Raw genomic sequence first — 116,732 nt, forward strand, 5'->3', positions numbered from 1 at the left:
AAAATCGCTCAAAGAAACATAAATAAAAAATTACTTTAATTATATAGAGCAATATGGTTATAATTAGTTTTGTAATTGTATACTTTTCTTTTTACTGTAATACTGTAGTATCAGTATCAGTGAAAAGTTTATAGCAACGCTCAGGAAATAGCAATGTGCATTTCAAGAGATGAGAGCAAATTAAAATGTATAAGCTTAAGAGAACATTTTGAGCTTAAGAGCGGGGCACAGAAAAAGCTTGAATTGTCATTCTGAAAATTTCCACTTAGTTTAGCCCTGCAATTGACCGCTGCTAGTCCTATATTTTTAATCCGAAATGTCTCGTGCGACCAGGGCCTTTAAAGTGCTGATTTCGCATCCAAATGTCCCAGCACCGGCTTTGGAACTGCTTCGATCCCGTGGAGCGGAGACCATCATCTGCCAGAGTGTGCCGCCCTCGAGGGATGAGATCCTGCAGAAGGTGCCCGGCGTGGATGCCATCTATTGGGCGCATTACCAGCCCCTGAATGCCGGAATCCTAGATGCTGCTGGATCCCAGCTGCGTTGCGTGAGCACCATGTCCTCCGGAATCGATTTTGTGGATATTCCGGAGTTCCAGAAGAGGGGAATCCCATTGGGCCACACTCCCGGGGTGGTGAAAAATGCAGTGGCCGATCTCGCCATTGGCTTGATGATTGCAGCCGGTCGTCACTTTCACGCCGGTCGCACCGAAATCGAGAGGTAAGAACAGCTGACGGGCGCTTTTTTCTCAGAAGCTTTTATTATTGAGAGCTTTTCGAATGAGGGTTGCCAACTAGCTAGGTATCACATACCCTATATAGTGCTTTACTTCTACACTCTTTTGGAATGTCAGAACCTAATACCTAAAACTTACAAATCATTTATAAGTTTCATGTGAAAACGTAATATAATATAATAATGTCTACAGGTCCCAATGGAAAATCGAGCAGATCAACTGGATGATGGGTCAGGAGATTCGCGATTCCGTCATCGGTTTCTTTGGTTTTGGCGGTATTAGTCAGGCCATCGCCAAGCGATTACAGTGCTGGGATGTGGCCAAGATCATCTACCATACTCGCACCCGAAAGGAAAACGATGGCGACTTCAAGGCAGAGCACGTGTCGTTTGAACAACTTTTACAAGAAAGTGACTTCCTGGTGGTAGCTGCTCCACTTACAAACGAAACTAGAGAGAAGTTCAACGGAAAGGCGTTTGACCTGATGAAGAGGAGTTCTGTGTTTGTCAATGTGGCCAGAGGAGGTAGGATTATAACTGTATAACTGTATGAACGCTAGAACATACCCATGGATTTTTTCAGGTCTGGTAAATCAAACTGACCTTCATGACGCCCTGACAACTGGTACAATTTCTGCCGCAGGCTTGGATGTGACCACACCAGAACCACTGCCCGCCAATAGTCCTCTTCTCAAAGTGCCCAATTGTGGTAAGCTAGGATCTGTGAACATTTATTCCTCCTCCTTGGGTGAACTAAAATATTATTTATATTTCTACAGTTATCCTTCCCCATATGGGCACTCAGACAATGAAGACCACCATTGAAATGAGTTTGCTTGCTGCCAATAATATTTTGAACGCCATCGAAGGGAAGCCTATGATAAGGCCAGCCTACTGAGAACATGCATAATTTGAATAGAAGATACTTTACCTGCTTGAAGTCTACTCGGATCGAAAATCAAAATCAAAAATTTATATTAATCCTATAAATGTGGAACGTGGTATTCGCAACTATAATGGAATGATATTATTTCTTGTTAAATTGAATAAGTAAATAATTATGAATATTGTGAACGTAACCATAAAAGCTCTTTGTGCGTTTTGTTGTCAGCTTTTTCTGTGATAGGGGGATCTGCTGCTCTATAAAAGTCCGGCGCCAAAGCCAATAGTTTGTCAGTCGTTTAACAAACGTAGAGAATATAACGTCGGTGCTAACAGATTTCGATTTTTGAGCACTTAAGAGCTTTAGAGAGGAAGAGCAATCAAAAGAAGCTTCCAACTGCTTACTAAAAGAGAGAATATTCGGAACTCTCTGCTCAGTGATTATCTATAAAGTGTGGCACTTGTAATTATTCTTCCTATCAAATAATATCTTTTCGTCACCAGAAGGACTTAAAATGTCAACAACAAAGCCGTTTAAAGTGCTGATAGCACATACCGATGTTCCGCCAGAGGGAATTGAAATCCTGAAGGAGCAATGCGAGATCCTGCAAGTGATGAATGAACCTCCAAAAAATCGACCTGAAATTCTAGAAAAGATCAAGGGGGCTCATGCTGTTATTTGGGGTGGTCGGGACATACTGAATGCCGAAATTCTGGACGCCGCTGGTCCGCAATTAAAGGCGGTATCCACCATGTCCTCGGGGATAAACAATGTGGATGTGCCGGAGCTAAGGAAAAGGGGTATCCCTTTGGGAAGTACTCCTGCGATGCTGACTGTTGCCGTAGCCGATCTTACGGTGGGCCTATTGATCGCCGCTGCCCGGAGGTTCCAAGAGGGTCGAAGAAAGATAGACAGGTAAAGCAAAAAATACTGTCATTTTTTATTCATTACTCTGATATGGCAAAATTTCGTACCCTTGATTCCAGTGATAAATGGGATAAGGACCATCTCAACTGGATGCTGGGTCAGGACATTCGCGACTCCACCGTGGGCTTCTATGGCTTTGGAGGCATTGGTCAGGCTGTGGCTAAGCGTTTGATGGGATTCGAGATTGAGTGCGTGTTATATACCACCCGGAATCGTGTTAGCCAGGATATCGAGGAGCAGTTCAATGCCAAGAAGGTGGACTTCGAAACGCTCCTGGCGGAAAGTGATTTCCTCATCATTGCATCCCCATTGACCAAGGATACATTGGGATTGTTTAATGCCACAGCCTTTAATAAAATGAAAGAAACGGCAGTACTGGTCAATGTTGGCAGGGGCAGTGAGTATAGCCGAAAAAAGCTAACTAAAATGCTTAATGCCTTTCTTTCTAGAAATTGTCAACCAAGATGATCTTTACGAGGCGCTTAAATCAAACCGAATTTTCGCTGCCGGACTAGATGTAATGGATCCCGAGCCCCTTCCTTCCAACGATAAACTACTTACTCTAGACAATGTTGGTAAGTTATTCTGTATCCTCCACGTTGGGTGAGGAGCTATTTATACTTTTATCTCATTAACGTGTTTGGTATTTTTCTCAAGATTGATAAGAACTGCCATTCAAAGCATTCTTTTGAAAGCCTGACACTTTACGTTATAATCTATAATTCCCTAACCATTGGTCACTTCATTTATCTCCTTTATTTCTTTTCATGAAGTGGTTACTCCTCATGTGGGCTATGCCACCCGGAGAACCCGTGTTGATGCAGCCAATTTGGCTTCGCGTAATGTGCTCAGAGGATTGGCCGGAGAGCCGATGTTGTCACCCGCCTACTGAAATCTGTCTGATCGGTGTATTGAAACATAAATCAACGATTGAAATGTTTTTTAAGTGTGTCATTTAATAACAAAACTAAGTTATTCACTTGTACTGTCAGCCTCTTCTTTAGCCACCAGGGGCAGATACAGTGGATCCCACTCGTCCCGCTGCAGGGCCTTTAGATACCTCCTCCTCTCCTGGAGGACTCGCGGCACTAACTCCGGCTGCTCCGCCTTGTGTTTCTGTGATATTTCCAGGGCCCGCCGCCAGTTGTGCATCCGCAGGGCTAGTCCCACTGCCTGTTCGATTTTCTTGCCGTGCAGCAGGATCGTCTCCGCCTCAAGCATCCTGCCCAGCATTAGCGAGTTCTCGGCCATCTGCTCGGCACTCGAGGGCGTCAGGGCCTTCAGGTGCTGCAGGTAGCTCACCTTGTCGATTTGCAGTGCTGCCGAGTAGGCCTCCTCGCTGATCTGCAACTGGTGCTTCCTGGTGGCCACCGCCGCCAAAGTGGCCCACAAGCTGGAGTGCTGCCCCATGCGGCAGATCTTCAAAGCCTGTTGCCACTGCCCTTCGAAAAGAGCACGATGCAGGATCTCGCAGTACATGTTAACATTGACGGGAAGTAGGGCGCCGGCGGAACGGAATGTAAGCACGGATTCCTCAAAGCTTTCGATGGTGATGTGTTTGCCAAATTCCCTAGGTGAAAGAGATTTTCGAGCAATGAAAAAAATAATACAATTAATCTGGATTAACAAATAGCATTAAAAATACAATGAAGACTTGAAGTGATTTCTATTTAAATTAATCTAAAGTAAGTTGTTAGTAAGTACGGTATATGTTTTGCTGAAAACATCTACATGGGTTCCTTACGTCGTATCCAATGTAATAGTGGTCAGGGCAATGATCGTAGGATCGGAGGCTCCTTCTCCGGGACAATACCAGATGCTGTAGCACGAGTCGTGTACTCCCACCAGAATATTTGTTTCGCTGGCCCACAAAATGGCGGTGAGTTGGGTGCCGATCTTGTAGATCTCATCCGTGCGTTCGCCATTCAGATTGCGGGACTCACTGACAAACAGTTCCCTATTCGAGTCGATAAAGGCTACAAACTGATCTTCCGGACTTCCTGCTCGACAAGCTGCAATCTGGACCAGTTGCTGCTTGGCCCTCAGAGACTGGGGATCGTACTGCCGCGAGGCACCCGGAATCAGATCAAATAGGTGGAGCACAGTCGGGTCAGAGTTATCCCTTACGGCCAGGACATCCAGACCCAAAGATAGCGAGCGCCAGGTGAGCAGGGGAATCTGCGCCTGGGAGCCGGGATACCGCGGATTCAAGTGTAAACGGCCCGTGTAGGTATACACCCAAATCGACAGGGCATCCAAGATCATAAAGTACCTAAACAATTGAAGATTAAATTAATGAGAATTAGCAATTCCATAAATAATTTGGCTTACTTTTTGCCCACTTCAATAACCCTCGTGTCGTTCCTGCCATCGATAATGATCGGCGTATTGATATACTTCTCATTATAAATGTGTACTTGGTTAGTGGTGGCCACCACCAGATGGCCATAGCCCAGGCCAAAGCTAACCACTCGCTGCGGAAAATCCAGGATATCCTGAGTGCCAGTCGCAATGTCCTTCAATGTAATCGACTTACGACTCTTGCTGGTGGCTTTCAAGTTCCCGGAGACCAGCTGCTGTTCGATGGCATAGGCCACTATCAATTGACCCGTCGAGGTGCCACAGGTTGCTTGGGTGCCATCGGGTGACCAGGAGAGGTTGAATAGGGAGCCCACACGTGGACTCGAAAAGCGAGCGGTGTTATAGGACCACTGCAACGAAGTATCAGTGGGAGTTTTATTGATCTGGACTCTTTAGATATATAAAACCTCTTACCCCATTGCTGTGGCACAATTTGAGCAGATTAAATGTGCCCACCAGAAGGTAATCATTCTCTGGATTAAAGGCCACGCTCGTGATGGCGTATTCCTCGGCGGCACTGGTAAAAAGATTCGCTCCCTGGGCATCCCAAATCTTGAACCGAAAGTCCTCGCCTCCGGACGCTATAACATTGGATTGCGTGGACCAGCTGAGGGAGAGCACCAGGCCATCATGGGCACGCCACTAAAATGTAAACATTTAGATAGGAAATAAGGTTAATCTATTAAAAAAATATTCTGGATAGTTACCCTTATTAGTTTACTGTTGGCGGCAAGTGGCTTGATGGATATGTGTCCACCCTGGCAAAATACTATGGAGGTGGAGTTGGGCGCCCATCGTGCGCATCGGATAGACTCTTCATTCTGCACCACTGTGGATCGCAACATCCCTGATCTGGACCAGATCTTAATCACACCATCCTCGCCGGCGGTCAGAAGTCCGGCGCCGTCCGGACTCCACCGACCGGAGCTTATAGCTGCTGCATGAGCTGAAATGCTCCTCTCCACGCGGGCACTCTTGTTCAGGATTACGAATCTTCCATCATTACTGCAGATTAGCAGGGTGTCGCTACCCTTTCCACCACCACTGCTCCTGCCGCCCAGCAAAAGCCAGTGCAGATCCGTGGGCACAAAGTCATCCGGAAGCTTGGCAACCTCAACTGAGTCCCGGCTCACGTCACTCCACTTGAAGATCTGGTGGTCATCGCTGGAGAATGTTATTATATTAGTTATCAAATAATCATATCAAATGAAGTCAACTCACCTCACAAAATAGATCTCTTCATTGCTGCTCCAATCCACGCAACTCAGCGGATAATTTTTAGTGCTTTTGCTGCTTTCCTCTGCCGTTTCCGAGTTTTTTATAGAGCTTTTCTTACAGATTCGCGTTTTTAACTTCATTTCGTTAATATGTTTAACCAATAATTACTTTGTTTTGGCTAGACAGTCCAGTTGTCCGGGAGATTTCAGTCAAGCATAGCATTTGTGTTACCATGGAGATCAGGTTGTGACATTGGCTAAGGGTTTTGATATCGGGTGAAATATTTCCCCTTTACGTGATTACAATTTTCCTATTTTCCCTCCTTACGATCTTATCAAATGGCAAAAATACATTGACTAAATATAAGAATCATAATAAGGGTAATAAGGTACTCACTACTTTCTAGACCTTCTACAAAAGGAGAAACCCCGAAACACCTTTCCCTTTAATATGGAGTATAATTATAAATAAAGATTAATTTACTTTTATTAATCTGGTATATGTATTTTATCAGCTATAGCCAAAAGTGTTGTTATATAAACAAAAAAAAAAAAAAAGTTCATTTTATCGTTCCGGGTTCACGAAGTGGCCCTGAAAGTAAATGGTTTCCGCATCGCGAATGACATAGGCAAATGGATGATTGACATTAAAATCCATTGGCGGGATTTATACTTAAAAATTACAGCTGCCGAAAAAGAAATTTTAGAATTGTATTAGAGGCCAATCGAGTACATACCTGTTGCAGCCGCTGCTTTAGAACCTTCCTTATTAACCTCCAGGAACGCCTCATGAACGACGCCCCCACATATGTCCCACTGTTCGCGACCAGATCATTGAAGTCAGTGAATGTCTTGAACGCATCTTGTATGCCCATCTATAAGATAGGTCTGTAGATTCTAAGGGTGCACCAAGAAGGATCTGTAAATACCCACCGCTATAAGAACTGGCTCTATATTAGCGAAGAACTCGATTTTGAACTTGGGAAGCCTTAGATGCACATCAATATTGATAAGTTTCGGAGTGAATCCAACCATATTTTTCTCCAACTCTGCTAGACCACCGACTTTGTCAGGTAGATAACTGACCATGGAAAGGTTTGAATTTTTGTAGGGCAGCTCGATAAATTTGGCACCTAGTTCTATACTATATGAAGCCCTAAATGGTTTAACTAGTGACATCATCCCGAAGTAACACTCTTGTGAGGAGTCTTAAAACTCCCCACAAACCTCGTGTAGGGGAGTGGCCTAGCAACAGCCGCGATGCAAAGCGGAGAGACCGTGAATTAACGGTACCCCGTTAGGTCTTGGACTCGAGCGGGCCAAGGGCACAGGGGTCGAACGGTAACGGTGCGGATGTCGGACAGGCACAAAGAAGACGCACCGTGAACTAACGGCACCGCTCTGGACCTTGGACTCGAGTTGACCAAGGGCACGGAGGTCGACCGGTAACGGTGCGTGCACAAAGAGGACGCACCGTGAACTAACGGTACAACTGTTGGACCTTGTACCCAAGCGGGCCGTGCGCAAAAGGGGAAATAACGGGATCCCCGCGGCCTATAAAGGGACGGCGCAAGTGCAGCTCGAGGCAGTCAGTCTCAACACGCGAGGAGTACGTACGCGAGGATAGTCGAGGAGAGTACCGGCGCGAGTCGCGCGGTCAGCGCGCAGTCGGAACGGGGTCTGAAGGCGGAGGATGAGGACAGTTCGTGAGACAGAGAGATCGCGTGCGGAAGGTGGCCGAGCGTCGGAGTGTGAATCGAAGGAGCTCGGAAGTGTGAACGCGCGGTAAAACGAAGGAAAGGAGCAGTGTAAGCAGCGGGCGGCGAGAAGCCCGAAGGACTTAGAAGGACGAATCGCCACAAGCAAGTGGAGATCCTGGGAGCGGAGGAGAAGGACCTGGCGTGTCGCAAGGATCATTGGAGTCAGTGGCTAGCAAAGGTGGTTCCAGGACGAGCGTTGCCTCGCCCCGGGACGATACACCCTGCACCATAACATCCTAAATCCGTTCCGGCCGGCAGAAGGACCTTCAGAAGCTAAGGCAAGAACCCGACGTGTCCATAAGGGTCAGTGGAGTCAGTGGTCGGTAAAGGTGGTCCAAGGACGAGCGTTGCCTCGCCCCAGGACGATACACCCTAACCCCATAACATCCTAAACCCAGACCGACCGGCGGGTGGTCTGCCAGAGGAGACAACGGCGACGTAGCGGGCTCGCGACGGACAGTGGAGTCAGTGGTCGGTACAGGTGGTTCCAGGACGAGCGTTGCCTCGCCCCGGGACGATACACCCTGCACCATAACATCCTAAATCCGTTCCGGCCGGCAGAAGGACCTTCAGAAGCTATCGTCAGTGGAGTCAGTGGTCGGTAAAGGTGGTCCAAGGACGAGCGTTGCCTCGCCCCAGGACGATACACCCTAACCCCATAACATCCTAAACCCAGACCGACAGGCGGGTGGTCTGCCAGAGGAGACAACGGCGACGTAGCGGGCTCGCGACGGACAGTGGAGTCAGTGGTCGGTACAGGTGGTTCCAGGACGAGCGTTGCCTCGCCCCGGGACGATACACCCTGCACCATAACATCCTAAATCCGTTCCGGCCGGCAGAAGGACCTTCAGAAGCTATCGTCAGTGGAGTCAGTGGTCGGTAAAGGTGGTCCAAGGACGAGCGTTGCCTCGCCCCAGGACGATACACCCTAACCCCATAACATCCTAAACCCAGACCGACCGGCGGGTGGTCTGCCAGAGGAGACAACGGCGACGTAGCGGGCTCGCGACGGACAGTGGAGTCAGTGGTCGGTACAGGTGGTTCCAGGACGAGCGTTGCCTCGCCCCGGGACGATACACCCTGCACCATAACATCCTAAATCCGTTCCGGCCGGCAGAAGGACCTTCAGAAGCTATCGTCAGTGGAGTCAGTGGTCGGTAAAGGTGGTCCAAGGACGAGCGTTGCCTCGCCCCAGGACGATACACCCTAACCCCATAACATCCTAAACCCAGACCGACCGGCGGGTGGTCTGCCAGAGGAGACAACGGCGACGTAGCGGGCTCGCGACGGACAGTGGAGTCAGTGGTCGGTACAGGTGGTTCCAGGACGAGCGTTGCTTCGCCCCGGGACGATACACCGTGCCCCATAACATCCTAGTCCCAGCCGGGCCGACTCGTCGTCCACGTCAAGGAGCCAGCGGTACCACGGAGGCAAGGCGTTGCAAGAGAAACGCCGCAGGAGTAGCGAGATATCCGAAGGAATTGTACATAAGACAGCAGAATAAACGGCTATACTAAGAACCCATTGCGTTTCCTTGGTCGGGCAATCACACAAATCATAAATTTGGTGGGACGAACACACAAACTCTCTGAGCTAGCCGCTGCAACCAGTAGCGAGCGAAATAAAGAAAACCAGTTCGTTACACTCTTTTGATCCGAAATATGGAAATCGGACTTCGTGTGCTCGGTATTCAATTTGCTCTGCCACTGGCCCTTAAAGTAAATGGCATTTAAGATGACCAATACCTGATTCGTCACGTCACTGGGCTTAACTAAGTCTCTGATTTTGCCACACGTCTGATTATCTACCCACTTATTGACAATGAAAGCGATTATCTTGGGATCGTCAGCGCTGATTGCCTCCGCTTCAGCCTTAAAGGAATCCTTTACCATCTGATTGTACTCCGGAACTAGCTCAAACTTCTTGTTAACTTATATGCGATTTGGCAGACTAAGAATGGCTACCTTTTCGCGCCGTTCGAGCTTACTCAGAAGATCCTTGTATATGGCTGCCACTTCCTTTTTGTTGTCGGGCAGTTTCAAAATATCCCTCATTTCCCATGTATGCCATGCTCTGTGCGATTTCCACCGATAGGGGAGAGCAAATGAGATTCTTGTCGGCGTTTTCCTTGACCGAAAGTTGTTAGACACCGTCGGTAAAGCGAGAAGACACCGACGTGGCCAAAAGAAGCAGACCTGCGGTGCAATTATTACATATTCATCATAGCTGAATCGATCTAGACACGTCCGTCTGTATGAACGTCTAGACTTCTGAAATCACGATAACTTACACTCATGCTTAAGCGCTTTTATTTACTTAAGAACTTTATTTCCCTGCTGGGATCTTTAACATTAAGAAGTTCTTAATTGCTGAAATTAAAATTGTAAAGACAGGCAATTACCGATTTCCGCTTTTGTAACCGACGTTGTAAGCAAAATGGTCTCGGATGGTAAGCGAGTTGCGATTTTATACTTTTTTTTGGCGTCCAAGCTATAATTAAGGTTTATTATTTAGCCAAGCGAACTGTTTTCGGCAGTAGTTTGCCATATCCATTGTCAGTTACTGAGAAGCAGATGCGAATTGTTCAAGCAAACAAGATTTGGCTGACGGGAATGCTGGAACGTGACAAGATCAGATTATATATAATTTCGATAGACAGCCAAAGTTTCAGGCAATGTATAAGTCTAATATTCCATATTCCCTAAATTAACTACTACATATTCTGCTTAATTGCTGTTCCTTAATCGCTTTCAGCATAATGACCAACATAAGTTCTTAGTACGCCCGACTACTTGAATCGATTTCTCGGAGCAGGCTTCAATTATTTTCTAATTTGTTTGCAGCCAACAAACGAATTCATCAATAAATCGGTAAAAATCTGATTAATCATCGAATATACGAGCCCCAGAGCGAGCCACACGTCATGTCCACTTTCCTTGGGCTTGAGCATATGCTAACGAAGAACAATCAATCTACTGGAGTGGACAAACCTCCTCCACTAAGGAGTTTCTGTCTTATCATCCCTCTGTTCCATTGAAGGAGGCGTAGTTTATTGGCTTTACTCGAGCAAAGTGACATATTTCGTGTACAATGAACTTTCTCAACTCATTTTCTATGTCCAAGTACTATGTACATATGTATATTTTCCATTTGGTTTTGCGCTATATTTACGTGAGATGGAAAGTTTTTCGGTTATACTTACATGCGACTGGTATAAAATAAATCTTTTTAGTATTGTAGCTTGTGCTACAAGTGATAAGACAATTATGTGTCCTGTCAGTGAACCTGTCTTGGTTTTTTTTGGAAAAGAATTGACCTTTGAAAAAGTATATGAAATACACGCCAAATAATAACAGGCAATTATTTTTGGTATTTACATAATTTGTTGTATTTGAACATTTTCTATAAAAGGAAAATCATTAAGTTAGTGTACTTTAAGACTAGAATCAAGCCAAAATCCTGAGTTCGCCGTGGCTCCACTCTTCTTCGGTGATAAAAAGCTTCCAATAAAACGTTTTCAAAACTTACTCGTATCATATAAAAAAGTTGTAAAAAATGAATAGCCCAAACGCAAAACAAACATTATTGACTCGAATGCACTTATTCATCCGAAAAAGTGATAAAAGCAAACTTTAAAATATCCACACATTCCGATTACAATTGAAAGAGCATAAAGTACTTGCAACATTTGCTGGTGGCTAAGCTAATCCGTTTCCTGCCATCCAATGCATTCTCTTATCAGAGAGTTGCACTTGATTAGACGGGCGACACTGATGGCGAAATCGCGAAGTGAACACGGCGTCGAAGAAGTCGGTGCGAAACGAGAGTGACGATGACGACTGAAACGGCGACGGTGGCTCCTATTAGGCGTCAAATGGTCCGGCAAAACGCAACGGCTACAGTGCACAGTGGGTTGAGATGTGTGGAATGTGGATAAACTAAACAATATTATACTATAATGTAAAATAATAAAATTAAAAGAAACTCTCACAACGTCACTAGAAGCTGAAACCCTAATCTCTAGTTTTTATAGGGAATATCGAAGTTCATACGGACAGAAAAGCGGACGGACAGACGGATATCACATTGACTCGACTTAATGCTCCCGATTAAAACTATACTTTATGTACTTTAGCTTAGAGGGCTTAACTTAATTAGACTAAAATACAATGTAAGGAATTATTTTAAATTTATTTTACCCCTATTCCATTTTGCCCTAGTTCATATTTGCATATCTATCATACACTTCGATTGAGACCGATTTTAGATCTGGCACCACTGTGCTGCTTCTGAAACTGCAAGTGTTTGCGGGCACCATTAAGAAAGTGCAGCTATATCGCGGAGCAGTAAACTCGTAAACCCGACCCAGCGTCGCTCCACTCGAATCCACTCAACCCAACTCAACCCAATCCGAGTGCGAGCAGCAGAAGTGCCTCCCTGGGAGCCCCGAATATTGTTCTGCTCGTTGAACGCGGGCACTCTTTCAATCGCCTGCTTTCAATCTGTCGGTTCGACCGCCTTCAACGATCTCTCTCTCATGGCGACTCGCGTGCGTTTGGGGTTGGGTTCGTTTTGTTATTGGTTCAACTGCCGCGTACTATTCGGTGTTCAGTGTTCAGTGCTCAGTGCTCAGTGCTCAGTTCTCAGCTTCAGTTCGCTTCGCTTCAGCTTTCAGTTCGCAGTCAGTTTGTCAACGGGTCGCATGCGTGTTCGGAAAATCGCGCAAGGCGAGTGTTATTGTGGAATATCGTAAGCTAAGGCAAATTCAAATACCCCTAAAGTGCAGTGCCTGTGTGCAGTGATATACCTTGAAATCTCCACCAAGGAACGCATAAAAAGAAGGAATTATCATGGCCTACGGTTCAACAGGCTGCCTCTTGCTGGGCCTTTTCTCCTTGCTGATGGTTTTCAATACAGGTGTGTTAACAAGCCACTGAATCCGCATCGAATGGGAGCTAATTAAGCGCAGTCATAGTCTTGGGGCACGGAGTTGCTTAAGTGCGTGGGCGTGATTTCCCATTTAAATGTGCAACAGAACGGCAAGCTGGAGTTCACTGAACCACATCTAAAGGGTTCGCTTGTGCGGAAAATGGGGGAAAACTGAGTCAGATTAAAGTATTTGGCAGCGGATGTAAGCTGGGCGAACTCTTATTAAAGAAGTGGAACATTTAAAGCAAAGTTTTAAAAGATGCAGAAATATAAATCAATGTTGAGTTAGTTTAATATTTAATATGTTGAACTTTGATAGCTATTTTCTAATAAGAAAATACAAAATAATTAATATATTGTATTTAAAATTCCTTACTGATTACCATTAACGTATTATTACTTGTGTGATAACTTTACACTCAATTGTTTTCAATTCCTGACCCAATTGATAAGACTGTTTTAATGCATGGCCATCTGTCTGCACAGCGTTCAGGTTTTTGGCATTATCAGAGCAATTGTCTGGACCGATGAAATGCACTTGAAATACCTGCAGTTTAAGAGAAAAATATTTAATTTCCATGATTTATTATTATTTATGCACTTGCTCGATATTTTTCCGCACCTCTTTCGTGTTTATTTTTACTTCAAAAGCATGACGTTCGAACGTAATGGGAACGAAAACATTTTTTCAACCTTAAAAATGCGAAACAAAAATATTATAAATAGCCATGAAAAATGTCAGAGGAAAATGTTGAGAAATGGGGAATGTTTCGTTTCTGGAAATGTCTTCATTACGCAAAGAGGGGTATAAAATAACTTTTATTGTGAGTCTCAACAATTACTCAAATTCACCTCAACCTTCATTGAAAAGCGTGCCACATATCTAGTCATGTCATCAACTAAAAGTTTATTTGTGTTTATGTTGCGTGGGCGTGGCAAATGACAACTTTGAGTGGCATAAGCCCAACGGACCACTCGGACCCGCCCCAAAAAATGACTAATCTGAGATCAACCAGAACGACATGTAAATAATCAAGATTAAAGGGTATGGCCAGAATCAACACATTGCTCTGAACATGCAATTATTTCAGCCATTATAAACAGCTCATCCTCCCCTCAGATACTTGATGAGGCATATCCAGCCTTAACCTTCGAGTAATCTTAAATGTCATTCCTCGATCTCGATTTCGGTCGGCAGATCGTCTTAATTAATAATCCGCTGCTGTTGTCGTTGCCTCAGACAAGCCTTATTAAATCTATTCGGTTGCTTACTAATTCACTGCAATTTACTTGCACTTACAACGCAGTAATCGCGAATATGGAAGTGAAAACGAAGACTCCCTTGAATGCAACCGATGCATTTAACTAGATTTGTCAAAATTATTAAGGTTTTCAAGTTAAGATCACTTTTCAGCGAGAAACTTTAATACAGAAATAATAATGACAGGATATTACGCAAACGTGAATAATAAAACCAAAATATTTCTGCCGTATAATGCAACATATTAAACAAACGTGAATAATAAAAACAAACTTTTTTCTGCTACGGAATGCAAAAAGTTTTCAGAGCTGGCATCACATGCATATATATTCAGAAATGTAATAAAATTACTTATTACTTGTAGGATACTTTCTAGTATCCCCCATATATAGAATCACATGATACACAAATTATATACAGAATGTTTATAGAAGTGATATAAGTGTCTAAGTTGTTAACAAGTATATGTATTTTTGAAAGTATATAAATGTGTAGGAAATGTATATTTTTTTAGATTTGTATCATTACAAGGGCTCTCTTGGCACTCAACTAGGCCATCAATAAAACCACTCCCTAAGCCTATCCCCTTAATTTTCTGAATACCTTTCTGCCTAATTATTTAGGCATTCGGCGCAAATGTGCTGCAATTTTGATAAACGTTCGACGAGCTATGCATTCGACAATTTCGCAGTTGAACGAACCCAGATTGCATGTCAGTCAAATGCAGAGTGAAACTTTCTAGCGAAGCCCCAACTCCAAGGGAACCTCTGTTGGCTTTTAGGGTTACAAAGCACCCCACAGTTGGGGTTCCACACACTCGTAAGTTTGCAAGTTAAATGCGTTGCGATATGGACGACAGTTTGAGGGAGTCTTGGGCGAAAATCTTGAAATGGGGCTGGTAATCAACACTTTTGCTTTGCGGGCAGAGTAGTAGGGCTCATAGACGTTAGGGGGCAGGTCCAAAATGTTGCAAGTCCAACTGGCAGTTTTCCTCAAGTTTGGACCTTAATGGAAAAATTGCATGTGAACCCCAAAGTCTGTGTGGGAAACTGTGTGCCCCATTGTTGAAGACTAGTTCTTCGGGTGGCTATACATATATGCACATACTGTACTTCCATATTTCCATATGCCTATATGGTCGCGAAGGGCAATAAACTTGGTGTAGTTTATAGGCTTGACAAAGTGGGATACAAACCAAGGAGGAATCGTTCATGGAACGTGCAAGCAGTGTAAGCTGTTTGCCAATTAAAATATCAACCATTATTTAGTTTAACGATGTTATGCAGCAGCGCAATTATATTAAGTGGTTTCAAAATTTAAATTAGATATTTGTGAGACCGGATTTTTTCACTTACATAAACCACTGGCTGGTGCAGCGATGATTAAAGCCGAATTCCGATGGCCAAAACCAATGGCGAAAACATCTCGTCCAACAAATACTTACGCACTTAGCGGCCACCATTCGGGCCCAAATTCGATTCCGATTCCGATTCGGATTCAGATTCAGACTCGTATGTTTCTGACCATTTTTGGGGGGCAGTTGCGGCTGCCACATCGGTTGGCATAATGCAGCCACGCAAACTGACAGGCACAATATCAATTTTCAGTTTCCATGGAATTACAGTCATTACCATTAGTAAAGTGCCACCGACTTGGAACGGACGCGCAAATAAACAATTCTGCAAACGATCTGACAATTCAGCTGTCAATTAATTTCAATATATTGTAAATGATTATAATTTTCATCTCGGTTACGCCGCTTTTCGCGGCAGTTTTTCGGCTCTCAATTGCATTCAATTGCCAATTGCCAATTGCCAACTGCCAATGCGAATGCGAATCGAACGCAAATTGCAATGTTTATGCTGGTTGTTTATGGCCAAATGCGGTCGCTGGCCGAAAAAAATGAAAACACGTTTTCGGCCAATGCGTTGGCACACTTCTCCGGCCTTTCCCCGCTTCCCCCTCCTCTCTTCGCTCCCACTCGCACCCCCCTCCGCCGCCTTTCGACTTATCTAGGCTTTCGCTTAAACGCACCTCAAAGTGTTGGCTAAGTGCATTTAACCCGAACGTTAACGTTTGACGTTTAAATTGGCCAGGGAAACGAGTTTTATGGCCGCCATCACAGCCGCAGTCATCATCATCACTCAAACATTTTCAGAACCACGAACACTTCAAAATATGCGATCAAATTCACTTATCAAATGTTAACTAACGTCAATGAGTTTTTAAGCCAAGAAGCAGTATCGTTAGAACCAGAAGTGAAATATTCCTTTTGAAACTAAACATATATTTATTTTGCAAATACGACAGCAATCATATATTTTTTGCGGTGTATGCAACAATCGTTGGCTCAGTTCAATCAAATAATTACTTACACACTAGTCGCAGCGGCTAATCGCACGCATAAAGCAGCCGAAGTCGAACTTTTTGACACTTTTATAAGGCAGTTGCCCCATCGCCTGTCGCATAAATAACTCGGCCAAAAGGCACTCGACGGAAATCGGTGGCGGCTCGGCAATATTTCAAAGATATCCGCCAACGGCATCTAACGCAGCAGGAAACTACGACTGGGCGGCTACTCCGTTTGAATATGATGGGATGCGATTCAATAGTGGAACGATTATGGACTGGGAAAGTAGGAATAAGTCAGTTACTTTACTGCGATTGCTATAGCAGGTGGTATCAAGAATACTGAGGATCAATTAGAGCCAACTTAAGGCGGTTTGAGCTTAAAATAGCCTCTGAAACATTTTAAATATATATTTTAGAAAAAAATATGTATAACCAAAAGATGTTGTTTAGTTGTATTTATATAAGAAATAAGAAACTGATTATTTTGTAATTATATTTTGACAATTCTGAAGATTAATGAATCGATTTATGTATCGATTAATATATCTCCCATTAAGGAATTCATATCGATTAAGGCAAAATGCACGTGTTGAAAATTAATTTCAGCTTGTAGACTTCCCCTATAATTCACCGAAGATTATCTGAATTGAACGTGTCCCGACTAATTGATACCATTTACCCATTTCAGCCTCCGCGGTGCTGCGATGCTGGCGCTGTTCGACGGACGTCTCCAATGGCGAGTTCTGCAACGATCCCTTCATGCCGGAGACCATTTCGGAGCAGCAGCGGTACTGGAGCTACGTGAACTGCACCTACTCGGTGGGCGCCAAGTCGGTGAATGCCCGGCCCGTCTGCAAGAAACTGGTGCAGGAAGGTGAGATCGAGCCCCCACACCTATGGAGGCTCCACATAAAACACTCGGTGTCAGTGGAGCTCCAAAAGAAAAGCACGGGCATGAATAATTGGTCAGCCGTTGCATTCGCATTGTTGTGACCGCGTGTGCGGTCTGTGGACAGCTACACTTGAAGAGACAGACAAGTTAGACAAACCTGAAATTTCAGAAGTAACCATACCCCATGGAATGGCACATGGTATTTCTTGCACTGTAGATTCCTGTCGGTGGGCAGTGGGGGATCGCTGGATCGACGCAACTCACACCCGGCTGTGGCCGAGAGCCGAACAAGATTGAAATTTATTGCCCTGACAAGGTTCAAACAAGTGCAGGCGACAATGCAGCAACAATGCCAACGGAACGAATTGGATCTGCAACTGCAGCTGCCCCTGTTGCTGAGCGTTTGGTGGGGGCGTGGCAGGTGGTGTTTGGGCGGGGCCACACAACCACAACGACGACAACAACAACAACCACAACAAGTGGCGACATTTTGGCCCGCAGTTGCATGTGCCGCTAATTTGCGGCAAATTGATGTGGAGAAAGAGCCGGCGAACGGGGCGTATGAGTGATATTTCGTTGTGGGCTTTGTCGATCTTAAGTCCGATTTTATTGCTAGTTTTGTTATTTTTTGTTATTGTTCGCAACTGGTGGCATATGTACATTTGCATATGACAAGAAAAGCAAACTAAAAACAAGGCACAAGAAATAAATTTGTGAAGCGATCCGTGTCGTTACATTTTGATCTAAATTCACTTTGCATTGTTGGCCACTGAATAAATTAACTTGCCGGCAGACGATTCGGGCTCGGATTTTAAATGTGGGTCAGTCGAACAAACAATGAAATAAAAAATATGAACCCGGGCAATGATGCAATTGTATTTGGAAAACTTTACTGCACGCTCTATATAAAGCGGTAATTTATAGTTATAGAAAAAGTGCATATACTCGTATAAATACACATGTAGAAGTTACGAAAAACAGCGACAAAAAAACCATTGTTTTTAAGATAAGGGTTATTTACAAAGGTATTAAAAAGGAAAACAATATGCGATAGCAATCACTCCCATTGTGTTACATAAATTCAAATAGCTTGTTAATTCAGTGCAATTCAATAACCATCAGAGGCGGCAATTGAGATTTCTTGAGTCGCATTTGGGCAATTTCTTATGGCCAATTAATGAACACCATTAAATTTTTGCAATTAAGCGTCTACAAATTGGTTCGCCGGGTCTTTGCAAGATTTGAGCCTGGCAGTTGGCAATTAAAATTGCAATTGCAGACTCTCGGCCATCGCTACACGAGTATCTATATCTGCGACTGAGTTTGGTCCCCAGCTACATGAGCAGCGCTTGTAATGCGCAAAATACATAATATACGGGCTATGAAAAAATACACAAAATACATATAAATTAATTAAGTTGTTGCACAGCGTGAAGCGCTCAATTACGACTCCAAGATGAGGGGCAAAATTGGGGGCTATGGCGGCAGAATGTGTCTGAGAAAAATGCAACTAGGCGATGCAACTGGTTGCTGCCATCTGGGTTTTATTTGCCGTTAAATTAATTGCTTATGAAGCCTAGCTAGACGAGTGGCTAACTTTTGGCAAATGTCAAATTAAAAACGTATTCAACAATGCCAAAATATAAAGCCAAGCAATTAGCCGCAGCCTGTTGGTTTTGCTCGGCATCTGTAGGTATTTTGCAACGTGTTGTAAGTGCGCTTATGGCCATTTCAGGCGGCCAACAGCTTATTTCTGGTTTTTTCTCGGGGGAAACGACGAGCCAAAGGGAGACATACATAAAGTCAATTTCTGATACAAATGTCCCGACTTACAAGTTAACTTTTCTGGGCTGACAAGTTTTGGCGCGATCCACTTGAACAGCTTTCAAATAACAATTATTTATTTCCCATTATAAGGGGTTTCTGCTCTATGATGTGAGAAAAAGACGTTGGTTTTTAAAACTGAAAATAAACATAAAGATGTTTAGTTTGGATAATAGATTTCATCGGAAGTAATGGCATTTTCATAAATAATTAAATTAACTAAAATTTAAAGTTATGGCGCTATGTGTGCGCTTGACAATTTCCAAGCGGAATTTTTGGCCGCTCAGCTCTAGCGAGCGGTGCACGCGGCGTATGCGCAATGTGGCACACACGGCGGTTGCTGCATTCTGAGTTCTGAGCCTTGTTTGATGCGACGGCCGTGATAAGGCGACAATTGTCAACAATTTTATTAGCCCGACTGTGGTCCACTGTCCACCGTCTAAGCCAATCACTAAAATGGCCAGCTCTGTCCATTTCGAGCCGCTTTTAAAGTTCGCTTTTGCCGTATTCCATTGGAAAAGTTTCTACTAGTTTGTCGTTTTGTTCTCTTTGCCGCGCACACACATATCACGCAATTTGTTTTGGATTTTTTGTGCGATTTCGGTTTTTGTTTTTCATTTGCCGTCTGATTGCAAATTGTCTCTAGTTTCGTCGAGTTTCAGCTACGATTTGGCAAATCGTGTGTGTTTCGCAGGCCGAACTTTTCTTGCTGAAGTATATGGAATCTATTGGAGCCTTGAGCACATTAGTGGGTGAAAAGAGGTCAGCAGATACCCCTCAAATCACTTTCTTGAAAGTTTACCATAAAATATGATGGAAACAGCATATAGATTTTAGTTCGACTAACAATGCCCAGGGACACAAGCAATGGAATATCTCTTTGACCATCTAAAATAATCAGATGGACATGGGTAGTAATCCCAATTTTACGCTACGAGCAACGTTTTTAATTATTTTCCAAAGTTATAAAATTATTTTTTATGTTCACTGCTGCCACATCGATTTTTTTGACGTCCGGCAATTTTAAATGACATTCTGAGGTTTTATTCATGGCTCAAACATGCAGTCCGCGCAAATGAAATGTAATGCGCATACATGGAGCAGACATTAATTAAAATAGTTAAGTGAACATTTTTAAACGTACTGCTCTCCTTTTTCATTTTCAGTCTACGGCAAGCGGGTGATTTCGCGTTCCTGCTTTTACGAGGACATGGACGACTCGGCGGACAAGTGCGCCAATGACCAGACATCGTCCTACATAAAAACCGTCTACTGCCGCACCTGCACCACGGACGGATGCAATGGAGCCAGTGGCGCCACTCCACGAGTCCTGCTGCTCATGCTGCCCCTGTTGCTGGCAACAGCCTTCCGGCACTTGTCGCTGTGCAAATGAGCCAAAGGATCTGGCCCGGACTTAACTGCGGGACTTCAGGCTGAAGTTGAACTGGCCGGGAATTTCGGTGCTTAGCCCGGACTTAACTGAATTTCTTCAACAAGTTTTAGTCACTTTGCCCTCACGAATATGCACAAATCACAGACGAACAGGATGCCCCGGTTAGGGAAGCCCGTCCATCGGGGTCACCCTTTCGACATCATCCGCGTAAATGTTACTGGGTCACCTCAGCCACGAAAAAGCAAACAGTTACTCGTAGTCAGTACCCTACACCCATCATAAATCACTCGATCACACTTAACTTTGTTGTAATATGTAATATCATGTAATATCTTTATTATTGTATTTGTAATTGAACGGACAGAGCCTAAGGGCGCTGCCTGAACGTATATAAATAAATCGTAATTAGATGGTATGCCAGAAGTGGATTTATTATATTGTTCGGATTGCTAATAACTTGAATTAGAAAAGGATTTTAAAACAAATAAAATAAGCAGCAAAGCTACTGTTTTTAAATTTAAATTTGAGCGTGGTTCTAGGAATCGCCTTTACTTTTTTGATATTGGTCAATCGGAGAGAAGATAAAGTACATATGTTGCTTTCCCGAAGTTAGGTATCCAAATTCAGTTGGCCTTGAAACACCTAGCACTCCTACAACAACATCCGAAATGTGGCAAGGACACAAGGAAAAGCCCACTTCCACCCGTTCGATGGCCAGGGAAGTAGTCCACCCTGAGAGGCCTTTGCCGCCGTGGAGTCGACTTCTGGAGCACAATGCCGAAGGTTGTCTGCGGAAGAGAAGTGGGGAAAAGGAGGAGCACTACGAGGTGGAGATCTCCAACCACTTGTGGTCACTCTGGGGCAGCACACAGCAAGTGAAACCCGGGGAAAACAGTTCCTCGTCGGAGGCCGCTTCCGGAAGTACCTCGCCTCCTGGCCAGGCATTGGCATGTTGCGTGCTAGCCTGTTGCGCAGGCAGTTATCAGTCCTTGGATTCCTGGAACTCCAGCGCGCTGGACAAGATCATGTCGAATGGGCGGTGCTACTATGACGAAAGCTTGGCGACCAGGCAACATTGGAATCGTACAGGACAGCTCTGCCTGGAGTGCCTGAACACCACCTGCTTCCTCGATGGTCACGAGTTTTGGGTGGACATCGAAAAGCTCTGTACCGGCAAATTGTACAGCAGAACCAAGAGCCTGGGATCCGCACTGAGTAAGTTCTTCGGCCAGCATCTGCAAACGGGAATTCTTCAGCTGAGGGATCAGGCTCTGGCCTTTGGGTTTATCCCAGAATTTGCCTCCGGAGGAGCCTTCTTCCTCTTCCACTGCCAGGCGAGGGGAAGGCCCCTTTTCAAGGACTGCGAAAGTGCCCCGTATGTGCTCAGGATGCGAAAGCTGCAGCAGCTGCTCTACTGCATGCTCATCACGTTGGACGAGAGGCGCCACAATGTGCCCTTCAGGATCTACAAGGTGGGATGTGTGCCCCGTGCTAATTAGCTGGATGTGGCCAATGCATATTCACCCCATAAAATTTAATCGCACCAGGTCACTGAATTAAATAATTAAAATTATAGTGCACTATTAAGGCCTAAAACCCATCATATTGATAGATACACAAATGTACAGTGCCTGAGAAGGTGAGTGACATCAGCCCGATTATACTATATATACTATACTATATGGGTGCACATAGTCACCGACTTGAGCTAACGTAACCCACGTTAAGTATACACTTTGCCAGGCAAATCAAGAGTAATTGTGTCACATCACTGCGCTTGACATTGCATTTGATTTGAGGAGCGTTCGTTTGCCTTCTTCATGGTGCGGTGCTGTTTGTATCCACATGCATGGCCTGCAAGCGGAAATGAGTTCAGTCTTTCATTCAATTGGCGAAATTCGTTAATTGGCAACCACGCAAATTCAAAATATCCGCAAAACTCCCTTTTCGCGAATCGCAATGACATTTGACCCGTCAATTGAGCGTAGGATTTGCTGGGCTTAAAGACTGGATGCTAAGACAGATTGCTACTAAATTCGGGGGCCGCCTGGTAGCGTGATAATTTCATTATGCTTTAATTAAAATCGCATAAAACCAGCGGTGTGTATAAATAAAGTTTGTCACATGGCACGAAATGCGAAGGCTGTCATAAAAAAGAAAAACACTTACAACATCGAGTGAAATAACGCAAAATAAATATATAAAATGGGTGGCAGCTAGGCTTTTGGCCATTTAAACTTGTCGCACGGCTTTTATTTGTTTTGGCTTTTAGTTTTATTTTTGTTGTTGCCGCTTTCGGCGTGTGTTGTTGGCTGGCGAAAATGTCGTACAGAGTTTCCAATAAAACTGGCCATTTATCATGGCGCAGCCGCTTTGGAAAATATATTGAGAATCGACAATCGAATGTTACGCATACGCCCCGGAGGGCAGCTGTTGGCTGTTGATCGCTGCGCATGCGCAGTCAGTGACTCGAATGCGGTTTCCACCGATCAGGCCTTAACCCCGGCCATTCTTGGCCCGATCCATACCGATCCGATTCGATCCGACCCAACCGATTCCATTGGCGAGCTGGCGGGTGCGTGCGCGTTTTTCACGCTCTGTCAACTTTTGGGCATGGAACTACTGGGAGGAGGAGCAACTGAGCCGCAGATTAGTGTCAAGATTTGCATACGAAATCGTATATCTGCCAGGTGCGTGTGTCGCCAATTTGGTAGGAGTGTTGCCAAATTTGGCTAATTCCGCCGAGCTGCGTTTGCCAAATGTTGTGCCACTGAATCCTGCATCATGAATCATTTTCGCTGGCGATTTAACCATTTATGATGGCTGTTTGCATTCAGATCTAGATATGCCAACTGCCTAATGAGGGGGAAGTGTTTTGAGTGGATTAAATCACCTGAGGAGTGTCGTTGACCGATCGTCTCTTAGTTCACTAAAGCGGCTTCTTTTAATCTGCTCAAATTTTCCAATTGCAAATTAAAAATTCGGCAGGAAAAGCTTTTTGTGGCTGACGTTGTGTCCCCGCTTAGCGATGTTGCAAACCACTCTGTTTTGGGGTGACCATGCCACACCAAATTGGTTTATATCACAGCTATTCAAATGTTGTAAACAAACTTACATATATAACTAATTACTTTATTTATTTTTATATCAAATTTAAGATTATAAAATAATAATTTAACGTTTATCAGCAAGTTTTACTTTAAGGGTTGTTCTATCATCTTGTTTACATCATAACCAGTTTTCGAGCGTTTTCGGGGTAGCGAATGAAATTTGAAATTCAATACCTCGACATGAGCGTAGATGTAAGGGGTGTACAATTCTTTGTCAGTTTGGTTATGAACTACCAAAATGAATGCACAATGCTAGCACCATCTATGTATATTTAATTTGTATTTGATATATGCTTATGGTAGGTATTAGTGTATGTTTAAAAGTCACACTTTAATATACAAGATATAGTAATTTAATTACATTACATCCGGGTACTTATAAATAAAGACGCACACCCAGCTAAGCCTGTTTACGTTGCTTGTTTTTCCAGCAAAGAACCAAAAGAAACGTCATCAATTGAGCTGCACTGCGCCCTCAATGAAATCGAAAAAAGGGCAAACGCTGGCCAAGCACAGAGCCGCCGAATGCGTGAGTCTGGCTGGCTGTCTGGTGGGCATCCATTGGATACGCCAGGAAATACAAAAAGTGCTGTGGCGACTAAGGGTTTCCCCAGAAGCGAGGCAACAACAACAGCTGCAGTGCGGGCAGCGACGCGACTGCGCTGCCAGCAACATTCAGTAGCAAGACTTTGGCACTCTGGCGAAGAAGCCTCGGCAACATCCACAGTCGTTCCTCGGCCGAGCAACCGTCTGCATCGCGCGCACTCTCGAAGCGATTTGGAGCCCATCCATCCATCCAACCCTCGGAGGACCCAGTATTCGCCACCCAGCAGAGGCGCCACCAAGTCGCGTTCCGCATCCCCAAAGGATTCGCATAAACATTCCAAGAAAGCCATGTCAGCGGTGCCGATGAAAGCCTTTCTGGCTGGTCTCTTCCTGCTGGCCAATGCCTGGCACATCACAGGTGAGATGTGTTAAACGTCCAAAATAACAAAGTGTCGATCGGCAAACTGAAACGCTCTTAAGTCCCCTTGTAAACATAAAGCCCCCAAGAGGTGGTCTAATTATCCAGTTTTTCCAATGTGTGTGGTGCACAGAGAAAATTCTAAAAGCTCACTGGTTTTCAGAGTAAACACCCTTCTTAATTACAAAATGTACTCGAGATTCAGCATAATTTCGGACCACAATTTTCTTCTGTGCACCTGTAATTCCATCTGGCCCACAAGGTCGCGGATCCGCATAAAGTTTGAGGTGTGTTGGTTTTCATACTCAGAGCCCATGAATGAAATTTGTTTCCAATTTTCGCGCAATTTGTTTATGTAGTTTTTCCGGCGGCCATTTAGCGCTTTTCCCTTGCGGTGTTTATAAAAATTCTCAAAATTTGGCTTACAACTAAAAAAGTTTCAGGTGAAATCCATAAAATATACTTGGCAATTTATGTTTCGCTCGATTCGAAAGCGGATTTATGGACGACACTTAAAATGATGGGTCTGTTTTTATCTGTCGTAAACAAATTAATAAAGGATGGGTGGAATATAATGAAATATTAATAGGAGGCTATGTGGGCTTAAATATAGAAGCGCTCACTTGTATATTTTGCATTGAACACGTGTAGAAAGAGAAAAGACATTTGAAAATTATGAGCACTGTTATTTATTGCGAGCAGTTAGGCCATTTTAAAATTACACACTAAAGGTGAGAATAGTAGCATGTTTTTATTTTTCTTTTTAAAAACACAAGAATTAGTATAGTAATCCCGATTGTCTACATGCCAAAAATGCCAAAAGTTAGGTAAAATAATTTCTGTTGATCCATTTTCATAATATACTGCACATTTCCTCATCGCATACGGAACAAGTTCGTGGGTCATTGCTTCCTTGATGGACATCGTTTTCTATATATACACGTGCATATTCGCGTTTCGAGAATTTTCACGCTTTTCAATGATTGGCAACCTGCATGCCCTATAAATACAAATATTCGCCCGACTGCCAGACATTTCGATATTTATTTCCACAGTCATTTCGGAACGGCCCACATGATTTGCCAAGCAGAATCCAAACGCCGAATGCAGTTTCCATATTTCCATGGCCCGTTGAATGCCTTTGAATCGCGCCTGATTTTAATGAGGGTGATTGAGAAATGGGCATTGTGATTGGGCCATTAGGCGGTGAATCGAAGCAGCAGCTCCGGCCCCCTGTTGCTCTCAATTAGCCTTTCCCGGTGTCCTGCAATTATCTAATTGCTCTATTTTTGCTTGCGTTTCAATCTGGGCTTACGAGATTCGGGGAGTGCGCATGTCAGAGTGGCGCCAGGATGTCGCCTGCTCCAGTTTCCCGCTGTCTTCGACATCTGGCATCCCGCATCCCCCGGAAATCTCTACCCGCACTTGGCAGGAAACTATGTCAGAGTCTGGCCGCCAGTTTGGGGGTTAGTTCTGCGCTTCCCGACTTGAATTGCGTAATTTGCGCCAACTGATAATGCAGGCAGATAAAAGTTTCGGGGTACCTTCGGCCAGGAAGCGGCGATTATCCTGACACACATCCGATCCGTATCGTATTATATTTGTTATTCTTGCGCTACATTTCGATGGGGGTGCTTTTGCTGATGCAAAGGCAGAGCTGTCGGTCCTCAGGGTGGAATGTTTCCAAAGGAACCCAGACAGGGCCGTGGAGTGCAACTTCCTTCAAAACAAGTCTCAGCTTTCAATTACCCCAGAACTGCTTTAAAAGAAGCCACACCAAGTCGGGCCATGTGCGTGACCTCAGCGAATGCTTTTAGAGTGTTAAGCGTGGGCGATAAAAAACCCTTGGACTGCGACCTTGGATGGCACTGGAAAAAAAGTGTTAGGACTATTTAAAGGGATATTTACTGAGAACATCAACTTTTGCAATATCCATTATTAAAGCCTAGAAAGAAAGCCTAAGTACTTTTTCCATGTGTAGCTGTGGGAAACAATCAATTACTCACACTACACAACTTAGAACTGTGCCAATTACCTGAAACTGTTCCACAGACCCCTGAACAAAGGAACCGAAAAAATACAAACGGTGTGGCATGGATTTTGCATATGTCCAGTCAATATAAGGCTGCCAAGCTTTTCCACCAACTGGCATCCAAGGTCACTGCAACTGGAGGCTTCGGAGCGTATACGTAATATCGCCACCTCTAGCGTAATATCGTAATTTAGCTGGGAAAGGAAAATTATAAATATGTTATAGTCAATATTTGACAGCCACCACTCCTTTGAGAAACCCCTTTCAAAACTGCTTGCCCTCAAGGTGACGTAGTTGAGCAACTGGACTCGTGGCATGTTTGCCTTCTCCTGTGGAAAACAGGCATGTCCTGGCATTTTCACAGGGCCGGACATGCAAAACTCTTTCAAGGACACGACCGACGATCTTGATTTACTGTCGCGCCAAATCACGCAACCTTATCAACACAATTAGAGGAGTTTCCCTCCCCATTTCCCACATCATCTGGGCTCTTGGACTAATTAAATCATTTGTCTAATTCTATAAATAGTTGAGACTCATCCGAACACTTTGTTATATGAATTCTTATGTTAAAGGTGTGAAAATGTATTTTAATGTGCGAAATAAACGCGGTGAACGGAAGAAAAACAAATTATTATGAAAACAAAAATAAACAGAAACAGAACAGTAATATGTTCACAAAAGGAAAAAAATCAAAAATACTTACAGGCTGGAAAAGCGGAACCCATTTAAAGAAACTTTTTGTGTGTCGTTCATTATAAATCAACGCATTTAAAGTATTTAGATTGTTGTTTCGATATAAAAGGGCTAACTTGTCAAAGTAAAGGAAGAAAGGGGTGAAGTGATGGCAAATATATATTTCTGCTTCAAATCTATCACGTACCTCTAGCATGAATGTGCCATAATAATATTTTTTTATGTAAAAAGTGCTTTCACTGGTACTTTACAATACATCATTTACTCGTCTTACCTCTTTTGTAAGACATTGATGTAATGCCTTTAAATGTGTATATTTGGTACTAAAACAACAATTTACTTTATTATTTATAGTTCAGTTTCCATCCATTACTTGGCAAGAGATACTTCATTCTCTGCTTCACAAATTTCGAATTACTTTAACAGCTTGAATTCGGTTACGTATACGTAATAAAATTCGAATGAGGCGCCACATCGACTGGCCACGCATTCTCCGTTTTCGCAGTGGGCGACCGAAAAGGGGCGGCACATGAAGATGATGATGTCAACCTCTGACTGGAGTCCACCGAGGAGAGCCACACCAAACTGTGTCACCCTCGCTTGTATTTATTTATTTCGCAAACAAAGTTTCCTTTTTGGTGGAAAATATGACCCCATGAAAGGTCAACTTAAGCGTGTCACACTGATGGAGTTACTTCCCCTATATTTACAGCCGTAAATGAGCAGCACCAGAAGCATCACCTGCAGTGTTGGCACTGCAGCTCGGACACCATTGGGGCGGAGGACTTCTGCGACGTGACCTTCCAGGAGGACAACATTCCCACTGACCTGATCAAGGAGCGGAACATCAATCTGCTGAGGAGCTGCAACGGCACCATTAACTCCGATCACGAGCGGGCCGTTTGCCGCAAGACCGTGGAGGAAAGTGAGTAATCGGACCGAGGCACTTCCTCATGCTCATTGAACCTTAACAAGTCTAACAAATTCCAGATAATGGCAAGCTGATCACCAAGCGGTTCTGCTACTACACCAACAAATCAGATCCCGTGGAGCTGTGCAACATCACCAGTCCGGAGAAGAACGTGCGGCGGATATTCTGCGAGGACTGCCTCACCGATCGCTGCAACGGAGCCTTTGCAGGTGCATCCATTTTGGAGATGCTGCTGCTCCTGCCCATCGCGGGCCTCATCCAACAGTTGGCCATCTAAGCAAAGGATCCCCAAGTCGATTTTCAGTTGGAACGTGATATTTTGCCTGGCTCTCGGGCCGAGCTGTTGCTGATTTACGTTTGCGTTTAGCTCGAATTAACTTAGTTTCGGGGACACTTGCCCCTCCACTCATTAGCTTACATTCAGATGGAAGTTTAGGGTTCGATTATAGGTTTATAGTTTGCCTGGCCGAGTGCCGATGTTTGCCAAGCTCAAAGCTCAAATTCCGAATGAAATCCAATTCAAACTTTTACCAAAGAACACAATACCATAACGAAAGAAACTATAAATAAATGAAACAATAATCAGTAGAGATTAAACCCCCAAGCACAGTAAATACTCACTTATTAGTCTCTGTACAACATGATATTTTAATGTAAAGAACACAAGCCCTCACCTATGTAATTATCTCAGCAGCTAGACAAACAGAAACACACACTTAAAATCAAGGTATTAAAGCACTCGAATATACAAAACCGAATCACCGAATAAAGTTCGCACATAAATGGGTTGGACTTAGAGGAACTGGAGAAGGTCTATAATTGCGTCAACAAGTCGTTGCTTTGTGTTTTGATCCAGCCCCGGATAGAACTCCTCAATTTGGATGCTTTGCCAGAGTTTAGCCATGTATCCGCTGAATTCCTGGCTATTCTTTCCCCCACTTTTATATCGCTCGTAAAGCATCAACTCGGCTTCGACCATTGTAGCATAGGAATCCCGATTGCCGATGTACAGCTGGTAGAGAAGCGCGGCCAGCCTGGTGGATCCCTCCAGGGTGTACGTCCGACGAATCACTCCTTCCAGGACCCTAGTCAGTTGGTCTGGCTTAAGCACACAGTGGAGTTTCCGGGAATGCTGTCCTAAAGCCAACTGCCACTTGCCCAGCTCATGATCCTCGGATTGCAGGGCTCGCTGGAACAGATCAGAGCTGTTCAGGGTCTCCAGATGCTCGCGGATCTGTTCGCGGATGAGATAACCCTGCAGGTGATGACGAACCGTCACGTTTCTCTCCTTCCGGCACACCACATGCTGCAGCGTCTCCTCCAAATCCTCGATTTTGGCCACATCCCTGGGGTAGTCGGCTTTCAGTTTTCCCCACGTGGACACTACCAGAAAGAGCTGCTCGGTTACGGTGCCGTTGAAGTCCTCGATCAGCTGAAGCATCCGCTTGTTGTCATAGCTGATCACCTGCGTTCCCAACGTAGCATCAGACGGCATAAACAGCAGGGGGAATACTAAAAGCAACGTAGCAATCATCTCGGAACTCAAAATGCAACTGAACCAAAAGTAGCTGTGTTATCTTCGAACTCGGCTTATCAGCTTGAACCTATCGCAAAGTTCTCTCATGCCAAGATGAGCATCTACGTTTTCAAGAGAACTATGGCTTTAATACACAATTTATGGCTTTAGTATTATTTATAGTCCTATAGCCCCGCGTCCTGTTAGTAATTATATTACGTTCCCTTTTTTTCTGCCTATTGTAATAAATTTTTTTTAAGAGTTTTATCATATGTCTTTTTGGAAAGCCAAGGAGACCCCAATTTGGTAGTACCATCAAAACTGTCAACAGATGGGTCTTCCAAAGTATGAAAGCCAGCCCGTGGAGAGTTACTGTCCTGCTTCCTGTTTACCACAATGACGGGAAACACTAATCCGAAATACATAGAAGTTAAATCCAATTAGACAACCTCCATACGAGACAATGCAACCCTCACTGATATCCTGCCGTTGTCCTTGTTCCTCGCTGTTCCAACACAGCCTTCCTTTCAGCCATTCTGAGCCCCATGTCTGCCCAGCCGGCCACATCTAATTAAATTTATGCAAATTATTGGCCGTCCTTGTTGATTAGTGACACCCCATCTCATCCGTGCCTCATTAGGTTTCGATCGTGCTCAATGAGATTAGGGGCCAAAAGAATGTTTGCCAGCCTTGCCCACGTAAAGTCGTTCTACTTTTGGTGACATACTTTTGGGCGGAAGCTGAAATGGCTAGCGTGAGTTGGCTATCCTCTAGAAGCACTCAATTGTCTGGGGTATAATAATCATTTGCCACTTTGTACTGATTCCACAAATAAACGTGTAGATTCTGTCACTTTAGAGAACGAATGTTAATGATGAATCTACTTATGACTCATCGCAAACCCAGATCATTCTCAAAGATGTAGTATATTTAAGGGTAAGATACATTTTAATAACAAGTAAATGTGAAAATACAAAGCTGTGAGAATATTTTTTTTTTACAATATCAATATGCCTGCACATAAAGGCAATGCATATGAAACAAACAACTGACGTCACATCCAAAATATAAAAACAAGGTAAAAACCGAAATAATAGCTTACAACCGGTTTTCTGAGGCGTAGAAACAATAATAGAAACAAGCACCAAATTCCACTCAAAACAAAAACAGAGAACGCATTTTGAGACCCAAACTTTGAGTCGAGTTCATTATTTCAGAGGGACTTTGCTGCTGGAGCTGCGCTATTGCCGTTGTTACAACCACCAACGCCTCACAATTTCAGACGTGCAGCAGACATCGTTGACGGCGGTTGATAATCGTGCCTGACTTAAAAACATTCGTTTTCGAAAAGCAATTCCCACCACACTCGAAGTATTCGCGAAAATGGTGTCCGCTCTGAAATGCAGTTTGGCCGTGGCCGTTATGATCAGTCTGGCTTGTTCGGGTGCGTTGGCTTCGAAAGTGTTGTTTGTATTTAACGGAGTGCTTAAGGAGAGCAAGCTGACGGAAAATTAGGAAAATTTATTAGGATTATCTTTTATCATTAGCGGGTATTATAAGTAAAACCGTTCTTCGCCCATTAAACATCATTTTCTAAATGAGATGTCGTCGGTTCTTTTTTTGTATACAAATATAAGCAGAAATGTTATGTTTATAATTACAAATATTGTTTATCACTTACAAAAATTGGTTTCAAGTAACTGAAGCCTATCCTTGGGACCGACCAAAGCTTCTTTCTTTTTATCCTTTAAAGTTTTTAGGCTCTGATCTGTATATCTGCAGTATTTTATCCATATATTTAATATGCTCCTATACCCCATAGCCTACGCCATCAAGTGCTACCAGTGCGAGTCCCTCACGATGCCCAAGTGTGGCCTGAAGTTCGAGGCCGATGAGACCTTGCTGCTGGACTGCTCCAGGATCGGACCTCCCCGCTACCTGCAGAACTTCTTCCCCCTGCGGAACGCCACTGGCTGCATGAAGAAGACCCTCGAGAGCGGTGAGTTCACAGTCCCACAACATATAGGAAAACAGCAGAATCTTAAGACATCATAAGTCAGCAAAACAGAATAAAACTCTATGATTCCGCCATTATTAAGCTGGAAATAGCGCAATTAAGCAATACAAGCCCCTGAGATCATCGCAGAAAATCGGGTTGTGTTAGTCTCTGATGTCATGCGTGAATGTTTCGCTACCTGCTTTTCAGACGTTACTTTTTTCCCTTTCGACGTGATTCCTAGTCACTTTTATTTGCGTCTTATATTCCAGCAATTACATCAAATTGAGAGCTTAATTCGTGTTCTAGCAAAAATAATAATGACAGGGACGAGAGAGAATGCCGCAAGCTCCGAGATATCGACTTATCAAAATTAGCATTTGTGAATATCCGATAAATTAATCCGTCACAAATATTGTGATCGTTTTTGAACGCCAAGCCCAATCAGCTCAGTATGCAGTAAATTTATTCAGAGGAATCAAACAAAAAGCTTGTAGAAAAATACGTTATTTGAGATCACAGGCGAATGCATTATGTTTCACCGAGGTGTGAAGCAAATTGTTGATCTTTGTTTTTCTTGACAATAAACTACGGTGTTCTTGGCGCATACACCTTGAATAAATAAGCAATTAACAAGTGTTCGAAGTCAAAGGTACAATGGGTTCATTCAGCAACCCCCACTAGAGAAAGTTGTTGGCCCAATTGCTCATCCAAACCAAACAATCTGCTCCCATTCCAGTGGCCGGACATCCGCAGATCGTGAGGAGCTGCTACTTCGGGGACATCAACAATATCCAAGCTGGCTGCCAGTCGGATCCCTCCATGCCCTTCGTTAAGCAGCTGGGCTGCGACGTCTGCACCAAGGACGAGTGCAACGGCTCCTCCTCCCTGGCCCCCATCGCCGGAGCCATCCTGCTCTTCTTCGGCGTGGCTCGTCTGCTGGCCTAGATCTTAACTAGCTAGTTAATTACCTGTGCGTAGTATTTAACGATCTTGTTCTCTGTAAATTTCTTCTAAATTTATTTTAATAATAAATGCACGACGAATGGTTGTCATAGCAACATACCAAACTATATCGCATTCTTTTATTACCTGCTGCATATAACTAACTTACTTAGGAAATAATATTAGAGTGCTCCTACAAAAGCAGTTGCCTGAAAGCCCCCATTATCCACATATAAATCATCCAATATATCAATGCAATTCAATTAAATTTAATACATTGCGTGAAAAGAAAACATATTCGGTTGTTTTCACTCAATAACCATACCCTTAGCATGACAAATCAGCTAACTGAAAAAACAACTGTTGATTGTTTACTTTTTCAACTCTTCTCCACCCAAAAAGTGTATTTATTTTTGAAAAATTGTAATTCTACTAATCGCAATTTGTACGGAGACTCACCTTTCGTAGAGTCAGAGTCACATTGAAACTCAAAAGCAGTTCAATGACTCAGAGCAGAGCAGAAACTGAGTCCAATAATATGTTTATAAGGGGCTGCACTGTGAAACACCTGGGATCTAATTAGTGTGCACCCACATGAGCAACCAAAATTTGTATGATCGTATAAAAGGTCATTCAATGTTGTTCCTTTTTAAGCGGGATGTGGGATTTATGTCCGTCTGCCTTCTTAATTACATTTAATTGAGTTCTGTTTCATTTGCAAGTTGAGTTTCAGTAATTCTTCTACCCTTCGGATTCGAGTTTACAAAGTGTTAAATGCAGCCCGGCAGAGTTCAAGAAACTCCAATTGAGAGATCCGAGATCACTTCTGCAGATCGAGGGGCTTTGGAAAACTGAAAGAACTGAAAGATGCCATGGCTCTCCTCTCCACCCCGCGTGCCCCAATTAACCCAAACTCATTTGGCATCATTTCAGAAATTACTTAATTGAAGAAAATAGAAATTTGTGGGAAAGCCACTTAACTGAGTGTGTGTCCATGTTTGGGCAAGATTAGGAAATGAAACACACTACGCTTAATATGCTTATAAACCAATTAACTGAAGACCTTTCAGCAAGGCGTTGGCTGTGTACTGAAATTTTAAATCTATTTAAATATATAATGATTAATTAATTGAGGTTATGCTTCTAAAGTATCTATTTGCTAATATGGTTGCTAGTAATATTTAGATACTCAAGCAGTTAGGAGGTAAGAGTAATAACTTTATAACTGGAAGTTTTTTGAGTAGGTATAGCTTTAAACCTCCTGTCCAGAGAGGCATATAAATTCTGAACAATTCTACTTAATTTACAGAAAAAACAAGAGAATGCTATATAGATACCCGTTACTCAGCTTGTATGAATGCGAACGCGAAATTTCGTAATTTTTCTGCTATATCGATAAATATTGCGGAATAAAATTGGAAAAAATTTTAAAAATTGTTCAAGTGTGGGCATTCGGCGGCTTTAGGGCGTTAGACTGGGCGTGGCAAACAGTTTTTTGCAAATCGATAAAAATTTGTAAGACTAATAAAATTATGAAAAAAATATCAACACATTTTTCTAAAGTGTAGGCATGACAGTTTTGTACGGTTTGTGGGCGTTAGAGTGGGCATGGTAATATGGGTCAACAAAAGCTTTCTTCTACCAGTTACATAGTTTTTAACGAATCTGGTAGACCCTTTTACTTTGCGACTAACGGGTATACAAAATTATACTTTGCCTAAAAAACCTGAAATATTTTAGTTATGCAAACTCTTTATATGTTTATTTAATGTTCTCTCTTGTTCATTTATAAAATTATAATGGTTTATGAAATTATTTTTAAAAGCACTTGAATATCTTGATGCGATCTTCACTTTGATTCATTTGATAAAAGGATGTTAATCGGGCATAGTTAGATCGGATTAAATTTTTAAAATATTCAATGAATTTTATTTTATTAGTTTTTTTAAGTTATAATAGAAGATTACAAACGCAGGATATCATAATTTAAACATAATAGGCATGCCAACAGCTCAACATAATTAAGCAAATAACTAATTAAGATTAATATTGTTTGTTGGATTTGATAGCTCAAGTGCGGTTTTTATAAATGTTAATGTTTATTCATTTTGAAATCCGCTTCCATCTTGTTTAAAGTATTTTCAATGTGCTCCCATCATGGATTTTAAGTTTTTAAGTCCGTTTAAAAGGATTGGGCTTAAAGTTCTTGATGGGCAGTTCGCGCATAAATTTCATGTCAGTAAGATACGGATATGGACGTTTATATGCCACTGCTTTTTCCGGTATTATTAATGGAAGTGCTATAAAATTGGTTGATTATTATTAGTAGTAATTTATGCGTGTATGTAATTACTATAAAGAAGTTAATCGTTGTATAATATTATAATATTAGTCATTCTAGTGTATTATATAGTTTGATCTGAGATCTTGCTCATTCACTGTTATCAGTTAATACTCGATAATAATCGTATCTAAATCCCAAGTTCCCGTCAAAGATGCATCCCATAAAACAATGTAATGGACCCTAGCACTACCAAATACTTACGTTTCCTGTACTCATAGCTCGTAGACGGATGACTGGGGGGCGTAAGATGTTCATACTCATAGGCCACCTCCTCCACACCGCCGACTCTATAAAGATCAAAATGTTAATTGCTGGCTCAACGCATGTTGGGTAGGGATTCAAAGAACAAGGACATTAAATGATACAAAATAATACTTTACTAGTAACTTACTCGGGTGGATTTCCAGCAAATCGCTTAATCGGGTTGATGTACGTGAGAGCCCCATTGCTGTTGCCTCCCAACTTCTTGTCGAGGACAGATCTGCAAAATAACAATAGATTTTTACTTCTTGCCCAATATCAAGCCTTTGTATACCACATGCTCAACTCGCTTGTCAAGTAAGTCAAGTTACATCGGTATGCAGAGGGATCCCCATTACCTGTAGACCTCCAGGTAGAGTCCGTTACTGTTCTTGGCCGACTCGGGATCCATTTCCTTCAGCTCGCGCAGCTGCTCGTGCGAAACCGCGTCGTTCTTGTCTGGAATAAGATACTTACGGATCTCGGCCAGGGCGTAGGCTATGCGGGCATAGCACTCCGCCGGAGTGGCCACCGTGCTGACCTCCAGAAAGAGATTCTTCTGAAGATGGGCATATCTCGGGTCACCTGTGCAGCGCAACTGCTCCTCTTTGTTACGATCGCGCATCGAACCGCGACCCTTGATGGCAATCTTGCACTGGGTCTCCTCCTGAAGGCGACGCAACGAGTTCCCCTTGGGCCCCAGGATCTTGCCAATGAAGTTGAACTGAGCAAGGGTAAGGATTCATTTTACGGACGGAGGGGACAGCTAATTGTACAAAACCCACCTTGGGATACTGATTAACGGGCACAAAGACCTTTTGGGTAATCTTCATCGGCTTTTGGTTGTACACTTCTGCGTATAACTCCTTGCCGGGAATACGACCAGTGCCGTAGACACGGTCTACAGCTGCAATGTGGGATTAGTACCATTAAAATACCCTGTAAAGGGCCGAATTTATTTTACCCTCGGCGATTAGCAGTGCGCAAAGTGGAAACTCCGCGGACAATCGCTTCCGCTCCTCGTCCAAATCAGCGAGAAACTTTTGGGCCACCTCGTTCAGACGCGGCTTGTGGTCGTAGGTAGGTGGCTCTTTCTCAGTTAACTCGCTTGAGGTTTCCATTTTTATCGTAACCATCTTTACCAAAAAACACAATTAAAATTGATGTAGACTGAATAACGCTTTGTATATCACTGAACTAAAATGGTGGCAGACCTGCCAACCGTTTGAAGTTTTGAGGCATCTTTTTCAGTGCTATAGTGATTGTTTAAATGTCGGGTATCCCATTATGTGCAGAAAACTGAACACCACCATGGTCTCTGGTACACTTAGGCTACTTACCCATCAGATTAAAAACATGAATGCTATAGTCGAGATTCACCAGTTTCTTCAAAAACGAGATATTTTAATATTTTTTGAAATACCGGTAGAAATGGGAAACAAAATAATAAAATGAACATACATACTTTTCAACGAATCTAGTATACCCTTTTAATCTACGAGTAACGGGTAAAATGACTGAAAGAAGAAAACGAAATATTTACAGGATTTCAAAAATATATCTTATTGGGCAAAATAAAGATGGCAGCCCGAAATCTTCGAATTAGATTCGGAAATAAGTAAGATGTAACTTCAATTGGTATACACGCTAGAATTAAAACCTTCCCAATTTCAAGGAATATCTGAAATACTATACCTACTGACCCATTTAGGTGAATAAATTAGTAATCTTTAGCAAGAACACTTTTGGGCTAATGTTTTGCGATCACGTATTATTATCGAATATCGTAAATTTATTGATCCTAAAGGTTATAAAGTTGGAACTGCATCCTATAGGGTGTCATCCGAAGCTGATCGTTCATACCGCAAGTACCTCCGGGTTCTTGTAGTCAGGTGTCTTTAATTTTCCACCCTGAGGATTGTAGTTTGCCTACCGACCTCCGACCAGTGCTGTGAAGGGATAGTTCGCCGGCTGGCGGTGTCCGCACTTTCAAGATCACCCTTTTGCGTTATCATGGAACTGGAAGACCTACGGCACACTCATCTTACACTCATATTGGCAGCGGGCTACTGCGGCGTAACAAGTAACGGATGAGCAGATGACTGTACCAGGCTAGGATCAGCCTCATAGGTATCAAACTCTGTTAGGAACTTTTCCAAACTTCTACAGCACTCACTTATTCGCTGTCCTCAATGACAAGGGAAGGGAGTTGGATAAACAAACTAATGGTTTCATAATCTCCAAAGCGATCTGGACAGGATTTAGTAACAAAACAAAAAGCAAATACTCTTCAACAAAAACCAGATTCGGATTATCACAGTGCACTGTACCATAGGCCAAATGGCCATAGCAGGAGGAGCCGTGTATCCTATGCTCATGCTTATCACTTTAAAGGAACAGACTCCGCTTTCTCGGATCCACAGAAAGTTTTTAAGCCATGCACTCTGCTGGTTGGCAATGGATCACCCACTAGAGCTAAGCTAATCTAACCTAATGATATTTCTGGATTAATCAAGTTCTAGTCAGTAATTCCCGTTGCAATTTTTATATTTTGTTTGATTTATAGGACCTAAGTATTAACCTTTTTACAGTCAAATTATGAATATCTTTATGGTAAATTATGAAAAAATTTATTAAAGATCAGCAAACTAGTACAAATTACTATTGCTTTGTGTATATAAAGGAGTTGTACACCCCCTCACTCTTCTGGTGCGCTTCGTCACTACGTGGCCGGCCACAGTGGTTAAAACGACATATGATCGGAGACTACAAAGAATGCGGAATGGAATAATTCTGAATGGAATTAATGTACCCTCTCCAAGGATAACTTGCTAAAAATAGATTGACAATCAAAAATATTTTAAGGATGTGCATATTTTAATGACAGAAGATGTGTAAGCAATAGAAACAACTGAAGCTGTAAATATTTGTCAATATGAATATAGCAAAATCAAAGGGCGTGAGGAACACTATAAATAAGTCAAGTCCGATAGGGGACAGCTCAGAATGTTGTTAATTGCTGAAATTAGCAAAACAATGAAAATGAGTAACTTATTCGAATGTATTTCAAACTGCGCATTTTGCTAAAAAGGGCAACTGGTTTACTTGAAGTCAACAATTCCAGAGATTCGAGGAACCCCTTTGACATGCAGAGCCCATAAGAACTTTTTTTTGGCAATTCCGGGAGCGCCGAAACTGAGTTCATCATAGTGCCAAAATAAAACAAACATAAATAATTTACAAAAACGGCTGACATCACCCTAAACAAGTTCGAAAAATGCTTGATATTTATGTATGCGAGGCGCATCGTTTGTGTGTCAAATGATGGGAAAAAAAACATTGCGGCAGCTTTTATACAAATTCAACGAGAGAAAACGGTATCGTTGAGTTCCTCGACTATCAGTTACCCAGTACTCAGCCAAAAAATACAGTTCAAACATTTTCAAAAGCGTGGGAGTTACTTTTTTTGTCGTTCTGCGGGTGGCGATCTTTTGAAAGGCCTGCGTCTCTAGAATCTGATTTTTCAACCTAACATTTCTAGCTTATTTACTTCCCTACAAATCCCCGAACAGTTGCTAGTGATCGTGATCGGATAAACTGGCTCCTAGCTGTTACATACGTTCCGTCGAATCTAGTACACCCCTTCACTGTACGAGTAATGGGTATACAAACACAGAATTGAAACACGCAACGTACACACGTTTACTTCGAGTGGAAGCTCGATTTCGAGTGAGTGGAATACTGAGTGAAATTGGAAGCGGAATGGACGCTTTCGCTTTGGGCGCCAGAAAGAATCTTACAAACGCTCGCCAACTGCCGTGCAGTCAAGGTTTGCTTTAAGTAATTGTCCAAAAAGTAGTTTCAAAACCTGAAGAAAATGGTGTCGAGTGTAAAAATGATCTTGGCTCTCGCCGTCTTGGCCACCGCGGCCTGCACTGGTATGAAAGTTACCGGAAATACCAATCCGGAATAATCTACACATTCTACGATTTCTAGGCTACGCCATCAAGTGCTATCAGTGCGATTCCTTGACTAATCCAGAGTGTGGAAAGGACATCAAGTCAGACAGCAGCCTCGTTTTGGATTGCACCAAGATGGCTCCACCTCGATTCCTCCAGAACTTCTTCCCAGTTCGCAACGCCACCGGCTGCATGAAGCAGACCATCGACAGTAAGTAATCTGGCGGGGATCGCCCATAACCATGATCTCATCGAATCGATTGCCCACGCGAAACCATCCCCACTTAAGCAATTTAGGTTGATAAATTAACTGGTTCTAGTGCTCACAATGAGAATAATTGAGTTTTGACTCTTACCTTGAAATACGATTGTTTCTAAAGCAACGAAATAACAAATTAATTAATAGAATATACCTCTGACACTTCTTAATGGAAGAGAACGAGAGAATCTGAACGTTTAGCATAGAAATATATTTAGAAATGTTCAAGATCAGCGACTTGCTATTGGAATTTAATATATATCGTATGTAGACCATGGAAGGAACCACGCATGAATGAATTATAAATATAAGAAAAGGGGTTCAGATAAGGTAGACTGTACTGACTATCTTCCATGTATATAAACAATATATGCTTGCACCCTTATTCATTATACTATAGTGATAAAGTGCGTTTGCTCCATGGCAATGCAACGGAGATTAGTCGCTGTCCCACAGCAATATGTGCCCTTCATTAAAAATGCATCATGAACAATGGACATTAACGCAGCAGTGCCTTTTTAAGTGATTTGTTCACAATTTGCGTGATTGCCCAGCGATTCCCAAGCATAAATACTCCCTAGGGCTATATGGTTTTGAGAATAATTCGACTCCATTCACTTTTGCTAGGGAATTATTTATGATCGGTGACCGCAACATCGTCTCAGTCAATTGTTTGCTAATTACATTAACATTCGACCACGTCTTGAGTTTTATTGAATACGTCATCGTTAGTTTTAATTAAACACCAGACAATTTGCATCCCATTCAGCTCAAAAGTTAGTCACATCTATATCAGAACTTGAAATGTGCTCTACTTCATGTGAGGTTTACATAGGGATTTATTTAGCAAGCTATATATGCGATTTCAGTATTTATGTAATAATAAGGATTTATTTTAATAATCATAATTTTTCGATTTAAATATCATAGTCCGAATGTAAAAGCCTGCATAGTCTGACCAAAGAAATACTATTTATTTAAAGAAAACACACTTGAAGTACGAATATAGTTTGAAAAAGCTGCATACAAATAGAAAAGAGAGAGTCTGAAAATGAGAATTTTGGAATAGTCACCTCTACATTTATTTCAGAAACAAATGAGAATGCACAGCACGTTTTAATGTCGTAATTTCTGAGTCTAATTGCCTCATATATGATTTGAATTTATAATATATCAAAACGAACAACAATCGACACAGCATTTAATTTTACACTTAACCAAATAATTTGTAACAACTTCTAAAATGTTTACTTGCAGTTCCCGGTAACGCGCAGATCGTGAGGTCCTGCTACTTCGGCAACATCGCCGACACGAAGACTGGATGCCAGACCGATCCCAGCCTGACGATCAACAAGTTGCTGAGCTGCGAGGTTTGCACCGAGGACGAGTGCAACGGATCCTCCTCCCTGGCCCCCATCGCCGGAGTCATCCTCCTGTTCTTTGGACTGGCCCGCCTGCTGGCCTGAGCGAGGAGCTGGTTTTAGTGCCGCTGAGCTATCCCAAACATATCGAGCTTGCTGATGGGAAGCCAGCCCCGAGGAGCTGCTTTAGTCACCTTTGAATCTCTTGTAATTGTTACACCCTTTTGAACTGTTTTCGCCCACATTAAACGTCGCTTTATTTATGTGAAGATACCTTATGGTTATTCGTAGATTAATTGCTAGCTTTAACTGATAGGCTTCCAGTTGGGCAAGCAGAAAATCCAGGCGTGCCTGGCCACACTTCAAGAACTGGCCCCCATCCAAACTACTCCCTCTATATGCCTTTGGAAATTGAAATTTCTGGGCTGACGATTATAGAACAGACGGAAAAGCGGAAAAGTTCTCTCTGTGATTTCACTCGCTTCGACCATACACTCCCAGTTTTCCTTTTCATTTTCCATTTCCCTCGCAGGGTCGCTATAAGTTCGGCGTCAAGTCTCCACTCACTAAATGTTCATTAAATTTAGACAAATTAAAACGCTGAGCGATGACGCCAGGCGAAATGGCCATAAAGTGTTTTCACCACAGAAAAAAGAGAGCGTTAAACGGAAAAGAGAAAAACGGCAAGGAGTTGAATTTGGAAAGTGCTTTTGGCATTCTTTTAGTTCGATTTCGTGTGCGGACGTCGACTGACAGACGGCTCCAAGAATTTAGCCGGGAAATCGGGGAAAATCAAGAAACAAAACTCGGGGAAAATTGGCAACGCGTGTTTACATTTTTATTTCCTACGTGCTGAGACCAAAATAAAAATATAAAATAAAACTAATTTATATGGTTGAAGACACTCATTTATTTATATTCAAAATATATACTATATTTTCTTACACAAAACACACAGTTTTGTGTGTTCAAACCTCGTGCGGATCGTTTCAATTGCGCCGAGCAGAGAGCTATAAATAAGCCCGCCACTTGAATTATTTTCCATAAAACCATCAAATACAACAAATTCCAATCACCAGCGAGAAAGGTGGCAAACCGATTTTCCTCCCATCAACAATGCAGCATTATTTACTTTTGTTTGGCGCGCTCATCTCGCTGCTGGCCTCAGGTTTGTTTTTGTTCTGTTTGGACTTGTTTCTTTCGAATTTGTACTTTGCATTGCGAGTTCTGCGCCTGTCCCCGCCTGATCTCATTTCTGCCATAAATAAGACGCGTCTCTGGTCTTCCCATCCCAATGCCACTAGCTTACGCCATCAAGTGCTATGCCTGCGAATCCGTCTACGAGGCTAGTTGCGGCGACGACTTCGAAGTCGAGAACCATTTCAAATACGACTGCGCCTTCATTGCTCCACCGCGATTCCTGGAGAACGATCTGCTCAGCGTGAATGCCACGGCCTGTTTGAAACGGGTGTTCAAGGGTGAGTTTAATCGAACGTGTTTCTCAAAACATGTTACTACGGAACTGAAGGATAGTAACTTTAATAGTTTTGAACTGGTTATAGTTATGAATTGCCATGCAATATCAAAAATATCAAAGTTTGCTGGCATCTTTAATAGTACAAAAAAGGAAAGTTTGAAATATAACATTATAACGTGGATATATCGTACTCACTCAATTTTTATCCAGCCACCAAATATTAATTATTAAAAGTCTCATTAATTTCAAATACAGTCCGATAAGCAGCGTGCAAAAAAACTTTGTTTCCAAATGTAAATGTCTGTATACTCATTAAACATTCGCAATGTTGTCCGTCTGAGATTTGTATTTACTCTTCAGATAATAATTTCTTTAATGATTTGTGACGCAAATCAAAACAAATGAAATTAATTATGTGAAACAGTCATACATACATTCATAGACATACGTGCATATACGGACAGCTGTGACCTTATTTCAGCAGAACCTCATAGACTTTCCAACAATCTCTTGATATTTTGGACAATACGTAGACATTTCGTATAAGCCCATTAAAGACGGACAATAAAAAATATGTTTATTTACGATAAGGCAGCCCGAAAGTAGACTAACCCAATGTTTTGCTTCTGCAGAAAACGGCGTGCGCAAGATCGTCAGAGGCTGCTACTTTGGCGAGGTAAATGCCACCGATGTGTGGTGCAAAATGGACCCCACCCTGTCGGCGGTGCAGAACTCAAGTTGTCATGTGTGCGACAGCGAGAACTACTGCAACGGATCGGAAAAGCATACAGCGGATAAATGGAAAATCTTGGCCAGCCTGGTCTTGTTTCTCTTGGCAACTCAACTACTGTGAGGCGACAGGAGACGAAGTGGAAATGTGGAAATGTGGAGCGTGAAATGAACATTAAAAGGCACAGTAGCTTAAGTAAACCTAGTTCAATTTAGATGTATTCCCAAGGCCCAGAACTATCAATTAGTAGAGCACACTATCCACAAAACCGTTTAGCCAAATCTGCCCGCCCCACTGTATTAATGGCTAATCAACGCCGAACATGGCGTATGAGCAACATCAGCGCACCGAAACGAGCCGAAAAGCTGGCAAACCAATTTCGAACGATCCAAATACAAACTAATAAAAACTAATTTTACACAGAATGCCAAATTGTTTATTTGTCCAAATGCCACTAATGAACCTTGCCTGAAACAAATGGATTGGCGAGGAAAGGGCAAAGGGAATGACAGGGCAGGGCAGGGCAGAGCACGATGTCAACACGCGTTGTTGGCCAGGGAAAAGCCAACGATGGAGAAGTGAAAATGTGAAAAAATCTGTTATGAAAATCAAATTCACATTCTGAATGCGATTGTTCGCACGTTCGGTTCAGTTTCTGTTTAGTTCAGTCGCGTGTGTGCATCGCTTCGAGTCGGTGGTCGGTGGACGGTGGTCGTTGCTCGGCGGCTTGTGGCTACATAGCGCATCTATCATGTGATTAAAATCGGTCCGGCATCCGAGAAGACAACATCTGTATTCGCGCACGTATCGGCATCGCCAAGCTATAGCTATAGCCACACTGACTCACCGCGACCGCCGGACGGACAGTGGAATCAACTGTTTTCGGGGGCGGTACGATGGCGATGATGGCAGCGCTTGCCTCGCTCTTTCTGCTCGTCACGCTGGCCAGCTCAGGTGAGATTCGCGATCCGCGCCCGCCACTCATCACATTCCTGCCCGAAATTGTAGTTCATATTTTGAAATATCTCAGAAGCGGACGACTGTCAACACGATTTATTGCGAATAAGTGAATTCAGGGTCTTTACCCAATGGTTTGCGGGAAACTGTTCAGTAAAGAAAAACATACAGCTTTCTTTGTTTATTCCATTGTTTACGTATAGAGTCTAAAAAGTTTAAGAATTATCTAACATATTTGAATTAACTTACATCTGAAAAAGCATTAACGGCTTGGCATTCATCCTTAAAGTCTAGGAATATTTGGATCTGTTATCTACTTGTTTACTTTAAGATAGAGATAAAGTCTACCACAATTCTCATCCATTGTTTTCCTTACTGTGCACTCGCGTGGACACACATTTTTACGGATGTCGTCATCAGCCCGTGCCATTACCTGCTACGAATGTGATTCCGTCAATAATCCAGGGTGTGGGGAGCGATTTGTGGGCGATGACATATCCACGACGGATTGCGATGTGGTGGCGAACATGCGATCCCTGGGAGCGGAGGCCACTTGCCTCACCAAGTACCACGAGGGAAGTGAGTATACCGAGTATGGTTTCTGGAAAATATGTCAAGGAAATCCCTCATAAAATGACGCATTTTTCGCAGTGCCAGGAGACACGCGCTTCGTGAGGCGCTCCTGCTACTTTTTCGATGCCTCCCCAACAGGCATCAGTTGCGACGATGGACCAGATCCTGTGGTGCCCTTTATGAACTTCCTGGGCTGCGCACTCTGCGATACGGATTTGTGCAACGCAGCCGCTGGATTATCCACAATGCCCTTGGTCATTGCCCTCTCGGTACTCGGACTGCTTGTCCTCCCGACTACCTAAGGAAGAGGAATTCCGTGGAACGGCGGCGGTCGTATTTCAATGTTTCCTATTAAAAGTAATATACTCCAGTATTGTATAAAAGATTTTTGTTTTCTTGGTCAACTAACTAACAGGACTACTTATACTCATGCAAAGGGCGCAGAAGAAGAGCGACCCAACCTTATATTCTTACTTCTCTAAGGGAAATTGTTTAAGTTATAAAAAGCCTACTGAATATGTCATACATTTACCTTGAAGCCCACAGAAGAATCAAAGAGAAGAAAATATTTTTTAATTTTTATTTTATTTGATTTTCTTTCATTTGTTTTTATACATCCACTAAAATGATTTAACATACATATATATTTATATAATATAATTATACTTGTTTGATTTAATATAATTTATTGAATAAAATTTACTCGTCTCCTACTCTACTAGCGTGTGTATGTAAGTATGTGTATGTGTGTATTGCAATTAGGATCATTAATTACAAAATATTCATAAGATAAATTAAAATTACACTTTCAAATCGATACACACAATTTCTGTTTCGATATCTAGTCAATTGATTTCTTGATCGCCAAACATGTCTAGATTTAAATTTATTTCCAGTTTATAGCATAAATTATTGTGTGTAGGCAAACAAATAACATCTTTGCTTATTATCTTAATGGGTTTAGCTGCGGATTATATTCATAACACTTCTGGGCTACACATAAATAACATTCAAATATAAATATATGGATATTTATCAAGATATTGTATATAAACTACACATTGAGAACAATTCAGATAGAAAACAATTTATGTACAAAAGATTGTGTTTGTTTTTGCTTCACCAATACTGTCCATGCTGGCGGTGTCCGGCGGAATCTCTACGATCCCAGCGAGGACCACTGCCGCGTCAATGCCACAAACAATCGTCGTCCATCTCTCCGCGTCTTAAAGTCTATCAACAATTCATATCATCAGCGCGTAAGCATTAGTCAACCAAAAATAGTAAAACTTATTGTTTCAACACGATTCACACTCAGAAACAAATAACAAACAGATTTGCATTGTATGGATCAACTTGTTCAACTTGTTTTGTAGTTGGGTGTATAATGTAGTTCGTTTATATAATGCTGCGTACACATATACATTGAATCATAGTAACAACAACACACAGAGTTTGTTTAAAACCTAAAACTATTCATATTTAGTTTGCTTTTCCACTGCTGAACCTTGCAGTGCTTTCACTGATTGCAGGTGACCTGGGTTATATTTGGGGCATGGGATTTGGGTTCGGAAATTGTGGAGTACCAGCTCCTCAATGAAATAGTTGTGGAGTGTTACCCATCACGTTCTGCAATCTGTGATCACTGCTGTCCTTCCTTCCCCTCAATTCGTTGTAGTTCTTTCATTTAAGTGTAACAATTCGTTTGAGTAGTGCAACGATCAATAAGCCATCGGAATTTGCAGACACTCAAAGGCAAATGAGTGTTCGTCCAGAGGGAAATGGGAGGAGACACACCATGTTATTTTTGTAAAACTTAAAAATTGACTAGACAAGTGTGCAAAAATTTTGTGTACGTGCAGTTTTTAGGTGGAGGTGAGCAAAGAATTTCGTTGGTATTGAAAATGGAATGGAATCTTAAAATAATTATTGATTGTTCTCCGTTTTTGTTTATGCCTACTTATGAAGCCTTCAACTTGTAATACATTTGTTTTCCGCTTTCGTTTTTCGTTTTGAGATCAATTGCACATGGGTGGCAGCTCTCCACAGCCCAATCTTTCCTTCAACTTATTTTGGACTTTGAACCGACTGCAAATTCCGCTGCTTAAGGACATTAGCCTTATATTTATTACTTGGGGGCTATATAGTTATAGTATATATGTGTAGTATCTGAGCATATCATTGGCGTCAGCAGCAGTACTAATCGAAAGAGGTTTGGTTTTACTTTATCTCTATATTTTGCGACCAAATGGGACAACTTTCAGAAACATTCAGTTGTTTTCAATTCAATTTACAAGTTACACTTTCTATACACGTAGCAATAATAATATTAATAACATTAATAACGAATTCAGTCAAGTCAGTAAATTTGGTTTACAGAAAGAAAAATACAGTATTCATAAATTAAATGAAATAACGCTAACAAACAAAAATGATGTTGCAGCCCAAGTTTTCCGGTGTTGTATTCTGCTTTCAATTTTTAAGGAATTTTTTCTTTGCTCCGGGTACATGGCTATAGAAATACGTTTTACATATAAATATACACATTATAATAATTCATTTTATATATACTTGTTTGTATAGATATCATGAATATACGTATGTAAAGGGGTTATAACAACTAGGGTATTGTAATTTCAAAGCTTTGCGTTTTGAAACATGAACTCACAGAGTATTTCCATTATATAATATATAATTTGTTTTAGCTTTGCATTTTTTCATTAACATTTAACATTAACACGACGACGGCAGCATTTACAGCTGCTTGGCCACTTTCGATACAATTTTATAAATAAGCTTTTATAAATGTTTACACATTATCTCATCTTGGTACCATCAGCATACGCCAATAATGGGCGGAAACGAAAGCAATCTGTAGGTGTTTGAGTTGGTTAAGGAAACGCGGGGGGAACGTCGAGCAGTTTGCTGAGCACTTGATCATCGGCGGGCAATATCGGTCAGACTAAGAAGGTTTTTAGATGCCCACGAATCCGTAGACTTCCAGCACCCGGATCTCGAAGTCGCCCGACGGACACAGCGGCGGATTGTTGAAGGTCTTGCAGCTGTCCGTCTTTCCAAAACGAATGTTCTCGTCCATCCAGATGGCCTGCCCCTCGCTGTAAAAGAGAGTGGAGAATGAATTATAAAGGCGGTGGTAGCCACACGAGCAGCATGAATCTTACCCGCCACCAATCGTGATCATCTTGGAGTCGGCCGCCATAAACAGCTCAGAGCTGTGTCCTAGGTCCTTGTCGCCCTCAATGCCCACCCATGGGTACTTGGCTCTTTCTGGATAAAGGGAGAACAAAAAGGTTTCGCCCGTACCGAAGTAGGCCTGTCGCTGGCCCTTGTCATCTTTTACATTTCTTTCAAACCAGCGCGAAGAGCAGTAGGCACCGAATACCTAAGAGCAAGAATCCACATTTGATTTAGAAACCATTCAAAAACCACATTTTCACCATGTTTTCACACCAAACAGCATTAGCACATTGCAACTTACCTCATTATTGCACGTCTTGATCATGAGCAGCGTGGGTTCATGCTGCTCCACCCGAACGTAGAACGTGGTCAGTGAGCAGCCGTGCTCCTCCGTGGTGTAGAGCAGCACCGGTTGGTACATTGTTATCCGCACGGGCAGCCAGGACCACAGCGTGAACAGCTATGGGAGAACGAATGGCATGTTTGTTAGCAACTCATCCGAACACGTTTGAAGGCTATAACTTGGCTACAACTACGAGTAACGTATTGAAAGGGGTAGCAATTAGCCAATGACAGAACAAAATACGTTGGCGTGGGTAAGTAGAGTGAAAGAACATGAACTAAGAGGCCAAAAGTTCAACGAAAAAACAACTAAAAGCCGGGGTTACGTAACATATAAGAGGCAACAACTCTCGATGAGGTCTAAAATCTACAGAGAATAAACTATGGCGCAGTTCATTTCAACTGTAAGCAGCGGCGGCGGCTCGGCAGCAGCGCATCTCAAACTGTGGCTCGGCGGCTCTCAAACTGTAAGCTTATTGCGGATTTAATTTAAAACTATTTATTTGCGACTCTCCAATTCTCAGATGAAATGCAGACTACTGACAATTAAAAACAGCAGGACAATAACACTATTACATAGACAGACTGTTCCGAAATATTTTCTAGGACGGCACGGAATGAAAACTGTGTCTAAATTTGGATGGGAGTTTCAAGGAATAATTGCATTCACTTTAATGGAATTACGGAATGGATTGTAATGGCAATGGGTAGGGGAAAACAGGTTGGAGGGTTTTCAATATGCAATGCAATGCTTACAAATTGTCTATCCGTCCAGGTTTTTATGAAATTCTTTGTGCCCGGCAAACCAAAATGCTATGAAAAGATATAGATGGATATATAGCAAAAAATTATATGCAATGTGGCGGATGAGATCTTGGGAGAACGCATGAAATCGACTTATAGATGTGCTAGCTGACTCTCCTATACCCTTCGTTCTAACATATTCACTACGGCAAGAATTGGGACCCAAACTGGGTTGACGTAACTAAAACTCGGAGATCATCATTTATAGTGGAAGAATTGCCAACTACACTAAAAACTAAAAAAATGATGGCAAAATCATAGAAAAATGAAAGCGAAACTTTATGAATGGAATAAATCAACTAATTTCCATTCGATTGAAAACGAATTCTAGCACTACATGCAGTTTTTGTGGCTTGAATGGAATGTGGATAAGAACGTGAGCCAAAAGCTTCAAAATATATTGGAGTTATACATATTATAGTACGAATAAAGTGTGTTTTGTGGATATCTCGGTGGGAATTGTTGATTGGCTTTATATTGGAGTGGAGTGGACTTTGACTTTCACTTACATCTTCGTTCTTACAAGCTTGACTTTTCAGATTGTGTATGGGATAAACGCCCATCGCGATGGCTCTATGACCGGGCGATTTTTCACCCTACAGTTTATACATAATCATGATGGATGAAATATTTAACAGAATGCACCCAAATGCGGCCAATGAACCCGTGGAAATGTATTTCATCGATTTCAAAAGTATGTATGTATACATTGATTAAGCGTACGCAAATTTATATTGTATTTCGCAATTATTATTTTTGTAGTATCGTTAATATTCATTCATTCGTTGCCAAGGCAGCAAAAAAAGTACAAGAAAAATAGAAATAACGTTTTATATATTGATTTCATATATGGAGCAAATTCACTTGAGGATTATTGTTGGGTTATGTATTTCTGTATGTGAGTATATAGGCTTTGCAATAAACTAATTTATTATTTTATCACAACAAAAAGCAACGGAAACGAATAAAAAGCTATACTGTGTGGTTATTTTATAAATGTGGTTATTGTGTAGGCTGTGCATTTGCTTTGAATGATAAGTAACGAAACAGTAACGGCGAGAAGTTATTTCATTCCGCGAAATAATACATGACAAAATCAAACACAACACAAAAGTCAAGTGGAAGCAGAACGGACACAAAAATCGAGTCGAATCAGTTCGGGGAGAGAGCTAGAGAATCAACTGGACGGCTTGAGCAATCAGCACTTGCTCCAGTTGATTCCGAAATTAAACTTTTCATATGTACACATATCTGACTTAAATTATAAATTAAAACTTTCCTATTTTCATGCTTTCGTAACTCGACTCGAGCAAATGAATAAAATTGAAAGTAGATTCAACTCATTCAAAGACGGTGTGGAAAGAAAAACAACAGAACAAGCAGAATCAATCAAACATTGGCATCTTTTTTGTAATAATAATTTTGTATAGCTTTTCACGGCCTCATACCAAATTGCGACAGCTCTCGGAGTGCAGCTTCTGGTTTTGTTTATTTATTGGGTGCGTTGTTTCAGAGTTGGAGAAGTTGTGAGAGAAACATAAACAGAAAACGAATAAAAATAAATCAGAGTTTACCATTAGACAAGGTGTTTTGCTTGTAGTGCTGTGCTGTGTGAATAGTTTCATTTGGGTCACTACTAACTGAACGAATGCCTAACTCGGTTTCTGTTTGTATTCTGTATTCAGATTTAGTATTCTGTATTCTGTGTACTGTGTTTGCTGTGTATGCTGTGTGATGGGGGGTTGGGGGCGCGTCGATTGGGTTAGGGGTTAGATTCACATACCTCCCGGATGGTCAGGGTGTGGGACATCATTTGGATGTTGACCTGCGACTGACTAGTGGGCAGATTATCACTTGAACGCGATTTGATTAATTGCTTCGAACCGCTGGTGAGCACGGAGCGGCTTTTTAGTAGCATTTCAGTCTTGATAAATATTCTAGAAATATACTGGGTACTGCAAGAGAAGAAACCGCGCATTAAAAACTGATCTCATTGATCATTAGTTCACACTGTAACTACCTCAGTCCCCTAATACTAAACGCGGCATGGAGCAACTTCGCCGGCGACACTGGTATCTTCTTGCAGAACTTGATCAAAGCGTTGCCAATGTCGTTTTTAATGTTGTCCGGACTCCATTCGTTGTTCGACTGGCACTCCTTGTGAAACAGGTTGAGTATGACGAGGGCCACGCGGTACAGGACCTTGATGCCCTCGTGGAAGTAGCAGTCCATGATCCGCACCAGATGCTGGAAGGGTAGACCGGCTAGAATCCACCAGCACCAGTCCATGAAGATGCGTTCTAGCTTCAGGCCCGGGCAAATACGTTGGAAATACGAAGTAGCACTTTTCTAAACGATACACTTTTGATTAGCATTTGATCGATGTGTACTGGTGAACCGGGGGTCTTCTACGTACCGTGTGCTTTTTGGCTATCTGCATCACCGTCTTCCAGGTGACTTCGTGCTGTAGTTTGGTTTGATTGATGAATACCTTCTCCTTGCTACCGACCAGACCGGCCAGACATATGTACGCCTCCTCCTCTGGAAAATATGATTTACATCAATTTGCATTATTAGTATCGAATGATAATAGAGAATCTAATGACTTCATTTGAAAATAAATTCCTACTGAAATGTAGTTCTTATTATTAATTGAATATATATATGATATAATTTCATTTCGAATATAATTGCCCTAATAGTTATCCGCTCGTTTTCTGCTTACAATCCCAACGTGTCGTATACGTAATATTCGATACTTGATACGCCCCGTTAGCACTTGTACGCAAGATCGTATGGCAGTTTTTCTAGCAATTATCTATTTAATAACAGGCCTAACCTTAGCCACAATTTATGCAGTTACCACCCCTGCAGCCCCTCGCTTCCAGATCCGCATCCAATTTAATTGTGGAACTGCAGCAGCTCGACTTATAGCATTCGTGGTGGTTTGGTTTGGCTGGCATACTACATATACATATATGTATATATACACACTGAATTACCGCAATGACGCAGCGCAAACTAAATTGAGAATGCGTCGAGCATCCGTCGGTGCACTTTGACCGCCAATTCCCCGCCCCAACCACGCCCTCTTCAATTTTCCATAATTAGCCGGCACCATTTTTTCAGCAACCTGTGTATGTGCGCCCTGATTATTTGATTTCTAAATTAGATCAAATTATGCAATGTCGCAGTGTTGGAGCTATAAATACCCTCTGGGAGTTTTGCTCGAGCTGTTTTTCAGGCAATCGTGAGCGAGTCATTAGCGTACGTGAAAATATTAGGCAGGCATTTAAAAAGTAATTGTGCGGGCACCCCGCCATTCAATTAGCTAAAAGAGGGAGTGCAGTTGGGGGAGTGGACTTTAAAGGACTTTAAATTTAATTTAGATAATGAACCGACTTGAACCTTCGCAGGGCGATAAGGAGTCATCGGATTGATTTGCTGCATTACAAAGTTTAATTAGTTTCAAACGCCGCGGGGTAAACAAAGTTCTTATCAGCGGATTTCGCCGGCTTATCAGTGGATTACACTGGCCCCAGGCGGTTCGACTTAGTTTCCCCGGATTGCTCTCATTTGCCCATTTGGCATCGGAGCAGGGTCTGGAGTATAGTACATATAGTAGCTGAACTTTATCTATTGCGGAAAGAGAGCTGGAGTGTGGGCAAACATTTGATAAGTTCATTAAATATTTAAGAGCCCTTGCTATATATAGACCACGACGGGTGTTAGACACTGCAATTGCAATAATCTGCCAACATTTGCATTCTGCTCAAACTTAAACGACCCCTCACATCCTCATTATCAGTCGGCGCGAAAGCAGAAGTAAACAATTTCAATTGAAATTAATCAAATAACTGATAATAACGATTTAAATCTGTGGGAAACAAGCATTTGGCAAGCGTGCCAAAGAAACAGAATACCAGAAACCAAAGAGGCATCGCCGTAGGAGCTCAAGCGACTTTTGAATACAGACAAAGGTCGATTGGCTAATGAGACAGAATTTTAAGTCGGTAGACGTCAGAGAGCACGTGTCGAGTTATTTATGAGATATAAGCCAACTAAAAATAGCCAAAGATAGCCTAAAGACCCACAGCCGAGATACACGAACAGAAACCAGGAGTCCATCCAGTCCATCTGCTCTCCTGCTTTAATTAGCTCAACAAACTCAAGCATAAACAATGCAAATATGGCAAGACAAAAACAAAAGCGGAACATACACACCGCACACTAAATAAACTTAGATAAAAGCGAAAACAACATTTTGAATTGCTAATCGGCGGCGGAGAGCAGCAGACCAGCAAATCTGAGTAGGCATGAAGAAACTGGGAAATAGCTCTATAAGATATAGAGGGTATGGATTTTAGAGCTTGCTGAATGAAGCTGATAAGATACAAACTATTTACCTGTGTTTCGGCCCGTAAAGTGGCGGGAAACGAAGAGATACAAGTCAAATCCCCCTGTCACGCCTGTGGAAACCTTGAAAACCCGCCTCCATTTCACTTATTTAGCTAGCTCATGCATATGCATGGCAAAGGGCAGAGAAATGCAAATTGAAGCAGGGCTATATTCCGATTTTCACTCTCTACCTGAGTCCAGTCTGACGTCAGAGTGCCGGGCCATTAAAGCCAAGTACTGCGAAATATTCCATATACTTTAATCTGAATTGTGCGTGCCCGGCATTGCCAACCATTTGATGTGCTGACGATGAGCACTCCGCACAGAAATCGGGTAAGCCAGGTATGCCAAAGCCACAGCGACAATGTTTGGGTAGGGCGCAAAAACACAAACAGAACAACAAATGGTAGCCAGAACGGAGGAGAATAGAACTGGCAAACAAATCCATAAACGATGGGGAACACATATGTGCGCATTTGCCTATCTGTCTGCGTTTTATGCGAGTTTTATGCTCACGTGTTGGCATTATTAGCCAACCATTTCAAGATTCGAGAACAAAGCGAAGAAATACTATAAGCACACGAATCTGAAAAACACCAGTGCGCGATGAGTGATGATTTCCAAAAGTAAATTAGAGGAGCGTCAGGAGCATATATGCAAAAGTTATTGAAGACGGACAGAAGTGTGTCAGTAAACTAAGAAACGTAACCCCAGGCCTTGAAACATGCCAATATTTCAATGTTCTGCTTCGACTTTTGCTCTGTTTACTTTAAGTGGCTAAATGCGAATTCGCCAATTGCAAAAGAAGACGAATCAAACCGAGTCGAATGCAATGACGTCAACAGCGAAATACAAACAGTCCGACATATGCATATGTGCTATCTACACCACTTTAAAGTTTAAACATTCGTTTATGTGCGACTCTTGAACTTGAAAGTGCAGACAGAAAAACGATCCACATTTGAATGCGTTGAATGAACGCAGCTCACTTTTCAATTTTCTTTATTCCAGTATCCTTCGGTTTGTCACTTGGAGTCATTTCACTGCAACTTCTTTCAATGTTTATGACGAAAAAAGACAATTAAAAGCAGTTCTACATATGAAATTCGTTTTGTATGACCTAGACAAAATCAGATTTCTTTGGAGGGCGGGAAATTACCTCGAAATCTAGACCGGAATCGATCGGTTTCGTCTGCCAGACAGACACAAAGGAGGGAAAGTATTTCGCACAGTGTAAATAAACCTTCAAAATGACAGGCTGTCTGACCTCCTCCTCAAAAAATCAGCTTATCAGCATCTCCCGAATATAAGTGCATACATATGTGTACATATCAAATCGAATTGAGATCATTTTAAGAGAGCAGCGGAAATTATTTTTAGAAATAAAAGTTTGATAGATCGATTGACGGATTGTCTCCCTTTTTAGAAATGTGGAAACTAGTTAAGGGCCAACCAATTGCAATTGATTAGATTCCGGCAGATTATGCATATTGCCACAATTAAGAGGTTATCAATGGGTCACTCGCATGACCAGCTGTCTATTTAATCTAGCTAGACCTCCAAATACGCGGTGTGCCATTATTGAGCCTAACTTCCGAATTGATTCTCTGAAGGTTTCAGATCAATTTTCACATCTCTTTAGGTTAAATTTTGCTCATTTCGTATTCAATTATTTTTCCCATCATTGATGGAGCGGAATTCAGCGCATTTGTACTCCCACTCCGCACCTGACTGGATGAAACCAAATTCCGAGTAAACAATCTATACTGTAAGTTAAATATTCGATTTTGTTATTGTGTCGCCAATAACAACAATGAATAATGATTAACTGATAATGAAGTAGTACGGACAATATTTCAGAAGCAACAACAAATGCGGAACTAAAGCAGACAGTTAGACGTTGATCACTTGACTATGGTCAAGTACAGTGCGATACAGTCCAACCTACGAGTATACCTAATGCAGACGCAAGGCTATACAAATATTACAGAATGTATGGACTCTAATCAAGGATGAATTTGCATTATCGCAGCAGAAATGGATCACCAGTTAAGTGCGCTCTTTCGAACTGGTATATATTTGGATTTCGTCCAAATGACAAGGATTGAACGGCAGGCCATACTATGCGGGTTTTCACTGTACCTTCAGACTGTACAAAGGAATAACAAGATTTACATTAGAAATTATTTGGCGGCTCATTGCGTGTTGGCCAAATCAATTAGGTAGAAAATCACGATACATCAATTTGCAACCAGCTGCGATACGCGCCGAGAACCCCCGTATACATACATACCACATATGTATAAAGATATAGCTATGTACATATATATAGGGAGCTAACCGAGGGGCCTGGAGCGTAGAGCCTTACAATTGTGCCACTTATTTTTGTGTGCCTTGTAGAGGCGATAAAAATGACTCGATCAAATATTGACATTCACGTGTGCTGCGGATGGGGAGGTGTGGAATGTTGTGTTGTGCTGGAGGGCTGGCACTCCGATAACTCACCCGACATGAAATGCAAAAGTATCGATGTAATGGGATACAATACTGGACTGTAGGTAATATCGGGGCAGTCGTAGCCCAGGACATTCACGATGCGATCGGCCACGGCGCGTCCCGTGCTGGTCAAGTGGTAGGGCAAACAGTGGGTGGCATCCACAAAGGCGGGCAGCATGATCGGCTTCTCCGACAGCTCCGTGGTGCCAAAGACCTGAATTGTAAACACACATTAGTTAAGTACGGTACAATAGGGGGCAATCTTGGTCTATGGATCCCACCTGGTGAACCATCTCCCAGTAGAAGCCGTCTAGCATTTGCTGTTTGGTCTGGTGCTGGCCACACAACATCGGCCATAGCTGGGCTCGGATCGGGGAGTTGATGGGCCACGAGTTCTCCCTGAGTATGTTCTTCACGTCGCGCTTCTTGCCCTGCTGCAGCAGCTGTTGGATTTCCGTGTAGGAGCGCAGTGCCGGCTCCTTGCCTGTAAACAGAGATAGGGGACACCGATTAGATAATATTAAAGGTCCTCCGTGGGAGTAGTGGGTTACAAGTGGGGAATATTAATATATTCACGTCGGCTATGAACAGAAATAGGTGCCCAAATGTATACGTATTACATTTTAGGCGAAGATAGCGTGGGCTTACGATGTTTTCCAAAATATACATATATCCCTATAAATCTTATCTTAATCACCTACTCTGATTCCATTATATGCTATCATTCAATCTCTAAATGTTTAATCCTTACAGCTGATAAGTACAGTTTAATTGGAGGCGTAAGTATGCAGTGCTTACTTGATTAGTGTTCAAGCTAATCCCTCTTAGGTTAGGTCATTAACTCTCACTAATCCTTCGACTATTTAAACTACACAAACACGAAGACCTCAAGTGGTCGAGGCTGCCGTTTTGGCTATTTCTGGCACTTGATACACTTCAATCATATGACACGATTGTTTTTATTATGGCTAATAATGGAGGTTCTTGAGGTTATCACCGCTCTAGAGCCTTTCAACTGGCAGTCCAAGGAACCTTTTCCACTATCATCAAAGTCGCGAGGCGCTTTTGACCAACGGAGCTCAAGATAAAAAACACTTGTGAACCGCCGATAAGTAGTTAAATTTCATGTGTAGGGTTGCGACATTACTCATGCCCCGAGTGGTCAAAATAAAATACTTGAGAAAGTGCATCTGATAAGCAAAAAATGTTCATTTACTTGATGAACACTTCCCCACAATTTCATTAGCCTTTGGCGTTGGCTAGTTTTCAGAAAGGTGCTGTAGGCAAATTTTCCCACATTAAGTACCATTGACGTACATGAAGTAAACTTTATGAATTCTTCAGAAATGGTCACTTAACTGTTTCTGTTTTTGGTAACGTTCCCAGAAACAAATGCCGATATCAGCTAAGAACCTTTAAATATTTTAAGCATGTTAAAATTCCAAGGAAAATAATGTTTGCTACACAACCAATGGCATCTCTTCCGTGTTTTACCTCATTTGAAATGAGAGCCTGGAATTAACTAGCCAAACGGCGAGTGCATTAGAAGTGTAACTGATAGTATGTAATTAAGTGCTGATTTTATTCGAATTCATTAAATCTATTGTTCTTAAGGTAAATCAACGGCTTGTTAAATTAGACAATTATTTCTCATCAGGTGTCATGGGATTAGGGCCTTTTTCGGAACCCTCTGTGCTGCGTTGAAATCCCTTACCCCCCGGACTTTTTAAGCAGATGTGTCAAGTGGGTGACAGCCGTAGATGTACTATCACCTCGGTCAGCTGGTCAACTGCGTATGTAGGACAACGCCGAGACCCCCACCCTGCTCCATCCGTATCTGTGGCCACCTCAATGCCACTTATTGATTAGCTATCGGTGTGGGGGTAATTGATTGCACTGCGGACATGTCTCATTACAGGCGGCGACAGCTGATCGATTTTTGCATGCTCATCTTATCGCCGATAGCTGATAAGGTGGAAAGCCAGGGAAATAGCGCCGAGCAGAGCCATATCAGTATCGGGCAGCAAATCAGATACTGATCCGCAGAACCCACTGATTTATTTGCCAGCTCGTTTTCCCGCGATTTGAAAATGGTTTCGGATATCGCTTGAATAAAAATCGTTTAGCATTAGGCCAATAAAAGATCGGGGAGAACTATCAAATTGCTCCAAAGCGATAAGATACGGGGTGAGTGTGTTTTCATTCAGCAAACGCAATAAAAATAAAAACTGGTATAATTGAGTGGAGCTTCGCTCAGTCGCTGTGTCGCTTGTGGGGGTAATTAATCCCCATCTACGGCATCTCGCGGATCCATTTGCATTTTTCGAGCAACCAATATGGAAACACTGCGATGCATATCGTCACCATATATACTGCACATTCCACTTACAACAGATGCAGTAGTTTTCCTATCATCGCAATCAATTGCATTTGTTTGCAACAGCGAAACAAACCCCTCAAAACATTCCTCATAATTGGATATTATGTCAGTTTACGATCATACTTATAACACAACTATCCAAGTCAAAGCCCCAGCGATTAACTCGCATAGTTTAAATACGCTAAACGCCATTGAAAGTGTGCAATCTGATTAGGAGCACAAAACGCAGTGCAATTAAATCAGCAATGTAGCGGATACCATTTGCTTCAACGCCGAAGCTTTATCGCTATTAGCATGATAATGAATACACACACGAAAATATCATTCATTGTCTTCCACAACAGCTGGGAATTTTGGAAATTAAAAAAGATTTATTCGCGCAGCTGATCTGTTTTATTTTTTTGTTTTCTTGCTCTCCTTACGCCTGAATTATACTTCTTTACTAAATATGTATAACGTTTAAGTATTATTTTGTAGAGACCTGTGGGTAATAATAAACATTTCTTTTTGAAGCATCAAAGAATTGTTCATGCAAGGTTGTAACTACAGAAAAACAGTTTAGATAAACACAATGTTTATGAAAAAACGGGTCAAGTGTGAGATTAATAATAATATGTGTACCATTCCTTGGATCAATTAACGCAAGGTTAATTGTCCAGTGTTGAAAAACGGAGAAACGATGGTGCACACAGACATTCCCAAATCTCTAAAGCCACAGTTATAAATTCATTCATGTTGCCAAGAAGCTAGTAAATCAAAACAATTATGCTTAACATGAATCTATTTGGGGTTTTGGAGAGTTTAAAACTAACACATTTTACCCTGATTCAAGAGCTGGAACTATAAACATTAGTTTTTATTTTTATACTATGTGTTTTTGAGTCTGGTTTGGTCTCGTGTTTGCCCGTGGGTTTCATTACCTGGACTGAACTGGAAGCACTGGCATTTGGTGGTGATGTCGTTCGAGCTGGCCGCGATGAAGAGCGGCAGCTCGAAGAACTTGTCGCACTCGGGATCGACGTAGACGCTGCTGCGCCGGCTACTGAACTGCTCCAAGTCTTTGATGCCCAAGACTTTGCCAACCATTTTTCACACTGTGTTCTCGAATCGCTCCTTTCGTCAATTTGTGTTTGTGTTTCTTTCGATTCGACGGGGTCGCCTCAATTTTATTGTTATTTTGTTGCTTTATTTTAATTTTTGTTTGTTCACTCGCTTTTTTGGCACCGAGAACGACATCGTTTATGTAGATTTCAGTCTCTCTTTTGTCTTGCTTAATTTTTGTGTTTTTCGTATTTTATGCCCGTACACCCTGTTCACTGCTGCCTTTTATTGTTTTAATTTATTGCGATCTGCAATTAGCTGTCGCCCGAGCAGCGACGCCGGCAGCGCTTGAATTTAATTTGCAGCACATTCAACATTCAATTTTACAGATCACATCTTTTGCGGGCTCTGGCTGTATCGAAATGTAATTTAAATACTTCCACGGCGGTTGAAGAAATCATTACGCATCCGGGCGATGCTAGCGGGGATTGGATCGCGGCCAAGAAAATCGGAGCACGGCGAGTTCTCGGACGGACTTACGTGCGGAGCGTTCGGATGCGGCCGGGCTTCTCAGATATTTTCCGGCGGACAGGCCGGTTTCATTCGCGAGCCTTCTCAATGAAAGCTCCCAATGAAGAATAAATGAAACGAGAGCGATCGAAAACCTGGCGCGTGCAAGCTTTGATGCAGAGCTTTTCGCGGGTCTCCTGCTCTTGCTATTCTGTTTTGTGATTTATTTTTGTTTTCCTTTCCTATTTTCGTTTGTTTATGCATTTCACTATCGGGCGCCACAGAGCAAACAGCTGTTTTCTGTTGCTCTCCCGCTCTCGAAGCGAAGGAGGGGGTAGAGCAAACACCCAAATCTAGTGAAAATACCTTTATAAATAGCTTTTGTGGGAAATTTCGTAAGCATGGCGCAAAAGAGCTTGGAAAATGCCAGGCGAGACGAGAATCTCGTGCATTCCTGCATATACGTAATGTGGATTTATGAGCGTTTGCCAAGGAAAATTCCAAACCACAAAATAAAATGTATGGCCAAACCTCAGAACGTGTAATTTTCTGCGTTTCGGAACAAGTCTCAGCAGCACATTGTGAAAACATAAGAAAAGAGGGTGGAAAAATACTTCTGGTCTAAATATTTATTGGGGAAATTCTATATAACTTCCACGTAGCTATGAGCAAAGAAGGTTTGGAGGGAAAATTGACCAACTTTAAACCAAAATGATTTACATAGCACTTTCAATTTAACCTTATCGAATAATGAAGTGCAAAAGATAAAGAATCGTAAGGAGTTATATTTAGAGAAACATCTAACAATTAGCTGTTAATTTCTACTCTTCCCAGTTCATAACTCCAATTACGATCATTTACATTAATCTAACGACCCACAGACCCGATTTTCAGCACTCACAGAAAAGACTTGCTACAAAATATCATTTTCTAACACTCACGTGATGCCCCCTCTTGCTTGAACGCATTTCAATACACATTTAGTTTCTTTCACACCATCCGCTCATCTTTTTTTAGCGTATTCACAAATTGATTTTTCACATGTTTTGTCAGGCCAAATTAAATAAGACCAAGTCAGCCGTTTGTTTATACCAGAAATGTATAAATAAAATGAGAAAATAAATAGCGCGTGGCCATTGGCCACTGGGAAAATGGTTTTTCTTGACACTCTCATACGGCAAATGATTAATTAAGCAAAATTTAAAAATTTTCCAAATACACAGAAAAACCCAAAATGAAACGAGCCTGACGGCAATTACCTTTGGCTGTATCGGGTTTTTGTAGAATATTTCGTTTATTTATGGGGGAGGGATTGCCAAGAATTTTGACGACACGAAAGTGCCCCATATCACCTAAAGAACAGATATACATAGATCTATAAATTATGTCCCATGAGCAATCTGTTTGAGTGCCATATTGCCACTCCTACGTGGGGTGAAAAAAGAAACCCAATTTGCGCACTTATTCATCTTTAGTTGTAGATTAAACAGGGTAAAAGTGTGTTGAAATCAAGGGTCCCATAAAAAGTCTACCAAAATACGCTTTCTGAGCCTAAATAGTCTTTAATTGGTATTACTGAAGTGGCCGTAAAGTAATTGCAGATAAGTTTGCATCGCTATCTTTATGATCACTCCGTTTGCAGCGATCGAAGAATCGTAAATATATAAAAGATGTTTATGCAGCGGGGCGGGACAAGTTAATTACTCAATTAATTGATTCTATTCAATAGTAATTTATTGGGAACTTCGTGAGTTTCCACTTATATGATTATCGCGACATTCTGCCTCAAAATTTAATTCACATAAATTAATAATTGTGGAGATTGAAGTGGAAAGTGCTGTGTGATCGAATTGTTAAAACGAAAACCACACACACTCTTTATCTTGAGCGAAATCTTCAGCTTGACATCGACTAACCAAAGGTCTAAAATAATTGTGACATGATCTAATGTTCAATTTTTAGCAATGGGAAACAAACAATAGACTTAAGCAGAATCAAGAAGGAATATCCGCGTTGAAGGGGCCACAGCGAAAGGTTAGCGGCAACAAAAACACATTCTGGGCATGCAAATTGCAAATTGCAAGTGCAATTTATTACATTTTCCCCTCTGACGACATTGGCACCGCATCGCTTGCCAACTGAACTGAGCTCGCTGGGAAAAACAATTGCCGGCTGCAGCTAAATTTAATTTGACAACGTTTTTCAGTTTGGCAAACTGCAGATTAATGCTGTTATTGCTGCCGAGTGCCCTCCTGTGTCGCGTTTCCCTTCCAAATTGTCAGCGTTTTCGGCTTAATTGCATCGCACAACAAGCGGCGCTGGGCGAACAAGATTGGGGGCCTACTAAAACATAAACGAGCAGGTGAAGTGGGAAGCCACCTGAGGAAAGACCTTCGGAAACGACGAAAAGTGGCGTACCATGGCAGAAAGATGACTAAGTGAAAGATAGGAAACAATCTAATAATTATGAGGAACGTACCCCCATCGATAATATAAAGTAATTTGGTTTATTTTATTTCAATGCAAAGACCAATTTGTAAGAGTGCGCAATAAAGATTCAGCTTTACGCATAAACACAAATATAAATTAGTAATAATTAAAAATTAAAATATACGATAAAAGAATTTATTTATTCCTGGAAATTAAGATGCAAATTATATGGAGACTTGCAAATTGCGGTTCGTAATACTTATCGATTTACTCATTTCCCCAAAATGATCGGTACAAACTTCGATGTACCCCAAATGCGATACTCAAACAACGTTCAGCCTTTTCCACCAACAAACACATGAGTGTGTGATGTATGTATTTGTCCAAATCAGTTGGCTCCCTCAGCAAATTATTCATATCAATTAATTCAAGGGATCGGGACAACGAAGTCAACGAGCATCGCCTCTGCCAGATTGTTCAGACTGTTTAGCACGCGCTATAAATATCTTGGACCGATCGATCGGTCGTGAGCTAGCTATTTGTCAATTAGCACCAGCCATAATTCTGAATTTCGAGGGACGAGGCACATGATGGGCGACCTTTGGGATCGATCTCGGCGTTTTTGGGGGAGGCATCGCCAATGGGCATCAATTGCCATTCGCCAGGGATCGTATAATACCGGGCCTAAGTGGGCGGTTGGGGGTGTTCCGCGTTGGTGTGAAGCGAAGCGATTCGATGCGAACCACGAGCCTGGATCGTGTCCCGACGATATGGGAAATTAATTAAGTTATTGCCGTGTTAACTGCACCCGATGATAGGCGCCTTTTGAGCCTGGCACAGAACGTTTTTGTTCCCACTTCTTGTTTCCTCTCGAGATGAGTTTTCGTTTTCAGCTGGGCAGGAAACTGGTTTGAGCCTTTACCCACTCATATGCACTTTATTGAATTGATTTTTGAATAATACATTCCGTTGAGTGGGGTCGCTTTTTATATTCGATACTTTATTATGCCCGCCGTGTGTTTTATTAAACACAGCACGTTTCTTTTATTATGGGCATAATTTTGCATTCAATTAAAACGGCGAGCAAAAAACCCCTACTATTCATTCAGTTTTGATTGTTGCAACAACGGTTTGCTCTAGAAAATCAATGTAAACAAACTGTGCTGTTTACATTATTTATTCTCGTATGGCCGCTTTATTCATTTCTACAACCATATACAAAAAATAATCAAAATAACACTGAAAAGTTTATCTAAAAAATAATGATTTAATCCTATTCTGGATACAAATCTAACTTAAAATCATTATGATTTTGCAATGTGTAATTTTTAGAACATATTTGATCCGCGATCTAGTTTAATTTATACCGAAAACCTCATAGTTTAACTCCTTTTTGCGCATTAGTGTATAGTGCACACATGGCGTATGCGTAACGCAGCCATTAACCATATAGCATTGACTGACTGATCGAGTGACTGACCATTGAACAACCGAACGCAACGCACGAGACTATGTACATTGTACACATAAGACCAATGGTGTATATATTATAATGATTCGTTGTATTTTCTCGACTTGAAATGTTTTTTGTGTGTTTATTTTTTGGTTTGGCAGCTAGGCGTGATAATTAACGAGCCGTGATTTAAAAGTCGATTTTGCTTTAAATGTGCATTCCGATTGCGATTTGAGGCTGCCGCAGGTGCACCGACAAAAAATATACAATCTTCTAAGTATGCAAAATGAGTACCATGTTTATAAGGACCAACAATGATTTGAAATTGTTTAAATTTCAGATTAAAAACCCATGCATAGCCTGAAGGCATACATTTTCTTTCAGTGCACCTATTCACCCATTTGTATATTGACACACGCACTTTGCAAACATATAAAGTATTTACGTTGACACGCGACTCGTTTCGAAAAGTATTCCAATTTGTTTTCTCGATTTTCTTTTCGATTTCGACTCGGGTATGTGGCTCTTCTCCTTCTCTTTCGTGATTTGACAGTTGACAACTTTTGGGCACATAAACTACACTCGACCGATCGGTCGGCGGATCGAGCGGGGGACAAAGACAGACAACCACCGGGCCCGAGGGTTGGAATTATACTGAGATTAGAGTTGAGAAGTCGCCAGCGGTCCCGCTCACTCTCTCTCCCGATTCGCCAGAGAAAATGGGAGAGAGGCCGAAAGACAGGTGATCGATGCATCGGGGACACACAGTTGCTATCAAAGCTTTTGGCCCATCGAATGAAAACAAAAAGCTGTCTAATTAAAAGCTCCCCAGAAAATATCAAACAGTGCTTCTTGTGGTTTTTCGCTCTCAGAAGTTCGTTCAACTTCGGGAAAATACTTCAAAGGGGCGCGTGTCCACAAAAAAGGGCTTCCCATATTCCGGGACCGGTAAAATATTCTGGAAAGCTATCCACCTATTATACACACCCCCATCAGCAATTCAGTGAGCCATAAACTGAGCATTTAAATCAATAGTTGTAAGAGTAAACTATTTGTTGGGAAATCGGCGAACGTAATTTTAATAGCTATAACGTGTTTTGTGTAAGGCAACTTTGTTGGCATTTCATTAAACGCCATCATGTGATCTCAGATCTGTGGTCATTGAATTGCCGATCCGGTAAACCCATCAACGTGTGAATCAAGTGTCGCATTTGCAGACAACTGAGATGGAAACGGAGACAATGGACCGCGACACCTGCGATGCCAAGGGTAAAAGCATTAGACGGCTTTGAGGAAATTGATTGCTCGCCAGCAAGTTTTGCAAAAATAATTATAATTCTTTCTATTCTTTATGCAAATACATAATGTAACTATTACTATTATTCCATCTATTAAAACGCTTTTTCTAAACACATGACACAAAGGGTTAGACGAACGAATCGAAGATGCCATTACTGTTAGCCAACAGTCGTGTCCCGCAACAAGTGTAACACCTTCACAGCAGGGAAAAACTTTGCAGCATACTTTGGGGCAACTCATTAAAATACAGCTCTCGGCTACTCGGCAACTCATTTTTATTCACGCACACAATGACGCCACTTATGCGCTTGTACGCACTCAAAGAAAATGAAAAATAAATATACGGAGGAAAGAGCACCGGATGGAAAATAAATATAAAGTTTTACGATGCAAAAGCAAATGATTTTTGCACTGGGAAAAGAGAATAACAGCCTGGTGCTGCCCCAACAATTCACTCTGTTATCTAAACAACTAGAAAAACAAATAATGTTATCGAGTGTGGCAACAAAGAAGCGAGAAAATCGAAAAGAGAGCGATTGAGCTTTATCCGCCCGGCATATCTCTTTGGCTTTTGTGTAACTATATTTTAAGAATTTTCTGTTCTTTTTATTTCACTTTGTCGAGTTTCTTTAAATACCCTCTCCTACGCTCTGGAATTGGGAAATTTTTAATTGTGATATTTTCGTATGTGAAATTTGCTGGAGTTTTTGGTATATGTCATTCTGGTGGTATGTATATAGAATCTTCGATAGAATCTTGCAATTCTTCACATGTTCTAGACGAACGAGATCAGAACTCGTAACATCCCTTAAGTGAAGTGATATCCCTAGGATAAATTCCATAGCTTCTATCTTTTTGTGTTGTATTCGAAAACCAAAGAGCACGTAAACAAAAGCATCGGAAAGATTGCTAACAAAAAGCTTTTACTGTGCTTAGTGACCTCAAACACCTAGGAAGATATGTACATATGTACACTTGTATATATGTACATACAACTGCACGCATATCCATTATCTGTGCACACTGTGTACTTTCATCTAATTAGAGGCGCCGCTGTTGACAGAGAGTTCAAAAGAGCGGAAGAAAAGGCAACATAAGAGAAAAAAGGTTAGGAAAGGAAATTCAATTAAAACAATCGCATCAGCGGAATTTATCGATTGATTGTGAGGCTAGAAGCTAAATGGCTAAAATCAATCAGCCAGCGGGAATGCTTTTCACTTTAGTTCCATATCTCGGAAGCAAGAACGGGAAAACAAAAAGGCAAATATGATCTGTTTATAGAACTTTTAACATATGCTCGCTCGCTTCAAATAAAATCAAACATTGCCCAATGTTACTAATCAAATTATATTTTGGGCTTTGGTATTTTGGTATTATAACCATATTCCTTCCGCTTCCAATTTGAATCGAGAAGTCAGCAGAGCCGCCAGAGAAGAGCATCCACGATCATCCGACACGCAAAGCATCGTGATGGTGGCGCAGATACAAACAAAAACAAACAGTGCCATTAATTAATAAATCCGCCGCCCTTTCGCTCGGCTCCTCCGCCTTTCAAAGCCATGATGATGATTGTTTTATGCCTCCCAAGATCAAAAGACAAATGACAAGTGGGCGCGAGTAAGTAAAGCGTTTTTTTGCGATGTTGATCTCTGAACTAACATGATTTAAGACTAGAAACCTTAGCTAGCTAACTAAATATAGTTATACATCGCAGCTAAAATTAAATATTGCTATTTCGACTTCTTTTCTATTGTTTTCAAATAATTTTCCGACAGTTCCTTCGACAACTACATGAATTGGATCGATTTTAATCAAATTTATAGGTTATAGATTTTTCGACTTTCTTATGGCACCTACAAAAAATATATATAAATACAATATAACTTGCCCTCAGGAAATGTTACTTCTAACAGAAAATCTATCTCTTTCTTGTAATGCTATTTATTGGTTTGAAAATATAGCGTGAGAAATAAAGCACAACACAACTCACAACAAAAAAAGCAATATAAAAATTCTCGAAAATTCTTTCTTTTTTGGTGTGTGGGTGAGCTAAATAATCACACCCTCAAGCAAGAGTATAAAACTCATATGTGATAAAAAATGACAAGGAATATCACAATGATATCACAACATTGCCAAACTTTAGAATTTCAACACCTACGACTTTTTTATTTTACTTTACTTTTTATTTCAGAGGCAGCGGTCATAGCGGTCAAAAAGAAATGTCAAGAACACAGAAAAACCCCAATGAGTTGTTTCCAAAATGCATTGACAAAACAAAGCAAGCAAAACAGCAAAAAAATTAAATTCTCTGACTTTAAAATATGCGAGTGAGTGACTTATATAAGAGATTTGCAATTGCAACCCCATCAAAAACCAAAACATTCTCTTGAAAGCAAATTAAACTTAAGATGACTAAAAATAAATGCAGAACCAAAACAAAAACCGAAACGAAACAAAACATAAATAAACCAAAATAAACGATACTAGTTTGCGTAAACCAGTTTTGGTCAGTTACCCAGTTTTCGAGATTCACTATATGGGGCACACTTTTCACACATTTCCCCAAGAGGCACGTGCTATAAGGTGGGAATGTGCGGCATTATAAGGGTATTGAAAAATCACATTGTACATATGTATACAGAACATCGGCTGAGCAGTGGAAATTTTCAAAATATATGAAATTCCTCAATTTGTTGTTGTTGGCAAAACATTTTCCAATCGCACAAATGGATCATAAAAAAATCCTCTTGAATGGAAATTTATTTCCCCTCGTTTCAATACATAATTTGGCATTAAATAGCAAAACAAAATCGTTTTCGACGTCAACGGCATGAAAAAATTGAGAAAATATTCGGCTTCCATTTGCTTGCGTAAGCAAATATGTTGTTATTGCTAACAAGAAATAAATTTTAAATCTAAGCTATAAAGATTCGTATTTTCGGATGCTCTTATTATTTATTTGCTGCTGTGCAGTATGTGTTTTTGAAAATGAGATGGCACGTGGCCAGTATGACACAGAAAATATGCTTAAAATTATATGCATTTAATAATGGATTTTCCCGAATTTTTAATCTCGTTTATATTTATATCACATTTAAGGGAATTTGAATATATTTGATTGTTAATATCAAAGTAAATCTAATGCCGATCATAAATATAATCTTTTCAAAATCTTAAATCGCATGATCAGCAGCACAGCAAAACAAGAATTATTAAAAAATCATTGAGAAAATAAGCAATCGAAGAAAACGAAACAAGCTCGAGAGTGATGAAAAAGTTGCATTTATTTTTAAACAATTTAATTGGCAACTGGCCAAGAGCCGTAAAACGTGAATGGTTTTATTTGTTTGGTTTTTCCACAGCACGAGCTATACTATATTATTCTATACTTTCGGGTTTATTATGTTAATCGCATATTCGGTGCTTATAAATGGAATATAGATAGAGTATTGAAACCGTATATTCATCCGATAAATACATAATGCATATATTTTGGCACATATAAATGGGCTCAATATGTATGCACATTGTGCCGCTGTGCACAAGACTCATTATTTCGTAAATCAAAATCAAGGCCAATGTCGAACGACGAGGGAAGGGAGATGCACTATTGCTTCTCGATGGATTGCATTGCGCGATTTCCTTTGGAATCGAAATTGCATTATATCAAAGAAAACGAATACGCTAGACATATTACTATACTATACACAGAGAAGCGTAAACAAATTATTTTGCGAAATCTGAAATGCATTTTTTGTGCCCTATAGAAATAAATCGATTTTCCCATTTGGCCACATGACGAACGATTTATTTCAACCACAAGTCGCATTTAGTTATCTGACTAAATTACAAAAAAAAAAAAAGCTTGGAAATGTTCAGAAGAGCAAAATGTCCTCGAAGTAAAAATTGTACGTCAATTCTCAAAAACTGATTGCACTACAATTCCTGTACTGATTTATATTTAAGATGTGTTGCCACGCCCACCAAGAAGAAATCATTCTAAACTGCAGACCAAACTTTTGAAAAATGTTTTCATTTAAAAAAAATTGTATTTCTTTTACTTGCCCATTTTAATTAATATGCCAAAATATTCTTGAGCACCCCCCTGTGAAAATGTATAAAGGGGTATCGTTTAGTTGATACACTTGCATTTGATTTTTTCATGAACCTACCATTAATTTGGTGCTTTTACTTGCTGTTCCTACTCCATGGTTTCTGCCTGTTTATTGATTAAAGTATTCGTGCGAGGCAAAGTAAAAGGCAAACAAATACTCTTTCGCGAAACGCATAAATTAAAATTGTGCCCTCAGCGAAACATGTTTTCTCAATCACCTGATTTTCTTGTTTACGTGTGGGAGGCATTTTCATTTTATTATCTTGTTTCCAATTTCTACCGATATTTCAAAAAATATTGAAATTTCTCGTTTTGGAAGAAACTGAAAAAACTCGACAATAGCATTCTCTCTTGTTTTTAATCTGATGGGTAAGTAGCTTAAGTGTACTAGAGACCCACTTGGTGTGCAGCTTTTTGTACATAATGTGAAACCCGAAATTTAAACAATCACTATAGCACTGGAAAAGTTGACAGCCTCAAAACTTCAAACGGTTGGCAGGTCTGCCACCATCTTAGCTCACTGACATACAAGGCGTTTTTCAGTCTACATCAATTTTAATTGTGATTTTTTGGTAAGGATTGTTATCATAAAAATGGGAACCGCAAGCGGGTTACCTTTGAAACATCCACCTACCCACGACCACCAGCCGCGTCTGAACGAGGTGGCCCAAAAGTTTCTAGCCGATTTGGACGAGGAGCGCCAGCGGTTGTCCGCGGATTTTCCACTTTGCGCACTGCTAATCGCCGAGGGTAAAATCAATTCGGCCCTTTACAGGGTATTTTAATGGTACTAATCCCACATTGCAGCTGTGGACCGTGTCCACGGCACTGGTCGTATTCCCGGCAAGGCGTTAGACGTGTACAACCAAAAGTCGATGAAGATTACCCAAAAGGTCTTCGTGTCCGTTAATCAGTATCCCAAGGTGGGTTTTATACTTTAGCTGTCTCCTCCGTCCGCAAAATAAATCCTTACCCTACCCGTAGTTCAACTTTACTAGCAAGAGTAAAAATCTAGTATTATTTTGCAGATCTGTCATCGACAAGAAGTTGGGAGGCAACAGCAATGGGGCTCTCACCTATATCAACCTGATTAAGCGAGCTACGGGAAGTCCGCCCGAGTAAGTTACTTGTAAGGTATAATTTTGTATCATTAAATGACTAAACCAGGTGTAATGGACCCGCTTTCCCGCTTCCTAGTATTTTGATCAATATAGAGTCGACAATGTGGAGGAGGTGGCCTTAAGTGCGAACCGCCCATCAAGTCCTTTAAGCCCAATTCTGTTAAACGGACAAACTTTATAAAATCTATGCTGGGAGCACATTGAAAATCCTTTAAACAAGAAGATTGCGGCATTCAAGATGATGCTAAATGCGCTATCAATTCCCAAAATCATGCATGTAATAGATCCGCAGATTGCAATTTGATTAGTAAATAATAAATTAAGCGGGTTTTATTTCAATGTTTAATTTCGAAGATATTTGCATTGGACTAATTTTCATGGACCTATAATTAATATGGATATGTTTCCTTAGTTTTTTTTAATATCTGTGTAACGAATACTTGATAATAATAATTAATTGTACTATATTAATTGTAATATATAGATATTAATATATTGTTTGGAAAACAAAAAAATGCTATTTTCATATACCGGTATTATTGAAATATATATTGACATTTACCATAATTTTTTTGCTTGGCCAACTCGTACCCTTTAATAATATCTATAGAAACCGTATGCTAGGCCCGACGAAATCTCCCGATAAATACTTTAAAAAAATTTGTAAATTTCCCTAGTACTCACCCGTTTGCTTTGGTAAATTGTAGAAGTCGAGGGTTTTGATCTCGGACGTCTCGACATGCGGGGCGAACCCTTCGTACAGGTCGCTCTCCTCCACGATGCCGCTCAGCTTGTCGGCCTGGGAAGAGGCATCGCCGCCTCGATGGTATGGCATCTTCTTAGCCAGGTTTGCGGTCTCTGGATCCGGGTCCTCTGTCAAGTTTTGATTCGGGTTGGCGTCCACTCGGATCCGTTCTTCCCTCCAGGCAGTTGGCGGCTCTCCTTCGTTGTCTCTGTTTGACTAGATGGCTTTTTACCTCGCAGTGCTTTGCTGTCCGCGGTGTGGCAATCGATTTGCGGGTATTGTTTGGGCTTGTAGTCGGGCTAAATATAATACTACTATTATATTTAAGTTTTAATTTTGTGTAAGCGGTGGCCAAGTTATGGAGACAGAAATACTCCAATACGATGGTGCCGCGCGGAATTCATTATAGTAAACGTTTTAGCACGAGTACTGCAAAAGCATAGCTGTGTGAATCAAATCGCAATTGTCGGCGTTTTCGAGTCTGCAATGAGATAGAAGTGGGGACGCTTGTTAAATATTTTCGAACACATTTTGAAATACCCGAAACAGACAGCTTAGGATCCTACACGGTTAATCGACAAGATAGCAAAAGCATATGGAATCAATTCCTTCGACTCAAAATCGAAATTAGTTCAATGACATGACCCATCCGAACTGTACAGTAGAGATAATGCCAAAGGCGCCATTGGCTCATTAAATACTTGGCCCGTTCATTAATTGCGAGCCGGCTATAAAAAACAAACTGGCCAGATTTTTAATATATATAAAATCACACGCATATATAAGACGTTTTTGCTGCTGAGGGTGACTCTACCGACAACAGCAGCCGGTTTGATATCTAATTAAATCCAACAGAAATTAGAAAAAACAACAATATCCAGCGCAAATATTTCACTCGGCCATAAACAAAAATGTACTTAAATCTAAAAACAAAAAAAAACAGACATTTATTTATTTTAAATAACTGAATTATCAAATAAATTTATAAGAAATTAAAAAATACCATACAAAAATCTAACCTAATGATATTAATATTATTTGTTCAAAGAGCAAACTTTTATGACAATAAGCAACAAATACGATTGTTGGAATAATCTTCGGCACGCGCTGCGTACAATCAATACTCAAATCCTTTTTTTTTTTTTCCATTTTTCACCTAACTCATCATCATGTTTTTGGGGAACTAAAGACGGGCTATTTATCTTAAGTGTTTGTCCGCCTATTTTGCCAACTTTGCACGCATAATTCGTTCTGTTTTCGTCACAATTCGCAAGCCAAATCAGCGTCAAAGCAAACGAAAAACTTAAATTCAATTGCAAATTTCTAAAGGAATTCCGAACACGTATCGAAAGCCAAGCAACGGCGAACCGCCTCTTGAGCTTTTTATTTTCCATTTTCCATTGACACTCTTAATGATTTAGCCTGTCATTTTGGGGGGAGGGGGGTTCCTTATGGGGGACTCGGAGGGTCCGACATCGGATAGAAATATAGAGAGACAGACAGGTCTGATAGATCGCTGCGTTTGCTTGATTGGCTGTCCGATATAAGGTGTCGGACTCTTTACCTGGCCAGCAGAGCCGGAGCAGGCGGGCAAACAGGTGCCGTCAAGCGGATTTGTCGCCGAGACAAGTTGTATCTATGGCAGCTTCGAAGAGAACTCAGATAAGAGGTTCGTCTGTGGTGCGTTAGAATGACATGGAATGAAGCAGAGATGGCCTTTTGCCTATGATAACAACTAATCAATAACAGTTAATACTGTTTTGGTGAGTATGAAAGCGAGACTTCAGCGAGGATGATCCTGGATATTGCTCATCTGTATTTCATTCTCCAACTTCAAGCGAGTACACTTCCCACTAATAAGCCCCCCGTTTGTTTTACAATGAACTGGCAACTGGCAGCACAGGGAGCCTCGACTTTTCCATATTACCGACTGGCTAAGTAAACAAGTTACGGAAAGTCTTGAATCATTTCCACTTCACTTCTGTTCAGACTTCAGTTGGGAGCTCCGCCCTCTCCAAAACAAATATCGCGGCACTTAAGCCTCGAAAATTGTTCGCACAGTTCCATTTAATACCACTCCAGTCAACTCGACTCAAGTTGACTCGATTCGCTTCGTTTTGAGTGGTAATGTGCAATTTTCATATGTATGTCAATATTATGCTACGTCTAGTATTTTCAAGGTGCCTCGGGTTACGTCGTCAGCAAAGCAAAGCAACACGATTGAACACAAATAGCGGCAGGTATCACATGGACAGACATATAGAGTTATTACCAATAATTTGCACTGCAGTTGAGCTGCTTGTTTGCTTGCTGCCCGCTGCCTCCGGACTCGAGAACGTTATCTAAATGTTATAATGCACCCAATTTGCGCTAATGAAATCAAGCGGCCCGCCACTCAATTGAATTCAATTGGACAGTGTACAATGCCTAGCTTAGCCAAACTCAGCTAAGCCTCGAGAAACACAAATGTTTCGGCACCGAATCGATTAACGCTCCCGGCAACCAGCAGCTAATTAAAACGTTTATGCTAATGAGGCGACACGCCGTCATGTCGGTGTCGCGAGATGTCAGCCAGGAGCTGGAAAATCGACAAAAAATAGTACGAAAATGCTGCCATGGCGGAGGTTACATATGCCAAAATATATATCCTAATTACATAGACAACAACCTCTAAAATAAAATACGATTTTAGGACAAAGAGTCGATATAAGAGCAAACTGAAATATTTATAAACCCATCGATTAAACAACGTTTGAATCAATCATGATGATTTGTCATTCCATTCATGATTCATTTTCGCATTTATTTGTATTCTGTACTCTACTTCATGATTCATAACTATCAAAATGAAACTAAAGGCATTGAATTTATTTTTGAATTCTCCAATCATGCAATATGTGTAACCACTGTACATGCTAACATATGTATATATTAGATGTAATTGACATCATTAACGGCTAATACCTGGCAAGTATAAGCCATAAAACCGAAACCGAATCATCAATTGGAGCCCAAAAATAGTTCAACTTCTCTCTAGGAATCACCTTGACATGCACCTAAAGCAGGTGCTAAGCAATTTCGAAGATAATCACTGGCCACAATGGGTTAATCGTCGATTGCCAGAGACGAGGCCCAAGTAATGCCACAACAATTATGTGGGTGACTTGTGGCGGCTAAAGTGACGCAAGTGCAACAATCGGTGGGTCAAGTCGAGACTCGATTCGATTCGATACAACTCTCGTCACGTAATTCTCGGTGCAATTTGCGTCAGTTAGCGAAGAGGAAAAACTTTTGAGGTTTCCAAGTAATTTTCCACTACGACAAAGTTCACCGAAGTTATAAGCTTCGGATCTCTTTGGTTTTTTCGCTGAACAGGAAATCAAAAGGTAATCCCTGCTCGATAAGCTTGGCGACCTTGTAAGAATGTCGGGAACTTAGCTGATAAAAATAGAAATAGAAACTCCTTCAAGCAGACGGAATAGATAATGAGGAAAGGTTCGAATGTTAAGGGAACGAGGTCCGAGTTCAAGATGGGCATTCATGATTGGAAATAGGTACAGTAATTTAAAATGTTCGAATTTTTAGAATGCACACATGACATTCAAGTCTGTCAGAGCTGTCAAGAAGCCATTTATTTTCTGTTTAATTACCACCCAAATAAGTGACATTTTCAAAATAACTAGGTCACCTGGCTGGGGCCCAGGGCGAGCCAAGTAAAGGTAAGAACCCCACACCCACTTGAGGGGAATTTGCATACCCTATGAGAGGGGCGTGTTGGAGGGTAGGCGTACTCTTAAGCCGCACCTAAGGAACCTTTCGAAGCTTTGCTAAAACGTTTTCAAACTAGGCCAAGCAGCTGTCAGTGCTCCACACGAAATATCCTCGATTGCCTTGAGAGTGCAATGACTTGGGCCTGGTCCTTCGGTGCACCACTGACCACCCTTTAGAACCTCACGGAACCCATTTGAAAACTGTGCCAGTTTTCTGAAATCGGGGTACAGACCGAAATCGTTAATGCCGATTAATATATACTCTTTATTACTATTGTTCCAGATCCTTTCCCAAGTTAATCATAATATAGCATAGCTAGCAAGACTTGTATAATTATATCTTAAATGTATATAATGTATATACACTCTGGAAGGGTATAAGAAGGAAATGGGGCCAAGCAGACAGAAAGGCAAACAGGGCTTGGAGGGAATAAAATAAAGGGAATTTGGGGCAGAGAGCCGCAACGGGAAGGGAGGAAATTATGCCATCGCTCTGCTCAGTAAGTCCTTAAAGTACAGAAAATGTGGGGCAACGCAAGGCTCATTGTGTGGGTGTGCGCGTGCTTGTGTTGGTGTATTATTTTATTTGTTCTTGTGTGGGTGTGACAGGACACTTTGCGTCAGCAGCGGCAGCAGCAGACCGAAAAGTAGCAACAAAGATGGAATTGCGTAGTGGCAACTCGAACTGGGAGTGTACTAAGCTTATCGAGGGCGGGAACCGGAGAGGAGAGGATGGACTTTGGGAGAGAGAAGCCCGAGGGAGGGTCCTGAAATCAATGAATGAAAGCACCAACACACGCATGCGAGGGAAGAGCAAGGAGCGAGCGACGAGGCTTGGAGAGAGGAAAAACCAGGACCTGCAAATAGACTTCCTAATATGGTTAGTGGAACCCTGTAATCTAATCTTAAGAAAATATTAAATTGTTCTAAACTGGTAGACTCTTCTAGGACACAATGACAAGGAGCAGACATGCATTAAACAAGGCTAACTAATGGAAAAATAATCATGTTAGGATTTAGTAATATGCAAGCTAGGTTTTTAAAAGTTAACTAAAAAAAGAAAGCAAAAAAGCAAAAGATTTCAATAAACTTATTGTTTCTATGAAACGTGTGAAATTGTGCCAATTGTGTTTCTTGGGCACTCGCCACTATTCCCTGCTGATCCAAGTGTAATCCATTTATGTCCCCAGTCGAATCACTTTTAGCTTACTTAGTGGCAAGGCGACATCCAGGGAGCAGAGGGCAAGCAGAGGACACAGGCGGCTGGCAGAGAAAACCGGGCCAAGAGCTGAGGAATTCGCAAGGAAATCAGCTTCAACTGCCGCAAGGACAGTCACTGAAACCGAAACTGAAATTTGTCAGACAGCCCGAACAATTAAAACAGGGCCCAGAGCGGTTGACCTGATTTCAGCGTTTCCTCTCATTCCCCCCTTCATCTTGCCATAATACCCGAATGTTTTTATATTTTTATTATTCTTATTTTTTTTTTTGCCTTTTTGGCGGCAGACTTCGTGACGGCTGAAAATGCCACACACGCAAGGTTTTATGGGTCTGCTGTTTCGCCGTTTCGGTTTCTGTTTTTCTTCTTTTTTTGGCAGCAAAGGAAAACATGTACAGTGCACTTGCCACAAACAGCACAACAATCGAGCTCACCAACGGGTCACTGAACCCCAAAGGAAAAAAGTGCAACTGCAGCAACGCCACAGTAGCTGCGGCTGCAATTTATTTCATAATCATTGCACATGAGCACAACGGCAAGAAAATCACGTGAAACGGGCCCTGGTCTCCGTTTTTTTTTTTATATATGGGCATTTGGCCAGGCCTCTGGATCTGAGGCGGCATCTGGAACTGACTCGACTTGGCCTAGACACACGGAAAAGCCACTGCGCACAATTGGCCGGAAAAGAAAAACGACGGCAGCGAGAGTTACTTCAAAAATCGGGCGAGATGTTGAGTAGGGCAAAAGCCCTAGAAACTGGGCCTAAAAGTATTGGGTAACAAATGCTTTTAGAGATGAAATTAGGCATAAAGATGGAAAGAAAAAATCTATGCAAACAAATTATTACGAAAATAAGGAAAATAAAGTCGAATACCGATTTATTACTAGCACCGTTTCCATTAATGTTAACGCATCTTAGTGACAATTATAAAAATAAGAGCCGTATTGATATGATAACACACTAACTAGATAAGCAATTATTTATGCCATGCACCTAAATTATGTATTTTAAATAGCTTTAAATTCTTTTTTTTTTCTCTTCAATAATTATGTTACCGATAATTCATTTCGCATTGTTAGTGCTTAAACTAAGTTAGATATTAAGGGCAGCACTGGAGGCTAGCCCACTAACAGAAAGCTCTCAACGTGTTTTGAGCACTCTATACTATTATTTGTGTTTAGTGCCACGTAATAGTTAGGCCAGTTGAATTTCCATGTACCAGTTAAGCAAACCTCGCAACAAACGAGCAATGTCCCTGGAGCCGCCAAACAAAGGCTGCCTCGTAACCGGGAGCCACTTGAATCCGCCCAAAGCTGTGGCACCACCACTCCGTTCCCCAGTTTTTCTGCCGCTTTGGCCATCAAGCACCGAACACCCAACTCCCCAAAAGGGGCCACAAAACTTCCATCAAATGTGTTATGTAAGCGCGCATTTTCAACATATTTGCTTGCCCAGTTTTCTTTGCTTGGCTGGCAGAAAAGCGAAAAAAAAACGTTTGCAATGCAGCCCAGAAAAATGGAAAGCTTACAGAAATATAGGCAAAGTGCAGCGTTGGCGGAATAGTTGTTTTAAATTTTACATTTTTTCGGCCCAGAATTTTCTGGGACTAGTAAAATGGAATCGCATGAATCATATGGAGATGTACGGAGAAGTGTTTACATTATCGCTGCTGTCATATGATTTCCCCATAGGTTGTTATTCGGACATCGGGTTTTTCTTCTGTTTGTAGAACACGGCGCATGAAAGGCAATCGGTATTACTCATACGACGCGTTGGCCGAGGAACATTTTCCAACACCGCTCAAATATCCATAAACACCGAAATTGGAAACATTTGATCCCCGCCATATGGCGATTATTCAAAATAGTCAAAAATTACATAGCACTGCGCAGGCATTTTGTGGCTAATTTTCCACAAAATTCGACACTTAATATGCATGTAAAACGCTTCCTGTGCGGCCATCACGAGCTAATGCTCACATTTTGGGTCTGGTCAACGGAATTTTTATGAAGACATCAGCAGCCTCGCAGTTGCACTCGAATTATGGCTAATTACTGGCCCCACTTAATAGGCATTCCCATATGTCGCCTCGGGGGCTCCTAATGGCTCTTGAAACGATGGCAAATGGCTGGAGGAATGCGCCACGGCAGACTTGGCCAAGCATCGCGCTGTAATACAACAAAGTAATATAAATTCTAGCGCCCAGTCCACATCCCTTGGGTTGGAAAACACGGCACCACGGGTGGCTATGAGAGAAGCACTATTGTTTACGCTCGGCGTATTGCAACACCCAAAAAAATTTCAAGTTGTTATAATAAACAATTTTTACGCCGGGTTTTTTTCGTAAATATGGCGAGCAATTAGATATGGCCATAAATTTCTAAAACTTTAATTTAAGTAATGTAAATAGGCATTGCCAAGCTACTTTTAACGAATTCATTGAAACAAGATTACGTGGAATTTAACTTAGATTAAGCAATCTATAAGCCATATAAGCTCTCAAAACGTATCTTGATAATATTAAAGAAATTTGCACAGATTAAATGAAATGAAAAAGTAGAGTTTTCGATTTTAGAAAAGCGAGAAGCAATACCCTTCATATTGATACATTTTACGATGATTGTGTTAAATTTTTATTGTGGGATGAGATACTCCGAACCTTGAAATACCCTCGTATGTATCTGACTTTTAACCAAGTACATGACAGCAAACGAAACGGAAAATAATTATGTTAAATGTTTGAGCGTGCGACATCAATTGTGACTTAGAACACGCGTTGACGGCTAAAATACGTTTAATACGCACAATATTTATATTCTTGTTGATAAGATAGCCGCTGTGTGAGAAGCATTAAGTCAGTTTGCTTGTACGAGACCCGCTGATAAACGACGGCCACTTTATTTTGATTTTGCCAGAAATGAGCTGCGAAATTTGGTACTTATTGATAAGCGATCCAAAACTATGTGCACTGTGTCACGAGCTATCAGATCTGGTCCGCTGACTAAAACTAACTGCTGACATTGCCTGTATGGGAGATCTTGTCCAGATCGAACTCCTTACTCGATGCACAGATGGATATCATGTGCATGTGGTTCATTGGATTACGATGCTCGGGACGATGCACTCTGTGAGGAATATCTTCTGATTGGATAAACAAGGACTAGTGCGTCTAACTCCATGTTCCTTATGGGCACAAAATCTACAGGCTACGCCTACAACGACTTCGCCATCGATGTGCATTCGCCAATATTGTGTTTTTTGTTAAGTGCGGATAACCGGTTCGATGCCATCATCATGGCATCATAATGTATTTTTGCTCACTTATATAAAAATACATATGTAGAGGAGTACCCACATCATACAAGGCATACTTTTCGCGAGTTTCTGCCAAAATGTACGAAAGCCATTTTTATGACTCAGTGTCTGTCTTTCCTCTCGCACTCAACGCGCACACTTGTTTTTGGCATTCCAGCGAACTCCAAAGATATTCGAGAGCCGGGTTTCAGTTCGCGCTCGATTCCAAGTTAGCCGCCAAAAGCGTCACGTGCTTTTCGAGTCGATTCGCTTTATCGACGCTCTTTAGCGCTCACTTGGCTCGTTGTTTGGCTTTGTAAACAATGGGAGGCTTGTTTCTAAATATTTATAGCGTGTCCACTTGCGTGCCAGTGTCTGTGCGCCTGTGCATTTTGTGTAATTCGGTATCGCTTATTATACAATGCCATTTTAGGTTAGGCACGAGTTAGCATTTTATACAATTTACACAATTTCGGAAAGAGTCTGCTTGCTGCAGAGTTCATTTTCATTTCAGTTCAGTTCGGTTGGGTGGGCGTGATCAATGATCAGGGATTGCTAACTTTCCTAACCGCCTAATACCGCCTTCTTATTGTGCGATCACGTTCGCCAAACTATCCAAGGAGTTTCGAATATGGATGCGTAGGCAGACGAAGACTCGCTAATTTCATAGACACGCAGAATTATCAAAGCCGAGCTGGCGATGCAGCACTTTTGCGTCACTTGCAACTCTGTAATGGAATATTTTCCCAATAATAACCCTTTTAGGTACTTAAAAGGTAAACATTTCCATGCGAATTTCGGGTTAATTAGGTTGATTTCGCACCCGAATGCTAAGATCGATATAATGGTATTTGCATAAATCGGGTTCTTCTGTATAAAAGAGTGGGTATCTTTTCCAAACTGCTGTACTTTCATCATTTTTAGATCACAGATAAGCTATCATATAACATAAAACTGAACGATACAAAAGATTTCCCGATGTAAGGGTTTTCCAACATTCATCACATATATTCGCATACAAAACAATTCATTACAATCAGGAAACTGTATAGTGTAGCGTATAACTTTAAACAATTTAAAGACATCTAATTGTTTTCTCGCTCCTCAAAAGCAAAATAAAATATACTAACCAACTGTGTGGATTTCAGTTCATTTGGCAGAGGAAAGCCAATCATCAGATGCTGAATAATTAGTGACCATGACTGACACTTCCGGAAGCATCGCAATTTGCATTCAGAGCACGGCAAACGAAATACAAATTATTAATTAAAACAAATCTGCAATGGGCATGCCCACTCAAAGGTAAATTGAATTATCCCGCCGGTGAAATGCTCAACTGGGGAAAAAACCGAATAATTGAATCACTCGGCGATCGAAGGCGCTTCCAATTAGCCAGAGCACAACAAACAGACATCAAATATTCAAGCAAAGTGGAAAGGAACGCGGAGACATCGAACCGCAGGCGAAGAATTCTGCGCAAGTCGAATCACAACCTGAATTCCGCGGTGGCTCCTCCGAGAATCGTTTTGCTTTCATTCAGTTCGGTTCGGTCCGGTTTGGATTCAGTTTTCATTTTTCAATTCAATTAAGCGTCGGCGGGCGGAGTTCAGCACACACATTGCTGAACCAGGCGGCGGGGACCTTTTCGAGTTCTTTACTTTTTTGTCTGCTCTGCGGGTAATTCACTTTATTCAAATAAGTATAATAAAATAAACGCCTGTATGCAAAACACAATGGGCGAAAAAAACAACTACGCGGCCGGCCCATTGTCGAGGCGAATTTGTCTGATGCACAGGGAAAAATAATGCAGAGAAATCAGAATTTGTATATCGTATAGATCTAAACGGTTACATTAGATCGTATCTAAGTTTAACCCAACATATTAATATTAACTTAATATCAATTTCATTTCCATAAACTTTCAAATAATCGATGCAGATGCGAGCTCTCCACTGGAATGCCTCGAATCTGGTTGCAGATGCAGATACAAAAGTCTGGCACCGGATGTTTTCGAGCAAGTCCCTCCAACTGCTCCTCTTATGCGAATTGAACTTATCACAATGAAGAGTGACAAAGCGACCAGAGCGATGAAAACCTCTCTGGGGGCATTTCTGGTGTTTAAGTATGGAAATTGTCGCAGCGGTTGAATTGTCCAATGCACTCTGGACACAAGCTACGCTCGTTGTTATCAACCCACTCGAAATGCCAGCGGATAAGCGTAACTCAAATAGAACCGCAAGGGATGAGATATACATATATTAGTTCAGATGCGTTTTCTAAAGTGCCTGGCCACTAATTACTTTATAATGTATCTGTGTACATGTTTCACAGACTTAGAGAGAATCGAAAATCCAATTACTCCTCACTAGAATTGCTTAGTTACCTTCCACGCAATCGATAAGCTGCACTTACAGCACTTTCTACCCGGCAAAATATAATGCTGATAACCAGATATGCTCATTGATTTACAACTTATCCGGCACGGATAACGTTTACAACACGGCAACACGATGTCAGGCGAAATCAAGGTTATTTAATCAATCGGCGCTTGGGTGGGGGAATATTTACCCTGCGGTCAGTTATTAACTCATATTGAAATGCTGCCAGATATCGCTACCCCGCCCTGCGGACATTTGTTAAATATTTTATTTTCGCCGTGCAGTTGCTGTTGTCAACAAACGGGATCGAGCTCAATGAAATTACTTGCACAAATTAATGCTGCACAATTACCAAGCGACCGAGCGTCGTCAATCCAAAGTCGGTATCTTGTATCTGCTCTCTACATATATAGGATTAATATATATATATATATATATATATATATGGAACTGTGCGCTCATATCGCCTCAATTGCCTTTCGTGTGCAACGCTTTATATTTTATTTTGGTCGCGCTTTTTATGCTCGAGTGTAGGAAATCCAACTGGTGGGCGTATTTTTGTTTCGCTCCTCCGTTCCGTTCTGTTCAGTTCTGTTATTAACACATCGCAGCCAGTACTTGATTTAATAAACTTGATTAGGATTTATGAGCGTGTGGATTTCAATTTTGCGAGCCTCCCATAAAACAGAGCGGCGGATGTTTCCCTGACATCTACATCAGGTGACCACGGCCATATCACTCCATTAAATGGATCAAATGTATAAATAAATATCTCCGCAGTTTCAGATCCTGAGTGCATGACAAACAATTATATCTGGTTGCAGTCGGCTAAACTGAGTTTGTATATAAAATGTAGAGGTTTCGTTTCACTGCGAATTAGAAAATAGCATTTTTATTACGAAAGCACCGCAACAGAGCAACCATTACATCATTTCTAATCCATATTTTATTCAAACCTAAAAGAAATGTCACGTCTATATTTACTGAATATGATTTAATTACCTTAACTTTATTATTTGATTTGATTATTTGATTTCTATCGATAACACCCACAATTTTCAGAAATTATGTGATTTTTTTGATTATACCCCTTTGTAATGTACATTTCTCCTTCGGCTCCACCCACTAGCTAACTAACGGGTATCTGATAGTCGAGGCTTTCGACCAGAGCGTTCTCTCTTGTTTTATTGAAAAGGCCCACTTGTCTTGCTAGCCTCAGAATACTAACCTAGCTTAACGCATTGTCCCCCACAAGGGAAGCAATTTCGAAATTATTTTTCGATCCAAAAGCAAGCATAAACAATTAATTTTCTGGTAATTTAACATAAACCAGGTCCCATGACAACTACGCCAAATTTACGGCCAAACAAGCTGGCACTTTTTGTGCAATATTTTCGTGGTCACAAAAATAAATTCACAGAGGTGAGTGCCAGCGATTTTGGCGGGGCGATTGGACCGAAAAATATTGATTTTCTACCCACCATAAATGCGTTGCTAAGGGTGAAGGCACTGGGTTAGTTGGTTACTCTCGATAAAGTTCAGACCCTTTGGCAGAGTTCAATGAACCAAGGGGCTGACAGTGCGGTGGAACTTATAGACAGACTCTAGTCGGTTGCAGTGGGACAATAATCGACGTGAATCACCGAATAAATCACGTTGTCGTCGCCTAGGCACGTACACATATTCGCTGAAAATGCGATATGGATAGATGCACGCAGAAAAACGTTTGTATGATATTGGAAAAACATTTGTTTCTGTTAATAAATACTTTTGAAGCCATGGAAATGTAGGCGAACGATATATGAGGCTTGAAAATCAAAAATGCTTTTTTAAATTATTACTTCATTTTTAGAAAAATATTATTACTGTGTGGTGTGGACTGGACTGGATAAACGGACAGATAAATGGATGGATGTGAGACTCTGTGCAACGCGACGTTGACTTATTGAAATCGATTGATTCTGATTCCAGTCGGTCAGCTTTGGACTTACTTTTTCTGGCTGACTCGCCTGCCGGATCTGTATCTGTATATTGCACGACTGCTTTTTATGATTTTGCGAGGCACATTTGAAAAGTCGTTTTGTATCGGGCATCTCACGTGAGCGAACGGTTCGATGGGACCAGCTGACAGACAGTTTACCCAAATACAATTTGTTCATTGCCAGTCAAATGGATTTAGACAGATAGTTATGGTAGTTACGCGCACAGATAAGATAACCAAGCAGAGAAATTGAATTTTTGGAAAATGTTTGCTGATTGCATTGCCTTTTCGTTGAAACTCAGCCAGCAGGGCCGTATTTATAGTCATAGATTAAACAAATTATATGACCCAATGAGGAATATTTATCGCTTAAACAAATGTTTGAAGTACAAACAGAGTTATAATTATTAACTCCAAAGGTCGTATATTTTGCAATCGGAGATTGCCAAACCCACGATTCTATTTATCTATTGATGAGTCATGAGAAGATATAAGACATAAAATGTTTATTTTGGGGAAATACGGAAGGGGTTTTTCGAAGTTACACAATTGTAGCCGTTAAACTTGTGATTAATTCCACGTTTTGCACTCGTTGAAAAGTCGAGTAATTTCCAAACTAAAGTATCACTGCAAATACCATAAATATTAATACTTATATTTAGGCTATAAACATAAAATGTGGCACAAAAATAAACCAACGACCAACATAATCCCCAGTAAATTTAAGAACAAAGCGGAACTCATTTTTTACAACATTTTTAATGCCCAAGTAAACAGCATTAAAAAGTTGAACTTCTTTCTCGCTATCAACATGGAATAACGTGGTTTGCTGCCGTCATAAATTGTGCAAGGTTGAACGAAAAATAACGTCTATCTAATCAGTTATGTAGGTATAAAGAGCACATGAAAGCTAAAAAAACGGCATTTTAAGACTTAAAAAATTTTGTTGGATCTCAGCAAAAACAAATTTGAATACAATTTATGATCACAATGAATCACAAAAAACAATCATATCATGATTGAACCCTTAGTCCACGTGAATTGCAATATATTATCACAAGAACAAATGAATCATAGAAAAGGTGATAGTGCAACTAAATTCGTAATTCTCTTGGGGAGAGAGCGATAAAAAAGGAGAATGGGAGGGTGACTGCTTTTACCTGTCAATATCTGGTGTTTTTGTTCTTGTTTTCCTTGCCCTTCTTCGTTGGTTATTTTTACTTTTTTCTGTGTTCTTGTTCCGTTCTCTTTTTTCTCTGATTTGCTGCACTTGTTCTTCTTCTTATCCTCCTTCGTTGTTTTTATGCACTCGTTTTTTGTTTTGCTTGCTTCGTCCGTTTTATCGTGTTGTCACGTTTTCACTTTCACAGGTAAATTCTAAAGGAGCAAGATATATATTCTCTTTCCCAATTTATTATTCCGCCCAAGGGGGCGTGGCCGGGGAGGCGAAGGGCACTCTTTGGCCTTTACACACACACACTCACGCACGCACACAGAGGAAAGTGAGAGAGCGAGATGGATATATAAACTACCTCAAAAGATTGATTTTCTAGTTTCCGAAATTTGCTTATTTCGTATACTTGAAGTGGTTTAACTTTTTTCGCCCTACATCCATTTTTTTATTAATATATTTTTTATTTTCTTTTTTTTTTTTTGTTTCAACGGGAACCGAAAACACAAGCAGCGCGGTCGAAAAATTATCGGGCAATACGAAAGAGCGCCTTTTGCGGGTTGCTTAAATAGACTCTCGTTGGCTGCTTCGGTTGCGAACCTCTCGTCGTTGCTCGCTCTCCAACGTTTGACGAACAGTGGGATTAATGTGCAGTGCTTTGCATGAAATAGCGTTTTTATAAAGTTATTATTGTTTATTGTTTAGGAACAATTTACAAAATCGCATTATTAAAAAATAAAAAATATCATGATTTTACCAAGCTAATTTTAACGTTACTAAAACATAACATAACACTAATTTAGGGTATTTATTTCAGTGAATTCTGATTTTACACAAAATCTCCTGATTTAAGCACTGAAATAGCGACATAAAGGATTAAGAACTTTCCCACTGTGCGGTTGGATGTCTGACGAACGAGACTTAAACAAGTTTGAGAGAGCATCACCCGAACCATACAAGTTAAAAATAATGTTAATATATGAATTGCTACGTATTTTTGCAATTAAACAAACTTTTTAAACACACAAAATTATTATGATTGGAAATTTCTTTAAAGCCAAACGAAATTTTCACAATGCCGATAAGCAGGGTGCGTGATACCGTTATAAAAAGTGGGAGAATAGGGAGAGCAGCAAGTGCGCAAGTGTGTGTGGTAAAAAGGTACCCCTATCACAATGCAGTTCACAAAAATAGTCACCATCCGTGACCGTGGTTTTGGATATTCTAGAACATTCTTCAATATATTTCAGATTAGTATTAGAAATAAAATGAATTTTTGTATACGTCTGTATTTATTAACTCTGTTTTATGATTTCGTACGGAGTAAGAACTTGCGTTAAAATATTGTGCTAATAAGATGCCAAGGCTATTACAGATTATGCTTTCTAAATGCGTGATAACAATGCAGCAGAATAAATTACAAAAATTGCAGAACATTTCACACGTGGTTTTTTTTGTATTGCAACTTCACGCAACAGAAATTCCCTCACACACACACACGCACACATGAATACAAACGGAACACGTCAACAACAACAATTCTCCTTCTTTCCCATCTCTCTCTCGCTCCAATTGTGTTTGTATGAGTTTAAGAGGCAAAGAAAATGTTAATTTTAGTACATTGCTTAGCACTTGAGTTAAACGCGCAAATTGGTGACACAAATATCGATTTATTAAGTTTGAACAGTTTAATTTGTCGCGCCTTTAAGCTCGCAAATAGAAGTATTTACTTTGGGCAATCGGATGAGGCTTTTGATTTCGCATTTGTTTGCGAGTGTGTGTGTGCGACGAGCCTTTTAATTCCCCAAGAAGAAGAAGAGCACCACTCGGTGGCCTAATTTGTTTCACTGCTCTGAAATCAAGCTTTTCCGATGCCTGCTTCTATTAACCTTTATTTGATTCGACTCGCGCGTTCGACGATATTTTTGCAGTAGTTATTTACTTTTCGTGTTTGTGGAGTGCACCTCTTTTATGCCGCGTTTGAAGAAGAAGCAAGCCGTAGTAGTGTTGTAGGTACTGTCGAATTTGGGGATGGGAATGATGCGTAGCTCTTGCAATCGATAGCTCGAGGAGTCCCTTTTCGCGTTTCGCAACACTTGGGCGGGAATTTTAAAACTAAAGTGCGACTATTGTGAATCGAGAAAAAATGCACATTTCCGCTTTACCAATTATTTTAGAGTTGATCAAAAGAAATTAAAAAACTTGTTGCATTTGAAAATTAAATTGTCTTTGTTCGTTTGAGTTTACAACTATATCGAGTCTTAATCTCTGAGTTTTCACATAGAAATATAGTTCTTATGCAAGGAATCTCCAATAATCTCTTCAGTAGAATCTACAAGTCGCTAAAAATGAGGTTGCACATTTCGTTGTTCTTCTGGTTGAGGGCAAAAGTGCAGCCGGCAGTTTTGTGGGAGAGTGTAGAGCGCACATGTTTGGCATAAGGACGATCAACAGACTGCAGGAAAACCGAACGAACGTTGGTTTGTCTGCGAAGGAAGGTTTCAATTGGCATGTGAGTCATTAAAATAGTTATAGCAAACTCACTTGAGAAGCTGTTCAGGTCGCTGGAGTTGCATGCACAATTTAATGCCGCTGTAGAAGTCCAAGTCCGCATTCAGACTCAACTTTGGTTCGTGGGTGATGCTGAAATCCTGCACTAATTTCGCATACGTGAAGCCAACGGCCACATGACCAAGGACAGCGCTGCCAGTGCTATAAGCCAAGAGTTAAGTGTGAGTTGAGAAATGCTATGACTTTTCTACTTACTTTTGCTGGATTTCCGTCTGGGCATTTCGATTCCACAGGCTGAATCCCACCTTGCCATTGAGATCCACACTCCTGGCGCCCAGAACTCGCCAGTGTAGCGTCGCCCCGGAGGTCAGGATTATGTAGTGCTCGTTGTCCTGCGACAAAGTGGTTGCCTGGTAAGCGGGCGTTGAGTCCGAGGCACTTCCTCCCCACACGTGACCCATTAGCTCGGTCTGGCCGCTGAAGAATACTAGGGGTCGCAATTGAGCACCCTGCACACTGATCTCCATGCCCGCGGTGACCGCTTCGTCTTCACTGAACTCATCATCCGCCGGGATTCCATCATTTCCATTGCCGGAGTCACCATCGCCTACTAGCGAGCCCAAGCCGGCAGTGTAGATGCCCAATTTGAAGCTGCTTGCTTGGGAACGCCCTGCGTGGAGCAGAAATTCCACGGAGCCACGTTTCAGTATTCCCTGATATACTTCCTGGGTACTTAGCAGGGTTTCGTTGAAGGCTGGAGCCTGGGAAAGCTGACGGGTGAGGACTGTCGTAAGACCTGCAAGTATTGAAGATTATAATTGGTTGAACAGTGTCATCAGGAAATTAGGCACTCACCCTTTTGTCCCAGCACATTGTAGTTGTTTACATGCCTCCGTTTGAGAAGCTCCGATTCGAACAATGCCCTGAATCGCGGGCACTTCTCAGCCAGCATTCTTAGCTTCTGGAGCACGTAGGTTTTGATCTCAAACTGGCGATCATTGGAGGCCAGATAATCCAAGAGGTAGCCCAATTGCTCCTGAGTTGGCCGGAGGGACAGGATAATATCAAGAGCCAGAGTGCGAGCGGAGCTATCAAAGCGACGCTTTCGCTGGTAGAATATGCCCTCAAACTGCAAGCGATGGGAAGAGTTAAAGCTACCTAGCGGAAAAGCTTTCAGAGCCTGTAAGGCAGCCACCGATAAATTGGGGGCCTCGCCAGTTTGAGCTTGCTCCAGCAGAGCTTCAATGGTAGCAGGATCCTGGAGATTTTGCAGAGCCCTTATGTACAAAGTGGGCTCCTTGGAGGTGAGACCTTGCAGCACATAAGAACGCACTTCCTTCAACAAAGGATCTTCAACATCTAGTCCGCTTTGGCGGGTCAAGGTAGCCAGGGTTTGGATGACGCTTTCCCTCAGCTTTAAATGCTTTTTGATAGATTTCTGTTCCAGCAATCCGAACAAGTGCTCAACTATTTTCCTGTCTGGATGGGTGGCGACCGCCAGGGACTGCAGGTATTTCTCTAGCAGATCCAATTGCTCGTTTGTGGTTTCCGACTCCTTGTATAGGAATCCAAAGGTGGCATTATGAGCATCGAAGGTTTGAACAGCGCCCAAAAGATCCACCAACTGGGGCAGAACTTCTGAGTGATCCCTGAGTAGATCTTCAAATTGTTCTTGCCTTGTGATGCGAGCCAGGGGAATTAGTTTTACGTACGCAAGAGCCAGCGAGGATTTGCCCACATCGCCGGATTGCAATTCCGTCAGAGAGGCCTTTAATTGGTCCTCCAACTGAAAGAGAGATATTTTTAGTTCATTTGAATTTCAAATTTGGGGATTAATTTGAGATTATTTACATACCGTTTGCTCTTTGATCGCACTGATCATGCCATCTACATCGGACTCTAGCTCGAAGACGCGATACCATTCCAGCAGGCTCTGGATGGCCTTGTCTAAGCTGCCTAGTTCCAGTTGCTTGACTTCCTCCGATCCTTGCGAGACGTGTTGCAGAATTAACGTACTCTTTACGGAGCTTCCCACATCTGGTTTGGCAGCTAGATTGAGGCGGTGATTCTCCTGAGACTCTGCCTTCAAGAGTGTGCCCTCTGAAGAGAGCTCGTAGAAGACCGTCTCCTGGGCTTGCTGAGTAACTCCAAGAGCTTCTTCTGGGTGATAGTTGACCCTGAGATCCCACAGAGAGCAGTCTCTTTTGGTTTTCTCCACCTTCGTGGATGATTTGACATTATAGGACACACGACACAGGCCAGAAACATCCAGTTCCTCCTCCTGGGAAGCATCCAATCTGAGCTGCAGCAGGGAAGCAATTCCGCGCTCCAAGTTCAGCAGGGATTGATCTTTGGAAGTATGGGCTATGACCTTGTCAGGCTGTCCCTTAACCAGACTGATATAAAAAGGTCTATCGGGTATCTGGGTAATTGAGCGGTCTTTTCCAGAGGCGTCCACCTTGCTTCCGCTGATATAAACCTCCAGTAACTGGTCCTCATCTCCACTCCAAACTGAGTTGATCTTGAGATCGGTCTCAAATGTATAGCTCGTCTCCGCGGCGCTTGAATCTCGTCCCAGTTCCCGGAGTATCACTTGATTCTGTAGCTTGAAAAATTGCTGACTGTTCGGAGCTATAAGGGCCGTTCTTCCATCCTCTACAGAAATGTGGCCGAAAAGAAACAGTAGAACACGTCATTAGTCAAACGAATTGTTATAACTTTCACCCAGAAGCAGCGCTACATGCTGATATGTATTTTCGTCGTTTACTAAGCCTGGGTCGAGGTTATCAACAAGTGGCCCTGCACAGTGGGCAGCGATAATGCAAATAGTGGAAGCAACGTGTACGAGGGAGTGATAATCTGAAGGAGGGATGGGGTGATAGATAGCAAAGGTCGATGTAGATGTGGTTCAATCCGGGGATCTTTGGGAACATATGTGATGGTGTTTCTCTATGTTTCGGTTTTCAGCAATTCAGGACGGGTAACTGCACGTTTTTGTCTAACTTTACAGAAACAAAACGAAACACATGTACAGGTGCCACCAACCTTTCACATTTCCTTGACCTTCACTACTGTTACTTGCCCCACTGTAAAAACAGCTGCTTCGATTGGAAAGTGTGTCAGATAAAAGTTCTCTTTCGGTCTTTTGTTTGTGTGCGTAGGCGGAGGTGTGGCACTGTCACTGTTGTTGTTTATCGCCAGACGCTACCACAAACAGTTCATTCAACTTGACCAAAACCCATTTACCCAACTAAACGTAAATATCGGCATTACTTACCCAAAAGTCCCAAAAAGAGGGCCAGCAGTAGCAGGGTTCGCAGGCACTTCTTATGTTTGTTCTCCATTTTCCCAAGGTCTTTGTTCGATTCTGTACTTATATTAAACTGAGCAGAGCTAAATTAATTCATTGATAAGACCGAGCCGAGCCGGCAGGCGACGGAATTAAAAGCGGAATGGCAACACAACGGGGCTGAGGAGCGAGATTCTGACTCGTGGTGACTTTAAGCAGCTGAGAGTCGCTGAGCTGGGCTGTGGTGAGATTGAACAGCTGGCGAGCTAGAGGGCGCCACTGTTACGGAGAGTGCCAGAATGTAAATTATTCGAACTTTTACAAACTTTTTTTTTCTACAAATGATTGTACATATATGTACATTATAACAGATCCAAAAACATTCGTACCGGGTTCATATTGGAATGTGTTTTATATCCGTTACTCGTAGAGTAAAAGGGTATACTAGGTTCGTTGAAAAGTATGTAACAGGCAGAAGGAAGCGTTTCCGACTATATGAAGTATATATATTCTTGATCAGAATCAATAATCGAGGAATTCTAGCCATGTCCGTCTGTCCGCATGAACGTCGAGGTCTCAGGAAATATAAAAGCTAGAAGGCTGAGATTCAGCATACAGATTCTAGAGACTAAGACGCAGCGCAAGATTGTGGACCCACGTTCCATGCTTATGCACTTACCCACAAACCGCCCAAAGATGCCACGCCTACGTTTTTAAACCATTTTTCGATATTTTTTTATAATTTTATGAATGTCTATTTAAAAAAAAAATATGGCCACGCCCACTCTAACGCCCTAAAGCCGCCGAACCGGCCACGCCCTCACTTTGGAACAATTTTTAAATTTTATTCCCCAATATCTATCGATATTCCAAAAAAAAAAATTAAATTCGACTTCGCTTTTACACTTGCATTCCCTCTTGTTTTTATTTTATTGTACAATTGCTAAAAAACTACCTTGATTTCAAATTTGTTTATGCCTTCAAGGACTTACTTTAAATGCTGTTAATTTTGCGGAGTTTTTTTTTTAATATAAATTCTGATTTTCTAACGAGGCCACATAGTATTATAAGGTATTGTAGATTTCATTTCATATGATAAGTCGTAAATATACACCGGTAACTTGAAGAGCAAGATCTCCTATTAATAATCGTATATCCCAAAATGCAATAAAAAAAATCGCAAAATAGCTTTCTGATTATATAAGAAATATTTAATGTACAACTAATATATGGAAAATTTTCCCGTTTTTCAAAAACTTAATACATATATTCAATACGCATTTTAAAATTATATGGTTACACGATTCGATTTACATTGTGCAAATAAAGTGATCTGCGTCAATGCTGGAATAAATGTGTCCCTCGGAAATCATAAAGTCCAGAATGTTGCTGGAAAAATAAGAAACAACAAATTTTAGAATTAATATTACTTAATAAAGAATATCAAATGATGCAATAGTTTTGGATAACCAGCTTACGTCAACTCAGAGTCGCTGATGTGGGAGAATTTGGCTTTCAGTTCCTTGCGAGAGATGCCCTCTTCGGAAACATTGCTCTTGATGGCCTGGAAGACGGCCTGCTGCTTGGGATCTAACCCACTGACAATGGCCGAGCTCTGGGAGGCGGTGAAATCAGCTATGGAGCCTGAGCCGGAAGAAGCCCCTGCACCAGCTCCAGCTCCACCCTTGCTCTGGTAGTCCTCGGCCCTGTAGCGGGCATTGAGTACTTCCAACAGGTGGGTGCACACCTCGTTGGGATCCAAGACGGGCAGTAGCTTGAATATCATTAGTGTTTTGGAACCGCCTTGCGACCGGGTGGTGCCGTAGACCTTCACGTAGTTGTTGACCATGACCTCGGGTGCCTTGAGAGCGTCGCCCTCCTCCAGCCAGTAGTGCGCATCGATCCTGCCGCTATGATCCTCCAGTGTATAGGTGATCTTCGTCGAGGAAGTCTCCACGTTTCGCACTATGGCCACAACACAGGCCATGGCGTACTGCATGCCGAACAACTCGATGTTTCCCTCCGGGGCGTCCACAATCTGCTTCACCACCAGGGGCACTATTCCCTAGTTGCAAACGTACGAAATCATGTTAGGTTGCGCAACTTTACTGGCGTCTCACTTACTTCTCCCTTTTGATTGCTGGCGGCTCCAGCGGGCGCAGTTTGTGTGGCATTGAAATCTCCAACTAAAAACGAGCTTCGCCATTAGTTCCTTTACTTTCTTTGAGCTACGAGCTCTACTTACATGAATCATTCATTTTCTTGGCTTTTGAGGGATTTTGAGTATTCTATATAATTTCACAAGGAGCCGCTGGTAAACAATTAAAACGCGCGAACGTAGAACTGACAGTGTGGCCGTAGGTCGAACGCGTCAAAATACCATCTATTTGGTATATACAAAATACAAAATGACATTTCAATATTTCAATATTTGTTTTGAAAACTGATTTATTGTAGTAGATTGGGAACATACTTTATTCAATTTAAAATAAACGACAAACTTTTTGATTTTGTACAGGACTTACAGCCCTAAATAAAGCATTTATTTTTTTATGGGTAACACAATATTTTTCTTAGTACTAATAATTTCAGCAAAACTTATAACCTAGAAACTTTTCTATCGATCTTTCTTCTTCTTTTCTTTAATTTCAGCATGGGCTGAAGGACAAATGTCCTTGTTCAAGCACTCCCCACAATTTGGCTTCACTGGGGTGCAAATGGTTTGTCCGAATCCCACGAACAAATGATTGACCTCTGACCAGAGGCTGAATGGCAGCCACTTCTCCAACGCCACACGGGTTTGCTCGGGCTCCTTGGTGGGCTTCGGCACCCAGCCCAGCCTGTTAGAAAGGCGGTGGACATGGACGTCCACTCCGATTCCGGTTATCTTGTTCCAGGCCACTGCCATGCATATATGGGCCATCTTGGGGCCAACTCCTGGAAGAGCTACAAGGTCCTTGACATTGTCTGGAATGTCCGAACCATACTTGTCCATCAGTATCTCCACGGTTTGCTTGAGGTACTTGGCTTTGTTCTGGAAGAGATCGAGAGTAAGAGCGATTTATTTATTTATTATTAATTTTACCACACCTTGTAGAAGGATACGGGATGCAGTAAGTTCTCGAGTTCAGTCAATGGCATTTCCTTTACTTTCGGTGGAGTTAGACCTCGGTCTTTGAGGCGATTCATGGCTTCATAAGTAGTTTGGTCCTTGGTTTGACTGGACAGCATCAATGCAACTAGGTTTTGGAAGCGCTGCGTCTGCAAGGAAGTTGTTCGTTTGTAACGTATTCTTCTCCGTACTTAATTCCACTCTTTGGAAATACCTTCGAGTCTGCTTTCAAATCGGCGCATCGGTGGCATCCCATGGTGTCCACTGGCGCAGTTCTGGAGTTTCTCATAATGCGAATGTTTTCTAGGTGGTTAAACCACAAAGGATGTGGTGCTAGCACCTCAGAATAGGAATGGGAATCCTCCTGAGCTTCCTGCTTTATTTGGGGTTCCACCTCCTCTTTTACCTTATCCACTCTCACTGGGGAGTCCACGGCATCAGGCACCACCTTGCATATGACCACAGTAGCCGAACCCATTTGAACTCTGGTTACCATGCGATCCTCCTTTCTATTTTTTTTGGGTGCAACTCGAGCTGGAGACAAGGGCTCCATTTTCATGTTAGTTTTCTTCACGGCTTCCCCATTTAAGAGACGCTGCTTGCGGGTTTGCACGGGGGAGAAGAACACTGAGCTACTCGATCCTGCTGCGCCAGAAGATACACCAACCAGATCCTCGATATCCTGGAAGATTTAGAAACAGCGTCTTGAGTATCTATATCATTGTTTATCATGCATCTCCGCCTACCCTCACGTTATCGGCCCGATTTGGACGGCTTTTTATTTCCGCGGGTTTTATAAGATCTCCCCGTTTTGCCAATTTGTTGGCCAACGTTAATTTCTTTACATTCTTGGCCATAACTAATACAATTTCTGCGCTTCAGTTTCAGTTTCCATGTTTGTTTACATTTCGAACCTATCGATTTCGATGTAGGAGACACGGTCACACTTTACACCTAAGTAGCCGGGAGCACTTTCGAAATTTCGAAATATTCAACAAGTTAAGATTTTAAGAACAATTTTTCGAATGCTACAGGATAAAAACTTATACGCTACTACAATACATTTTAAGCCAACAATTTAATACAAATTAAAATAAATTAAATTAATACTCGGTATACTAGATATACTAGATTCGTTGAAAAGTAAGTAAAAGGCAAAAGGAAGCGTTTCCGACCATATAAAGTATATATATCCTTGATCAGGATCAATATCCGAGTCGATCTAGCCGTGTCCGCCTGTCCGTCTGAACGTCGAGATCTCAGGAAATAAAAATACTAATGCTACTTATATACTACAATACTGTAGTTATAAAGTCTTGCTATACAACATTTAAATCAAACAATTTTATTTCCCATTAATCACAATCGGTTTTTAAGAAATAAAAAAAAAGGAAAATAAGAAAAATATTTGAATTACATACAGCTGTGTTCAAAAAATAGCAGTGCTTGGGACCTGCGAGTTTAAGTTAAAAAATTCCTATGATTTACAATTTTAATGGTCAAATTTTTTTTATAATATCGTTAGGTATTTAATTTCAAACAATTTAGCAAATGTTTCACTTTTATTTCTTCAATAGTTTCGAAAATATAGATTAAAACAACATAATAGGTAGAAATTCAGGTGTTCACTAAAATAGCAGTGCTATGAAACAATATTAAAAAAAAATCATCTTGACTAAGAACGAACTTAGTTTTTCTTTTTAATGTGTTAATTAGGGCCTAATACTTGGTTGGATAGCCTTTGTTAGCCAGCACAGCCTTACACCCACGCGACATGGAGTCCACCAGGTCCTGGCAACGTTTGGGGGGGGATTTTTGACCATGCATCCTGCACAACTTGCCAAATCTGAGCCTTAGACGTCGGGGAGTTTTTCGACAAATATTGTTTTATGTCCCCCCACAAGTTTTCAATCGGGTTTAAATCGGAAGATGATGCTGGCCACGGCATTACATCTATTCTATTTTGGGTGAACCTATTCTTAGCCAATTTGCTTCTGCGTTTCGTATCATTATCCTGTTGGAATGTCTATTTTAAGGGCATATTATATTCAGAATATGATAGTAAGACATCACTAAGTATATTTACATATGCGTTTTGGTCTATAATACCATAAATCATATGTGATGGACTCATACCATTGTAAAAAAAAACAAGCCCATACCAGGATTTTAGGTCCACCATGGTTGAAAGTCATCAGTGGGTGTTTTGGGTGGTACTCCGTGTTTGGAGGTCATCAGATATACTGTAGTGGACCAGTTCCACCAATTAGCACTATTTTTTGACCCATCAATCCAAAGGATATTATGCCATTTGGAGACTGGCCAGATTAGGTAACCTATCCTTTTGTGGACTCCTCTCACAAACATTTTGATTCAGTAGTCATCTCTGAATAGTAACGTCGCTTATTCCCAAGTTCAGCTCAGACTTTATGTCCCCAAAGGATGCAAAAGGATAGACTTTGCTGTAAGGAACTATGCGACGATCGTCTATACCTGTGGTTTTACGTATGGTAACACGGTTTTCGGGCTTCCGTTCATATTTAATGGCATTGGATACCATTTTGGCAGAACATTCAAGGGTTTTTTGAATGTCCTTATATGTTTTTCCTTCCTTTCTAAGCTTAAAAATTAACATTCTTTTCTCCTGGGAGCAGTGGTGTCCTCTACCCACTAAAATAAAATTTTTTGAATTTTTTTTTAATTTATTGCCCTTTAAAATATACGAATTATCTTAACCAAACTCACTTTTTAGAAAATATTGATCATTTCGAGACTTTACGATGAACAAAACCAGAGACTGCTATTCTTATGAACAGCCTAAAAGTGGTGAATTTGCTCAAGAATGTAAATAAAAAAAGGATAACATGAAAAACTGACGGGATTTTCTTTTTTTCTATATCTATACATTCCATTTTACAAAAATAAGTGGAATAAAAAGTGGATTCCAAAAAGGGACATGGAGAAATACATTTGTGTTTCTTAGTTTCCATCGCACTGCTATTTTTTTGAACACAGCTGTATATACTCTCTAATCATGATATTATTTATTGAGATAGCAGTCTTCTCTCGTGGGCCTGCAAAAAAGGCATTAACAACAAAACAAAATTAATATAAATACATATACTGACCTCATGTGCCGTCTTCAGAAGGTGCTCGAAACTCGAACGACCCGTCTGGAGCACCATCCCGTAAAAGACTTTGCTCCACGATTGGGTCAGTAGTTCGAATGGTGACCCGAACTCCACTAGAGTGCCAGCGTCCAGAACCATGACCCTGTCCGAATCGATGATCGTGTTCAACCTGTGGGCTATGGTCAGAACGGTGCAATCTCTGAACTTCCTGCGAATGGTGGATTGTATGAGGGCGTCTGTTTGGGGATCTACATTTGCGGTAGCCTCGTCCATCACAAGGATGCGGTTCTCGCGGAGAATCGCCCTGGCCAAGCAGACCAACTGCCTCTGACCTACACTGTAGTTGGCTCCGCCCTCGGCAACCACACTTTCCAGGCCATTTGGCAGCTCCGACACCTCATCTTTGAGGTGAACCTGGCGAGGAAAGGGTGATTAGTTATAGTTATGGACAGGTTTGTAATTACTCACCTCTTCTAAGGCCTTCCACAATTTTTCATCAGCATACTGTTCAAAGGGATCCAAATTGCTGCGCAGGGTGCCGGAAAATAGCACAGGTTCCTGTGGAATTATAGAGATCTTGCTGCGCAGATCGTGAAGCCCAATTCCGAGAATGTCCGTTTTGTCTATCAACAAGGATCCATCGTTGTAGGACAGCCTAAAGAGGGCATTTATAAGGGACGACTTTCCGGCACCCGTTCTGCCCACGATGCCAATCTTTTCGCGTGGCTTGATAACGAAATTCAGTGACTTGAGGACTCTATCCGTCTTGGGATCAGGGTTGTATCTTAGACTTAGTTGTTCCGCACTGATCAGACCCTCTTGTGGCCAATTCTTGGGTGGTTTCTTGTCCTCTGGGGACTCAAATTCTCCCTCTGCTTCCAGGTGCCTATATTCCAACACTCTTTCCACAGAGGTCATGGAGTTCTCCAGCTCAGCGGATTGCCGCATTCCCCACTGAACAGTCCCCGTCATGGACATAGCCTGGGTAATAACTAAACCGATTTGACCAGGATTATCCAGGGGAGGGCTAAAATAGCTCATTAGGGTTACCGATATGACGTAGGCCACGCAAAACAGATCCAGATAGTAACCGAAGGCTCGATTTGTGGACAGGAATGTATAGTACCCGGAACTGTGGAGATCCTGGTAGTTATCGTATTCCTTGGTGAGTAAGTCCTGAGCCCCCATAGATCTGATGGTGGGTAGGCCATTTAAAGTGGCACTAAAATGGGAATACATTGGGGATCTGGCTATGGCTTCCAATCTTTTTACGTCCCTCGAAGTGCTCAAGTAGAATGTGCGAAGGAAATGGAAAGCCAAGAACATCGTGATGGTATTAATCAAATACCACGGATTTGTGATGCACAGAACTCCTATAATTCCACTGATTGAAAGAAATATTTGTATGCAATCGAGCATCACTGCGGGCAGGATTTCATCCACTTGGCCCAAGTCCATGGCAAATCGATTGAGGATTCTGCCCGAGGGATTCGCATGGAAGAAGTACAGAGCGGTGCGGGAGACTCCTTGGAACATGGTATTGTGTAACTGTGTGGATGAGTGCATCGCCATGCTGAAGAAGAGCAGGGTCCGAAGCAGAGCAAATATCACTAGGGCTGCATTGATTCCACTGAAGATGTAAATGTCCATAGAAGAAGAAGAGGAGTCGTTGTTTTTAACCCTGTAAACGAAGATTTATTAATTGTGAATAACATAGTTCAATTAAGCATACTTACCAGTAGGAAAGGAAGTAGTCGCCTCCAGAAGCCAAAATTTGAGTGCCCAGGCAGAAGAAGGCAACCAGGACGACCATTAGCCATCCAGAGCCGGCGGAAAAGTATTTCCCATATATGCCCAATCCAATTTTCCCTTGGGATCGCGACTCCTGAGCAGGTTGTCTTTCATTGTCCAGTATAGACTCCGTAGAGGAATCCACCGAACTGACACTGACTCTGCTCACACGACTACTTTGCCGGGAGTAGGTCGACTTATCATTTTTGGCATCGCCTTCTGCATTAACTTGTTCCTCATCAGAATCCCCCATTTCCTGGACTTCCGTGGCCAAAAGTTTCGCAAAGTCCTGGCCACTTTTAAGCATTTCCTCGTAGGTGCCAATAGCTGATATTTTTCCCTTGTCCATGATCACTATGAGATCGGCATGTTCCAGAAATTGCAGTTGATGGGTCACCAGAATCACCAGCTTATCCCTGAGAAAGCCACGCATGCACTCCTCGAATAAATGGCGTCCCACATGGGTGTCCACAGCACTCAAAGGATCGTCGAGGAGGTAGGTATCCGCCTGGCGATAAACAGCTCTGGCCAAACTGATCCTCGCTCTCTGACCGCCGGATAGGGAAGCTCCTCTTTCACCCACAAAAGTGCGATCGCCGTGGAGCAGTTCGAAGTCTCTTTCCAAAGCACACTTTCTTATGACATTACGATATCGGTGCTTATCCATGGGTAGGCCGAAAAGGATATTATCCCTAACGGAAGCATTGAAGAGCCAGGGTTCCTGAGAGGCATACGAGATATTTCCCTGGACCTTTAGCTTCCCCGACTCAGCAGGAAGTTCTCCTAAGATGGCTTGTATGAGGCTGGACTTCCCAGAACCAACGGGTCCAATGACAGCCACCAGTTGCGGTGGACTTAAGCTGATGTTAATGTTTTCCAAAACGGGTTCCACGTGGTCATGATTCCAACGGGCTTGAAAGGATTGCAATTTCACAAGGGGTTCCCCTTCGAAAAGCTTATTTGTTTGTCCACCTTTAAGGTACAAAGCTGCAGTCTCACTTCTCATCATGAATCCTTTAATTCTGCGCAGGGTCACCATCATCATTGCGACATGCCGCTCGGGAAGAATTTGCACACCGTGCGTCGCAGGATATTGTAGAAAGCGGTAACTGAGAAAGCCCTCTCCGCCGTCAACTCTCCGCCCATCAGGACGAATCCCAAAAGACTTACGAATATAGCGATTCTACTCAGGGTAATCTCGAAGGACAGAAGAGTGCCCCGGATGTAGTTCACCTTGCGAATGGAGCTCATTTCACTGCGCCGAAGTCTCTCGATCAGCCTCCCGAATGGCTTCTCCCAGGTATACATCTTGATCACCTGAATACCTGATATAATCTCGTTCATCATCCTAACCCGCTGATCAGTTCTTAGCGCTGTTTGGTGTCTCAGTCTCGAAGTCAGTCGGCAGAGAAATGTTTGGACCGGCAGGAACAGAAGTAGGATCACGATTCCGTACAGCGAAGCTACTCCGATCTGTTGGTATAGGAAGTACGAGGATATGAGCAACTCCAGCGGTCCCAGCCACAGAAAGTGGAAGTGTATCAGAGCGCGATCGAAGCGGCCCAGGTCGTTGGATATGAGATTCACCACCTGGCCCGTGGTTGTATCTCCCAAGGCAGTGCGACTCAGCCGGAGTGCTTTTCGGTAGATAGCCGTGCTCACAGCCACTCTCATTTTCATGGCCAGGTGCTGGGGGAAGAATGTTCTTGTATCACAGTTCACAATAATGAGTAATAACTTAAAATCTTACCATTAGGGCCATCATGAGGGGATGGAACATCAGCACCGAAAACAGTATGCTCAGAACCAGAGCAATTCCATAAATTTGCGCCCAGAGCCCATCTCCATTTCCATTTCGTGTGAACTCTGCTATTAGAGCCCCCAGGATTAGTGGCAAGGTCGCTCTGTCAGGAAGAAACTTAGAAGATATATTGATCGTATAGCCAGATATTCCTCCTTACGCACCTTGTTCCCAGCTCCAGAACTCCAACAGCTATGCCAGACAGGAGAAGCTGCCATCCGAATACCTTCAATATAACCCTAATTATGCTTGGTTCCTTTTTTGGCGTATCCCCACAGGATCTGACTTCCGACTGCCAAGTCTCGAAGAATTTGTCGCCGAGAGTTTCCGCTTTGTGTCCTTCTAGAGCATTATATAGATCAGTGGGCTCAAGGTTTTTCTTCCTGCCCTTGAAAAGTATGGGCAACGCAAAGCTGGAAAATATATAAAATAAATATTTAATTATTTGCTAGCATAGCTCAGAGTTTCTCAAAGACCTGCCTTCAATGCTGATACAAACGCGATAATCTTAAGTGATGGAGGTGGTCTTACGACTACTGATATCTACTGATAACAGTACCGTATTTAGTACGATTTTCCGCGACGAAATGGTTTTGCTATGATTATAGTTTTAAGGAAGCTTTAAATAAAACATACCAAAACATTAAAGTAGAGAATATCCCCGCAGATTCTCGTGGATTTGTTTGCAAATTTTTGGCCTGCATGCTTTTAAGTTTTATTTAGTTATTCTGCTAGCATGGGCTTATCTAAGTGAAATGCACTATTTAAATAGTTTGTTGGATTAGCTACTTTTCACTTTAGTTAAAACTAAAACTTTCCGCTTAGCGAGAACAAAAATTTCAGATAAAAGCGTCCGTGGGGTTTCGCTTTTTAACTTGTTCTGATTCGTTTTAGATGCCATCTAACGAGTGATAAAATTCACGGAAGTTTTCTCACCTGGATGACGTAGCTTATCTCAGAGATAATCTTGGTAGTTATGTTTGTAGTATATTCAGCTATTAGATGCTTACGTTATCTGCCACTTTGCTTTAAGTAATTTCTTAAGTAATGCAAAATCATTCAATTTTTCTGTAAATTAAATAAATCTAAGGAGAAAAGTGGGAAATCGTTGAAAATTGTTTAATTTCATTAGATTTTGAAATTGTTTTATTCGGATAGATACCCGTCAAATAAAGATAATACTACTGCATATCTAAAAATGTACGCTTATCAAGATTTACTAAGAAGGAAATAAATATTGACACGGACTTTGTCCAGTATCTCTGTGCTAACTTACATGCGTTCTAATACCTTTTATTTCGTATAGGAAGTAACTTGACGTCTATTTTGTAACCACCATTCAATCTTTTTGTTAGTTTTCAAAGTCTGGTATTCTTTTCTTTCGAATTTCAATGTCTTTTACACATTGTTTGAGAAATGTTTTACGCTACTCCTTAATAGAAAGTTATGTTATACTCCATACGTTATTTATGTTCATCTGAATTCCTTAAACCGAAAACGTATGTATGTCTCTTTAAATATTTGTAAATTGAGCCATCCATCATTTTCAGCGTTTGCTTAGCGTGCTATCAATAAGCAAATACAAATTAACCAAAAAATTAAACCACACACAAGTTTCAGTCGGATGCAGATGGTCACGAACTGCCCTTTTTTCAGCATAAATATAATCAGAAATGTGTGTGAATATTTTATCATTTATTTACATAAAATAACCGACCGCAAGATTTAATTAACCGCAAAAGTGGCAGAGAAAAATTGGAAAATTTCTACACAGAAAGGAAAAGGAAAAACTGAATTTAAACAAAAGAGAGTCCTGCAGTCCAGTTCTTCGACTATCAGATACCCATTGCTCAGCTGGATAGAGGTGAAGGTGAAGAAATGCAATTAGAATGCGAGCAGATTTTAAAACTTTGGCAGGAAGTAAAGTTATTTTGAAGCTATCTTTTTATAACTTCCACTCTTGTGGTTCCTGGATCACACGAACGGTCAGACAGACTGACGGACATGCAGATACATATACTCACTCAAGAGGCTACCCTTCTTTTTAGCGAATCCAGCATGCTCTTTTCTTAATGAGTAACGCTTATAAAAATAAAACGCGATATATGAGTTAATGCATAACGTAAACATGAAGGAAGGGAACCAGAGAAATAGATATGCGGACGGCGTGTATTGGCATAAAGCGGAGTAATAAGGTAAATATATGCTCAGCTCTGAACACACACAGATACTCACCAACACAGAGGCACACTGGACTGGAATGTAAGTCCGGGCAAATAAACATATTTATCTGTGCGACAACTCACTGAAGTGACCCTGCCCAACAAAAGTAGCAGTACCAACTGTTCCTGGGTGAAGCGATTCGGATTGGAGGACCAACAAACAAAGAGGAGATGAGATCCATAAAATACCCTTTTAAACCCTCATAATAATACAGACCTTTCGCAGAAATCTCTAAAGATCTATAGCATTTCGCAGTCCAACATTCTGAGAAGGCGAAGACCGAGGTTCCATTCAGATGCCCTTTGTGATTAAATAGTATTCAGTAATAGACAAACATCACTTAATTTAAGAATTAAAAGTTTGAGCATATCTGTGTTTATTTAAATACTTCTCTTGAACACTAAAGTTGCATCGTCCTGTCGCAGGGTAACATCCGTGCTTACAGGGAGTGCTTCGCACCCAACGGGCACTGACCGCTCCCACATTCAGTGCCGCTCCCCCTCCTCCGCCCCTCTCAACGCCTGCTCATCTGCGGCTCAGTCACTCCATGTTTTTGCCTTATCAGCGGACGAGGACGCAGCGTGAGTGCGGCTGTCACTTGGGGAAAACATATGTTTCGCTACAAATTGACGACCGCAACGCTCTTATCAGGCGCGGCTGCTGATAACAACAACAGCAAGGCACTTTAAGTGGGGTGAATGGGGGGCGTGGGGGGAGCGATGGGGCAGAGGGCAAGGCACCCGCTGGACAACAAAAGACAACAAACGAAAATTAACGAAAACTAAATTTAAACACGTCTTGCTGCGGTCCACCCAGCGGAGATGTGTTTCATTAGCTGCAGCTGCAGCTAGCCCCGTCTCGCTCGCCCCCGATTAGCCGTCCCTTTCTGCTGACGAGCATCCACACGCAGAAAAAATGTTTGAGCATATATTCACTTTGTAATCCTACCACTGCTGCAACAAACTTTATAAGTATCTCATTCCAGCTGTTAACACCATTAGGCAAAATGTTCCTGATTTTGACTATTTGAACGAGATTTGAGATTTATACAAAATGGATTTAACTTGGCCTCATTCATCGGTTGAAGAAGTGCAGCAGCTTTCAATATATTCAGCTGGCTTCGCAACCACGTTTACTTGCAGCCTGTATGTTGCTCTAAAATCCTTCTCGCACTTTCTCTTTCAGTGTACTTTCGCGGTTAGCTGTGCGATGGGGCGGGGGTGGAATGGGGAAAGGGGTTCTGGGAGGGGCAGCATGTGCTCAGACCTATTAAGGGGTTAAGGGTTGTCCAGTGGCCACCGCTGACTTTCTGCCCGCAGCGGGCGGTCACGGCAAATAAGGTTTACTGGCGCACCCCATGTGAGCTTGTCCTTGCCTAATCCTCGACTGAAAGCTGGACAGGGATGCGTATGACAGGAAGCCGCTGGATATAATTGTTATGATCAACAACAGACAATTAACAGGGTTCCTTGTGATGAGCAGGCGAGTTGGCTCCTCCGCCCTCCTAGCTGACAATTCTGTCTTGAACTCAATTTGATTAATATAGAACGTGTCATTCAAAGGGGCAAAGACTGAAATATTAATAGGTTATTTTCATTTTAAATGGAACAATAAATATTGTTAAACACACACGACTAGTACCTGCCGCCCCTTTGACAGTTCTTAACCACTAGAGATACGTTAGGTGAGCGGAGGCTCTTTTATGCTTTCATAGTTCGCTTTGTAGCCAACGTGCAACATAGCCCCTCCAACTTCCTTAAAGCCCCAAAGGGGCAGGGAAGTTAAGTAAGTATATATATAAAAGGGGCAGCAAAATATTAAATCCGACCCCTCGATGCCTCGTTCGATTCGCTGCGGTGTGAACGGGCAATGGCAAACAGCAAATAAACAAACAATCCTTTGGCTTTCGGCCAGGCTTTCGCCGAGGTGCGTATGCATATGGGCTGGTGTGTACACATGGATATGTGTTTGGATTCCGGGGAGGGGAGCTGCTTGCCAGCTGGCTTATTCACGTGCAGGTCGCTCCTGCCGTTCTGAGGGGGCTGGAGCGGCTGAAGGGGCTGGACTGCTGACCTGGCCCAGGAAACAATTAGCTCTAAATAAAATTTCAAAATAAGCAGCCGCAAGTGGGGCTTTGCCACCATCGCCGGCGAGGCGAACACGCCACTTGCGCGGAATGGGAACTCATATTAGATAGCATGATATCACTTAATTACGGTATTTAAATGAGCAACAAATGATATGCTTTGGGCTTTTAGAGCCCGATCAGAAATAGCCCCGAATGAATGTGTGCAGCAGCGGGTTTCGATGCATTTTACCCAAATTTATTTCCATATTTCAGGCTTTCCGCATTCAATTTCTGTTTTGGCAAAACGTGCGCCCTAAACTATGCAACACTTTGTGGGTCGTAATAATCTTTTGGCCAACTTCATTGCCATGGCATGTCGAGCTACTCATGTGCGAGTGTGTTTGAAATGTAATTGAAATTTAGTTGGCAAAACTAATTGGAATTGCTGCATTATGCAAACGCCGATAAAGCCCCAAACAGAAATGCCTCACAGTGGGTATGTAAACATCAATGGAAAAAAGGGTCAAGCGATTGATTTGCATGGTTTATTCTCTTCGTTTTCTGGGCTTTAAAAAAGAGAATAGAAAAATTAAGGGTCGAACTTATTAGTAGATAATATTCGTTAGCTATGTCAAAGTTTTATTTCTTGCTATGTCGTTCAATCATTTAAATAATTGATATTTAAGCCCAAAACGAAGGGTACTAAACTAGCTCAGTGCAGTTGTTTATTTGGGAAAAACTGTACAAAAACGTTTCGACAGAAATAGCTAATTAAAATAATTTGCGTGCTCGTTCGACTAAACCCAAAAGTGAGCGACGTAAATAATTAAATTAACCGAAATGACATGCAAAACGCTCAGGACAATGGCTCCAAACGACCGCTATTAGGGGAGGTTATTGGGGAGGGGTCACCAAACGGAAATTTTAAACTGCACTGTTGACCCAATTAGCAAACCGTTTTGGCCATCGCGTTCAGTTTTCGGCCAATATTGTATTATGCATGTCACAGGGAGCTGCCAGGTCGCGGAAGTCATTCGCCATCGACCTTTAGCTCCCAACTGAAAACGCTATTTAATGCCCGAACTATTCGAATATTCAACGATTTTAAATCCACGCCGCACATTAATAAATGTCCCTGATTCACAGGATGTTATTAGTAAATTTGCACTCCCTTTATTTCCCACATTTGTTTTGTTATTCACGCGAACTTTATGTTAAGTAGAACAAAAGCCAAAAGTTTACCAAAATTCAAACGCAAAAAATTATGCCAGCTTCTACATAATAACAAAAGCCAAAAGTTTACCAAAATTCAAACGCAAAAAATTATGCCAGCTTCTACATAATAATAAAAGTTTTATCCGCGCTCAATTTAAGCCACATTTCTCGACTGCCGGAAAGTTTAGTTGATTTACTTTTCCATTTTTGCTCTATTTTTCCACTATAATATTTAACTATATCACCCTGAGGTATCTATCCGGATTGTGTTCGTATGTTAAAGCTGAAAGAATATTATAATAGGATGCTTAATTTATAATGGATACCTTGAGCCTCAGATGAGACTGTAATTAATAATTTATCTGGCCTGGATTTGTATCATGTATGCTCAATTTTCCCCATTTTCCTGTATTCTATTCATGGTAACTGCAAGGATATCTTAATTGCAGCTCATTCGGTGTTCCACCTACGGCCATAGTTAAAATCGTTCAGACATGAAAAAAGTGCCTGCAATTTTCCCTCCATTTTCCATTGACTGTTCATTGTTGTCCCTGCGATTTTGTCGTTTTGCTTCGGATCATTTTGTTTGTGTTGTTTCTATTTTGTTCGGTTGTTTTGTTGCGTTTCGGGTTATATGTACAGCAAACATAGTTTTAACAATTTTGCTGAAAATGAAAATGAAATGCCAACAGCCAGCGGCCAGAGGTGTGCCACACGCGTGAACTCACACACAGAAATTTGTTTTTTCGCATTTGGAAAAATGTCGAGAAAATGGGACGCATTGAGCAGATTTTAATATTCAACGTGAGAAAGCAAATTATAGGAAATAAATTAAAAAAAACTGTTCGACAATTTACGGAAATTATTTGTATTTCTAAAAGTAATTGTTGGTTTTCTCAAGCATTTAATATTCATTTTCCATAAAAGTATTTCCAATTTTTCCAGTGCATTTCTCCACATCTACATACAAATTCACGTTTGCCAGTAAGAGTGTGCGTGTATTCCCAAGAATACATGCATTTATACAAACACGCAAATTATGCAAACGGCTACCGCAAATAACATAAATTTCCCAAACTTGGCGGCCCGCAACGCACCTGAATCAGGTGAGGCAGGGGCAGGAGGTGTGGCCACTGGGGTACGAACAGTGTTGACACCCATTCTTAAAAAAGTGGAAAATCAGATGAATTATAAATAAATATAATATATCTTTCATACTATACATTAACATCTTTCATACATACATTGCGTATTTTTTACGTGAAATTAAAAAAGAAACGGTTTTATAACTATATTCAAGTTATCGTAAATTAGCTTAAATGTTGCAATATTACCACTAACTTATATTATTACCACTAATATTGGGCTCTTGAATTACATCAATTGTTTCGTTTCTATTTTCTTGACCAGATTTCGCCCGAAAATAGCCGAGGTAACAACACTGGACATGAAGGTGTTGGATGATAGCGCCGCATAGAAATGTTAACGCGATGGCATCTGGGTCTGTGTGAGTGCGTATCTGTGTGCCTGCATTCATCGAGCGTGTGTGTGTGTGCTGGTGTGTAAATTCCAGCGAACGAACAACTTTATATGCAGCAAAGGCAGAGGAATACGCAAAATGCAGCGCTTTTGATTTCGTTTAATGCACGCATCTTCAGCATTCATAATAAAAGCAGATTACGAGCGTTGACAGCACTGTCAATACAGAACGGGAGGCGTGGCAGGGGCGTTCGCAAAGATGTGGGGGAGGGGGTGGAGTTCTGTCAACGGCAGCGGCCAATTGCCGTAAATTTGCATGGCACATCAACAAACGAATGAAATTAAGCTGTTTTGCAGTCAGAACGAATGGAGCAATACTCTTTCTGCGACAACAATTTATAAATCATTATTTAATACCGAAGAATTATTAAAGTTTATAAGGTTGCGATTTCTGTTTTACCTTGGCAATTACATACATTTTTAATTCAAATTAAAATCATTGATATCTCCTATGTTATTGTATCTGTGATGTAACAAACCACTTAAACAAACTGTACATTTATATTAAATGCATTAAGTTAGAAGTCGATTAATATCACCTAAATATGCACGTATTTGTTGTTTGCTAGTTTCTGCATACCAGAAGTATTTTAGATATTAATCAGCTTTTCCTTCCATTATTTCCCTCTACCAATGTCATTCGAAAGTCAACGTACCCCGGGGAAAACCCTTTATGTGCCCACAAGAGAAGCAGCGAGGCCTAAAACTCAAGATCAACAAAACGCTTTAAGTTATGTCAAGTTCCCATTGATTCTCCCGGGACCCGTTCCCACACACTGACACAGATACACCAAGGCACACACAGACACACACACACACACAAGCAAAGCGGCTCATAAGTTAGTGACATTAATGCGCTTAATTAAAGCAGCGCCTGAATGTCAACAACAACAACAACAATAGCAATTTGCATTGCCAGTCTGTGGAAAAAGTATACTTTAGTTAACAGACGGGAGTTTGCATTTAGGCCAAAGGGATTTTAGCTACCACACAAAAAGGATATCTGCATATGACTAAAAACGGCCGGCGAAAAATGTAACTTTTACTGTATTCTCCGATTGTTTAAAAGAGTTAATGAAAATAACTTTTTATTTTCCAAATTAAGCCAGTCAAAAGCTGCCATAAAAACATATAGAAAAATATTTTGTCACTTATAATTTAATGAAATTATTACATGGAGATGAGTATTGGCATGATAAACCTTGTACACATCTATGAAAAATTTATCCATAATTACAATTTAAAAATCAAAAGTTTTTTTTAATGAATGGCGGTCGCAGTTACCGCCATAATTTTCTCTAGTTTCCAAAATCTCGATATTTATACGGACGGACAGGCAGACGGACGGACACGGCTAGTTCGACAAATGATCGGAATCAGGAATATATACTTTACGCATAGGTTTGGAAACTTTTTCCTTTGCCTGTTTGTTACACCCCTGTGAACGAATCTAGTTTACCCTAATATCAGGGGGGAATCTACCAATATCGAGAATAATTACTAATCGACTTTAAATTTCTAGGAATTCTTGCCATTGAATGAATATCTCAGACATTTGAAAGATCTAGTCAGCAAACATTTATTTACTCATTTACTTGAGAACTTAATGAACTTAGATGATGCATGGATTAAGACAAATCAAGTCGAGAAATGGAAAAGGGAGAGTGCACTGACTGGTGCAGATTTAGCATTCCCATCGAAAAATTGGGTCAAAGATCAAGTGGAGCTCAGCTTGGAAGAGGCAGAGAAATAGAGGAGAAGCGTCGCGGCAAATATGCAAAATAAAGTTGCGAAGAAGCAAAAGCAGCGACGCGTGGCATGAGCATGAACACCATGGTGGGGGAGGGGAGGGGAAGGCGCAATGGGGGCAGAGGGGTCAGGGGTTGCTCCACTGAGCGTGATGGATATGCACACACACACACACGCAGAAGAGCTCCAACGCAGTTACAAGAATAAGATTAAGAAATATGCGCGTGCGATTTTTTCGGCGTCCTCTTTTCGAACCTACACTTAAACAAATGAGGCGTTAATTTTTATTTTCTAAAAACTCTATTCTCTATTTGTATAGTTATATTTCCCAATGCCTTATGGTACATAAGAAAGCATATATTTGAGTTCCCTTTAACCAGTTTCGTTACCAACTTTCTCGATCTTATAGACATTCATTATAGTATTTAATTTACATTTAAAGAATGCACTTATTTCTGAGAAATATAGTATCATTAACGTGGTTAACGTATCATTTAAAGTGGTTAATTGTTAAATGACATTATTTTAGGACATAGTGGTTTTGCAAGTGCATTGGAAAGCCGAGTGCATATGCATATGCAAACGGTGGCTGGCGTGTGAAGGGGGTGAGTGGGGCTATCCCCGGAAAATGGGGCCGTTGTGATTGGTATGAAAAGGGGGGGGGGTGTGGGGGGTGGTTGCAGCATGTCAGCGCCACAGCTGTGACTAAGCGGCGCATAACTACCAACTGCCAGCAACTACAACAACTGGATGCTCGCGGAGGATGCCATGAATGCAGCTTGTTCCACTCCTTCGCTCCCGTCCTCCCCCCCCCCCATTCACACCCCCCGCCCACCATCCATTTCCCTTTGTAGTCGCTGCATTTTTCACTCTCTTTTTTGGCATGCTCGTAGGCGTTGATGATAGCAAGCGAAGCAACAACAAGGCGACGCCGCACAGTGGGACGATGCGACAGCAGCCCATTAAATTGAAGGCTGATTGATGGATGGCCACGAAAGAGCCGGAACTAGGGAACTTTCAACTATGATATATGGAGCAAAATGGAGATCCTAATTAATACGGGCTTAAAATGTTTCAGTTTCGACATGGCATCCGGCTCAAGTGATAACTTATAAGCAAGTATCCAGATCACGCGTTTTAATGCATTTTCCTATGAACGATCAGGAATGATATCTTTCATTATATTTCTCGAGAACTGTTAACTGAAAGCGTTTGTCCCACTGTCTACACTGCGGCGCCTGCAGCGAAATTTGGCAAACTGGAAAACTGCATGAAAATATGCAAAAACGTCGAAATGATTGCGGCTGAGCCGCACTGAATTTCCCCGTTTTTCCTACCCTGGATCCCATATCCGTCTCAGCTTTTCGTTTGCCAACTTCCACAAATCCTTCCCCATCCCTTTTTTCTCTTGAGCGCACTTTTCCGCATTTCGATTTTACCACGCTTTTCTCTGAATTTGCACGGCCAAAAATATATTAAATTCTATATGCTTATACGAATTCCACCATTAAAGCTTATATTCCTCACAGTTTTATAATTTTAAAACACAACATTCTCTTGAATTTAATATGGATTACTTTTATGAAAAATATGCAATTCGATACAAGTTTGTATTAACAATGCAAATTGTTTTTCGAATGCGTTTTCGGGACGCCGAATATCCGAGACCTGTAAGCGGCCAAAACGAAATGAAGTCAAGAACGAAGTCGCATTAATCGAGCCTGATTCCCTTTCGCCACCCACCGCTCACATTTTCCTCATTTTCCCCATCGCCTGATGGTGGAGGCGGCTTTCCACCGGCTTCTTTTCGCTTTTCTGCGCCGCCAACGCTTCTGCTGATTTTCACTTCTTAACAACAATTAAGAGCGCGCATAAGTCAAAACCGCAACAACAACGGCGAAATGGAGCAACCAATGTGAATACAGCAACAACAAATAAGTTGTTAAGAACCGAAATGGGTGGGCGGAAAATGGGGAAGTCGGGAGGTGAATCGAGGGGCAAAGTGCAGTTGGAAAACACAAAAAAAATCATTTCCTGTAAAACAACTAGTGGCAACGACAGGCACGCCCCCCGCCCGCCGTCTGAACGCCACTTTAAAGCAATAGCCTTTGAACCCTCATTCTGCTTCACTGTTATACACTGTGAAAATATTACGAGTCTAACAAGCGGAGAGCTTGACATTGACATGAAAGATAAGTTCTCAGCATGATTAGAAACGACTATAGCCTTGCTTAACATTTTCAAAATGGTTAAAGTGTAAGATTGATGCAGTATACTTATTAAAAAAACACAGTTCAAGGTGTTTCATTATTTTATTTTTAAATAATTTAATGTTTTCAGTGCAACCCTGCACTCTGTCGCTCTACCACCACCCACTTTTATTCCCGCCCTAACAACCGGCATTTGCAATTGGAAGGCGCTCGTTGAGCATCGACCGCACAAATAATTGGAACTTAGTCAAGTTGATGGGGCGCAGAAAGGGAGGGCAAGAGGGCAGGCGGTGAAAGAAGAAAGGGGACGGGGCGAACGGGCGAGCAAACTGCCAGACACAATGAGCCGCTCTTGAAGTGCATTATCCGTTGTTCTCGACATCTTTGCGGTGAATGCCGCTTCTTCACTCCGCTTTCTATTCATTTCCCCCCTTTTCCGAAATCTTCCCCCATTTCCGAACCCAATCCCCCATTGCGGGCTACCATTGAAGCCCAAAATACGCACACTCAATCATCGTTTTTGTCTTTTTTAATGGTGATTCCTTTGCTACTCCTCGCCTTCTGTCCCTGTCTCAGCATCTGTCGCCCTCTCTCTCTCTCTCTGACCTGCTCCCCATCTGTCTGTTGCTTCTTCTTGGCTTCTTTTCGGTGGTGGAGCTGTTGCTGCCGCATAATTATTGCCATTAGAGTGCGTCTCAATTGAGCCCCGCTGCTCCCCACCGCCCGCGCATCTTCTTTTCCGTTTACGGAGTGCCCGAGGTTTCAATTGAAGCGACGCGTGTCATTGTGGTTTGGCCACACTGCACTGGGTCAAGCGATGGGGAGGACACTGAGCGAAATTCGGTGGAATTCAATATAACCACATATACATATAATAGCAATATTTCATGGGTTGTAGGTAGGATAACTATGTATGTTAGTATAGAACGGCTAAAGACAAACTTTAGAGCTAACCGATGCATTATGCAGATTGCTTCTTAATTGTAAACTTTAGGTCTCAGTGCAGTGCTAAAGAGCTGTGGATTTGGGGGCTGGGATGGCGCGGGGTCACAGCTAGAGTCAGAGGCACAGAGCGAGTGCCAGTGGCAATGGCAGCGCCAGACCTTGTGCCATTCGCATTCCGAATGGAAGTGGCCTAGGCCAGTGAAAGTTCTTGACAATGTGCATCATTAATATTGTCTGGCTTCGTGATGCCGCTCTTCCGCTCCTGGCTTGCACCAGCCCCAAGCCCCTGCCCCCTAGAGCCGTGTCTTATTCTTCTCGTGGAGCGGAGTTGCTGCTGGTGGCATTGCCCAAATGCAAGCTGGGTTCGATATTCGGGCCATTGTGTGGCGGCTTTTGTGCTTCGCCCCGGGTTCCAGGTGGAAAGTGGAAAGGGGGGAAAACAGGGAGCGGATCAAAGGCAGAGGTGAGTGAAATCTAGCCGCAGATGCGATGCCCATTAGGTCAATGGAGTGGGTGGTGGAGCCATTGGCTTAGGCCCAGTTCAAGAGTCCCGCTCTTCTGGGGCATTAGGATCGCTTAATATAGGTTTTAGGAGCTTTTTAAAGCCACTGAAAATGTTGGATTTGTTGCCCGAAAATGCTTTTATTTAAGAACATTTTCCCTTTAAAGCGAGCTCGCCTAAAATGGATTAAAAAATAAACGAATTAAATATTAAATGTCGCGCTTCAGCCAAACATGAAACAAAGAGTCGTCCAAACATAAAATAACATCATAATTAATAAACTTGATTATTAATGAGCAACATAGAAAAATGTTTGAATTAAAACAAGCACCAGAGATTATGCAAATAAATAAATTGTATTCTTTAAATACTCGCATATCGTGCTGCTTGCCACATAGAAATTATGCAACGTTGTGGCTTTTGCGGTTGACAATATTTGAGGTGGGAAGTCTGATAACCACAGAATGTGCGTTTTATAAATTATAAAGCCATCCGCTTCGAAGGGGGAAAGTTTTTAAAATAATTAATTTGCCCCCAGTCCGCCCGTTTTGGGGCTAATTTGCCTGAAATTAATATGCCCATCACATTAATGACTGTCCCCCAAACCAATTGAATTGTCGGCCCAACTCTTTCAGGCCCGAAACCCCACCGATCCTTGAGTCATCAATCAATTCTGGGGCGAGTGTCCTGCCCGCGGCCTTCGTCCTTTATGAGTTATGCAAATAATTAAGGCTTTCGTACTGGCTCCGAACCGAACTGAGACATTAACTAAACGAGTCTGGCCTTGCCGCAGAGCCAAACTAATCTGGGCTGATATAAATGGAGTGGATTACGGCGAGGACTAAGAGCAAATTCGACCTGCGTGTGGAGGGGTCATCGAAGTAATAAAATTGTTCACGCCCTGCCAGCAAAACTGATACCGCAGACAAGTGCACAGGAAAAATCGAAATGGGACATATATACTTATTTCAGACGTTAAAATAGAATGATTCTATTGTGCCCTTTAGTTTTTCGCCGTGTTAAAGCGCTTTGCAGTGGATGGAAATGTAATTCTTGCGACTCGAACAGCAGCTTGGGGTCAAAAGTGCAGCGGCAACGTTTACGATTACCAAAACGTATTTATTATTCATAGGAAAACATGCAAACTACATCGCAGGAGCACATATGCAGCCGCACACACGAGCAGGGACATTAACAATAAATATAATGGCCCGTCGAACAAATATAAATTGACACGGAGATAACCTTTTGTGGCGTCTCCGACGCTCAGACGCCGATGAAGTTGTTCGCTCTGATGGCGCTGATGATGATGATGATGGTGGAGATGATAATGATGGTGGGGTGCCGATGTGGGGATGCTGCCACCGAGGAGCCAACGTTTTATCAATAGCGAGCGGAGTGGGCTCATGGGTTAATCTCTGTCTGGACTCACATTTAATAACTCACTTCTGTTGACCCCTTCAGTGGGGTTCACAACAAAAGCTGTGGGGTAGGCCTTACATTTGTTGGCCAAAATATAAACATTTCAATAGCAATTAATGGAGTTTGTTGTATTTAAAAACTCGTCTCTTGCAACTTCGTTCTTCTTTCCAATAGGAACTTAGACTCCGCGTAAAAGCTGTAGCATACTTCTGTGCGTCGTCGGACTTTCCATAAACCTCAGCGATTTGGGGGGCGTGGCAGGTCAATCACCATTCAATAACCTCGGCTCAATGAACGCTTCAACTCTTCTGCTTTGCGAGCATTGTTGTTGGCCCACAGGAGTCAACAACTTTTGAGCGGCTTTGAGTTGATGTTTCGCTTTTGATATTTGCTTTTGGCCTTTTCACCCCCTTTTCATTTTCCATTTTTGGTTAGCATTTGTAATTTTGTCTTTGACAGCTTTGTGCCTCTCGAGTGCGTGTGTGTTGGTGGCATGGTTTTGAAATGCATACAAATCACAATCGCTTTGTGTTTTGAGTTTTGGGCCACAAACTCGAGAACCCACGCACACCAACACGGCTGAGCGAACAGGAGTGCAACATTTTTTGGAAGCGTTTCCGGTCATTAAGACAGGACAACAAATTAGCTTACTGTCAGTAAAGAAAGTTATAGTGTCATTGAGTGACCCGTTAAAGAACTATACGCCTTGCTTAAGTATTGCAGAACAGCCTATTCACTTATATTAGATATGTTTTGTCGGCAGTTGCACCCAATTCACAGCAGTAAATTGTGCGAGAATAGAAAAACTGTCAAGTGATTTGTCATTTAGTCAATGACATACATTTCCATGTTTGGTATAACTTTTTCCATGTTGCACATTCGAATTTGGAGCAGTTCCCGCCGCTGCTGTTGTAATTGAAGCATGTAATGCAGCAAACCCAACTGCAGACCTCCCAACCGGTGACCTCCGCCCCCGGCAGTCGGGGGAATTGTCATACAAAAGCTTTTGGGAGCATTTTGGGCAACTGCTGTTTTCGATATAATGACCTCAAGGCAACAAATCCGCCCCACAAGCCAACAACTGAACTACAAATGGAGCGTTCCCCGGTTGAGTGCACTTTGTGTACATGTAACTATGTGTGACCGATGTTGTTGCCGTTGCTTGTGGGTGGGTGTTCGTGGGTGTTTGTTGGTGTTTGCTCAACTACATAATCATCTATTAGTATTTACATACACAGAACTACACTTGTTTGCATTTAAGCGCCAAGCGGATTATTCCCGTCACTTGAGAGTCCTTGGGCCTTGTCCGCCCAAGTGCCACCCGTCCGAAATGCACACGCCCAAAAACTCTGGTTCTTCATGGACGTACACGGAAAACAATTGAATGCTTATAACATAGAAATAAATCCAAAGGAAGCGAAGCATCGCTATGGCTGCACTGCGTCTTAATTGAAAGCGGAAACAAATGCTTTGGCCTACTATGTGTAAACAAGTAGGGGCAGATTTTTGGCAGTGTACATTTATCTATGTATTTTTTATATTGCGAGTGCTGAGTGTGTGCCAGATTTATTGCTGCTGTGATTGGGTTAGCTGGAAAAGTGCTTTGGTTTTCCTTCACCACCACCATCACAGTAATCCTATCTCAATGTTTTTGTTCCTTTGGCGAAAAGCGAGCATCTTTTACGGCAATCAATATGTGTATAAATTAAAGGAAATCGGCAAATTTCTTGGATTGATATCTCGCAATCTCAGCCAGGCCTTCACCTATTTGTTTATTTTGATTTCGGCCTTTGTAAATAGATAGAGTGTCACACAGCCAACAGATTTAAATTCAAACAAATGAATTGCATTTGTAATCCCTGGCAGAAATGAAGATAACCTTTTTATTTTGGCGAAAACAAGCTTCTGTTTGCTTTTCCGCCGTGATGTCAAATTGAATTTTTGTGTGCATTTTCGCAGTGGTTATAAGGATATTATGCAACATGGCAATTCTGTTTTCAGTTGAATTACTGACTTTTATTGTCTAGATGTCGTCTCAATCCCCGTATCTTCAGCAGTAGAAATGTGTATGAATTGATTTTCGTCCACAGCCAAAGGGCGTTTCAGTCAAAGTCACATTTATGACTTATCCTTGCGGAAATGATTTTAATATTATAATTTCAATGATGTGCCTGGAAGAACAAACAAAGTCAAGTTTACACAACTGCACACATTTGCACACACGCCTTCGGAGTTTCGGCCGAGTGTGTGTATTTATTAGTTTGCGCTTAAGAGCTTAGAGCCTTTCATATTTGATGATGTTTTCAGATTAACGTCATGGCCAATCCTTGTTCCCGGAGGCGGTTCGGAAATACCGAAACCTCTGCCTGAAACATTGATAAGTGGCTGGCCGGAGAATCGAAATTGGCCAAAGACGCAGAGCGATGTGCTGGCCACAGTCATAATTAATACA

At 41.7% G+C, this 116,732-nt stretch overlaps 19 protein-coding genes across 36 annotated transcripts; 10 read left to right on the forward strand and 9 right to left on the reverse strand.

Annotated features, from left to right (window-relative positions):
- Window positions 1-282: 282 nt before the first annotated feature.
- On the forward strand, window positions 283-1,808 carry LOC117150477 (glyoxylate reductase/hydroxypyruvate reductase). Its single transcript, XM_033317376.1, has 4 exons — window positions 283-720; window positions 929-1,260; window positions 1,319-1,444; window positions 1,515-1,808. Exons 1-4 carry the CDS (start codon window positions 317-319, stop codon window positions 1,631-1,633), a joined length of 981 nt encoding a protein of 326 aa, XP_033173267.1. The 5' UTR covers window positions 283-316; the 3' UTR covers window positions 1,634-1,808.
- A 118-nt stretch (window positions 1,809-1,926) lies between these two features.
- Window positions 1,927-3,516, forward strand: LOC117144055 (glyoxylate reductase/hydroxypyruvate reductase). 3 transcript variants are annotated; one of them, XM_033309057.1, is made up of 5 exons: window positions 1,927-2,069; window positions 2,122-2,533; window positions 2,605-2,942; window positions 2,995-3,120; window positions 3,319-3,516. In XM_033309057.1, exons 2-5 carry the CDS (start codon window positions 2,133-2,135, stop codon window positions 3,435-3,437), a joined length of 984 nt encoding a protein of 327 aa, XP_033164948.1. In that variant the 5' UTR covers window positions 1,927-2,069; window positions 2,122-2,132; the 3' UTR covers window positions 3,438-3,516. The 3 variants fall into 3 exon arrangements, with proteins under 3 accessions (XP_033164948.1, XP_033164958.1, XP_033164940.1); XM_033309067.1 differs by having other exon boundaries at window positions 1,927-2,054; XM_033309049.1 differs by having other exon boundaries at window positions 1,927-2,533.
- Window positions 3,484-6,483, reverse strand: LOC117144054 (intraflagellar transport protein 80 homolog). The gene is made up of 6 exons (XM_033309032.1): window positions 6,128-6,483; window positions 5,614-6,070; window positions 5,321-5,548; window positions 4,877-5,256; window positions 4,290-4,817; window positions 3,484-4,115 (listed from the first exon to the last, which is right to left on the reverse strand). The coding sequence occupies exons 1-6, from the start codon at window positions 6,262-6,264 to the stop codon at window positions 3,518-3,520; spliced, it is 2,328 nt and encodes a 775-aa protein (XP_033164923.1). The 5' UTR covers window positions 6,265-6,483; the 3' UTR covers window positions 3,484-3,517.
- Window positions 6,484-6,492: 9 nt separating this feature from the next.
- Window positions 6,493-10,067, reverse strand: LOC117144066 (serine protease inhibitor 42Dd). Its single transcript, XM_033309078.1, is given in 6 exon segments — window positions 6,493-6,789; window positions 6,792-6,809; window positions 6,861-6,929; window positions 6,932-6,998; window positions 7,057-7,317; window positions 9,527-10,067. Coding segments are annotated over 6 exon segments (927 nt in total). The 5' UTR covers window positions 9,938-10,067; the 3' UTR covers window positions 6,493-6,688.
- Window positions 10,068-12,507: 2,440 nt separating this feature from the next.
- On the forward strand, window positions 12,508-20,949 carry LOC117144084. The gene is made up of 3 exons (XM_033309102.1): window positions 12,508-12,800; window positions 17,114-17,299; window positions 20,308-20,949. The coding sequence occupies exons 1-3, from the start codon at window positions 12,734-12,736 to the stop codon at window positions 20,532-20,534; spliced, it is 480 nt and encodes a 159-aa protein (XP_033164993.1). The 5' UTR covers window positions 12,508-12,733; the 3' UTR covers window positions 20,535-20,949.
- A 207-nt stretch (window positions 20,950-21,156) lies between these two features.
- Window positions 21,157-22,121, forward strand: LOC117144075. The gene has a single exon (XM_033309090.1). The coding sequence runs from the start codon at window positions 21,203-21,205 to the stop codon at window positions 22,031-22,033; it is 831 nt and encodes a 276-aa protein (XP_033164981.1). The 5' UTR covers window positions 21,157-21,202; the 3' UTR covers window positions 22,034-22,121.
- A 2,237-nt stretch (window positions 22,122-24,358) lies between these two features.
- On the forward strand, window positions 24,359-29,025 carry LOC117149690. The gene is made up of 3 exons (XM_033316811.1): window positions 24,359-24,608; window positions 28,049-28,261; window positions 28,327-29,025. The coding sequence occupies exons 1-3, from the start codon at window positions 24,539-24,541 to the stop codon at window positions 28,542-28,544; spliced, it is 501 nt and encodes a 166-aa protein (XP_033172702.1). The 5' UTR covers window positions 24,359-24,538; the 3' UTR covers window positions 28,545-29,025.
- LOC117149706 lies at window positions 28,892-29,892 on the reverse strand. The gene has a single exon (XM_033316813.1). It carries the CDS (start codon window positions 29,799-29,801, stop codon window positions 29,061-29,063), a length of 741 nt encoding a protein of 246 aa, XP_033172704.1. The 5' UTR covers window positions 29,802-29,892; the 3' UTR covers window positions 28,892-29,060.
- Window positions 29,893-31,045: 1,153 nt separating this feature from the next.
- On the forward strand, window positions 31,046-32,852 carry LOC117150528. Its single transcript, XM_033317452.1, has 3 exons — window positions 31,046-31,227; window positions 31,606-31,782; window positions 32,519-32,852. The coding sequence occupies exons 1-3, from the start codon at window positions 31,167-31,169 to the stop codon at window positions 32,725-32,727; spliced, it is 447 nt and encodes a 148-aa protein (XP_033173343.1). The 5' UTR covers window positions 31,046-31,166; the 3' UTR covers window positions 32,728-32,852.
- Window positions 32,853-34,681: 1,829 nt separating this feature from the next.
- On the reverse strand, window positions 34,682-36,460 carry LOC117141586 (KH domain-containing, RNA-binding, signal transduction-associated protein 2-like). Its single transcript, XM_033305103.1, has 6 exons — window positions 36,273-36,460; window positions 36,094-36,215; window positions 35,668-36,032; window positions 35,460-35,549; window positions 35,270-35,355; window positions 34,682-35,024 (listed from the first exon to the last, which is right to left on the reverse strand). The coding sequence occupies exons 1-6, from the start codon at window positions 36,442-36,444 to the stop codon at window positions 34,897-34,899; spliced, it is 963 nt and encodes a 320-aa protein (XP_033160994.1). The 5' UTR covers window positions 36,445-36,460; the 3' UTR covers window positions 34,682-34,896.
- A 2,639-nt stretch (window positions 36,461-39,099) lies between these two features.
- Window positions 39,100-41,165, forward strand: LOC117150661. The gene is made up of 3 exons (XM_033317650.1): window positions 39,100-39,246; window positions 39,305-39,478; window positions 40,784-41,165. The coding sequence occupies exons 1-3, from the start codon at window positions 39,186-39,188 to the stop codon at window positions 40,990-40,992; spliced, it is 444 nt and encodes a 147-aa protein (XP_033173541.1). The 5' UTR covers window positions 39,100-39,185; the 3' UTR covers window positions 40,993-41,165.
- Window positions 41,166-41,450: 285 nt separating this feature from the next.
- On the forward strand, window positions 41,451-43,519 carry LOC117140847. Its single transcript, XM_033303976.1, has 3 exons — window positions 41,451-42,055; window positions 42,192-42,365; window positions 42,997-43,519. The coding sequence occupies exons 1-3, from the start codon at window positions 42,004-42,006 to the stop codon at window positions 43,215-43,217; spliced, it is 447 nt and encodes a 148-aa protein (XP_033159867.1). The 5' UTR covers window positions 41,451-42,003; the 3' UTR covers window positions 43,218-43,519.
- Window positions 43,520-43,753: 234 nt separating this feature from the next.
- Window positions 43,754-45,007, forward strand: LOC117135216. Its single transcript, XM_033295319.1, has 3 exons — window positions 43,754-44,048; window positions 44,472-44,630; window positions 44,703-45,007. Exons 1-3 carry the CDS (start codon window positions 43,991-43,993, stop codon window positions 44,924-44,926), a joined length of 441 nt encoding a protein of 146 aa, XP_033151210.1. The 5' UTR covers window positions 43,754-43,990; the 3' UTR covers window positions 44,927-45,007.
- An 88-nt stretch (window positions 45,008-45,095) lies between these two features.
- LOC117135215 (GTPase-activating protein skywalker) lies at window positions 45,096-86,801 on the reverse strand. Of its 13 annotated transcripts, none has more exons than XM_033295308.1 (12): window positions 86,715-86,801; window positions 84,762-84,978; window positions 70,898-71,439; window positions 56,144-56,346; window positions 55,872-56,076; window positions 51,385-51,509; window positions 50,989-51,317; window positions 50,752-50,923; window positions 49,478-49,564; window positions 48,124-48,282; window positions 47,807-48,027; window positions 45,097-47,740 (listed from the first exon to the last, which is right to left on the reverse strand). In XM_033295308.1, exons 3-12 carry the CDS (start codon window positions 71,046-71,048, stop codon window positions 47,599-47,601), a joined length of 1,794 nt encoding a protein of 597 aa, XP_033151199.1. In that variant the 5' UTR covers window positions 71,049-71,439; window positions 84,762-84,978; window positions 86,715-86,801; the 3' UTR covers window positions 45,097-47,598. The 13 variants fall into 13 exon arrangements, with proteins under 13 accessions (XP_033151196.1, XP_033151204.1, XP_033151202.1 ...); XM_033295312.1 differs by lacking the exon at window positions 49,478-49,564 and adding an exon at window positions 48,921-48,977 and having other exon boundaries at window positions 86,662-86,776; XM_033295306.1 differs by having other exon boundaries at window positions 86,662-86,776.
- On the forward strand, window positions 69,609-70,463 carry LOC117135217. Of its 4 annotated transcripts, none has more exons than XM_033295323.1 (4): window positions 69,609-69,842; window positions 69,900-70,015; window positions 70,121-70,210; window positions 70,260-70,463. In XM_033295323.1, the coding sequence occupies exons 1-3, from the start codon at window positions 69,686-69,688 to the stop codon at window positions 70,184-70,186; spliced, it is 339 nt and encodes a 112-aa protein (XP_033151214.1). In that variant the 5' UTR covers window positions 69,609-69,685; the 3' UTR covers window positions 70,187-70,210; window positions 70,260-70,463. The 4 variants fall into 4 exon arrangements, with proteins under 4 accessions (XP_033151214.1, XP_033151211.1, XP_033151213.1 ...); XM_033295320.1 differs by having other exon boundaries at window positions 70,121-70,226; window positions 70,290-70,462; XM_033295322.1 differs by having other exon boundaries at window positions 70,121-70,221; window positions 70,290-70,462.
- A 176-nt stretch (window positions 86,802-86,977) lies between the features above and the next one.
- Window positions 86,978-90,758, reverse strand: LOC117135695 (microsomal triglyceride transfer protein large subunit). The gene is made up of 6 exons (XM_033296101.1): window positions 90,561-90,758; window positions 89,139-89,938; window positions 88,139-89,069; window positions 87,539-88,079; window positions 87,317-87,484; window positions 86,978-87,258 (listed from the first exon to the last, which is right to left on the reverse strand). The coding sequence occupies exons 1-6, from the start codon at window positions 90,625-90,627 to the stop codon at window positions 87,105-87,107; spliced, it is 2,661 nt and encodes an 886-aa protein (XP_033151992.1). The 5' UTR covers window positions 90,628-90,758; the 3' UTR covers window positions 86,978-87,104.
- Window positions 90,759-91,796: 1,038 nt separating this feature from the next.
- LOC117135706 (replication protein A 32 kDa subunit) lies at window positions 91,797-92,928 on the reverse strand. Its single transcript, XM_033296128.1, has 4 exons — window positions 92,818-92,928; window positions 92,697-92,758; window positions 92,051-92,637; window positions 91,797-91,961 (listed from the first exon to the last, which is right to left on the reverse strand). The coding sequence occupies exons 1-4, from the start codon at window positions 92,828-92,830 to the stop codon at window positions 91,883-91,885; spliced, it is 741 nt and encodes a 246-aa protein (XP_033152019.1). The 5' UTR covers window positions 92,831-92,928; the 3' UTR covers window positions 91,797-91,882.
- Window positions 92,929-93,073: 145 nt separating this feature from the next.
- Window positions 93,074-94,605, reverse strand: LOC117135701 (endonuclease III-like protein 1). The gene is made up of 4 exons (XM_033296115.1): window positions 94,431-94,605; window positions 93,899-94,366; window positions 93,663-93,833; window positions 93,074-93,606 (listed from the first exon to the last, which is right to left on the reverse strand). The coding sequence occupies exons 1-4, from the start codon at window positions 94,539-94,541 to the stop codon at window positions 93,190-93,192; spliced, it is 1,167 nt and encodes a 388-aa protein (XP_033152006.1). The 5' UTR covers window positions 94,542-94,605; the 3' UTR covers window positions 93,074-93,189.
- Window positions 94,606-96,028: 1,423 nt separating this feature from the next.
- On the reverse strand, window positions 96,029-101,114 carry LOC117135687 (probable multidrug resistance-associated protein lethal(2)03659). Its single transcript, XM_033296091.1, is given in 8 exon segments — window positions 96,029-96,758; window positions 96,813-97,229; window positions 97,284-98,496; window positions 98,552-99,650; window positions 99,653-100,295; window positions 100,357-100,510; window positions 100,572-100,820; window positions 101,044-101,114. Coding segments are annotated over 8 exon segments (3,873 nt in total). The 5' UTR covers window positions 101,112-101,114; the 3' UTR covers window positions 96,029-96,728.
- Window positions 101,115-116,732: the final 15,618 nt, after the last annotated feature.

This window comes from Drosophila mauritiana, chromosome 2L (assembly GCF_004382145.1).
Source record: "Drosophila mauritiana strain mau12 chromosome 2L, ASM438214v1, whole genome shotgun sequence".
Lineage (NCBI taxonomy): Eukaryota > Metazoa > Arthropoda > Insecta > Diptera > Drosophilidae > Drosophila > Drosophila mauritiana.

Excerpts from the sequence above, each read along its gene's own strand:
- LOC117150477 (XM_033317376.1), top strand. The coding sequence starts at position 317 with ATGTCTCGTGCGACCAGGGCCTTTAAAGTGCTGATTTCGCATCCAAAT. Across the intron at positions 1,261-1,318 it reads TGTCAATGTGGCCAGAGGAG|GTCTGGTAAATCAAACTGAC; the intron begins GTAGGATTATAA and ends GGATTTTTTCAG. Across the intron at positions 1,445-1,514 it reads TCTCAAAGTGCCCAATTGTG|TTATCCTTCCCCATATGGGC; the intron begins GTAAGCTAGGAT and ends ATATTTCTACAG.
- LOC117144055 (XM_033309049.1), top strand. The coding sequence starts at position 2,133 with ATGTCAACAACAAAGCCGTTTAAAGTGCTGATAGCACATACCGATGTT. Across the intron at positions 2,534-2,604 it reads GGTCGAAGAAAGATAGACAG|TGATAAATGGGATAAGGACC; the intron begins GTAAAGCAAAAA and ends CCTTGATTCCAG. Across the intron at positions 2,943-2,994 it reads GGTCAATGTTGGCAGGGGCA|AAATTGTCAACCAAGATGAT; the intron begins GTGAGTATAGCC and ends CTTTCTTTCTAG.
- LOC117144054 (XM_033309032.1), bottom strand. The coding sequence starts at position 6,264 with ATGAAGTTAAAAACGCGAATCTGTAAGAAAAGCTCTATAAAAAACTCG. Across the intron at positions 6,071-6,127 it reads GAAGAGATCTATTTTGTGAG|CGATGACCACCAGATCTTCA; the intron begins GTGAGTTGACTT and ends AACATTCTCCAG. Across the intron at positions 4,116-4,289 it reads ACTATTACATTGGATACGAC|GGAATTTGGCAAACACATCA; the intron begins GTAAGGAACCCA and ends TCTTTCACCTAG.
- LOC117144084 (XM_033309102.1), top strand. The coding sequence starts at position 12,734 with ATGGCCTACGGTTCAACAGGCTGCCTCTTGCTGGGCCTTTTCTCCTTG. Across the intron at positions 12,801-17,113 it reads GCTGATGGTTTTCAATACAG|CCTCCGCGGTGCTGCGATGC; the intron begins GTGTGTTAACAA and ends TACCCATTTCAG. Across the intron at positions 17,300-20,307 it reads CAAGAAACTGGTGCAGGAAG|TCTACGGCAAGCGGGTGATT; the intron begins GTGAGATCGAGC and ends TTTCATTTTCAG.
- LOC117144075 (XM_033309090.1), top strand. The coding sequence starts at position 21,203 with ATGTGGCAAGGACACAAGGAAAAGCCCACTTCCACCCGTTCGATGGCC.
- LOC117149690 (XM_033316811.1), top strand. The coding sequence starts at position 24,539 with ATGTCAGCGGTGCCGATGAAAGCCTTTCTGGCTGGTCTCTTCCTGCTG. Across the intron at positions 24,609-28,048 it reads CAATGCCTGGCACATCACAG|CCGTAAATGAGCAGCACCAG; the intron begins GTGAGATGTGTT and ends CTATATTTACAG. Across the intron at positions 28,262-28,326 it reads CCGCAAGACCGTGGAGGAAA|ATAATGGCAAGCTGATCACC; the intron begins GTGAGTAATCGG and ends AACAAATTCCAG.
- LOC117149706 (XM_033316813.1), bottom strand. The coding sequence starts at position 29,801 with ATGATTGCTACGTTGCTTTTAGTATTCCCCCTGCTGTTTATGCCGTCT.
- LOC117150528 (XM_033317452.1), top strand. The coding sequence starts at position 31,167 with ATGGTGTCCGCTCTGAAATGCAGTTTGGCCGTGGCCGTTATGATCAGT. Across the intron at positions 31,228-31,605 it reads GATCAGTCTGGCTTGTTCGG|CCTACGCCATCAAGTGCTAC; the intron begins GTGCGTTGGCTT and ends TATACCCCATAG. Across the intron at positions 31,783-32,518 it reads GAAGAAGACCCTCGAGAGCG|TGGCCGGACATCCGCAGATC; the intron begins GTGAGTTCACAG and ends CTCCCATTCCAG.
- LOC117141586 (XM_033305103.1), bottom strand. The coding sequence starts at position 36,444 with ATGGTTACGATAAAAATGGAAACCTCAAGCGAGTTAACTGAGAAAGAG. Across the intron at positions 35,550-35,667 it reads CTCTACCTGGAGGTCTACAG|ATCTGTCCTCGACAAGAAGT; the intron begins GTAATGGGGATC and ends GTTATTTTGCAG. Across the intron at positions 35,356-35,459 it reads TTTGCTGGAAATCCACCCGA|AGTCGGCGGTGTGGAGGAGG; the intron begins GTAAGTTACTAG and ends TGATCTTTATAG.
- LOC117150661 (XM_033317650.1), top strand. The coding sequence starts at position 39,186 with ATGGTGTCGAGTGTAAAAATGATCTTGGCTCTCGCCGTCTTGGCCACC. Across the intron at positions 39,247-39,304 it reads GGCCACCGCGGCCTGCACTG|GCTACGCCATCAAGTGCTAT; the intron begins GTATGAAAGTTA and ends TACGATTTCTAG. Across the intron at positions 39,479-40,783 it reads CATGAAGCAGACCATCGACA|TTCCCGGTAACGCGCAGATC; the intron begins GTAAGTAATCTG and ends GTTTACTTGCAG.
- LOC117140847 (XM_033303976.1), top strand. The coding sequence starts at position 42,004 with ATGCAGCATTATTTACTTTTGTTTGGCGCGCTCATCTCGCTGCTGGCC. Across the intron at positions 42,056-42,191 it reads CATCTCGCTGCTGGCCTCAG|CTTACGCCATCAAGTGCTAT; the intron begins GTTTGTTTTTGT and ends CAATGCCACTAG. Across the intron at positions 42,366-42,996 it reads TTTGAAACGGGTGTTCAAGG|AAAACGGCGTGCGCAAGATC; the intron begins GTGAGTTTAATC and ends TTGCTTCTGCAG.
- LOC117135216 (XM_033295319.1), top strand. The coding sequence starts at position 43,991 with ATGGCGATGATGGCAGCGCTTGCCTCGCTCTTTCTGCTCGTCACGCTG. Across the intron at positions 44,049-44,471 it reads CGTCACGCTGGCCAGCTCAG|CCCGTGCCATTACCTGCTAC; the intron begins GTGAGATTCGCG and ends TGTCGTCATCAG. Across the intron at positions 44,631-44,702 it reads CACCAAGTACCACGAGGGAA|TGCCAGGAGACACGCGCTTC; the intron begins GTGAGTATACCG and ends CATTTTTCGCAG.
- LOC117135217 (XM_033295323.1), top strand. The coding sequence starts at position 69,686 with ATGGGAACCGCAAGCGGGTTACCTTTGAAACATCCACCTACCCACGAC. Across the intron at positions 69,843-69,899 it reads CGCACTGCTAATCGCCGAGG|CTGTGGACCGTGTCCACGGC; the intron begins GTAAAATCAATT and ends CCCACATTGCAG. Across the intron at positions 70,016-70,120 it reads CCGTTAATCAGTATCCCAAG|ATCTGTCATCGACAAGAAGT; the intron begins GTGGGTTTTATA and ends ATTATTTTGCAG.
- LOC117135215 (XM_033295318.1), bottom strand. The coding sequence starts at position 71,048 with ATGCCATACCATCGAGGCGGCGATGCCTCTTCCCAGGCCGACAAGCTG. Across the intron at positions 51,510-55,871 it reads ACTTTTGCATTTCATGTCGG|AGGAGGAGGCGTACATATGT; the intron begins GTGAGTTATCGG and ends CATATTTTCCAG. Across the intron at positions 50,447-50,751 it reads ACACCCTGACCATCCGGGAG|AAGCTGCACTCCGAGAGCTG; the intron begins GTATGTGAATCT and ends AAACAAAACCAG.
- LOC117135695 (XM_033296101.1), bottom strand. The coding sequence starts at position 90,627 with ATGGAGAACAAACATAAGAAGTGCCTGCGAACCCTGCTACTGCTGGCC. Across the intron at positions 89,070-89,138 it reads GTGCGATCAAAGAGCAAACG|TTGGAGGACCAATTAAAGGC; the intron begins GTATGTAAATAA and ends TCTCTCTTTCAG. Across the intron at positions 87,259-87,316 it reads CGACCTGAACAGCTTCTCAA|ACAAACCAACGTTCGTTCGG; the intron begins GTGAGTTTGCTA and ends CTTCCTTCGCAG.
- LOC117135706 (XM_033296128.1), bottom strand. Across the intron at positions 92,638-92,696 it reads CCAGCAATCAAAAGGGAGAA|GGAATAGTGCCCCTGGTGGT; the intron begins GTAAGTGAGACG and ends GTTTGCAACTAG. Across the intron at positions 91,962-92,050 it reads ATCAGCGACTCTGAGTTGAC|CAACATTCTGGACTTTATGA; the intron begins GTAAGCTGGTTA and ends TTATTTTTCCAG.
- LOC117135701 (XM_033296115.1), bottom strand. The coding sequence starts at position 94,541 with ATGGCCAAGAATGTAAAGAAATTAACGTTGGCCAACAAATTGGCAAAA. Across the intron at positions 94,367-94,430 it reads ATCGGGCCGATAACGTGAGG|GATATCGAGGATCTGGTTGG; the intron begins GTAGGCGGAGAT and ends TAAATCTTCCAG. Across the intron at positions 93,607-93,662 it reads ATCCCGTATCCTTCTACAAG|AACAAAGCCAAGTACCTCAA; the intron begins GTGTGGTAAAAT and ends GATCTCTTCCAG.